The following is a 121896-nucleotide window of genomic DNA, read 5'->3' as shown; positions in this document are numbered from 1 at the left end:
TCACAAGGATAAGTGGGAATATAACCTTGTAAAATCATATAAAGGATAAAAATTGATTAATTCAACATGCTATTTATAGATTAACACATAATATCTATAAATATGCACAACTCACATTTGAACCCACATGGTTAGAATTGCAATTGCAGCAAGAAGACGTCTCGTTTACCCATTACTGTTACATCATTGCCCCCTACTGGTTCCATTTCAATATGCCAAAAGAAACCAAAGAAAGCTGGTGTTGTTTCTCTTCACAACATTAATAAAATGGCAATACATTCAATATTAAAACAGAAAAAATAAATACAAAACAAGCATGTTTACATTGTTATTCATTTTAATATAAAAATTATTCTCTAGAGTATCAACAAATTATGTACAAAAACATTTACATTATGTACCAATACTTTTTCAAATACTTATAAATGCCCTTTCAAAGTAAAGGAATTAGTGGGCAAGGAAAGATTGTTCACCTATTTACAATATGGCTTTCAAGAAACAAAAAACAACAAACAAAATAATGCGGCCGCTAACAGAACAATCTTGTAAAAAGCATCTTCTGTTCAGATTGATAAAACCGTTATAGCATATATTACTTGCTACAAATTTTTTGCACCGAGACTGGAGGCAAGAAGGAAGCACTGAATTGTCCTCCAGCACTTTCCAGCATTAGCTGGCAGAACGACAGCACAATGCTACACAATTAAAAAGCCCACGTCCGTTAGAAGATGCTGTTCAGAGCACTTTGCCTTCTAAATTACCCCCTTCATCTAATCTGCCGACACATTGAGCCGATTTGTGTGATGCAGCTGGTGACTGCGGGAGGCACTGGGTGGGACGTTTCCGCTCTCCACGCTGCGAGGGCCTCCAGCGCTTCTTTGGGGTTGCTCGGAGCCAAATCGTAAATCGCGTACACCGCTGCCAACTGCACGGCCCAGGGAACACCTGCGATCGAGACACAATCGACACATGTCCATAGATATTAAGGCCTTTGAATTACAGTTTCCCTGACCTCTCAATTACACAGATTAGCACGTATCGCAATGACAGTTAATTACTCAAATCAGATTTTTGCATTCCCACTTTTTAATGTCAGGCAATTTCCTCCTTCAAGGTCAAGCAAATCTCAGAGTAATTTAGTGCTCATGTGAAAATATGCAATTTTTATTCATTTTGCTTGACTTTGGCAACATATAATATCGAGTTTAAAAGACTTATTATTTGAGATTTTAGAAAGCGACAGTCATTACAAACAGTCTATTCCACAGAAGCAAACCAACCATTTAAACAACTTCCTGAGCACTGATTTCCTCACCAATAACTGAGTAGGAACTCAGGACTCAATTATTCAAGGTTATTCTTTCTTTTTCAAGTCACCATCACCAGGATAAGGCTCTTACCTTCTGCGTTAGCATGTTGGCCAAACTTGTTGATAACACTGGCAACGTTTTTCACAGAAGTGACAGATCTCTCTCTCATCCCCAGCTGGCCCAGTCGTCCTGCTCCAAAGAATCAAAACCAAAAGTTATATCACCTGCTGCATGAATACTGAAAAATAATAGGGTTTCCATAATAAAAGAAAGCTTGTTTTCATACAGAAATTAAGCAACTCACTAAAATGCAACAAAATGAGCTCACATTTTTTATATTAAAGCCTTTTTAATTTGTAGTTTTCAAATGTATTGCGTTACTTTACCCACATAGACAGTTTGGAATTGATGCATTCTCGTTTCTACAAACTACAGAAGGTAACATTTTAAATATAATTTGCAAAATTGTGTGCTTAAAAGTAATAACAACAACAACACTCACCTATAAGCCTGAGAACAGCAGCTACTGAAATATCAGTGGTGTGCTGTGTCACTCTCTTCCCTTGTTTCAACCACTTGTCCATGATTGGCCAAAGCTCCTTGCTGCAAAAAAGCAAACCACAAAATAAAACAAGTTTGTATATTCAAAATAACGTGGTTAAAAATGTACAGGTTATAAAATGCTGCTTACTAAAGGAAGAGATAAACACTAACATTATAACTGACAAAATACGCACTGAAAGAAGGTGAACAGGGCAAGGCCGATTACATTTCCCAGGCGGTCCAAACTTTTAATCTAAATGTAGCTGCTACAGGCTTTCAAAACATGCTTACCATCATGCATCACTGAAGAAATACACATACACACACATCTATCCATCAGCAGCAGCCTATATCAATCCTCCTCAAGATACATGTATACAAGCACACGTATGGAAACGTACCATATAAAATGGTCGTGTGTCCAATCCCAGTGCTGCTGGGAACACAGCAGGTCTAAAGCGAATATGTACTCCCAAACCCCAGGGCTCAAGTCCTCTCCGTGTCGGTCGTGATACTGGAATGTCATATTCACTCCCATTTGCAGAACAATCATCGTATTGGAAAGTAATCTCACTATATCTCCTGGAGGGGCCTGTCATAATACACCGAAGAAGAATAAATACATGATCAAACAACAGTCTAAACATGACAATGGCACTGGAATTAAATGTGACTGCATCAAGAGATGTCATACAACCAATCCTCAGGAATGAAAGGTTCCCCTTTTCCCCAAATCCTGCTAATTAAAGTCTGAGTACTTCAATAAAGGGGATTACACACACAGAAGTCTATAGACCTCAGATTAATAGTTCTCTCATACCATAAGCTCATAATGAAGCTTAAAACCTTTCAGTAAATATAATAATGCGTGCTTTTAATGAAGCCCATTGTGTAAACTATTAAAACACAGCTCAATGACCCTGGAAGAGCAACGGAGAGTCAATACACACCTTCTCCCAGTCTAGATAAGTGGTTAGACACTGCAGGACGTCTCCCTTTGCTCTGTGTCTGGTCACCGCCTGGATTGCTTTATTTATTAATCCGGGGAAGGAGAAGATGTTGTACCATGTGCTAATGACAAATAACACCATTTTAGCAGAATCAGGAAAATCTGGAGAGAGAAAAATGACAAGAAAGTTTTACTTCCCTTCCATGCATTGATTGCCAACACTTCACAATGTATTCATGTATATTATTTATTAAAGCACATATCAATAACATTGTTTCACGATCTTACCTTCTTTTAAAATGCTGTAAGCAAAAAGACGAGCCTTTTCTAAATCTCCCTGCTGGCGACAAATCCCGACATACACCCTACACAGGGCTTGAAGGTGGTTACTATGCAGGACAAGCTTTTCAGACTTCATCTTGGAAAGAATAGCAATTAGGAATTCTTCCGCCAAGTGCTTGAACTGAAATTCAAGAAACCAAAAACAAACACTTAACATTTGACACTGACAGTCCCAAAAGTAGTTAAACCACCAAGCTGAGGGCTCCAACTTTAACCTTTCAAGCAAGAACTAAAGATCACATTACAGTCCTGCTACAGCCAAACAATCATACAGGTCAGAACTACTTTCAAATACAAAGCAGAAAAGCATTTCTGAATAATTAGCTGCTTGTTTGGGAAACGTATTCCATATAAGGTTATCTACATACTTGAAATGACTAACCTTGTTTATTGAGCAAAATTTCTTAATGACGTCCCGCTCCTCGTCTCTCAACACTGGTACCCGGGAAACATTTCCAGCTTTGAGATGACTTTTAATTACAGGTAGCAAGTCAAAGCAGGCTTTTTCAATCTTCTTAAATGCGTTTACTATTACTTTTGGTGGAAAGTTTCCTGCAACATTTCTAGAGGGCAAGTGCTTTTCCGTTGGTGTCAAACCTTGTTTCTGCATTCTTCCTTCACTAAGTTCCGATGAATTCTCAGGAGATGTAACTGGCTCCTCCATCTTTTCAGGGACAGGTGAATCCATATCTAATCGAAGCTTTTTTGCGCTTCTCGGCAAAAGCATGTTAACTCCTGGCCTTTTTCTGATCACTGGAGTGCTTTCTGACTGCTGCTTCAAGCTGCTGTTTTCCAGTTCACAAGCTTTCCCTGTTTTAGTAAAGGCGGTTGTGGAAGAATTAATGGCTTTGAATCCGGAGATCTGATTGACAGATCCTGGGACATGGTTTGCAGCACCAGGAATGCTTCTATTAAGATGAACATTCCCTCGAAGAATGTTGAGTGTTCTTGCACGGGCAGAAAGTTCTGGATACATGGTGTCCAAGATTCTCACAGAGTTCTCCTGCTGCATGGTGGGAGAGGAAGTGGATGAGGTTAATGCAGAAGGTGGGAGCCGACCAGGAACTGGGAGGGCGTGCTTGGGGGTGGCAGCACAGAACTGCAATGGAGAGACTGTTCCGCTTTTAGAGTCTGAAGGGGATGGAGTGGCAAAGCATGGAGAGTTTTTCTTTGGCCCATCCGATGGAGATACCAGCTCATCCATCGGTGAGGGAAAGGACAACCTGCAAGACCGTAACCTTAAAGGTGAAGCAAGTCTCTGTAACCTAGGAGGTGTGGCAGTCAGTGGTGGTAACAGCGGAGGAAGAGGTGGGCCCATGGCTGACCGAACCTTCTTTATGGATTCCGATGAAGACTTTGTTGAGGTAGAGGTATCCGCACAAGCCAGCACTGGTGGATTCATTGTGACAGATTCTCTTCCTTTTAGACCTGCTTTTAATCGACCTAATACAGTACCGGGAAGAATGTCGTCTTTTAAAGTCTTGGTTTTTGCAGCACCTCGTCGGCACGCTCCTGGAGTTGTCCGAGCCAGGTTTTTGCGCGTCGTGACAGCCTCATCATTACACAGCACTTCAGGTTCCTCACACAAAACTTTTCCGTTAGATGCTTCATCTCTGTGCCGATGCTGGGAATCTCTCTCTGCTTCTAATCCTGGTTCTGAAAGACTTCTGAGAGTAGTAGAACTCAGATTATCCATTTCTGTAATTGTCTTTTCTGACTGATGAGGCACATCTTCAAGACTAGAGGTTATGCATTCTTTGAATTCCTTTTCTGGATGCACCTCCTTCAATTTATTTGGCATTTCCATCTCATCAGAATTAATCAAGGGTGTACCAGGTGTTTTTACATTTACTTCAGTCTCATTATCTTCCACAGGTGTTTTCCCTTGATTAACTTCTGACTGCATCCTTCCAACCGACACAAGCTTTTGAAGATCATTATTAATGCTTCCAACTCGCTGATTGATTGGTTTCACTTTCCTCTGGACTGTAAAACTCTCTTGTTCATCCGACGAATCATCATCCTTCACAGAATCCTTTGAGTGGATATCTTCACGTTGGTTTTCACCCCTGAATTTCTCTTCCACCAAATCTGACTCAGGTTTGGTGTCACAAGGTTTTACGCTGCTGCTGTTTTGATTCACTGCAGTCGAATCATTACCATCAGACTTCAGCTCATGAGCATTTTGTACGGAACTTGTTTTTTCTACGCTGGAGGAAATACTATCTAAGGACATAGAGTCTGTTGCACTTGAGACCTGAGCTTTGACTTCAAGTGAACTAGAATTATTACTGGGCGTTTCGTCTGGTTTCTCTTCTGTTTTTTCTTTCAGCTCAGAAAGCTTTGTATCTGAATCTCTTTCTATCCCATGTGATTCCGAATCTGTGTCTCCTAAATCCTTCACTTCAATTGTATTTTGTTCACCGTCAGATGATTCTATTAAAGAAATCATATTCTGTTCAAAAGCTGCTTTTGATTCTTCAGGAGTTTGTGGGACTGAAGAGCTTCCAATCACATCAACATTTTCCTTTCCTTTTGCTTGTTCTAGTTCGTCTTCATCTTCGGGTAAACTTGAATCATTGTGCGAGACCTTGATATCCATTGCTGCAGAGTCTGAAATACCTGTGCAAACTTCAAGTTCTTGAGCTGAGCTTTCCTCCACGATGGTTTCCGAACGGTCTTCTTTCTGGCTTTCTTCAGAGTGGTTTGAATCAGCAGTTCCTAAATGCGCAATGTCCTTTGAACCAGCTTCAGACACTTCCTCTAACATTACTTCTTCAGCTGGTATTACATTCTGTGTTTCACTTTGCACATTTTGGATGCTAACCTGTTCAGTTGCATTTGTTTCCTGTTCCATACAGCTCTGTACAGGGGAGTCCATGACTTCCATCTCCTCTTTAATTACATTAACATTTGCTGGAGGAGTCTGGAACAGCATTTGCAGTGCATTGCACCCCCCTGCGCTATCACTGTTCGAGTCCATATCCACCTGTGGATCTGTCGGTTTTGTTTTTTCTTCAGCAGTATCCAATTGACAGCTATCACTTTTAACATCAGTGTCATCCTCAGCCTTGTTTTCATCTGGAGAGACATGCTCTTGACACGGAGAACATTCTGTATCCATTACGTTTCCATCCGTTTTGACTTGTTCTACCTCCTCCTGTTCCGCGTTTGAGCTCTCAACCTCAGAGACTTCGGCCATCGGTGTGGGCAGTTCTTCCGTCACTTCGTTAACCACGGGCTCTTGAACAGGATCATCAGACAGAGGGTCTCTGGATACATCCAACATTTCTTCATCAGATCGTGTCGGGATTAATGTTTTACTGGTCTCTTCTGATCCCAATACACTTTGTGGTGGAGGCGCTTCTTTGGGTGGAAGATTTACTGCACATTCCGTCTCTTGAGCAATATGGGAAGATGTTATGCCATCGCTATTTTCATGATTGTGCAGGCTCTCAGGGGAAACTGCATTACTTGTATCTGTTTTATGTGTGGATGTTGTCAATCCATCTTGTACCATATCCACAGAAATAGAAGGATCTGGTTCATGGCGGTTCTGGGGTACAGAGGAAGAGGTGCCGGACCCATTGCATAAAAAGCGGTCTACAGTTTGGGTGGAGGCCAGTTCAGAAGAGTCCTCGAGTTCAGATTCCACTTTATCACAAGGGATGTCACTCTGAAGAGCATCTTTCACGTCCTTAAGATGAGGTGACTCAGACACCAAGATATCCTTCACTGCACTGTTGAGAGGTCCGACTTCATCTTCAGCACTCGAGTCTGACATATTTCCGAATAAAGATTCCTAAAAAATAGATGAATAAAATTAACAAAAGCCACAGACTTGCAGATACATATACACACACACACATTATATATATATATATATATATATATATATATCGCTTGCTCAGTTAATGCCTGTAGCACACATTCTGATACCTGAAGATTATTCATGAGCACAGTTTAAATATTGGGACACAGCTAATTACTCAATGTAATGTACATCTACTCTAGTGAACCTTGAGGGACTGATACACTACAATATGTCAATCTACACACACAAACCAAGCATGTAAGAAACACATTTCCTTCTGAAAATGAAACCGTTATTTGAAATGCTTACTTCAGTGTGAGGTGGTGAAAAGTGCACTGGAGACAGAAGAGGAGGTAAAGGCGTGAACCACTCCAGTAACTGATCAAGATCATGGCCAGGTAATGGACTGTGCTCTCTCTCATCACCGGAGGGCTGCCCAAGGCGTTCATTTAAGTTTTCATGTACAGTCAGTTCCTGCTCTGCCCCATTCAAAGCAGTCTCACCAGTAAATAGCTCCATCCTCCTCCTTTTTTCTTTGCGTTTTGCTTTCCGGTGCCTTGTAACTGCAGCTTCAGGCACAGTGAGCGTCTGCTCAGGCGCTCCAGAAGATATGAAAGGAATGATGGGAAAACGTGATGGCTCAACACTCCTTCTGGATGGGCTCTTGTACAGAAGTGGCTGGTTGTTGTGCGCTTCCCGTTTCAAAGGACTGTTGAGCAAAACCGTTGGTGCAAATGAAGGGCTTTCACTGGGCATCCTGGGATGTCTCATCTCATCTGGAAAGAATCAAGTTATAGAAGAAAATTATAGTATTATTGGTATTTTGCAATATTAATAACACACATGCAAGAATAGCCACAAATAGTTATACAAAGAGCTCATGTGAAACATGAAAATGAATTATTTGAAACTGGTATTTGAAGAATATTATTAACATACTTATGACATATACTAAATTCTTCAGCTTAGACATTTCAGAATATAATGTTGAATATTTCACCCCTTTATGAATTAAAGCATTCCAAAGAAAATAAAAATGTCCAGGGTTCTAGATAAGAAAAATAAATGATTTACCTGAAAACTGTAGTTGCTCTCTGTGCGTTTGCGATACCTGAGAGGAGGGTTCAATACACATCCACAGTTCTTCTAAGAGCAACCTCACTTTAGCTGAGAGAGACAAAAAATATATTATGACACTACAGAAAACTTCTCTATGAACCTCTGTCACATATTAAAATATATACTTATAACATTAATAATCCCTATACTCTTATCAGATTAATCACTTTCCTCAATTATTCAAATCAACTAAGACATTCAAAGTATATTTTTTCATTTATGCTTAATAAATTAGAAAGGACAAGAATCTTACTTTTGTCAAGTATTGGTGCCGTTTCCTGAGTTGCATTTGTTTGAGTTGACGAATTTCTTAATTCTGAAATAGAAACAAAATCTTTACATAAAAAAACAGTTTATACATTTTTTATTTCTTATAAATAAGACAAAAGTTAAGTCATAAATCCAAGATGTACCTACCCCTTCTCTGATTATCTTTTTCCAACTTGTCGAGCTTTTTCTGTAAAATAAATAAAGATTAGTTAAATACAGCACAGTTACCATGAATCTTAACATTTTAAAACTGAATACAAATACATAAATATAAATTATATATACAAAAGTGTATTTTTATTGATAGAAAGTATAATTTAAATGTTTAATTTGAATATTTGTATTTACATTTTACTCCCAAGAAATGCCTTGACATATATACAGATATACATACATACTTATACACAAGCCATCCATTATAATGTAATGCTAGGTGACATGTCTAACCTGAGTTTTCTGTAGATCCTTCTCCACTGTTTTTCTCTCCAATTTCAGTTGCTTTATTTCACAGCTCTGTTTTTCTGTTATATCTTTAGAAAAATAAAACAGAAATCATTCAGGTAAGTACAAGAACTAAAACCAGTGCCAAACCAAGAATTATTGTATAAATGATTCATATATAACGGTTCTGTAATCATTTTCTTCATTTTCTCCAACTACTGTAATGCAGTGACTTTCGGTGTGTAACACTGTAGTACTCTAGTATACAGTGTGTATCGTTTACAGTGCAGTTTCTGAATACAGAATACTGAATACAGCAATAATTATATATCATGAATCAACACACTAACCTTCAAGCCTTTTCACTTGACTTTCAAGCTTCTTCTTTCTAAAACAGACACACAAAAATAAAGGATTATTAAATCATATTCCTGCAAATTCCTGAAAATGTAGCTTCACTTTCAAAGAGAATTTACTTACAAAGCTTCCGTTTTACTTCTATCTTCCTTTAGGGTTTCAACCTCCAGAAAGGACTGCTGATAGAGCTTTAGGGAGCTCTGTGAAGATACAAGATGAAGTTAGAAAGTCACAAATCGCAACCTCACATAATACCTCCTGATAGCTCGGGGAATATTTTAGAATAGAGCTGCCACTGGAAAAATGTCATTCAGTTTTGTCATTACTGAAGAGATTAATTCAGTTATGGATTTGAAGTCATGGATGATATTTCTTATTAACATTCAGCCTTTCATGTTAAATATAACATACCCTCTTTTCGTCCAGTTCTAACTTCATTTCCTCAAACTCCTTGTTCTGTTTTTCCAACGGTACCAGCTTCAAGAGCAGTTCATCCAGCTGATGGTGGAGGGTGCTGGTCTCCCTTTGAAAAAGAAGGAAAATATTGAAAAATGATAGAAATGTCTCTTGGAATATGTCCGTTTGGTTACATCTAAATTAATCTGATTGACTAGCTTTAAAAAATTAAGTATAAATGCAGACAACATACACACAAAACACACAGTGACTGAGTCTTACCTTTGAGCCTTTTGAAGCTGTAATAAACTGTTAAGGAAAGTACTGGAAAGGCAGGAGAACAAAACTGCAATGTATTTTAATCTTAGCAAAATGTGAAACTTGGAACTCTTTCCACACAGCATTACCATACCACGATCGCATGAAAGCTTAATCTTTGCTATACACAGACCCACTGCCTGAGATCCACAGAAAGACACAGACACCAGAATTAACAAAAAAAAAGTTTGATTTCATTCAAAGACTTAATTTGAATAATCCTGAATTCGTTCATGATCATTTACATTACACCGATATAAGAATGATATATGTTAATTTCAGAAAAGGATATCATCACACTTTTCCTGGTATTCCGTTAGCAGGTGACTGGAAAACAAGAAAAGAAGAAAACCGTTAGTCTTTCTTAAGCCACTATTTTGACTGTTCCTCTAAATCCATGAAGCAATCTTTCTGCACGGCCCAATAATATAAACTGACAAAACAGAGGTGAAACTGCTGGTGGCAGAGAAGTCTAAATAACTGTTTATTGTCTAATAGTTCAGCCAACAGCAAATGCACAGCACATAAGACTTCTGGGGAACAGGTTTTTGACCCCGAAAGAAAAAGCTGTCCAATACTTTTGTGTGGTTACATTTCAGGGCCTTTTCTTCAAATGAGAGGAGCTAATGGATTTGTTGAGGTTTTGCTAAAACACACGATGGCATGTTGATAAACAGAAATGACCTCAGTTATAAAACACTGGTTTAACCATGATGACACCAAATAACTAAAGCCATGGGAGAGAAATGTGGATGTATACTCACTCTGTGTCAATGATCTTTTGCTTCAGTGCTAGAAGTGCTGCTACATATTCATTTAAGTTCTGAAAGAAAAGCAAAGAGCATGTACTACTTTCTGCAGCAATACTGAATTTGTGAAAGAGAAGGATAAGTCACAACTTGCTGGGTTGTCTACCAAAATAAGATGTTAAATAAGGTGCAACTAACTGAAGGGGAGGGAAATGTACATGTTTGTTGTTTTAACGTAACTATACTCTGAAGACATTAATACAACTATATGAAAGTGGAATTATTTTTAACGTGAAAAGCTAACACATTTGATTTCGTTTCTTCTATGTAAATAGGTTAAGATTAATGTATGTCGAGAATATACAGCGATCTGTAATTTATTAAAAGTAAAAATACATTTTTAAACGAATGGCTGACGTATACAATAGGTTATACACGTTTTTGTTTGTACTTCAGCTTTGACATTCACGTTTGATACAACTGGCTAGGCAACTTCACAACAATGTACATACACGTGTTTTCCCTCCCAACACGTCAAACAGGACGAGTATATATTAAATAAGAGCAACGTTTTAAAATTACAATCAAATTCTGAAACTGCTTAAAACAAGTCCTCGAAACCCTTCTTGATATTTTGTCACGAACAACAATTATTTTCAAAATGCATTTAATCTTTGACGTCTATCACCCGAGTCTACATTTACATTAACCACTCAACACTAACGTTTGGCTGGACTGAACTAATCAAGTCTTTGATTACGAGACACATATTTACAATACCCTCCCTTAAGAAAGAAAGACAAACACAAATAATGTACATTAAAACAGGGACAATACTGCTGAAGACCTTGAAAATAAAGGGGGCTGTTTACCTACCTGCTGCAAAGCGTTACAGTTCTGACAAGTTCCTGCCGTTGCATCTGAGGCAATTCCTGCCGTTTGAGAGTGACTCTCGCCGGGCATCATAGTAACACAGCAAGGGGGTTACAAAACTACACAAATAAAGGGATTAAAACACCATTGGAAACCGCCATCAAAACAAACGGCAGCCACTTCCACCCCAGCACACAAACGCTACATAGTACGCACACCACATTGACTTAGGACCCCAAACATGGAGTAAGACGGCCTTCAAAAATGCCTGATTTAAAAATGTGTCTCAAAACCCAAAAGCATCCAATGTAATAATGATCTGATTATTTTAAATTCTTCTTATTAATAATACCTATATTATTATGCATACGTGCATTTTAAATAAGTCGGTATAAACAAGAAAGTAATTTAAACGTACAGGTAAACAATATGGCAACTAAGATGGGGAAGCCCCCAGCGCCGGCCTGTAATAAAACACGTGTTGTGCAGAGGCGTGGCATTACGTACACTTACTGTGTGCTTTTAGAGGAGTTCGGCGGTTTTGGGTCATTTCAATAATGCCAAATTCACTTGCTTACTAAAAACTCATATACACTGATATTCGGGAGTACTCCCACAAAAATAAGAGACACAAACAAAAACCTGTTGAAAGGGGTGGGTTAGTTAAACTATGGTACCGGCCACAAATGTGCGTTATGTTTGCAACCCTAGTCTACATGAATTACGCAGACACAAAGCTTAACAAATCAGAAACCACACATTTTTCAAGCATCATAGTTGAAATAAAGGTTTCTGGTATTCATTGATAATTGTTATTAAAGGAGAATTGTTCATCAATTCAAGCAATACAAATATTTACAACCATAATGTAGGGTTTTGTTGAACTTACAAGTACAATACACAAGCCTATGTTCCTAAAGTAATTATTTATTGTATGGAAATGATGTAATTATTTAATTCCATGGAAATCTGAGTGACTGCAGGTTTGACACCATGTCAAGACTGAGAACAAGTAAATACATACAATTATGTGTAACTACAATATCTGCATTTTCCTTTGAACTTTGCATGGAGTAATTTGTTATTAGCCTTAAATATATGCTCTTAAATTGTCCAAAGAACCGGGAAATTACATCCTTCAGAATTATGACATACACGTGTTAAGTGTTTGGTCCAGATGTTTCAGGATATTTCTGTAGGAAAGCTCTGCTGCCCTGGACATCAGCCAGATCCTGGAGGTTCCTCTGCAGGTTCCCAGAGGGAGAAAAGAAAGTCTTAAGCATTTCACATTAACTAAAGGAGGAAGTGAGATCTTTGTATATGGACTGGAAATGAAGCCAATACTTATCATTACCCTATAATAAATGTCATATTATTATTTCACAAACTACTGATGTATATATAATACATAATTGTATTAAAGATCAATATACTTGTGTTTTATTTCATCCCATTGCGTTGTGGAGATCTGTGTATAATTATAAGGTTATGTTTCATGTATAGATATAATTCATGGTTTAAATCCCATTAGCCTTTTTACATTTAAATGGAAATATTTGCTTTTCAGAGTTACAATAAGGGCTGAAGCAATTAAGTTAGAAAATAGGCATTGTAAGGGTGCAAACATAGAATATGCTGACTGCGTTTATTGTTTGTACATTCATAATGAAAACTAAATTACATAATACTGACAACCGCCACAAGATAACCAAATAATCTAGTGGGTTTAATTATGCACACTTTTCACTGCTGGATTTTATTACTCCAAAAACTTTAATTATGCAGATTCTTTCTGCCTGGTGTGAACGTATTCACATTTTAATAAGATTACCAACATGTATTGTACGTAATTGAGGAAATAATTCCAGTGCATTTAAATGGAAATTGAGTGTATTTATATCAAGCAAGTAATAGACTTAGTTTTTCTGTATCACCACCTCAAAGCAATTCATAATGTACAATAATAATGATGTACAACAGTGAATCAAGTTCAACACCTTGCCAGAATTATTCATCTATCCAACGACTTCATCATAATTGATTCAGTTGGATGTAATAGATTGAATATTTTTTATTATATTAAAAAAAAAAAAAAAAAAGTGGGGTGACTAATTATTGTTCATTCTTATGCTGGGACAGGGAAGTCAATTAATATTAAGTGCTAGGTTGCCTACTTGTGATTGTTTGAGCATTACAATGAAAAGGATACATTATCAAGTCTTGTGTGTCAGTTACATGATATGTAAAAAAAAAAAATAGAGACAGTTTTAAAGCATGGGGAGTTTAGGGAAATATGTTTTCAATTTAATATATATTATGACTATGATTAGAAAGCTGACACTATTAAAGATGTTGCACAAATATCACACATAATTTCAGATTCATGAAAATAAAACCATCTCAATTCAGTATTAAAAAGCTAAAAATAGATATTGAATTGAAAAACATATTCATAGAGGAACACCAAATATACAGTATTTCAGGGTGCTATGCTCTTCAGTGAAATATATATTATAACAGCAGAGGGCACTCTTATACAAGTCATATGCATATGAAATAGGTACAAGTAATAATATTCTGTGTTGGCACAGTACGTTTATGATTAAGCTTTGCAATGCATTTTTCCAAAGCTACTATTTGTTAATAAATAAAAAAAGATTATATTTCAGAAGATTTTCCATTTCTCCCAACATTTCTCAGATAAGTAAATAGGTTTATTTTGTTGTCAAACTGTATGTAACACATATCCTGGTCTGTGCAATTGCAGTCCATTCCTCAAACAGAATCCGTATGAAGGAAGCATGTTGTTCACAGGGATTGGTCACTTTTGAATGGATTTGGTGTTTTGTAAATGACCAGGCCATGGCAGAGTTTTGATAGCCTGTCTCTCTCTCTCTCCGTCTTTGCTGTCCTTGGGCAGTGAGAGGTGGCCCACCTCTTCCACAGAACAATTACAGTCTGTGGACTGATGACGGAGGACATAGATCCCTTTTGGAGAATCTTGTACGATTTGTTGCATTGGGCTGGGGTTACAGTTCCTTCAGAGAGTATCAGGGTGCGACTGCATTGGCCTGAATCACACCTCACTTGAAAGAGCAGGGGAATTAAGGTCTAAAAAGAAATAAATACATCATACAAGTAGAAAGGTTTTATTAGGCATTATGCATTATGGGGGCTGTTTTATAAAACGTATTGAACCTAGTCTATCATCCTTCTTTGAAAAGAAAAAGTATTCAGAGATATAATCCAATGCATTGATATCCAAAGATATAATAAAGGAAAATAAAAATTGTTTAAAAACATCATGCTTTTTAAGGTTTTGTTTGTCCACAGAAAATGTCTTCTACAATTTCTACATCTATACATTGTATATCATCTCCAACTTAATCATATATTAAAATAAGTGAGTACAATATTTCTGCTTGGTTAATTAATAATGCATCACTTTTATTTTTGTAGTTAAGATAACATTCTTTAATGTGTAATAAAAGTGTGATTTGAAACTGTTCATTCGGTCACTGTTACTGTAACAGAGATGGCAGGTATACAGAGATTTCCTCATTTCCACAATCCACCATGAGGGTAATATTTTCCTACAAGAGACTTCAGTAAATGAATCCTGACAGTTGAGAACTGCACAGAACTGCGTGGAATGAAACATTTTCGTTTTGTTTCCTAAACTCCTTTGGTTGTCATGACATTGGCTATTGTCATCTACAAATGTTTTAAAAGGTAGAGGAAGGAAGGCTACGTGAGGAGGTCATTAGGTGAGAATGACTGAATACACTAGTAATGTTTAAGAATATAAAATATGGTAGAAAGGAAAACTACAGTCTGTGGGTAGTAATAATAGTCATAACTTCCCAAGATATGTTTTATTTTCCGTTGGTGCATGCTGAGTATATCTGTAAGTCAAATTACAACACCTGAGATTCTAGTAGGCCTATAAGTCATGTGATACCGTTGTTTGCTTGGTATACAAACTAATGAGGGCTTGTAGAAACTTCAGCTGTGCCCCAACAGGAGAGTCACAGGAAATGCCAGGCTTTGAAAGAGATGAATTGTCAATAGGATTTGCGTAAAAAGCTTTACAATCTCCAAGACATAAGATACTTTAAATAAAATACAAATACTGTAAATAACACACACAGTGAAACAAATTCTGTTACCGCTTTCGAGAAATCATTGAGAATTTAACATAAACATGCTTTTGTAATATATATTAAAAACACCAACCAACCACCAGCCAAGCAACACACAGTTTAAACATTTTTCAAAGTTTATATTGATTAAGAGTATGCTCTCAAATATCAGAGAAATATGCTTTTAGATTGCATATTTTCTAACATTCAAAAACTCAAAACACAAATAAAAAGAAGAAAAGAAAGGGATGATTTGGTATAATTGACTTTTGTTCTCATGTTTAAAGAGCCACCATCTCAGATTATAATGCTGGCAGACTAAGTCATTTCATTGCATGAGGGTTGGCTTATGCGGGTGACAGCAGATTTCACTGCTATAAAATATGAATATCTCCCTTTTTCAAAACATAGAACCCCCAATAAAACTGTAGCATAAGTGATGAGAAAAAATAAAGAAAGGAGAAGCCAGGTCAGTTTTTGCTTGGAGATGATAAACACACTCATGTTTGGGTCAGCTGGGAGACGGTCCATTTTCCAGGGCACTGAAAACCCCGCTGAGGTATGAACTTACAGAAAATAATCGAGAGTGCTCCTCGTGGTGACTGTGAGCAGCCTAAACACTTACATCACTGCCTTAAACTGCACCTACTGTTACATGACAGGATTTACAGTCCTGGTGAAAACACGGCTACAATTAAACCCTATGGTAGGCACTAGCCAAGACTGTTCAAATTCAAACCATTCAATAAACAGAACAAACAAAAAACTCAACACGGACAGTATTTTAAAGTGTTATCAGGCAGATGACAGCCTTCTACACTGTATTTACAGCCCTTACTGTCCAGCCCAGTCGGTGTCAATCAGATATATGGCAAACTCAAGATCCCCATGATGATTGTACCCAACCCAGCCAGCTCTGTTTCAAATATGGGAACTCCCATCTACAGCTGGCAAGCAAAACAGACTAATGTCATCTGCAAATTATAAGCTTTTAACTCCCCACCCCCACCCCATACAGTACTTTCTGCTTTACTTTCAGTTGTAATAGTTATTCTGGTATGGTGTGGGGGGAAAACTGAAAAAACAACCAAAACAAACGTTCAATGTACATGTAAAATAAATTAATAAACCGTGGGAACTTTGCTTGGCTGAGAAGTGTAACCAATCACACGCACCCAGACTGACTGTATAATCGATGTTGTGGTTTTACAGTAGCGAGGGAAACTCTGAAATGGAAACTGAAATTTTAATATCTTCCAATACTGGGGGCGGGGGGGTGCGGTGGCCTTTGTTAATTGGCAAGTCTGTTTTCGGTTCCTTTAGTCCTCTCTGGGGAGTATCTGTGGTTTGGTACAAGAGATGACATTTACTTGTAAATCTTTATTGTTTGTGCCTCAGGAGAAACATATTTCTTAGACTGCATGGGACATCTAGGTACTTCCCAAATAAGGCCGTCTGGGTGTATATATATGCTCGATTCGACAGTTATTTCCCTAGATTTTATATTATATGTTGTTTAATTTACTCAGGTTTTAGCATTACCCTCTGAATATTAGACTCTGAAGGGGTTTGCATGGCTACAAAGGTATAGTAACTGATATACATGTTTTTCTGAAAAGATGGAGAAAAACTAAAATGTAGCCATTGCCATCCAGTGGTTTTGTTTTCCTCCCAGAAAGGAAGTGTGAACTATAACGTCAGCCCTAATTCATTACCACAGGATATTTTAACAAGGACACATACTGGGAAGCTGGAGGAGAAAATATCTTAAACAAAGTGCAGGACCAACATGAATGGCACTGCAAATACACATGACCTTTTTCACGTGCTAAATATATTAGGAGCCAGAAAGTCCAGCAGGGGAAACACACCAGAGCGACACAGCTCTCTGAAGATTATAATTCTGTCTCGGCAGCAGTAGCCAACTAAAAGAGAAGGCAATTTTTGGTTTTCCTATTATGAATTTGTAACACTGTAATTGGTAAACTAAGAATGTGTGAGAAACAAGCACCTTCCCAGGCTACAGTTCAGTATGTATGAATTTAATTTGGTGGGTACCAGTATTCACTTTCTTTTTCCTTGTACATTCATAACATTACAGAGTTACAGAGCAAAACTAAAATAAAACCTATTTTATTTCAAAAAAAGAGAACAAAATATATAATTCTAGTGTGAATATATGCTGCAAAGCTCAAACAAAATTAATCCACACTATTGATGGCTAAACAGATTTATTAATTGCAGATTATCTGAACTTTGACATATATAGGTTGCACTGGTGAATGTGAAACTTTTTACAAGAGGTTAAAGTACACGCGGCACTATCAAAGAGACGAGATGAAATACTATTTACTTGGTGAAGTATTTTACATTTACAAAAATACAAACATACAACATTTTAACATACAAACATACAAAATCCATTTCTAAAAAACATTTAAAATCCGGATATAAATCATAACAGAACTTAAAACGAAACCGAGTCAAGCATAAAACAATAAATACGGGTGCCAAAAAGTGAACATCAAAAACAGCTCAATTGCATTAAGAAACAATCTGATGCATTTTAAGAAAGGAACGGTCAGTGCACCAGATAAATCATAAACAAAACAAAACCACCACAAAAACAAAAACAAATCAGGATACCAAATTAAAAGTTCAATGCTTTAAAAACAGTGGTTAGGGCTCTGAACAAGGTACTTTCCCTAGATTGCTCCATTAAATGCCCAGCTGTATAAATGGGTAAATGTAAAAAATAATGTGATATATTGTAACAATTGTAAGTCACCATGGATAAGGGTGTCTGCTATGAAATTGAGTAATAATAATAATAATAATAATAATAATAATAATAATAATAATAATTTCCTTGAATAAAAGCACTGGGACTTGGGCACCAGCAGGTGGAGTATTCATCCCCGGAGGTGGGATCCCATCAAGGGATTCTGAGCTCCCTCAGATCTTGGATCTTCCAGTTCTTAAAGGCTTCCTCCTTGTCCCTCTGATGGATATCCAGATTGACATGGTCTTTCACCAGGTTCATGCCCCTCCGTGCGATGGTTTACGGGTCTGGCTCCTGCTTATTGAACAAGCACATGTTCCGTCCCTCCCACAGGGCCTGTTTCACTGCGCAGACAACACGCCACCAGCATCTCAGAGATGGCTGGACCGTACAGGATCTGCTGGGCGGTCGTCCGCGCAGGAACGGCGAACCTGTGGAGGAATGGAGAAAACAAGAGCCAGACCGCGGAGGGGCATGACTTAAAAATGTGAGCCTCTGTCTCCTTTCTCAGGCAGCCCTTGTAGGGGCAGGTGTCAACCTGGGCTAAGCCACACCTGTACATGAACACTCGGGTGGGGAGACACTGACTCACAGCCATCCAGGAGACATCTTTCTGCATATTTGTGAGGCAAACGTGCGTAGCGTTAGCCCAGATATTCCGTCAGGTTTCGTGAGGAAAATCTTCTATTCTGCTGGGACTACAAGACCATCTGTAGCCAGATGAGATCTACCCAGGAGACCAGCGTGGCTTTGTGGAGGCCTACTTCGAGTGCAAAGGCTCAGAGCGCCCTGTAGAACAGCGGGGGATCCCACGAGTGCAGCCTGGTGTTATCCATGGCGCAGAGGCCGAGTGGTCTCAGGCTGCAGGCAAAATAGAAGCGGTTCATGAAACTCACTTTCTTGCCAGCAGCCTGGATGTTTTTAACCACATGTGCCTTGATGAGCCGCACAACGTCAGGGACCCCCCTGCCTCCATCCAGCACGCACTTCACCATCAACACTCTTTTCAGCCTCTCCGTTTTACTCCCCCAGACAAACCGAAATACAGTTATATTAATTAGTTTGCTTGTATGCCTGTTTGGGGGAAAAATCATGTCTACGTAAAGAAGAATAGGGAAGAGGATGGCCTTTACAACCAGCATCGTCAGGGTCCTTGTGCTCCAGCCGTGGATCTTCTTTAGCACCTTGGTTAAGGCTTCCTCCAAGCTCAGGGTGTCCATGTTGGTCCCATCGATCGTGATCCCCAGAACCGCGATAGCCAGCTGCACAGGGAACACAGTCGACGGGAAACGAGATGAAAGCTTGATCTTTTTTTGAACATAAGCAGAGAAAGGCCATCTCTTTTAGTTCCTTGAAAAATAGCCACTGATGACAGTACTAGCTGGGGGGGTTACAATCTCCAAAGCATACATCATGTCTGGAATTGCTGATATCAGCAGTATTTCAAACTGCGACTCATCTGGGGTAAGTGAGTCATCTACATGGGAAGAAATAAACATGCAGGCAATACTGACCTACATAGACTGAACTGACCAGTCATAAATCAACTTTACAGTGTCTTTGCTCTGCCTTTACCTTCTACTGTCGAGATGACAAGATTTTAAAATACTAGAATACAGACCAGAGATCATGTTGTGTTTTATTTGATTTAATTTGATATATTATTTCACATAAACATGTCTACTTTCTGTCTTGAATGATAGCCTGGGAAAAATAGTAGGGTTAGAAGTGTTAATTGCCTTTAACGGCATCACTGATTTGAAGTGACCTCCCGAGAGCTAAGTAGCTCTACAAACCGCAGTGATCTAATAAAGGGCTTTGGATGTTGTTGAATCTTTTAAACGAGCGAGAGCCCTTCCAAGCATAATAAAGTCAGAAACACTCTCAGTGTTGTCATAAACTTGTATGACGGCAAGACCCAAATATGTAAAGCAACGCGTTGTTCAAATCAGGGGTCACCTGGACATTTTATTGAACTTAAGCAATACTAATAAGTTTGAATATGAAGGTAAATTATCCTCATTTAATGCAGCCAAACATGGACTGTCATTCTATCCAAGTTTTCAAAGAATAAATTAACAACATAAAAGCAGTCACTATGGTATAGTCTTGAATCCAAAACCAAACAGCTGTCGATCTTTTTCTGGTGGCCTACAAATGGCATATTTAAATGTGCTTTAAATGCAACAAATAATACAATAAATGTGTTAGTATGACTACAGTAATAACTCAAAAGTGTAGATTATATGTCAGTTGAACATTTTTGAGTTAATTCCACCTCCCAGTGATCTGAAACATTGCTACACAGGAACACGTTACTGAACTGAAAGTATTAAGTATTAATATATTAATATATAGAGAAACGTTAAAAAAACATGTTTAACAGTCCAAGGGTCTCGACTAGAATGATATTTCATCAGCACCCATATCTACACTATTTCCATCAAAATGACCCATCTAGCACCTTCCAAATACACAGGGCGTTTATAGGGGATCAGTGACATTTGGTACACATACAAATACAACTATGTGTAACATGGCTTCTAGTACAGTACGGCCTTCTTGAACTCATTAACAGCTTCACGCAGCTGTAGACCACGTCCAAATCTCAAGCATGCGAGCTGCCTTGGACAGAAGTGGTGGTCTGATGTGTGCTGTTATCCACGGATCTGTGTTCCCCGTGGTCCCAAGTTTCATTACTCATACAGGGCAGCTTTTACGATATTACAATCGCTTCAATAGTCCAACGAACTATATAAGCACCCCATAAATGCATAGACTATATTTATATGTACTTTCTTGTGTCTATATATATCTCTCTCCATGGAAAAGCATCATTACTCCATTCTTCATTTAAAAAGACTGCCATTTCGGCGATACAGCGACCTAACAAATTGACTTCGAAAGGCATATCATTTTTATTACATCACAGAAAAGCACGGGGGACTTTTTAATTGAGACAAACAGATAAAAACTGTATATATCCACGTTGAACTCCTTCCAGTAGTCAAACAGCATCTGGAAACAATATTGTCTAAGCAACACTGAAACTCGTGAGTCAGCATTAATGGCATATCGGTAAAAAGACAAGGCAGCTGCACGTAGATTTCCAAAGCTGCAAGAGTAGGTTTTAAAATTAACTTTATTTGGCAAATCCAAAACACAATAACATAGCATAATCTCAACACCAAACCATTAGCCCTGAAGGACCTCCAAAACCCTCCCATCCCCCACACATTACAAGATAGTTTTTTTAAATGTTATTATTCCTTCTGTTTTGCCAACAATGAAACACTTCAAAACCCTCCCATCCCCGACATACTGCCAACTATAGCCAGATCGAGAGAGGTTTTAAAATGATCTTCATGGAAAAATAATAAAATAAATATAAATAACAGTATCATCATATACACCAAACCATAACCACTCAAGACCCTCAAAACCCTCGTCTTCATTAATCATTAAAGAGCCTTTGCATATTTGTGTGCATGTGAGCGGTGAGGGCCGGGCCGATGCAAACACATCTTTAATCTCTGGCGTGCTCTGAAAAGCCGGGAGAATCGTCTACACGTTCTGGCTTCTGGGTTGTATTTTGATACACCCTGCAGAGTGCAGCGCTAGAATCTTTTCCCCTCAATAACACACAAAGCAAAACGGAAACTAGTCCACTGCTGAAAACATTATTGAACATTTAAACCCCAACAAATACAGAAAAACTTGTGAATCTCTGGGAGATTCCTAATACAATCATTGCAGATCTTCAATTCGTAAATGCCTACAAATGCCTTGTGGGCCGTGTTTGGCCTCTGGGGTGCGTGGTGCTGTGTGGTACCTGTGAGGCCAGCTCAAGCTCGACTACCATTTCATCACATTCATTTCTTGACGTATACAGCGGACACCGCAGATGCACAGCATGCCGGCAGCAGGTTACGATGATTCTGTTAAAAGCTGTTCATTTATAGAACGTGGCTGAAACACACGGCTGCCTGAATTTCAGAGAGGGGGGTCAGAGGTCCCAGAGGTGCACCTGCAGGAAATGAACTCCTCCACAGCAGCATGTTGGGGTGTCTGTTTTCCATGCACAGGGAGATCCTGGACCAGAGAGAGGCCGGGGGGCTGGGTGAGGGCAACTCCCTGGGGGTGGAGGAGGCTGTGGATAGCACTAGACATTTCTTAACTCACCTTTTATATAACGTTTTAAGGATCTCTGTCAGTTGCAAGTTTTTAAATGCTCTTAGTGATTTTCTTATTGCCACCATCCATCTAACAAAGATGCAATGGGAGTTTTCCATTTGTGATCATGCAGAAGCTGTCAAGACAGTTCAAGGAGCCCAAACCCAGCACTAAAGGCGTGCACATTCTGAAGGGGTGTGTTCTGAGGCACTAAAGTGATTACAAATAATGTTCAAAGGTCGAACATTTGAAATATGCCAGCTGTTATGACATTTCATGTGTGGGTATAATGTGTTGCTCTTGTGAATGAGAATAATCTAAAATAGTGCCAATAATTGTCTATTTGTTTTACAAAAAAATATATTTTAATCACCCATGTGTATGACAAAAAAAGCACACGTAATAGAACAAACTTTGTGATTTCATTACAAATTTATTACAAAATTCCAGAAAACATAAATATTTAAGAAATGTTTAATAGTTTAACTCCGCAAAAACCCTTAGAATTACTACAGCACCATCCACGAAACCTGACAAAAATGCAGCTTTCCCCCATATTTCTACCATTTCAGTGCTTTAGCCACAAATGGATAAAATATTAACTTTCTAGAGGGTTACTGTTGAGTATGTATCTTATATAGCAGGAACTTACCTGTGTGAGCAGGTGGGCAACAAGCGAGAATAACAAAAGAGAAGCTTTGATACAGAGTTATTGTTTACCTCAGGTGTCTTATTAAAATGTAAGGAAGCAGTAATGTTAAATATAAAAACCTTTTTTATTATTATTTCAAAATGATTAAGCTTTTGAAGCATTGCTCATATATACAAGCACTTGTCTTTTGAATTCATTTTGAGCAATCGTTGTTGAATAGTTCCCTAAATAACATTTTCTACCACTTTTCTGTTGTTAAAGCAGCAGAGTAGCACCTTCAAATTATTAAATAATCCAGATGTGCTCCATAACAGCCCGTAAGAAAATATAGCCTCAGCTAGACAATGCTACAGGTTAAAATCAGTGGCGAGTGAGGTACAATACAAGAAAGAAGAGAAACCAAAAAAAAGAAAAAGAGAAAAAGCTTGAGCTGGATTTTTGTGTGCTTCTTTGTAGGCGGAGATTTGTCATGTCCATTGTCTGTGAAAGCCTCTTCATGGTTCCCTTCACACAGCTGTGCACTTACTGGTCAGTGACCTCTCCGGGCTTCTTCTCCCACAGAAACATCCTCAGGCATCATCAACATCAAACATAATACTTAAAATAAACATAATGTGAATACTTCATGTGGGTTCTTAAGGGAACAGCATTCTTCTATGGCTTCTGCAGGACATGGACATTCCCATGGGAGTGGAAGTCAGGGCTTGGGATTTCCATGATGGGCAAAGTCCACTTTCCAGTGTTGGGAAGGGCAGTGGAAGCAACTCCATCTTCTCGCTGAACTTAAAAGTTCCTCTCTCACAATGCTGTGTGCCAATGAGCAATGTCTTATCACCTTTCCCAAATATGCTTTCATGAGCCTTGAGCACTGCCTTTTTTATTCATTAAGACTTCCATTTTGGGCAGTGGCTGCTTTAAGACCTGTTTGCCATACTTTAGAAGTTCAATAAGGCATTCTTTTGTCTTCCAGTCATATTCAAATGTCAGTCACGTGCTCATGCTCTGGCTAAAACTTCCTTCAAACCATGCCTTTGTTCGACACAACCGAGATCTGAATATACAGTCACCATTTTCGGTAAATCATTCTTTTTTTTTTTAGATACTGGCGCTTTTTGTCTTGAGCTTCATAAATTTGAATGAGAGCAGGATTTACAGCATTGCTTGCCATAGAACTTGTGGTTACAGACGCCATGCTGGGGCACCAAGTAACACCAACCGAAGTAATCCTTACATGGTACATCTGTGGAAAGATGAGAGTGGGAAACAAATGAAAAACCGAATTAAATTGCATACGACATATTGTATCACAGGTAACCTTAAAGATAATGTTAACCTCCAAGATTTTTACAGAATAGGTTTAGTTGGTCTGAAACCAATACAAATACAAATACATGTAGGAGAACTAGAATAGAAGTTATTACATGGATAAGGAACACAAAACATGAGTCGTACTTACCTTTCTTCACAGGTGCGGGACAGAAATTGGTGTTACAGGCCTGGGACATGACAGGTTTCAGGTGAAGGAGACAGCCAGGGGACGGCTTTCCATTGGCCAAACACTGCACTGAGCGCGCCTGAACGCCCCCTCCACAGGTCACGGTGCACTGCAAACACAGACAGTTTTTTGGCCTCGTTAACAGAGTCCATCTCTGCATGATCCTGTACGCTCTACTATGCTCTGCTTATTTGTAAAACTGAAATAAGGTGTCATGGATCATAACAAAGCAAGAGCAGCAATACACTTTTTTGTTCTTCCTGTAGTAGAACTAACTGTCTGAGGAGCTGGAATCCCACCTAAAATGTCTCCAGAAAGACACAAACAGTAGCTGCTCACTAGAAGCTAGGCATGTGAACAGAATAGTCATGAATTAATGATGTTGGCTGTATGGCTGTTGGCACACAATCGATTTCTACTGTTAGTTACAGCCTAATGATATAAACTCCATGTGAAGAAATGCTTCTAACTCATCCAACTTCAGATGGAGCACAACACAAAACAAACAAACAATGAACTGCCACTGAAAAAGAAGCTAAAATTAGATCTAGCTAACAGCAAGATTCTATCCAAGTTTCCATGGAACAATAAGTGACCTCGTTTGGGAAGTGTAAGGCTAAAGCTGGAATAGTTCAGTTTTGCACGCAGACATCATTCTAAACTACATCCATCTATTGGCGTACCTGAGACCAAGGGGAAGAGTACCAGCCAGCCCTGGCAGTGCTGGGGATGGTGTGAGTGACAGGATTGGGGCAGGCAGCAAGGGCACACTCTCTCTGCAGCTCCACGGTGGGCTTGGGCACATGATGGCATTTCTTGGGCACCAGCTCTTTGTACTTCCCCGCCGTGTCCTTTTCTGCACACTTAATAAACCGCCTCTGGATCCCTTTGCCACAGGTTGCTGAACACTGGAAACAGAAGTGAAAAATAAACATGTTTTATACATGGATGAGTAATGAACTTAATTAAGCTTACTTGTAACTTACCATGTATTTACTAATAAACTGGCAAAGATTGCAACAGCTCCCCATGCACAACACAGTCAAATGCATAGGTTTTTCAACATAGATGTTTTACATGCAATTCTAATTTAAATTATATGTGGGACATATTTCTGTGAAAGTTTTTGTTGATTACTATAGTTAATACCAACATATTGGTCAGAAATATGTAAGGCTAAACTCGGAATGATAATCACATACTTAAATTAAATATACAAATTATATATATATATATATATATATACACACCGATCAGCCATAACATTATGACCACTGACAGGTGAAGTGAATAACACTGATAATCTCGTTATCATGGCACCTGTCACTGGGTGGGATATATTAGTCAGCAAGTGAACATTTTGTCCTCAAAGTTGATGTGTTAGAATCAGGAAAAATGGGCAAGCGTAAGGATCTGAGCGACTTTGACAAGGGCCAAATTGTGATGGCTAGACAACTGGGTCAGAGCATCTCCAAAACTGCAGCTCTTATGGGGTGTTCCCGGTCTGTAGTGGTCAGTACCTATCAAAAGTGGTCCAAGGAAGGAAAAGGATGCACGTGGGGAGCGAAGGCTGGCCCGTGTGGTCTGATCCAACAGACGAGCTAGTGTAGCTCAAATTGCTGAAAAAGTGAATGCTGGTTCTGATAGAAAGGTGTCAGAACACACAGTGCATCGCAGTTTGTCGCGTATGGGGCTGCGTAGCCGCAGACCAGTCAGGGTGCCCATGCTGACCCCTGTCCACTGCCGAAAGCACCTACAATGGGCACGTGAGCATCAGAACTGGACCACGGAGCAATGGAAGAAGGTGGCCTGGTCTGATGAATTACAAGTTCAAGGTGTTGACTCTCAATCCAATCGAGCATCTGTGGGATGTGCTGGATAAACAAGTCCGATCCATGGAGGCCCCACCTCGCAACTTACAGGACTTAAAGGATCTGCTGCTAACGTCTTGGTGCCAGATACCACAGCACACCTTCAGAGGTCTAGTGGAGTCCATGCCTCAACAGGTCAGGGCTGTTTTGGTGGCAAAAGGGGGACCTACACAATATTAGGCAGGTGGTCATAATGTTATGGCTGATTGGTGTATATATATATATATATATATATATATATATATAATTTGCAGAGTATAATATATGCTTATAATCCACTACATTACAACATCAGTAAAGAGAAAAAATGGATTGTGAATTCAAAATAAATTCCTCATTCATCATTAAATAGATACCAATACTGAATGTATCAAATTAATCCTTGATGCCTAAGTTAGCCTTTATTCAAAGAATAATATGCATATCGCCATGAACTCTAAACCTATACCAGCTAGTGAAATAAAAAGGATTCCAATGTACCACTAATGCATAATGTATTTTTTTTTTTTAATAATGCAAATGGATTAAGGGATTTGCAATGCCTAACCTAGCAGTTAATTAAATTTCTTCCATGCATAAGACACATGGATTTAAAGGGTAATTTAAAATGAAGTGATGAAGCTGCTGAAGAAATACCCGGTACATAATCAAGTTGTTATGTAAATTAATAAGATGCCTTAAGGAGTCCCCCACGCAAAGCAAAAGCAATCAATTAAACGAAAAAGATAATCCATCAGGAAAACAAATGACTTTGCAGCCCATGTCATCTTCAATGCATTATTTGGCAATTAAGAGAATTAAAAATGAATTCCCAGCATTCCAGAAAGCACTGAGGCAAGTTAATGAATAAATTATGTGTGGCATTCTATTTTCGAAATCGAGCTTTTGTTTTAATTACACAAAAACCCAGCAAACCTGTTTCACGGTTTTTGAATATCACACACAATAAACTACTTGTACATTTTTTTTAAAACAAACAAACAAATAATATAAATAATGCAATAATAAAAAAGTGATATTTTTAAACTAATACAAATCTAAAGAATCTGAATATAAATGAATACGACAGGAAACAAAATCATTCTCTTTCTAGCACAATGAATGTACCAGATGTATTGTGGCTTCAAAATGTTTGTGTGCAAGAACCATAGACAACCAGAACAAGAATGGCAGGTATGTGCTTGAATTGTCTCCGATATACATTTGATGCAATTGTTTCAATGCCATATATGTCTTAAATAAAAACAGCATTATAACTAATCTAAGCCCACTTGAGGCTAGACCAAATGAAAACAGTTGACCTACCAGTGAATTGCAAATTACAAACTGGTACCTACTGCATTTTGATTTATAAATAGTAAAAAAGCAGTTGCTGACAATACATGAAAATACGATAGGGGGACACCTTAAAGCAACTTATTAATTTACATAACAACTTGTTTTGTGCTTTGTGATTTGTGGACAGGTTGATGTTTTGATTTGGCCTAGCCCATAAACTAGACACAGTATAGATTTGCAATGCAGTAGGCTGTTATAAAAATACAATGTGCGGCAATAAATTAAAATTAAAGCATCGGTTATTATTATTATTTTTTTTTAAAGCAGTCCTGTTTTTTTTAATTGTGTATATATTCCTTTCTTTCTTTTTTCTTTCTTTTCTACAATGGCTGTCAGTTTGGAAATTACATGTTCTTGTTCTGCAAATTGAAGACAACCTCTAGTATTATCATTCTTCTCTCCATAATACATTTTAGGTATTAGTAATCACAAAATGAATTCAAATATTTTGGCAACTGGACGTACCTCTTGCCAGGTGGACACAAACCACTGGAATTTACGGTGTTTCTGGCAGCGTTTAAGAAGACATGTTTCTTGAGTCTTGGGTTTGGGAAGCACCATGCAGGAGCTGTCGGGAAGTATCTGTGCCCTTGTGGTTGGGTTCGTGCTCTTACAAACCACAGTCCTCTTTTTCAGTCCTTTACCACATTTACGGGAACACTGCGAAACACCAGAATGAAGCACGTCACAATTAAACATATTTTACTTGATCAGTCATGCTACTTTTATAGTTTTATTTATTTATTGTGCACATCACAAATGTGTTTGCTTTTCTAAAATAATTACTTCTGAGCAATTAACTTTAGTACTAATTGTGTGAATTAATATTTGAATTGGATGTTTAAAACATGAAAAACAGAGAAGCGTGTTATTTAATAAAGGAAAAACTACATGAAACACAAAGATGTCACCAGACTTTTTCTCTGTAATTATTGGTTTCCTTGATTATGATTTCATTCACACAAATGGTGCTTTCTTTCAAAATACAGTCAAGTCACAGCTCATAACTGTGACATCTACGTCTAATATAAACCAGAACAAAATGTGTGTGAAGTTCAAAGCCCTGGTGGCAAAAGGCTCAAGTACAGACCATTGAGGGGCTTAAAAGAGTGCAGATGCAAAAAAGAGAGAAAAGGAATCTTGAGATGTTTCATGAATTTTCACCAAATGCATGTGATACTTTTACAAGGTTAAAAAGGTCTCATCTTGGTGAGCATTTTCCCTCTGTTGAACTAAAAGCAATTTTCTTATCAGAATAGTTTGAGTCGTATGTAGGTGAGACACTTTAACATACCAACCGCATAAATAAACATCTGTAATAACCAAGCACTAAATCATTCTGGTGACCTGGAATGCTGTTATGACTGTTGTGGGGTGAACCCTCTAATGGTGTCCCTCAGGGAGAATTAACTCCTTGTATGAAAATAGTGGGACTGTTAAGTGAAGCCTATTATATAGCATTAACACGTAGGTGCACATGAAAAGAAGCAAAGCACGTTGTCTTTACTTCATTGCCGGCCTGGGGGATCTTTTAGAGAAAGCTGGAAAATGTTATCACAGCTCAGTAAGAACTTCACAGTTATATCAAATCACTCCATGTTAATTAAAGTAAAAGGAAAGGTAATACATCTGAACTTTTTTTTTCTTCTTCAATTTTTATTTTATTTTTCCCAGGTACCTGAAAATGTTAGAAACCTGGTAAATGCCCTAACCTTGGCCTTCCTTAGCAACTTGCAGGGACAGTCTTTACCCAGACATTGTAATGCACATGGGGTTAGAACTAGTTCAACTCACAGAAACAGACAAAAAAGAAATAAAGATTTAAAGAACTTTAAATCAACTTATATTTAAGGTCTGACATTGCTTACATTTCTGTACCCTTTGTCAAAAACAATGTCTTAAAGACAGATTTGCTTTAGTGAGGCAAAGTGGTGTATTTGTATCAGTGTAATGTTAGTAGTTCATAAACAATCCAACTGTGGACTTCCCTCTATTGTGCCATGTATGATCTTTGAGGCATGGCATCCTCGTATAGAACCCACCACCGCTGTTAGTGAAATGTTTACCTCAGACCAGGGACCTGAGCTCCAGGCAGGAGGGCAGGTGTGGATATTACACGTCTGTCTGCGTAAGGGAGCTGGCAGTGGGCACTTGGCGTCAGTCACCGCCTCCACTTGGAGATGATTGATTCTCTGAACACAGTGGACCTGACGCGTTTGCTCACCGACACCACAGCTGCGGCTGCAAGCGCCCCACTCTCCTACACTCCAGCTGTGGAGAGAGGAAGAGACGAACTCAGTCTTATTTTCACAATTTCAGTTTGAATAGTAAGATAATCAAATCACATAATACGTTATTTAATGAGAACAATAATTTCATTTTTATATTTTTATTGATTGATTGAGGCTCAGTATATATTGATTTCTAATTGAGAGATCACAGAGAGGTGACATTAGATTACCTACGTAAACAAAACACAGAAGAGCTGGACATGAAGATGGTAATAAATGTTGGTTCCTTTGTAAATGAAATGCATACAAATTTAGTTTTCCATAGATATTTGGGAATACTTGGCAGTGCATTTAAAACCCAAGAAAAGATTGCCCAGAATTTCAAGGTTTTTCCAAAATACTTCTTGGTTTTTAATTTGCTGTTGACGATCAATATATTTGTATCTGTACAATTTATTGGGTGATGTAGAATGACTTGATATACCTGCAATTCAGGCTGAAATCTCTAGATGTCCTTCTAGCAAAGTTTAGATGCTTATCTAAAGTTTAGTTAGGTAATCAACACAAACTATTGGCTAATTACAAAATACCCCCCAATAAAGTTGCACAAATATGTCCATTCTGCAATTGATTGGGTAGATTGATTAGAAGCTGTAAAATGCTTCAATGAGGTGGATTTTAAAAGTGACAATGCCAGATCTATGATCAATTCTGTTGACAAAATATTCCTTAATATATACAGAAAAGCACCTCTTAATCTCTTCCAGCATTTTAAATACTCAAATCAATTAAACTAAAGTTACACATGATGCACCACCTCATCAGATAATAAAACACATCAATGAGAATTTCATGCTGAGCGAAAATATATGCAGCTCTCCTTGATAATAAAACAATTTTCATATATGAGGGTAAACATCCATATTCAATGACATTAGTCACAGAACTGAACCACAACAAAAATGTTTCAAAGCAAATCTCAGTCTTTGAAGCAAATCGCCACCGTGAATCTGGTTCAGCTGAGCAAAACAAATCTCCATGTGCTTCAACAATGGGACTATATACAAAACATTAGCATAAAACTTAAGATAAATCTATGCTGCATTAGTATTATATTTCCAGACACTAGTATTCTAACATACCTGCCTTTGTAAAGCATCAGGGTTAATAAACCATCTTTTCTGCAATCGTCAGCTCTTTGGCCAGTTATGTAGCCATTATTGAATCGCAACTATGTATTCTTGGATAGGAAATAGATGATGTATTAATAGAGGGATCTGTAAACAGCCCCGCTAAAGGGACGCTGACCTAACGATCACGTTTCCATGCTGTCTGATGAATGCTCTGAGAGTAGACTTCTGGCCCCAGGTTCCTGATAGTTTGTTGGCAATAAACAGGCGTGAAGACTGACTCCAAGCCTTGTGTTTGGAGGTCAGAGTGTGAAGCAGGTTGATGACAGCTGGCTGGCTTACACTACCTAAAACAGTTGAAATAAAGGGACCTCAATCTGTAACCCAACCAGCCGCCTCCTAAAAGTCCTCCTTCCACCCAGACAACCAAAACATGACTGTCAGCACTTTTGCAGAGCCTAAACTTCTCAGATATTTAGTACATCACTTCCCTGGAACGCTAAAACAATTTAGACAAATATATACAAGTACATTCTGATGGTTCTTCTTAGGTCTAAATTAAATGTTGGAGGTTGTCCATTTGGTCTCAACTTTCTGTCCTCTCTTTTTATAATGTATTTGATATTTATACAGTAGAATCAGACATACAGTTGGCATCACAGTCAACATTTGGCTACTGCTCTTTAAAGCACATTAAAATATGGTACTTGGTTAGACTGGGGTATTATTATCAAGCACTTAATATCCTCATTTACAATAAAAAACAGATATAAATGTCAGGTCTATGTATTTTTTTTCCAAAACAGAAGGCTGCACTCTTAGGTTTCGGTGATTATAGTTTATTTTTAAGAGTTGCAAACCTAGGGCCCTTATTTTAATGGCTTTTGGTCAGAGAAGCAGTGTTTTTTAACTATTTTGATGGCATTTTTCATGAATACTGTACAATGATTGGGTTACATTATAACTGACGGTGACCAACACAATCAAAAAGTCAAGAGTTAATGATGTTCAGAATATGAAGTGCAATTCTGTACCTTTAAAGTATGACCCATAATGAGGGCTTATTGTATTATTAGAGCAAAGCATTTGGGATTTTATAAGCACATAAAAAAGTTCTCCATAGCTGTGTAAAATATAGGCGAGTGCCTTCATATTTATGAAAAATCAAATACTTTAATTACATATGCAAAACAAAATGTATTTATAGATGTCGTGCTGTTCATAATACTTCATTCCCATACAATTTTCTGTGGGGAATAAAGCCCTTTTTTACATAAAACAATCCTTTAAACCCAAATACATTGACACAAAGCCAACAATTGGGTTGTTCTCTTGTAAAAAATAAAATAAATGCTTCTGTGCATATTGGTTCTTATCTGCATGCTGATTATCTTAACAGGATATTTGTCTTCAACAAATGATAGCTGTAAGTGGCTTTAATGTATGATTAGTAATTATTGTACAAATAAGTCATATCTGTACAGCTTTTCCAATCCATTTAAATAAGCTATCTTTAAAAGGAGGCATTAAGAAAAAGAAGTCCTCTGGAGGCAAGGAAAAGTTTTAATTGCCTTTATACAGCTCTGGAAAAAAAATAAGAGACCACTCCAAGTTCAGAAATCAATGTTAAGTGGTCTCTTAATTTTTTCCAGAGCTGTATAGTTATAGTTAAACACTGAGTGTGCACTTTATTAGGTACACCTAATAGCAAGTTGCTCCCCTTTTGCTCTCAGAACAGTCTGAATTGGTCAGGGCAGGGATTCAACAAAATGTTGAAAGTGCACCACGGGGATGCTGGCCAATGTCAACTCCATTGCTTCCCACAGTTGTTGCAAATTGACTGGTGGTTGATCTCTACACAAATAGCTCGTTCCAGCTCATTCCACAGATGCTCGATGGATTGGGATCTGGTGACTGTGGAGGCCACTGCAGTGAGCTGAATTCACTGTCATGTTCCCAGAACCATTCCTGGACAATCCTAGCCTGGCATTGGGCGTTGTCCTGCTGAAAGACCCCATTCGCAGATGGATACACTGCGGCCATGAAGGGATGCACCTGATCAGCAATGACGTTCAGATATTCTGTGGCATTCAAACATTGCTCCACTTGTATCAAGGCGCCCAATGTGTGCCATGAAAACACACCCCACACCCTGATGTTTTTCCAGTCCTCCGTTGCCCAGTGTTTGTGTCCTTAGCCCACTGCCACTGCAGTGTCTTGTTTTTCACTGACAGGAGTGGAACTTGGTTAGGTCATTGGCTGCCACACCTCATCCGTGACAAGATATGACATGTTGTGCGATCTGATATGCCTCTTTCGGCACCACTGTTGTACTCAGCTGCTTTGACGGACTGTAGCACGTCTGTTACTCTGCACAAGTCGTGTCAGCCTCTTCCATCAACGAGCCGTTTCCTACCACAGGAATGCCGTTGACTGGATGTTTTTTGGGTGGTGGACCATTCTTGACATGCCTGTGACACTGTTGTGCATGAAAAGTAGTAGGGTTGCTTTTTCTGACTCATACTGGTGCGTCTGGCACCAATTACCATGCTCCGCTCAAAGTCACTGAAATATTTTGTCTTTTCCTTTCTTTCTCTGAATTTCACACACAGAAAAGGTACCGGCCTACCTGCTTTTAACAGCATAGTCTGAACACATGAAGCTGTCACTCACTGTGCAGTCTATTTCACGAAAACGAAAGGTGTACCCTAGAAAATTGGCCACTCAGTGTTAAGTATATGCGTATACTGTAGTAAATAATAATAATTAAAAAAAAAATGAACAGGAAGAATGGACATACAAACCTCAAATGCAAAAATGTATATATTTTTCTGTTGCCAACTTAATATTATTTATTTGTTACCCAATAATTCCTAATTAACAAGTAATTACAATAACTTTTCATGCATCTACTACAAAGGAAAACAAATATCTATAATTTTATGTGACTTTCAGCTCAATTGTTTACCCACTTGATTTCCAAGTATTTCTTGTTAACGCACATGAGTAATCAGACACAATTAGATTGGGGTGTACACTGTAAACTATCAGATTGGTTGAGGATGTAAGTGAAGCGTTATAGCCAAATTAAAGTAGCCCTGAAAAATGAGCAGATGCAAGATACATTAAATAAAATACTAGCAGAACTTAGGCACCTCAGTTTAAGTGGGAAGAAAATTAGGCCCTTAATATTTGAGATGTATACTTCAGTAATCAGTGCTGTTACTGTTACAGCAACTTTTAAAACTAACATTATAGCCTCTCGGTGCATTATAAAGAGTATTAAATGTACAGCACAAGGTAAAGAGTGTAATGTAACCGTACACACCCACAAACCCGAAGTCTTTAATACTGAAAAAAATAAATAAATCATTAGCCTACTTGGCTTGGACGTGGCAATAAAACAAACATGCAACTTACTCATTACGTACTGCAGTAAATATAGCACCCATATAAATACGATAGGAAGGAAAGAGACCTTATACCCTTTAACTAGTTTAGCGTGTACGAGCTGGGCAACGGCCAAACATCACGGAGTATGCTGGAGCAAATCCCAACGTATCAAATACAGCTTATGGTAAAGATGCCGTCTGGATGGTTAGGGCAATACTTTTAATGTCTTTCTCTGATCACACAAACCCGGCGAATGAATGATGTAAGGACCTATATATATGAGGTAGTACCTATTTCCATAATGTAATGACTTTTCAATCCTTGATGCCTGCAGACACAGCAAAATAACATAATTTAAGGCACCGAAATACCGTAACTGAACTGCTAAACCTCTGCCCAGTGAGGGATGCATTACCGCTTTGGTATAAATATGTTTGTTCATGAGAAATTATGTGCACTCAAAGTCAAAGTGACGATTTCTAAATTAAGCAAGGCCTAAGCCTAACTGTAAGCCCAGACCACAATTTCCTATCCTGATATAATTCAGCTCTCCTTGGAAACAAAGGAAATACAGAACTCTGCACGGCCCTTGCAAACCATTCAACTCCATAAGAGTATGCACTGGAGGAAAATAAAAGTATTGGGAAACTTAAGGGAAATTCATAAAGATTTCTTCTTTAAAGTTTCATGAGGACCTGAGATCAAAATAATAACTCAAATGGGCCTTTCAGAGCTTGCATGTGTCCTTATTCAAAACATTGCATCTGTCTGATTCCTGCAAGGAGCTGGATTCAACATGTTTAGGCATATAATTTTATAAGAAAGACTAAAATCTACAAATATATTTGAGGAATACCGTGCAAGATACTGCAATTGTTCCTTGATAAATCATGTGACTAAGCTTGTGGAATGTTCTCACGCTTAGTGTGACCTGTTTGCACCCACTCACCATGAGTGGCTTTGCTGGAAACACACCAGATCCCGTTTTTGATTTGTGATTATAGTGCTTTTTATTCCTTTTAGACAATTTTTACATAGCCTACCCAAACCCCAATACCCTACTGTAGTTCGTCTGTGTTTGTCTGGCTGTGAAGAAAAGTTCGATCTGGATGTTATATATTTTAGTTAACTTTTTTAAACATGTGTCTTTCATTGTGTCTGGGAGAATAAGGGCTAGACCAAACCAAAACTTTGACTGACCCGTGAATTGCAAAGTACAAAATCTGTATAATGTATTGTCAAGACACTTTATACTACTTATAAATCAAAATGGGACAGTATACAACTAATTTGCAACTCACAGATGGGTCAAAGTTTTGATTTGGTCTTACAGATAAGATAGACATGATGTCATAGTGTGCATATCATTAAGTTTGTTGCTAGTCATTTATAACAAAATATTAAGCTAAATACCAAAGCACAGCTATGAGTCTTATGCCAGGGTGGATCGTCTTTGATTTTATATCGGAGGCCTGTAAAGAAAAATGCTGATGCTGATACCAATAAATAAATAACTATTATACATCCAACCTTCTGGCCACAATTGATGGGCTGTACATACTGTAGAATTGAAACTGCATATCAAACATGCCGCAGAAGTTAACCAAGTTATGGAAAGACTATGAAGCTGGCTTAGAGTGATGTGGTGTGATTAATTACCCATAAAGCCCCTGGACAGCTGAAATATTATTTTCTTGATCAGCCTAAAATGCCACAAAGGATAAACCAGGAACTGTGGACCAAGTACTCCTTTAAAAATACTGTTATAGATTTGTTTGCTTTGTTCTACTATAAAATGATATGCCACTGATATGTCAAATACTGGAAATGCACATGGCTACAGTTTGGGATTGCAAGGAAGACCTGTACAGATGTCCTTTGCTTTAAAGAATGAGTGCCCCCGCTTTGGTCTACTAGTGCCACATTCCCGCAGGGTTTATATACGTTTCTTTAAATCATTTGCAGAGCAGGGCATGCAGAAATAGTTAAGCTGGTTCAAGTCAGAAAATAATTAGTTCAGTTAAGTATTGTAGAGGTCAAGTGGAAAGAAAATGGGAATGTACTCGGCAGAATCAACTTTTCTTGAAAATGTTAAAATGTGCCGTCACTCAAAATGATATACACAACTTTCAGTGCAATAGATGTCATGTTGGGTTGCTGATGTAGTATTATTCAGACCCTTTTTTGTTTAGATATCAGGCAACTGAGAAGCAGCACACTGTTGTCCTGGGAACAGTGAAATGGATATTGTAAGACCTCTTGCTGGGTCCCTCAAGGTCCCATTCCTACATTATCTCAAATGCAAAAGTTGTACCAAAGTTAAGCTTACGTAAATCAATTAAAATTTCATTTAATTTTAGTTAAGCCTCTTCTTAAAACTAAGTAATACAATCTCTAAAGCCATGCTGCATGCTTGACAACCTGCCAAGAGAGGACTTAAAATCCAAAGCCAAAAGAAAGCATTTTTTCTCACTCTGCAAAACAATACGTATTGTAATTAATAATAAATATCGTAGTGTTGGTCTGGGGAATGTTTCCAAGACTTCAGTTTAATAACAAATGTGAGCAGACATTGAGAGATACGTACAAGTGTTTGCGTTTGGCCTTTTTACCATCAATATCAATGTGATGTTTGCTTTATTACCTATTCCCAAATGATACACAACAATTCCTATTCATAAGTAAACTCTGCTCTCAATAATACAGGGCTTGGTAAGATTTCACTTTGCCTTCTTGGCACTTACAATGCAGTACAATAAAGTCTGACCAAAGCCACGTCTAAGTGATCTGATTATTGTACAATGCAAACCCCTTCCTTTACCAGCCTCATTGTTTTTCCCTATGCCGAAGTGCTTTGTATCCAAGGCAACTATTTTCATACCAAAACTCTCTAGTTCCCTGTGTGAATCCATCATGAGCTAAACCACTGTTTAAAACGTATTCTGTAAAAACTTTTTACAGTGTCTGTTAATTGTGTGTGTACCCTGTTCTATTAGGTGCCCTAGATTTCACAGTACTGTATCTGTGACTCATATGATATTTGGAGACCACTGATTGGTTGCCTTTCTTAGAAATAAACTATGCAGTCACTTAAAAAAAAAAAAAACGATTGTGTAACATTTGTTTGTGTACTCATAGAATTGACACATTTGCATACAGATATTGACACTCAAACATACTTCTTGTATATGCATCTGTTTACAAAGCATTCAATCTGTGCTCTTTCTGAAGAATATTTCAAATATATATATATATAAAAGCTTCATGGGGTCTTTGGACAGGTGTACATGAGCACTACTTTTTATGTCGTGAGAACTTTGCCAGAAACGAACGGCTCCTTTGGAAGTGCCTTTGAAAGCTGAAGTGCCAGACGATTACTATTTTTTCTAGACAAGGTTTCTGGCATGCTCCCCTGCCAGTTTAGATCTGAGGTAGTGAAAGAAGATTCCAACGCAGTTAATTTGGGAAGGGCCCGTCTGTAGGAGAAGCATGGAAACCCAGACTAATTCAATTACACATTCAATTAATTCAAGAGATCATCCTGTGGCAACAGAGGTTTTCCTGTTTTTGCCTCTAAATAGAAACCGTGTGCATATATTTCAGCTGGAGATGGGAGATTTTTGTGCTGCGGAAAACGACTGTTAAGCAAATATTATTCCAGCTATAATATAATTTGATGTCCTCACTATTAATAAAGACCAAGCACACAGATCAGAAAGAGGAAGAGGAAAGAGCAAGAAGAAACTGTTACCTACAACAGTTTAATCTGTGGTATTGACAAGATGGCAGGGCAACAACATTACACACTTTAAAGGGTTTTGTTCAGGCAGATAGACCTATTCCTTTGAATGAACTAATAATGATCATCTATGATTCCAATATTAATGACACTTGCTTGTAATATAGAAAACAACTCTCGGACAGAAAGCTTTACGGATCTGAAATAATACAGAGAAGCGAGCCATAATAAAATCGCTATCAAGCAGATTGAATGATTAAGCAGGAAGTCTGGGAGAGGGTAGACAATGATGTTTGGGACCATGACTGCAAAGATGCACACATTAGTCAGTGAACTGCAATAAGTCATAGGTCAAATACTAGCAATACCCCGAAGGATTTATTACCTATACGATAACAATACACAGCTAACATTGTGTGACAAAATCCCATAGTATTCACAGCTGCGATTACTATCAAGGGGGTCCATTCTGAAGGCAAATCTTTTCAGTCATGCGATAGCAAAACATATCCTCTCTTGCATGTTCTCTGGAGAATGTTAGTCTTTTTCCACGATTTCATGCACAGTAAGATTGTCAGTGTGGCCCCTATAGTTTTGACCACCAGTGTTTACAATCAAGAGGAAATAGATTTGGAGTTTGCATGCACTTGTACATCAACATATGTTTTGGGCCTTTTGACGTGTTTTCCAGCTGTCTGTGCTGTGTGGTTCCATGACACTGCGATGATTCAGTAAAAGCCAGCTTTGGGACCGACCTGAAACGCAGTGCATTTGGACGCCCTGCTGAGATTTGGTGCCTGGAGGGATTTGGTTAGTCTGATGACCCTATATTCAGAGGGTAATTCAACACCTACAGTGTTTTATACATTTAAAGGATCTTATGTCCTAGACAGGGACAGCTGGTGGTCTGCCATGGCTTACGTCACTGCAGAAACCTGAACGCCACGTTACATGCCAAAACCATCCTTCTCAGCCATCATGGGCTTTATCAAAATGACCGAAATGAAGTCAGCATGTGAATATATTTTTTTTAATTCTTCAGGCAGACAAAAACCGGTTCGCTTTTGTTGACATTCTTACTCATTCAATATCTTTGGTTGCACTGCAGAACTGTTACGGTTCTTGCTGTAATAACATTCATTTCTTCATTATTTTGCTTTTCCTTTGTCTTAGTGGATATGCAAATCACTACTAAATAGCACTTATTCTATTCATGTCTGTATTGCACTGTAATCATAACGTATTTCATATAGTAATTGCATTCTTATTTTTAGACTAAAATGTACAGCATATGTGTAAAAATGAAAGCTAACTGAATTGTGCTTGGCCACATACGGTTTGCTTGCAAAATAAACAATTGAGAAATGGTCAAAGAGTTAGTAACGCAGAGTCAATGTTTCTCTGAAAGAATAAACGCCTACACAAAAGTTATATCCTTCATTACCATCATATCCTGTACATTATCGGTTACATTATACAGTCTGTAAATGAACATATGTTCCATGCTACTTATGAAGGAATTTAATGTATGTCTGCGTTTCTTGTAATTTAGTGAAGTTCAGACCAGAGCCCCTACGTGTGACTCCCATCATGAACTCCCACATGCAGTGCTGGAATGCGTGCTCATCGATTGTTCCAAGTTCATGCCGATGACAGATATTAATCAAAGACGGAGCCCAGATGAAAATCAGGTCTTTCAACCACTCTAATTGTGACTGTCCAAACCTTTACACTCTCCGGACTGGCAGATTAAATCTAGATGCAGTGGCGTTTCTCTTCAGAGTGATTCATCCTGCACAAGGCATGTTGGACTACGCACTTCATATGACACTCATGTGGTGCTGAGCTAGTTTATGGAATGATAAACTCATAGGAAGAATGAGCATAAGATTTTATGTTTCAATTAAATGACATTGAATAACACTGGAACAATGCAGTATCATTACTTGTGCTTGGAAACAATTTTCCAAAGATCACAAGTGGCAAGTGCTGATAGGAAGTGATCTAGCTTACTGTGGAAATGAGGAGGAAATGTAGTAAGAGAACAATGTATAATATTTTTAGGGAAACAGAATTTTACAGAACAGTTAAAATAATACTACAGTAATACCCCTAAAGGTAATTTTTTTCAGAACAATTGTCTCTGATTATTAATTCGATGTTGCATTCAAATACTGTTAAAGTGTGAGTGATACTGTGCTGTGAATGAAAACACAGTGAGCCAGTTTCCATGGCTATCCACTGAACACGGCCTTTTCAGAATCTTTTGTCTACTTTTCCACACGGTTTTTGAACACACAAACCACATTACCATGTTGGGTTTTGAGAAGTGTTTCTATGGGTCTGTGATCTCGGACAATGCAGGAAAGTGCAAGACTAAGGGAACTTTATTTTTAAAGACTGTATTGTTGCCATGGAGTTCGGGTATTAAAGGAAATGGAATTAAATCATGTGGACCATGTGGCTGTGCTTTTATTTTTATATTTGTTTGCTTTATTTATGGCTTCTCCAGCCTTCAACGAATGCATCCCAATCATAACCAAAAGTGTAGCCACTCCGTGTAGCCAGACAGACTCCAATGCAGAAATTATAGCTCTTCCCAGGTGCTGACTAAGGAAGAAAATGTCTGGTTCATGCCAGAGCCCTGTTAAACGTGCTTCTTCCTTACCTGGGGGGGCAAGCCTGTGTATTACAGGAAACAAGTCCCGTGAAGGGTCGAGACCTGGGATTGCAGAAGGAGATGTTCACTTGCACGCGCAAATCCCTGTAGCATGCCGATTTGGTAGTCATTTGACCTGCACAGACATGCAAAAATCCATATGGTGAAGCAATTGAATCAGTACGTTAGCTTTATTTAATCATCTGAAAAATAATTATGTCTACTTTATCTGCCTCATCAGCATAAATACATATTTTAATGTTACTATCACCAAGATAATCAACATATGTAAAGATACATGTGCGTACACATCCCAACAGACCTCTTTTTTTGTATCTATATATTTAATTTCACTTGACTATAATTTCATGTAGGTGATAGTCAACTTCACAATGTTACATTAAAAGCACTAAGGAATTTGCCAAAGGAAACGTTTGGTCTACAGAGGTATTGCTACACCCATACAAAGGTTGTGTGGAGGTCTTTGACCTGCAGGTAAGAAAAACAGCTTTTAACCTGAGCTTTGTTCAACTTGTGCCATTTTACCTCAGGCGAATCAAAGCACCATTACGTTCTCTAATTATAGGTCTTCCATGTGGGAAAAAAGGACGCCACAGTAAATTTTAACGGGCAGTGATGGGAACCTTCAGACACTTCTGCACTTAAGCAGAACACAATGCTGATTACAGATCAATAGGATTAAGATGTTGTTTTTCCCAATGCTTGCACCTTTAGGGGTGACAGATTGTTCAAAAAGCAACCCACCTTCAAGAAAATTGTTTAGTATATTACTTCTAATTCTTTGGTTCTCCTTCTAAACCAATTTTATTTTATTTTCAGAGGAGCTCAGTTAGCAAACTATAGCATTAGTACATATTCTGATCAAAACAATTTCCTCAATGGAGATCAACTGTAAATCTGCACATGCAGGACAACTCTACCTCCTCCACAGGACACAGAGCACTGGGAACGGACGATGGCCCAAGTGTAGTTGTGCTTTATGCTCATCTTCTTATCTATATCAGACTTTCGAAGCGTATATTCCCACTGAACACCAGGATTTTTGCCTTGAAGGAGGATCTGCAAAATAGAAGACAATTTTTAATTTGTTTTATCAGGCTACCAAAACTTTCTTCCCAGTATCAAAATATAATGGAATAAAGCACCTGTTTTCAGTAAATATTTACCAATATATACAATTATAGATCAGTAAACCACATTAAGGAAATCATAGTGATGTTATCAATTATAATCCTACTCAACTGTCATATGACTTCAGAGGGTGTCTAACCGCCAGAAAAACCACAATCTCTTCAGTAATGACATACTCTGTGTCAATATGCTGCGTCGAGTGAAACTTTCTTAGATACGAATGCAGATAAAGGTATGATATCTCACTATAATGACAGCTATATATCATTTCAGGACTTTGGCAAGGTACCATCACATTCTGCTTTTAATCATTATTACATTCTGGATACAACCCCTCTGAGTCATGATTTCTGTTCAACATCATCAATGGCCATCATCATACCAGAGACATTCTTGTAGAAGCAGAAGGATGTGTTGCTGTGTACGTCCCTAAGCAGATGTTGTGGACTATAACTTACACAGTAAATATACAAGGCCAACTCATGTTCATGCAATGCGCGCCCAATTAATCATTGAGCCTATGGACTGGCTGAAGAAACAGAAAACAGGGTGAGATACTGAGCTCTAGTATGATTTAGGGTAATTTGGCAGTGTTTTGATGTTCATTTGAACTAGATTAACTACATTTACTATAATAAATTGTTATGCATTGGGGGACTACAAAGGGCCATCATCATATAGTGCTTTCCAACATCTACAGTGAAAGAAAAAAATATTTTAATCTAATACTTTCCAATGTTTCAACATTTATTTAGCTTAATGGATCCCTTGGGGGTGGATTGTTTGAACCCCCCAGATTTAAATAGACTCTAGACTATTCCATCACCAATGACTTTAACAGATTATCTAGAAACTGGGTGTGTGAAAACAACCAAATCCTGTTACTCAGAGTCCAATTCAAGCGTTTTATGAATGTCTTTAAAAGACCCCGTTTTAAATGAACCATTTGTAGTAATCTCAACCCAGCACGTGTTGTTACTCTGTATGAATCCAACTGTGTGAAACTATGCCATTTATTTCTATGAAGGATGGTGAACTCGACCTACAAATCATTTTGGAACATTAAGATTTAAATTTCATAGCACATAATTTAAAGGGCCAATTTAAAGGAAATGTTTTTCGGAGTCTGGCCTTTCTGAAATGTATGTAGTGAGATTTGGCTAAGGCATGTTTTAAGCCTCAGCTTCCAAATATAGTCCACTATCAAATCAATAATAGTTTGCGATTGAAAACCTCAGTGCACTATATACACACTATATACACAGCACTGGTGTGGTTTTTCAATAAAAATGAGAGATGGGAAAATTATCTTTTGTTCATATTTTCCTTTTCTTTGTCAAAGTGGCTAAGAGAGAGAAAGCAAAAGCAGGTGTTGGTGACTTCTGACACATCAACTCCATTCCTTTACTATGTAGAAGTCTATCAGTAAAAGAAAAGGACTTCAAGATATTACATTCTATGACTGAACCGATAAGTGTTAAGATAAAGGCTGTTTTCAATAAAAGCTTCTTCCAAGGAGAGAATAATGCTGACGTGAATATTGAGGTAACTGCAAAATCTAAAGTTTTGCAGAATGTTTCCCATAAATGTTTCTGTTGTGGGAGTGAAGCAAAACTTTGATAAAGAATGAGTAATCAGTTTGTTATTGCACAAGACATTTGAAAGTTGACCTTAACACTGAACAGATCTTACTTCTTCAAATGGTTACTATGACGAAGCTACAATTTGTTATTAAAATAAAAGGAAACAGTTACTATTTTCTTTGATTTATAGCACATTGTGTTTGCTTAGTTTGATATTGTTTATTCTGCATTAATAATTGCACATCACATGTAACTTTAAATGGTGTATTGCACCTTCTCTTGATTGTCATTCAAACATACCTGAATTACTAAAGTCTCGTTAGTGGGACCTGTGGCGGTGAGGCTTTCTGGACGGTTATAGGGCCTCTTGTAATCGAAAATGGTGCCAGCAAATGTGTGTCTGCCTGGCCAGTCCACCGTCCAACGTCCGTTAAGGTAGTGCTTCTGGTTGGAGTTTCTAACCGACAGGTAGGAATTGGAGCTGTTCAATTCATTCACGCGGATACTTCTGGCTCCAGCTGGAATAGTCACAACAGTGTAGTACTCTGTGGGGACAAGAAAGAAACACAAAAGTTGGCAAATGGTTACAAAACATCAAGTCTTGTCAGATGTATGGAGGTTACTGTGTTTGTGAAACCTATAAGTTGCCGTAGTGAAGGCACAGTTAAAAAGACTGAAATCATTTAATTACCATTTGTTCATCATTCAGAAGATATTTGGTATTTAAAGGTGGAGCAGCAAACTTAAAAATCAACAACTGCAAACTTAAAAGCTAGCTGTGTGAGTTTGAAAACCCAGCCAGTGGAATGGCAGGTTGCCTGATTACTGTTCTGCTGCAATGAAAATTCCCAATGCAGATGCAAAGAGATGGACTCCTTTAGGGAAAATCAAACAAGACATTTTCCTAACAAAACTGTTTACTCCACTATTCCATCTGGGCACTATAAAAAGACTCTGTTAAGGCGAGAAACAAATACACAATTCTTTTGACTGTAAATACAGCTTTGCAAAGCCAGGTTCAAGTATACAGCTGTAGAGACACAACAGGGCTCTGAATACATACGATTTGCATAGTGCTGCTTGTTGTATTGGCCTTTGTATATTTTACACGTCGAATTATTCCCCTTGCAGACTCCACAGGCATCCGGGGCTGCGGTAGAACCCAAAACCTTGTCACAACCAACTTGCTGCAATGAAACACAAATGAGCAATGTAAGCATAACTGGAATTGTAAACAGTGATAAAGTTATCGTATCAACTAATATTTAAGGTTTAAAGATTCCAGGTAAGTATAAACATTTTATTTTCCAGTTAATACATTATATTTCCCCCCTCAGTTTTCCTTATAAAAATATAAGTAGAAGTCTTATTTTGAATTTTGTATAACACAAACAAACCAAATGCCTTATTATGTGGTTCAAATTAGATAAAATACTTTTAGTGTAAAGATTCGATATCATGGTCGGATCTAAAAATATGACAAATGACAAAACAAAAGGACATCACATCTTACTCTTACAACCATTATGGGTTTAGATATAAAAGGTGCTTAAAGGCTTGTTTAAGGCTTTCCCCTGGTAATAAAATACCAGTGGTGCACTACATGTTGTTAAAGTCACTTCCTTCTAGAGCACAATATAATTTAATTGCCTAGTTTATGAGTTAAGCTTTCAGCAAGAGACCTCTTCTTCTGAACACATGATACAGGCTTATAATGAATTTCCTTCCACTTAGTATAAATCTTGTTAAATCACAGTTTTGTATCAACATCCAACTCTGTGTTGTACAACATGGGAATTGTCCAGATGCTGATTAATGCACAAGTCCAGATCCTTTCCATTGAGTGATAGAAGTATTATATTTCAGTCATTGGAGTTCTCGTAGGTTGACACTAACAACTGTCCAAAGAAAGATAATGATTGAGCTGTGCTTCAAAATGTGTTGCAACTATATAGACCACACAGATACACATTATGGGCCACATTTGAAATGTTATAAGCTTGAACCCAATGTGCTATATGATGATTATGTGTCAATGAAGGAAACTTTTTTTTTATTTTCTGATACTGTAGGATTTTAATCACATGATTAAGAAGATAAACGTTATGGCAATCATGTTACCTGGCCTAGTATTGGGGAAAAGATGTGGAATATAAATAAAACAGATACTAAGTGTCATGAACTGATTATAGGACCAGAAAGGCAGACAGTAATAATGTTTACAACAAACTGAAGGGTTCAAAATATTACATATAGAAAGTTGATTGATGATGTTACCTCACATAGTCCATCAATACAAACATTGGAACTGTCCTGGGAGCACAAAGTCCCATCCTTAACTTTACTGGAAAGGGCGAAGAAAAAATCAAAGCCTTCTGCATAGCAATACAGTTTGCACATATCCTGTTCTGTGGTATAAAAAAAACACACACAAAAAACACAATATTAACAAGATAATATAGGTTGAAATAATAAAGAAGGTGCCATGAATAAACTTCATAGTCAATAACAGTCAATGTGTTGATCTGGCCAAATGCTATGTCACCTACCCACAAAAAAATGCATTTCAAAATTAAATCTGTCTCAGTAGGAAATGTCATAGAAAACTACACATTTTATTGTTTCCTAAGGTTCTCTTTTACCATGAAGAAAGAAGACCAACCTTCAACCCGGGTATATGGCTTCCAGTTGTAGTACCAGCCTCTGAACTGCTTGCCGTTATACTCAGCACACTGATGGGCCCGGAAATCAATGCTGCCGGGAGGGCAGTTCTGAGTATTGCACAGTTTGTATGCACGAGAAGAACCTTCACAGAACTTCCCTCCATACATCGGCCTGCGTTGAAGAATGCATCACAAAGGAAAGATCACAATTCAGATTCATTTTGTTAAAAATGCATAGTAGTTCTTTATAGAAAAAATGTGTTACAAATAAACTCAGGTTTAGTGGCCCAAACAGAAACAACTGGTCTGGAGTGTCTCCTTATCTCTGTTTAACCAAAGACACAACACTCTTTTAAGCAACAAAATGCAGGTGAAGCTCCTTCCTGTCAATTTCAGTAAATAACTGAACCAGTCTTCATTATCTTTGTAAGGCAGGCAGCTGACTGGCTACCATGTCAGTCAGGATCCACATTCCTCAGATCAATCAACCAATTAGTGTTCCTGCAGACAGACGCTAATTAGACCAGAGCCTTTTTCTTTATTTTGAAGGCTAAAAAGGTCACATTTTCTATAAATATATGTATTGTGCCAGGCTGAAGCTTCCTTAAGACCTAATTAAAAAGATAAGATACTTTTATCAATAAGCTTGATGTGAAGGACTGATACTACACATACTTGTTATTTTGAGCATAACACGTAATTAAGTGGATTAATTTGGTTTAAGTAAAGAAAATCGTAGTGTTTGTAGTTAGTGTAGTTTTCTTTTAGTTTCAAATACTGCGCACCGAATCTAAACAATGTTTGACTGGAATTCAGTTTTATACAGCGCTGAGAAAAAATTCTACTCTGAAACTCAGTGTCAGGTCCATTTTCTGAAGTAAGAGAAATATGTCTACCCAAGGTTTAAAAATTCCCAATAAATGGCTTTTGTGTTTTCATGGGTAATTGTTAGGTAGGAGAGACTTTTGCAGGTGTGTATCCCTAGGCACTTGAACTCTAGATCTCTTGCAAGGCCAATTAAATGCCCTCTAATAAGTCCAAAATTTACCTCCTGCTGGGCTCCGTTTGGAACTAATTTAGTCTGCAGCTTGACAGAAACTTGGCATCCCAGGCTATGAATATGACACAGAACATAAGAACACTGAAATATTGCTAAAATGATAGTGTTTATACATTGAATGAAATACTTTGAGAAAATGCTTGTCTTGGTGCAGAATAAGGGATACACACATTATCTCAAAAAGTCTTGGGGCAGAAAAACTAAATTGGTTTGCCTGGGTTAACCATACAAGATTGTATTCTAAATGTCTAATGCTGCTTGAAAGGAAAATGATGTGGGATAATAAGACAACATTGTATGGATAAACTGCCAATAGAAACATTCCTGTTAACCATATTTTTGGGGTATCAATACATTTGTTTCTGTTGGGCACTGAACCAAATTTTTCCCGACTTAAAAAAAGGGGGGTTACCTTGGATTAGTGCACTGTCTTTCCCGATAGGTGACCCCAGCTCCACAACTTCTGGAGCACCCCGTCCAGGTCGACCATTCTGACCAACGCCCGTGCACCGGCCTGGGGCCCTCATCTCCGTGCTTCACACACTGGCCACGCCGACACCACTAGAGAGCACCAAAAGAGATGACAATAAAAATGGCTCCTCACCTCCGAATTGAGTGAAAACTATTCACCCAAAAGCTCAAAATACATAACACAGAATAACTGCACAATCAAATGCCTCATTGAAGAGTGTCAAAGCTATTTCTGTGACCGAAATGAAGACTAGATGTGTTTTAAACTGACAAAGTCTGTTGACCTCTTTCGTAACTCATCTCTGGTCATTTGCTCCGTAAGAAAAGTTCTAATTAAAAGGCTTAATAAGTTCCAGCTGTGTTTTTAGAGATGGTAAAACTTGTTTATATCAAAGCAAGACCACATCTTTGATTCTAAATAATGAAATATGAAACAACTAAAACATATGTCAATTGATTATACTTCCTAAGTTCATAAAGATTCCCGTAAGAGTGTGTCATTGTTTTTACACTTAAAATGGGTCACACCAGGGTGATTATTGATATGCACTGCACTGTATCAAATGACAGCCCTGTTTATTTGGATCAAAATCACAGAAACTGTCAAATAATTATTTATATATACATATTGTGTTATTATTAATTATTCATTTCTTTATTTTTCAATATCCTGTTATGTGTTTGGTGCATTCCCTGTTGTCTTTAAATTTAAATTTAAATTGCATTTTCCATATTGGACTGCATCAGCAGATGCAGACTCTGAATATACTTTTTGTGGCATATGTTCAGGAAGTGAAAAGGGGAAGCAAATCAGTGTCCCACAAACTAAACGCTGAATTAAGTAAGGTTTGTGCAATACTTATTTAGTTTCCCAAGCTCTTACCTGCCATTCAACACACAGATACACCAGCTTTTTCCCTGTGACAATCTAATTTCCATGGCATTAACCAAATAACCCCATGGAAACCATACAATAGGATGTGAAACTAGTCAGTGGAAGTGTAACTTTAAACCCTTTAAACACTGAAACAAAAACAAAAATGCCAACATGTTTCCACACCGGTAATGCTCTTGTATCAATAATGGAATCTGTTGGAGCCATTGTTCTATTTATCTATCATGAGATAATCTCCATTATCTGTATTGCAGACTTTGAAATAGGTAATGATTAGGCAATAAAGTAGATGTTTGTTTGTGCTGGAAATGCAGAATGCTCATCCTATTTGTTTGTGAGCATTCCTTCCCATTAAGTCTAGGCTGTAGACTCCAATGAACAGTTAGTTACTCTAATGAATACGTTAGTTAGGAACATGTCATCTCACCATGTCTGGCCCACAACCTGTGCCCTCCGCAGCTGGCATAAACTTGGTCTCGCATTTCCTGCCAACCCGATGGCACCACAAAGCTTTACAGATGTCCTGCAGGAGAAAAGGTCACAAAAAACAAAACAAAACTTTAGTATTATATTCTAGTGTCATTCCACATCACAGCGTGTTTCTCTGTACATGTTTTGAAACTATTACATGAAGCAACTGTCCGTTTTATATATAGTTTTTACTGTATTGTGAAAATGTATCTGAAAATGAGTGTCTAACTAATAGACCTTCAAGAGCATTGAGTGTCTAACTAATTGAACCACTCAAAAGCCTATTTAATAAGGGTGAAAACAATTTACAATAAAGGCTCAGCTCTTTTCAGTTAGCCATACACTTAAGCTGGTAGACACGTAGTTTTATTTTTTGGGTGGATAAATTCACTTATCATCTATCAGAAATAGAAATTGATTTCCTTGGGGTAATGTCTGATAACATGACACCACATACAGTAGGTCACTAACACATGTCTTGTAATGAACTCCTTGGCAGCTGATGGGGCTTTTACTTTTTTAGCTATGTAGACAGCATGTCCGCTTGTCTCAACTTGACTGTCCCCGTCCAATTCTCTTTTACCTCCTCTAATGTAAAGTCAAGGATGTTTCCCAGTGGGTCGTTATAATTACCCATTTTAGAAGTGCATAAGCTCTGACTTTGGGGTGGACAATTCTGTAAACTGAAGACAGATCTAATGACAACCTCATAATATAGATTGTAAGATGTTGTTAATATTCCTATAATGTGAAACCTCAAACAAAATAAAAAAAAACAGTTCTAAGAAAAGTACCCGTAGTTATAGACACTTAGGCAGCTTGAGAGGAAATCACATTTAAAAATAGTAGGCCTATGAGACACCTGAGAGGTCCAACTGTATCAAAGGTTATGATGTCTTTCCAAGCATAATATGATGTAGCCGTCATAAAATATATAAGGAGGGTGACTCACAGTAATAATTATTAATGTACAGTAAAAGGAATAGTTTATTTGATCTTGTTGATGAACGATCACCCATTGTGTTAATAATTATATGTTTTATTTATTTATCATGATCAGTACCTATTTCTGAGAAAAAGAAAAGTCCTAAATGTTTAACACAAATAAATTAAGTATGGAAGCCTATTGTGTTTATAGATAAATACTTGCAATGTTGATATAATGCCATGTTATATGTCAAGGGATAGCAGAATAACACAGTCCTTATAAGTTCTTACATATTTGTTGAGGCCTTATGTAAATTCTTGGTTCTATAACATAACCATCTGGATTACATGGATTAGGATTGCATAATCAATCTTGTGCTCATTTCAAATGGAGTGAAAAACGATAGCATTCACAGACACACAGTAATAGGTTTTCTGATCACATTTGTTAGATGAAAGTGAAATTAGCCTGATCTTAGTTTTTTCTTTTTCCTTTTATGTGTTGGGCAATTGTGCTTAGATTGGAAATAAAATATTCTGCTGTTTTTAAAAAAACTTAAAAACAAAACATTGGACATTGGGAACCGAGCCAACAGAGTTTCTCATTGGCAATTTTCCAATTTATATTTAGTTTATTATCCTCAAGGCTTTCTGTAATCCCATAGTGCATTTAATTGAGAAAATGCAGTTCTGTCTGTCAACAGCACTTATAGACTAACATAATATAAATAATATCTTTGCATCATTAGCTTGTTCCACAGAGTCAATGGATCACAAGGTAAAAGATTTTGTGGGACACTTTTTAGTAAGGTCAGGGTCAATAAGGAAGATTAATATGAATGAAAATCTCAAAGTACAATACAAGAGCTCTATAGATCTATCCAAGAGCAGGGTGGAGATTGGCCAAGTTGTGAGTGGTAACTGCGGCCAAGGCAGGAAGCCAAAAATACAGGCAAATCAACTAAACAAGACTACAATACCATTTCAGAAATGAAAATGGGTCAACTGAACTATAGGCAGTTAAACTATGTCCCTGGTAATTATCATTTCAACTTCATCTAGATGGCTTTGACAGACACGTGTTGTTCTTTGTGCTCCATCAGCAGTCCACTAAAACTGACAGTAATTAGTTCAAAACCCAGGTTCTCCTTCCAACCCCACTCTTTCATTGTTAGATGCAGAATTGAGAGTCTGCTGTCTCCTTGCCTTTTTGAAGTCCAATGTGCAGAGCTTGGCTTTCTCTCCAAACTGCCACTTGCACTGCGTGTCAGCATCGTATAGCTCCCCTGGCAGCTTCTCCGGATACTTGTACTCTTGCACAGCCTTGGGCTCATCTGCTAGACAGGTGGACTGAGCGGAGCTGCAAAAACAGGAGAAAGGCTCTTCACAATCAGTCGTGGATCCCAAGCTTTATTATTATTATTATTATTATTATTATTATTATTATTATTATTATTATAGCTGTCACTTTTCAACACACGTAGAGCCTATAGCATTCTTCATTGGAGCTGTGAAAAATAAGGAATGTATTTGACTAGGTGCTTCAATAATATACAGATTTGTCAGGGGGTTGGCATCAGAGCTATTAAAACTCTGAAGGTTCCTAATAAAAAATGAACAACTGAGGTTTATTTTACACAAAATGAATACACACTAGCCAATCAAGACTACACAATGAAAGAAGCTTAGAACATGTCACCCATGCAGTGAGAATCATATGTATGCATTTTAGATTGTGTTTAGAAAGGAACTATCCATAGTTATTGGTATACTATAACTGCTACCCATGGTCTGCAATGTAAATTGTAATTGTAATTGAGAAAGAACAGGTTAAACAATAAAAGCAATTCAACAGGTAACCAACAATGCTAATACAACATCAATTATGCAGATCTGAATAATTCAGACTTCCTCAGGGGTTTAACATTTAACAGTAATTTCAGATACTAAACTGTATATTTCCTGAATACTATCTTCTCTGCGAAGGTTAGATATGTCTGATATTCTGGCAGAATTAATTTTGCTCCAAACCTACAGGAAGACAGTAATGATTTATGGTGAGCAGTTTTATATTCCTAAGATGGTTTGAATTACCCTGTAATACATCTATGTTGAGAATATGAATGTGCATCTGGTAGCCACTTGTAGAAAATCTAGTTACTGGCGAATTTCATCCAACATCTGAATCTTCAGCATGTTTCTATATTGTTACTTTTAAGGGTTTGCTTTATGAAGATTAAAATAAATAAAGATATGTTTACACACAAAATAATAACTTGGAAGCTTATTTTTTAAACAAACATGTCATTAGATATACAATATGTCAGAAACCAGAAATAAAGGATCAAATAAGCTTTAAAGTTCTAATATTTGAGTCATCAACCCAATTAAAAGCAGAAGCATATTTACTGGAAATATTTTTTCAATCAATTTAGTGAACTACTACTTGCGGGCACTTCAATCGCAGACTGCTTGATTGTCTTTGGGTTATGTCTGATTACTTGACGTGTGTGTATGTGTGTGTGTGTGTGTGTGTGTGTGTCTGCCTGTTTGTGAGTGTCTGTCTCCTGAATAATTAAGTTCTAGCATTTTAAGTTACACAGACACAGTCACCTTGTCCTCACACAATTCTGGTTTGACTATTTAACTGTCTTTAATGTAAATGTAAGGACACTGAAAACCACAATTAAAATTACCCAATTTGAATGAGACATTTCTGCTACAAAAAAAAATAAAACTTTTGCATATATTCTGAATGTATTATTTGTATTATTAGATTAGATTGATCTATATGTGTAATTGAAACATGCATTTTAAAGAGAAGCTGAAAACTACAAACAAACCACAATCCATCTACTATGGTAAAGGCAACGTTCCCAAACAAACAGTTAATTTTGTTACAGTCCTGGATCTGTCTGTTGTCTTTCAAGTGCTATAGACACTGAATACGAAACAGTAGTGCCCATTGAGACACAATTGGTGGCTCCTTTAAATCTATTTTAAAACAAAACAATCTACTATTAAGAGTTTCCATACTGTATAAAAGCACATACAAACTAATGCATAGAATTAGGGTTCGGTCCACCCTGCCTCCTATTAATTTCAAAGCAGCCTGGCGTCCTGGAAGTTTTATTATCCATGCCTGAGGTCACAGTGTTTCCATAGGAAAAAAACACAGGAAAAGAACAATAGTGCATTAAGGCTTAAAAAATGAAAAGTTCCTTTGAGTAATACAGGATATAATTTTTGCCATGAAAGACCATAACAGCTATGCTATGCCTGTATTAAAAATAAAAGTTGAATCAACGGTCAAGAGAAAGTATTCAAGCAGCTTTTGAAATTCAAAAGTTGGTCAGTTTAGCATCCCCTATTACATTGGTTATTTTTCCATGCACTATTTTAGGTTTTATAGGCAATTATCTGTTCTTGCTTTAGTTTTTCATACTAATCCTTATTGGAAGTAAAGCACTGTTTAAAAGGTGCTGCCATTGGGTGCATTTAAAAGTCAATATGACAGATCTGACAGGGCTAATTACGATGAAGTAATCGCCCATTAATAACCTGCTAGAGGAAATAATCTGTCCCCACAAGTTAGTGATGGGATACTTCACAGTTAATATAACACACTGGTAAATTTAGTGGTTTGGGAAGCCTATCTTATTTCACAGACAGTCATTCAGACACTGGCTGTAACATAAGACAAACTGGAGAAGTATAGAAGGTATGACAGCTGGATGTTCCCCAGTGCGGTCTATATATAACAATCTCTACGACATATTCTCTGCTTTAAAGGACGAACCTGACTTCTGGAGTTTGACAGGGCTATTCAACAGTAAACAGTATATAACTGTGACTAGAAACCGTCTTGTGATTGCATCCATGTGTAGAATGGAAACTGTAGAAGACACACATTCAGTTACGCAGTTTCTATGAAAATTAAGTTCCTTCTGTGCTCCAATTCTATTTTCATGGGGATACCTATCACAAATGTTGCTTTTGAGTATAAAATACAACTACTACTGCTATTAATAATAATACATATTGGAAGCATTTTGTTACATCGTGTTTTGTTAAAGAAATGGTGTAATCTTAACCCTGCTGTGCATGGTTTCCATTTCTTAGGAATTTGTATCTGTCCTTAAAAGTGGATTTGTGCACAAGAGGGCTTATTGAGGGAAGGAGGAACAATATTTTGCCAATTTAACCATTCACTTCAGATGTCAGTGTCTTTATAAAAGTGTTTAATAATGTATAGACACCTATAACAGTTGATGAAAGGAAACAAACTGAAAACAACACAGTAATCATATTCTAACAATCGAATGCCTTAAATTATTTCATAAGCATAAAAGAGGTGCAGTACCTTAAAAACCTGTTGAGATATTGTCGACTACAGGCGGACCATGAAAAGATGCCATTGTGGCCGGCAAGTGTAGGAGACATGATGTTGCCCTCAGACTTCTTGCAAACGTTGCCTTCTCCGTCGTGCACCATGCCAAAGCTGCAGAAAGAACAAAAATTATGCTTAATTATGCTTAAGTCCTACACAAAACCCAGAGGATGATGATAAAGTAAAAAATACCCCCCAACATTTGTCCTTAAGCAATAACAAATAAGAGAGCCAATTATATTATTAATTTCATTCAATTACATTGCTTACTCATCTTATTACACGTGATCCTATTGCTGCTTCTCCTTGGGGTCAAAGTTGAAAGGTCATCTCCCATCATGCCTTGCTTATGGATGGTCTCTGACACTATTTGTCATAATGCGCGTTTACACTTTTAAGTAAACTATGCGTAATATACCAATGAAAGAAATACGTTTTGATAAAATGTATTTTTTAGGAAATGAAGTTAGAATGTATATCATTGTTTTGCCTTCAATTGTTCAGAATTTATACACAGGCAACTATTGTACAGAGTAATTTAGTCCCCTTACTCCGCCTGCATGTTTCCTGGCAGTAATCTTAATAAACGTATTTTGAAGATTTATCTAGTATTAGACAATGTATTTAGTCACAACAACACAATCAGGCTGGGGGAAAATTATCTTCGGCTAGTAACAACTAATGGGAGGAAAATCCAGATGCTTTCTTCAAAAGGCATCTTCCACAAAATCTTCACAAAGCACTAAACCTCTGAAGCTCTTCAGAGTTTCTGCCAAAAAGTGGCCATCAAAAAGACCTTAAAATTCAATGTGATGATTCATTTTTCCACACTGAACTTTAATAACATTCAGTACATAAGAGATAAGTATGACAGAGAGAAAGACACTTCGGAGAACACAAACACATTACTGTACTATATTCTGAGAGAAGAAATTTGCTCTTATGCTTTAACAGATATTGGTTTGATTATTGACTTATTTCTGGGTCTACATGAGTGTTCAGAAAATCATCTATTTCCCTCAGCTCTGTAGTCTATTTCCCATTCCTGAAATATCAACGTGAAGCTTCTTTGTAAACATCTTGCAATGTTAAAAGCAGACAAAGGTCTTTCAGCTTTTAATCTGCATTGCTCATATGTGTCAAGTTTGGTAAATTAATAAATCTTACTTGTGTCCTGATTCATGTGCAATAGTGAAAGCCAGGCCCAGACCGGTGTCTTCATTGATGGTACAGCTACGGTATTTACTACACATCCCACTGATTGGTGCAAAACCTGAGAGACACAATGTTAAAATTATTACTCTTGATGGCATACAAGTCATTATAGTCTCAACGATATTTAGAAGAAGACTCTTCAAATGTAAAGTCTACATTCTGCCTCTCTCTCCCTAAATGTTTAAATATGTTTATGTTTAAATACTTACGTATGAGTGGTATGATTACACTGGCACTTTAAGTATCACTTGATGTATCATTCATATTAGAACCATTAAATATTATAACCAGAGATAAATGTTATGCCCTGAAGCTAAACTTTACTGAAAAAACATACCACAAATGACAATTAGGCATACCAGATGTGTCTAAGTTCACGGGGGCAGGGGATGGAAGTTAACGAAATATATTTAACGAACAATGTACTCTGGAGTATGTAGTCCTGCATCTCTTAAAGACACTAGACAGACAAAAGTTATATGCTAGCTTTGGAATGCATGTTAAGGTGTAATTTTAAATCAATTACCATATGGTATCTCTATGGTATATATCAGAATTTTCCACATATAAACACTATAAATTTGGGATTGGTTTTCTGAGCATTACACAATGAGGAACGTTTAGGGAATTTGTACTGCTGTTACATTAAAAGGTCTAGATAACTAAATAATAAAGAAGTATTAAAATAATTATGAATCTGCATCTAAGTTAAAAACTGTTTAAAAGATAAATGTGTTTTAATACATTTCCAGCAGCATTTAATTAAGAAAGGGAACATTACAAGAAAATATAAAATGTAATACTGTCTGAGAGATGGATGTCCACATTGTATTTTATTGCTAATGATTTTAAGCAGGTGTTGAAAAAGAATCTCTCTCTTTTCTGAACAACCCACAGCTTGCTTTCATTAGATGAACACCTGCAGCAGTTTTTTTTATCAGCTGCACGGCCTGCTGTTAATGGACTGAGAACATTCAAACAGAACAACCTTTCAGAAACACATGCTTGGATTGGGACCGAAAAGCCGCCTGGGATTTCTACCATGCTAGTCAACGGTCCTGCTGTTCTTTGACAAAGCGCTGTAGAAGCTTAACCGTTCACAGAGGAGATGGACATTAGTCTTTAATCTTGTCTGAAGCCCAGGACCTCCGGTGATGAAATGCCGATTACTCCCCATCCTTAACACATCTGCAGCTCACAGAGGGACATACCTCACCAGGGTGTTAATAGGTGACATACTTCCTAGATTGTATTCCCAAGGATGGTCTGAACCTTTGAACTTTAGTTTCCGAGTAAAATGTGTTGTTAACTGGATTCCTGCTGGTGTTTGAAACCCCAAATCAGGCCCAGGGCTGGATTTAATGTCATCTGGACACAGAGAAACAACAGGAGATGATACTTTCTTTGCTTCTCCTTTTTTAGTTCATTAATGAGCCACTAGGAACTGTAGTAAGGACACACAGTACCGTTTGAAAAGCTTGAAAGGATCTATGCTTCAGATCAATTGGCTGCAGAGGCAACATCTACTTCATTTCTAAGAGCTACTGGATGGGTTGTAATCATCAAAGCTTAACGTTTGGATCTATCGAGCATTAAAACATAAATTGTAAAGCTCATTCTAAGATTTAGCTTCCCTTGGTCTACTGGATTACCTAAAGTGTCGCAGGGCTCATTTTTCCAGGAGCAGATGTCCAGTCCGGTCAACAGGATGGCATGATCATGGCGGCCACCTTCCGTTCCATTGAGCCCCGACTGCCACTGACAGAAGCTGTTCAAAGTGTGGTCGGCATGGTGATTGATGACCAGGCCGGCCTACCATCAACCCCCCACCACCAGAAGCGGACAATAAGAGAGAAGAAAAAGGGAAGGATCATAAGCAGTTCAAAGCACTACCTTATCCCTACCTTATTCTTGCCGTATTAAGTGAATAACTGCCCATAAAAAGATCAAATGAAAACTGGACAGGCAGGCATACACACCACCTAGACTTCTCTGCTACGGTTCAGAAGCCAAGCTAATGCTTTGTGTGAGACGAAACAGACAGGGCAGGTTGAGATCCACAGGCTTAGGTAATCAAGTGGCACTTTGCAGAATCATGATGGTAAATGGGGGCACCAGCACATTACGGACTGACTTGCGCTCCACGAAATTAAAATGAGAAGCCGCCCGCGTGCAGCTGAGACAAAGGAGAAGGGGGCGCATTTTTGACATTCCAGACTGAGTGACTCGCTTAGAAAATGAAAATCATTAAAATTAGCGCAGGTGTACGATTCACAAAGATAACATTTTCTCCACACCCTCTGCCCAGTGTCTCCCCACCACTCGAAATTGATTGGATGGCTTCCAGGGCAATGTATACTCAGTAATTAAATTGTCAGTTTAAGAGCACAAAATCAGTCAGCCAGTCATTCGGAGAAGAGAGTCTGGGATCAGGATTTGAATGGGGCATTATATATGAACCGTTATAGATTTAGAGCATGTTGTTTTTGACATGGGATGCAAAATAAAGCCCTTCGAAAATCTCAAAATACCAAAATACCATATAGAATCTAGAAAATAGAATATAGAATAAATGTAAACTACATCAAATAAATATCCAGGTAGCCATGGTGCAAAGAGAACACATATTTCATACAATTATTCAATGATCTATTTAATGCATTTTTAAAGTATGTAGACAGATTTTTTATGCCCCTGAACATATGGACACATACCTGATCGTCCTCTAATAGAATTAGGCCAACTATAACGATATTGATGTTTCCTCCTATGGTGCCATCTTTGAACAGGGTTGACACCTGGTAGAAACAAGGGGATAAACAGGCATATAAATAGGATTAAACAGATGTGATGTCCTCCAGAACAGCAGAGCTTTGAAATCTAAGTGGCCTTGAGATGTTTCATGGGGTCCTTATATCTCCACACTGTGTAAGAGTGATTAAAACGTAAACAGTCACCAATCAGGGAGGAGTCACATGGTCAACAAGAGCCACTGTTTCCAATTAGTATATTATATGATCCTCCTTCACTGAAAAGACTGCACCAGCCAATGTGTTTCTCGGCAGAATCTACTAACTACTTGTGCAATGTCAACATTTTCTGAAACCCACCGCCCCTTACAAATGTGTAAATATATAATTGTTACATGATAAATCAGATCTGTATTCTGACAAGGAGCGGAGTGGGTACAATTAGGCTCATCAGAATTGTTAAATAGTAAATACAGTATTAAAAATATTTAAAAGAGCCCACAACTTTCATATTTGATGGAACACTGCCTGTACACACTCATCCATTTAAATTAACAACTTATTTTTCTCTCTTTGATGTTTTGAAACCTGTTTTGAAAATGTCTTATGGATAAGTTACTTTCATTACATATGTTTCATACAAAATCCCCCGAATTACCTCTTTGATTTACCCCAGCTCTGTACACAGTTCCCTGTCCTGTCATTGTTGTTTCTTACACCAGTATGTGACCCACCAGAGTAGCAGTTCATCTATAATCTGCCTGACATGTTAAATGATCTACACACATCCATGGTGACCCCACAGCACATTTCAGTAACATTTCTATGGGACCAATTTTCAGTCACCCTAGTCTTGTAATCCCATCCTGTTTTGATTACTCATCTTAAGTGGTGAAATGTTTTGATCTCCTTGATTAGAATTCAGTTTAAAGGATAGCTCCCCTCCCCTTGTATGTTACTCATTGGAAAGTGGATTGGGTTGACAATGATATTACAAAGCTATCGGCTACTAGGAATGTGTTTATCCCAAAGTCTACTAAACCAATTACTTAGGGCTAGACAAAATCAAAACATTGGCCTATTCTCAAATCGCAAAGTAGGAATCTGTACCCTTTCGCTGTTTAATGTATTGTTAGGAGCCACTTTATACTATTTATAAATCAATAATCAAGTAATTTGTGATTCACACGTGACAACATTTGCATGTTTTGATTTAGTCTAGCCCTTAGTGTCCGAATGGATGGGTTCACACACATCTATTTGTTCATATTTAAAATCAAAGGCATTCACAACGAAAACCTTACCATATTCAGTATTGTTAGGACATACGTCGTTATATTTTCCTGTCCATGATTTTCCATCATCTTCTTGTCCACTACAACGAGTGTCTCAACATTCAGCTTCTGGCGTCCCTGAGATTTGAACATGACTGCCCGCTTGTTCCTGGATATATATTTATATTCGTCTGGCAAAATGTAAATGTCCTCCTCTGGCGGTTTGGGCATGTCTGTTTGATAGGAATACAAATTCAACCTGTTGAAAAGCATGACCTACATACAAAGGAACACTTTCACACATCTTACAAATACAACTACAGTCAAGGGGTCTTTAAAAAGCTGTTATCTGGTGGTTAGTGGGAAAAAAAGAAGACACAAAGGAAATTACAGATGAAAAGAAAATAAGCCTAGCCTGGTTTCCATGGTTAATGATGGATTACAGCATTGCAATATAGATAAAACTTTGAGAATCTGGTTTTGACATCTTAATTCCTTCCTGCAAAGACCTGTGACCCGGCTTCTTTCAGCGCTACGACAAGAGGGGATTTTTGTTCTTGAGTTGAAGTGGAATCTAGACCAATTGGTCGTCCCATCAAAACACTGGCATGACCTAATCTCCCCACAAGGTCAAAATGATTTTTAAACACAAGAACTGCCTGTTTAAAGTATAATAAAGTATAAATTATTTAGTACATTTAGTAAAAAATTATAATTAGTTTCAATGTGTATATAAATATATACAATGTTATTCGGGGGATCGTTTAGCTTAATTCATATTAAAGTATACTTATTTATCAATTATATCATTGGATAATTTGTTGAACACTGTATACATTTCATCTGACTGAAGCGAGTTGAGACCGGGGTGTGCAATCTTTTGACTTCATAGCTATTGATTTATACAGATTGCCAGGTAAACATTTAACATTGAATTTAAGCTGCTGGATTTCTCAGAAATATAAATCTAAAAATGACTGAAAAAGATTGAGAACATTTTCAAGGTACAACCAATAAAACAGAATTACAATGCTTTTGGCTTTTATGAGGAAACAAAAACACCACTAATCTGAAACTCTACACAATGGATGTACATTATTTTTGTGTATGTTCTGATTTTGATGGTTCTTACTATTTAAAAAGAAAAGAAAAAATCTGCCCGGATGAGAAAGATTTTTCAAAACGAGTTATTAGAACAAAAAATACATATTTACAACATTTAAGCACAGATACAATAGCATAGCTTGTTAGCACATTTAACAAACTTAAAACATGAGTTGCGTGCAAACTCTACAAGGCCTTCTGCAATGCATGCGATTCCCACACAACAATGGGTGTTTTCAGCCATTTTCCTGTTTTAACTCTCAGCCTACTGGTTACTAAGGGAGAACACTGGCATCTCAGTGAATGCCTGCAGACTTCATAATAGGAAAACTGATACTGTACGTTCGAATGTAATTTAAATCGATGAATTAATTCTACATTCCTAACTTCTCCCCCCCGTTATGCTGACTTGGCATAAACACGGGTCTGCAGCTGTGCAGTCATAACACCAGCCCAACTTGATGACATGTAAGCGAGTCAGCTGAAAATGCATTAAAGATGAGAGAACATGCATAACAAAATCAAACTTGACCACTGCTGTTTGTCTCCCCGGGCACTTAAAAGAACACAGTTTGTTCTGGACTGCTGCTTAAGCATTTGTAAATAAATTAGTTGTGGGAAAGAAACCTTTTGTTTATTATCCTACACTTGTGAAAGGCTTTTCGGTACGACTTAATCTAGACCCGATGTCTTTTTGTAACAGCCTGCACACATTCATTCAACATGCTTCTTGGAAGTGCGAAGAATGCCCTTACATACATTTCTTGCGCCTTCCACAGAAGTGCTGCTTTTGCCGTCTTCCGTGTTTGTAGTCGTTATGATGGTGTTGCCCAACGCTGTAGTGCTCTAAGGCTTTAGGTCTCTGAGCCATTATGACTTCATTGTCTGCGGGGGGTCTCTTGCTGTCCGTGGATCTCTTGTATAGGATATGCGGCTGCTGGCAGGCCGAGATTGTGCAATTCGCTTCCACTGCAAGATGCTGAGGTAAAGGCTTCAGAAAATAGTCAGTGTCCTGTGTCCTGATCAAACCTGACTAGAAAAAAAAAACAGATGCATATTAAATCTGCATTGCCAAAATCAATATATGGCCACAGTTTGCAGAAGTGTAACGCCAATACAGACAGGTGCAACTTTCTTTTACTGTAATGTTATTGAAGCCAAGAGAAATTATTAAACAATTTTAGTCAATGATGAATTATTAGCCCATTATAAATGACAGCAATGGGTCACGAGTCCCTTACATACATACACTTCAGATGCAATGATGACAACAGAAGCAATGCATCTGTTTCGGAAAAGAAAATACTAAAATTGTAATACATACAAGTTCTGGAACCAGCAATGCTAATAATATTACCTGTTCCTGCCAAGTGATTCCAGAAATAACATTTAATATCAATTATTTTGATAACTTTATGCATTTAATCTATTGATAAGTACTTCACCAAGATCATAAAAACTCAACTATTCAACTATTTCACCTATTAAAGACATCTGGAAGTCTTTGTACCACTCTTAAGGTTGGTAATTCATTCTTAAAAATGTATACTAAAACAAAACCAACATTCAGATGACTTTTTGGGTAGGTTTCTCAAAATCCACTCTGGGCTTCAAAATATATTGGATGTAAATTATTTTTTGTAGAAAGCAGATATGTTTTAACATGCAATTCAATGTACCATATAATTGGCAAAAGCAAAACCAAACCAAAACAAAACAAAGCTAAACAAAGAAGTCATGGGAAATTCCCCCTGGTTTGGGCAGCTCAGGGATGGGAAGTGGATGATTTCCAGTTTTATCCCACAAATATTTATCCTACTTCGTTTTTGACGTGTCATTGTGTCCCTAAATATAACTTATCTGGTACTCAGTTTAGGTGTAAATAAATCAGCTAGACAAAGCAGTTTCAGCAAGTTCAACAACACCTGAAATAAGCATGTATTATTGTGATGAACAACTGGGGGAGATGCAAGCTTTCACTGAAGGGATACAATCCACGGAAGCAGCTGTGATTTTGTCTTCATAGTCAATTTTGTAAGACAATGCAAAGTTTAATACAGTAAACAATAAATAGTAAAATGTCTGCTTGCATGTATTTTGTTTTGCATATGTCATGGTTTACTATATACTTATTCATGCTTTACCATGATTTCACTGTGCTTTCCGGCAAATTACTGTGGTTTTACCTGATATACTACCGTATATTTGTGTAAAGGTAGCCTACATAGACGGTAACAAGTCTAGGCATATCATTATTTAATATTTAATATGTATAATGTCATCTCTGCTTACATACAGTATTTTACATCTATGTTTTACATCTAATATTGGAGCGCCAAACAAAGTTAAAACTGTAGCACATGTACATGCTTCAGTGGATTAAAAACAAAACAAAACAAAAAACAAAGGAAGTAAGACAGTGCATTCCTATAGATGAACTCTTTATTTTGCGTGCAGAGCAGACAGCACTGCATGTATGACACATGTCTTCACAATCAAACCGCCAATTATTGTCTTTTTGGAAACTAGTGGTAACAAATAAGTCCTCCTCCCATGGAATCTGAAGCTCACAAAAGCTTAACAAGAAACAAAGCCAAATGTCAAGTCAGGTCATCTCTGGAATTACATGACTTTGTTTAGGCACGAAATCCATCTGACTGAGTAATTAGTAAGGATTTGGCTTTATGACCATTGCAAGATATTTATCACAAAAAAAAAAAGCTCAGTTTTGTATAATAATAAGTAATGTTGTCCAAGGCCCATGAATAAAATATTCTTCTGCAAGGAAGCCAGGGGATGACTGCATTTAATGAATCTGTACTAGTCATGCTTTTATCCTTCTGTTGTTTGCTTGTTTATACAAGTTCAACACAGTTTTACAATGGAGTTTTAAGTAGTCAATTAGTTACTGAGGGGAAAAATTTAAAAAAGATCCAACAGAGCTTCAAACCTGCTACCCCAATGTATCAGTCCTCTGCCATCTACATCTAGTGGGATTGAGTACACCATGAGCCCCGTTACATGTACATCATTCAGTCTGTTCCCTCCTTTCTTGCAAAGTTGTTGAATCTAGCTGCTTTCAACAGCAATTGCATAAGCGAATGCGACTGTATTGAACTGCAGGAAACAGAGATGCTTCCGTTATCAGGAGACGGTTGTTCTCTGACTTGCTTTGGGCCATCAGTACATGCCAATAATTCATTCAAATTGATGTTTTTTTAGAGGAATTAGATACTACCAACAACAACAACCAAACACCTTTGAAACACATGCACTTAAAACTTAAAAAGCAAGAATACGATACCCAATGACAGCCTCAACTAACTATCAACATACATGGCTGTGGTGTGGCACGGTTTGTAAGACTGGTGGAAAATTGGGCCCTTAAAGTAACAGCCTTCTGTCGCTGATGTGTTCCTAATTAAATAAACATCACTCAAGCTCCAATGTGGCTTGTGTGCGCCTTTGTCACAGAGTACAGACAGAACGTCAAAGTGGCAGCTTTTGATGTCGCATTAATGAGCTGGAGAGCTTATTTTCCACATTTCAGCACTACAGACGATAAGCATACACCCTACAGCCCGATTAAATGGCTAATAAAGCGACTCTATGCCATTATGCACTAAACAGCAGCAACCTTATATTCAGGCACTGGCAGACAAATCTATAGGGACTCCTGCAAATGTTTCTGAAACACAACTAGGAAAAGTTTGCTACTGGCTCGTATGATAATTCGATAATTGTCAAAGAACAATTAAAAAGAGAACAAGCCTGCGTGCTAGATTTTTACAAATCACACCATGTGCATTGAAAGCATCAGATATAGGGTTTGAAATGATACACAATTCAGTTTGCACAGCTATAATACACAATTCAATAACTATATTGTTGGGAAAGCACACATTTGTGTGATGGACTGAACTGAAATAGGATGTCAGAATCTTCTGGCAAAGTAGGTTTTGTTTCCAGTTTATTTTACAGAGACATCAAAATTGGGGAAGCTATTCGAGTACAGATTCTGGGGGCATTGTTTAGTCTTCTAATGGGTACATTTGACTAACTTAAAAGCATGTTAAATTTACAGTTCAAATAAACAAGACAATTGTGTACAATCAGGGAGTCAGTGAAAACAAACAAACAAAAACATGTGTACAGAATTAGACATTTGCTCTTTGAAAGACATTTTAAACAAACACACACACACACACACACACACACACACACACACACACAAATCCAGCATAAACACTGTACTTGGCTAAATTTGTAACTAGATTGAAGGGGAAAAAATGAAGCCCAGATCATAATTTTCAACTGATTTCATGCCTCAGTCTGTTAACTTCGACTGCTAAACTCCTATTAACATAATATCCCATAAAACAAAAACATAAAAAATACTAAATCCAATTTTGTTCTGAAAGAAACACATAAACAATATCTGTGTAAGATTAAATTATTTATCTGGTTACACATTCGACCCGAGATGAGACATTGCTAGGGGATAGTAATGTGTGAAGACTCTCATGCAACTCACTACATTCTGCCTGGTTAGCTTTTGAAGAGTATTTAAAAAGCAGCGTCTGAAGTGCTATAATGTTCATTATCACATCTATTAAAAGAACATCAAAGGGACAAGCTAAGTAGATCATCCTGGTGAAAAGAAATCTTTGACAGTAAGTAAATCCTACCTATTTAACAGCATACTGTTATATGACTGCCCTGAAACATTAAAACGCTAATCTTAACCATTTAAAAATAAAAGTGATACAACCCATACACATAGACGTATTTTACTGTGTTAAATCAGTTCAAAATCGTGGATCCAAACAATTAAAATGGTTTATATATGCATGAATGATACATACAGTCCCAGACCTTAACATGACAGACAGTTTTAAAACATGTGGGTGTGCTACACTCAAAAAGAAACCATCTTTCTAATGAAACCTAAAACCAAGGTGATTTCTGCTTAGTAGACCTCAGTACTCCCTCGGTGCTTGTCAAACAAGATTAACTGTATGATCTGTCTAAAAAAAAGTGCTATTTTTACTTTCACTGAAATGGCAGCCCTTGATTTAACCTGTATGTATATCGAAAATGGTGAAAAAAAAAGATTTTGAGACTAAACCTCCACGGTCACAGCTCAGCAGTCAAACAACATTGTAAACTGCAATGTTTGGATTGTGCTTTCAAAAGGCACAGACAAATAGACAGCCAATTACCACATAAAAAGATCCCTGGAGGCAAAACGCAATGACAATATTGCCAGGCACTAACTTTCTCTTGCAGGGTGACCTGTGTTTGGAACCTATTTTTTAACGATTAAAAGCACATGGACTCTGCTGACATATGCTGTAATTTCCTCTGGGTGAGTATCTTCCAATATGCATTCGCTTTGCTGTGGTGCATTACAATGCCGGTACAGACTAAACTTTCCTTTTACTCCCAGGCATGTGACTTTGATAACGTTCACATCTGCTTCTCCTTCTTATCTTTGATGCTGTGTTACAAGTCATTAGACTGAGGGATAGCAGAGCTCAGGGGAATTTACAATGGGCAAAACGCAGATTATACAATATAACAAATCCATTCACGTCCGTGGGTTGAGTTTGTTGGAGTATGTGGTCGAGGTGGGGAAGGGCTATTCTCTGTAGTGTCCCCAAAACCATTTAGCCAGCGTTAACCACCACAACCATAATGCCACTTAAAAAATATCTCTATATCCTGAAGTCAAGGAAATGATAAACCCAACATAAAGTGTATTCCCAATTAAGCTGATTTGTGTAACCAGAGTTTATGCAGCATAATAAGAAAAGTGAGCTGATGCCATGTCTATCGGTCTTTCCATTCCTGGATTTCTTATGTAGCACAGAATCAAACTTAGAGAAAGAAAGAAAGAAAGCAGGATCACTGGTCAATAACAGAAGAATAAAATAGATGTTTGGCAACAAAGAATCCAAGTACGTTGCCAGATAACACGGAAAGCATCAACAGCTGCTAAAAATGTACATGGTGAAAAAATCAACAACTACAGATTATCACTGCAATGTGATATATCTGAGAGCATCCTATCACTGCGCAACTGTACAACACAGTTTATTATAGGATAGTGTTTCTCGATTCCTTGACATCATCTTGAAAAATCACTTCACTTTATATTCCGGATCTAAAGGAAACATCCTCTAATAATAAGTTATGTGGACAGAAATTCAGAAAGATTCCCCCAGACTCGTGTCCTAATGATTGTCAAACCTATACGGGGTAACACACCTCTTTGCAAGATACAGTATAGCCTTAACTTGCATTTAACGCTCAACGAGGACCAACCCTCTAATTGGGGACCTGTGCAGGGAAGTCGGAATGGAAGAATCCGGATCTGGGAGAATGTAGGGCAGTATGATCATGGACCAGAATGCCATTCCCCTGAATTGAGAATGGGAAAAATGCAGTCCCTTAGCTAAGATCGGTTAGGAAATGACACGGAGACTAGCAGAAATCACAGGAGTATTTCTGGTATGCAACACAGAAGCTTCTACAAAATCCTGTGAGAATATCTGGAAGACGTGTGTAGGGGCACTTGTCCAGTATAATAGTAGTTGAAGCAAAAATTATCATCTTGTGTTCTTTTAATTTCAGTTTCTTCCCTTTCTATGTAAATTGAACTGATAACGTAATCAGACTAAATTTTCATGAATTTAAATAAATGTCGACATTTAATTTGTTGTAATGTTATATGCAGGTGTGAATCAATAGAAAGGCATTGGGTTTTCTTGCTTGTGTACTTTTTAAAATTCAGCCTTATGCAGCCGTCAAGACTTGAATTTATCTTGAGGAACACGGACTAAGCGTTGGCTTCATGCGTTGATATGTGCAGAGCTACGTGCCGCTATCGTACTCATTTGATTATACTTTAAGAGCTGTGAAAAAACCGCTGATGCCACAATAAAGTCCAATCTTCTGTGACTGAAATAATATACAACTCATAAAAAAAATAGATTTGTGAACAAGGAGAGGCCGCGCAGCACATAAGTTGTTAATAGTTTATTGTTAACGTCACATGTTAGGAAATGGCTTCAGCTCAAGGAGGGAGATTGGTCTGCAACTCAGGCAGAAAAGCAAATGAGCTATTGTTGTTCTTTTACATGACATCATGCCAGTTTATTAAGTCAATATGACGTGCTTGTCATGTTCTGAACCTCATTTGTATCTGTGTGTCACTTTTGAATTCACTGCCAATTTGAGTTGAGGAAAGGGACATACTGCCTAGCTTTCTAGTATCGAAGCAGCTTTTATGTGGCATCATGTGCGAGAGATCAGTGTCTGTGGTGTTCACAGTTCAGTAGCCTACAACAGATCCATTTAAAATGCATAAAAGCTTGCAAGATTTTGTCACAAAGGACATTCAAATTAGCATAACTGGAAATACAGGTCAGTACAGTATTACGCTGAATTGGATTTACGACTAAATCATTGAATAAAAAGAACTGCTTCAGTATTATTTGTGTGTGTTGATTTTAACACCGCAAGGCATGGTTTATTTAACAAAAAGCAAGAATGACACGACAGTGCGAAGAAATACAATTCGACTAAGTTTAACTTGAACACTGTACAGATTGCCTGCCCCAGTACAGATTACATATGATTTCAGTTAAGATGGCAATTTTAGTATGCAGTAACGGATCATGCAAAGATAAATTGCGCTCAGTGGATGCATAGAGAGGGTTTGGGGATACGGAAGAACACAACTGAACTATACTATGATTCTCTCCCCGGGAGAAACAAAATTAAAAGGGAAGGATTTCTCAATTGCTCTTTTAAAGCACCAAAGTCATCAAATTACATGTTGTTTGCAATGAAGTGCAAATAGCAGCCATAAAATCCTAGTCGACAGGGTGAAATACTACCTCAGATAGCTCAAACAGCTGGCGAGGGTTCAACTCCTCTTAGCAAGAAGTCAGGCGTATCCAGGCTTGAACTTCGAAAGCATAGAAGCAACACAAAGCGCAAAGTGAGCTCTCCAGAGATATTTCTGGCTCAAGAGCAACTTTGCAATATTGATAAATAAACTTAAGAAAAGCATTTAATTATCTCTTTACTCTCAAACATATGCTGAGCAACTGAGCTTTTTATCCCAATTGGTAACCTCCATTCACACGGATGTGATTATTATTTATTATTATCATTTCAATTCTTTATTAACCTTGCTATGCTGTAAACTTGTGACAATCATCTAGCAATCTAAGTTTTTTAAAGCTTGCCATACATACATTTAATGACAATACAGGATAGGCTACTATCACCAGACCAATTGGTTGGGTGACATTTCTATTGTTAACAGTTTGTTTTCACTCTTACTTCCAAAACAACAACATTTGTTCAGTATCACACCTTCTACGGGTTACACAGTGTACCATCTCGGTCACTCAGCACGAACCAGTGGTATCTCATCCTGGGAATCGAGATTTGCAATGTGTATCGTTGTTACACATCTGTGCTGCACGTTCTGGACAACAATTATTGGATAGATTAAAAAAACAATCTGATTAGGGGAGAGATAAAGAAAATGTTTCGTCATAATAACTGTTTATAGGAAACATTCATAAGAACATTGTAATTAATTTCTCTCTTATTTTTTTGTCAGTCCAACGACAATGAAAAACAGCTTTCAGGTTAGGTGGTGTAAGCGTCTATTGGAAGATAATTGATATTTAAAAGGCACAACTTTCGCAATCCTTTTTTTAAGATCCATTAAAAATGTCTTTTGATCAACATCCAAAATGCAAGATAGTTTATGTGAGGAATCAACCATGCTGAATCTGTCTGGCAGCTTGATAAATGGGACAGGACTTAAGAGAGACACACTTCTTCATTCCCATGTATTTAATCAAAATGAAAGGGCTCTTAAAATATATACATGTGTATGAGTTCAAAACTGGATTTCTCAGTAAAAAGGGAGTTCTAAATAAACAACCAAAGTGTTGCTTTGTGCTCTGTACTTTCTCCCGCGTGTTTTTTTATACCTGCGTTGTCACTGCTTTGTTTTACAACTGAAACACAAGACATCTGTGCCTTGCATGTAAATGTATGATTGCTGGAGAATCTGGAACCGCATTCATATCATGTTTTTGATGCCAGAAATAAGTAGTCTATTCTTACATCTGACACTGACATCACACCTGCGGGATCCTTCAGGGAAGCAGACACCTTGTACTTTACAGACCTGTTCAGTGCAAATCCTTTGTTTTAGGAAACACCACAGAGGACAGGTAAATTAATTAAACAATTATTTTAACAGCGGTCGCAGATATTGATGGATTTGACTGAATGCGTGCTAATTGGGACTCTCAAACTGCTCTCTGCCAGAAAACATGACCAGCAATCGTGCTAATATTCAACTTTGTGCATCAGTGCTGTGATATCTGTTGTTGAGCTGTTTTGGAACCAAGAGTCTGAAGATGATTTTGAGTCGACACTCCTTTGCGATGGGTGGTGTTTCCAGATTACACGCACGCCACAAAATGAGCTAAGCGCCCTAACGAGGTTGCCAGGGGGAAATCATTGATTATTTATAATTAATGGAACAGAACAAAGCTGCAGCTCAACTCCATTGATCAGGGATGATACAGCACAGTATGTACAGTCACTGAGGAACAGATATATAAACATGCAATCTTATGTCATTTTGAAGAGCTTTTGGCAGCTTGGAAACATCACAGCTTAACTCATCCCCGTTTCAAGGATACTGATACAATCAAGACAACACCATCATGTGCAACTACAATGAGCATATCGGGAATGTTCAAAGATTTGAGTAACCATTGAGTAATTATAGTAATTCTTCAGGGGTACTGGTTTCCATGAGGAAGTAGGAATGTCTACCCTTGTTATAACTCAACAGGGTTCCCTATCTGGATTCATTCATTCATCGATCCATTCACTCATTCGTGTGTTGGTTGTTTTAGAAGTGAAGGAGTATACCATAGCAGCTTTATTCATTTGGTACACATTATATTAATAATATTCAAATCTTACCACTTCAAGGACAAAGCCTTAGTCATCGATTGGCTGACCTTGCGAGTTGTCTTCTGGATGTACTTCTGTACTTTCTTAATAATGCTGTTTTTCAAATAATCAGCAAGAAAGAATGAAATGAGGTCCCTACACAATACAATACGCATCATTCTCGGTTTCTATCTTACTTATAGCTGTCACTTTGTATATTTTGTGATATAAGTCATCCGATTCTTATTCTGCATGTGATTTCAGTTAAATAGATGTTTAGAAATACGTCATATTTGGGTATTTTGGTTAATGGGATATTATAGTCAGAGAGCATGAGAAAAATGTATGTTATTGTATTTCATTACAGTTCTCAGCATGTAATGGTCACCTTACTATCCGTGGGTATCACTTACGACTCTTTTCCACAACCTATATTTTGATTTTTACTATCAGCTCAAATTCAAAATTGTCTTGGATTGAAATGGACAGAGGCTTGTAGACCTTGCATGATTTGTCGGTGAATGTAAGATCCAGATAATTTGAGGGCACGTATCAAGAGTGTTTCCTGTTTAATCCATTCATTTTCTATTTCAAATATGAACTACTAACTCCCCACTGAGATCAAAGCAAGGTTGGCAACAGGCTCATCTGCTATTAAAAGCGAATTTATCCCCCAGCTTTAAGTGCATGGCATAGTTCTTATGACTCTTGGCGCATCGAGAATCATTTGGAGCTAATGACATTACATTTTTAATGTCTTAATGCCCTCCAGATGAGAGGTTTTGCTAATCTGCAATCCAATAATATCATAGTAAGCGTTAACCAAACAAAATACCTTATTATATAAAACACGCTGCCTTATAACGAGTCTTCTTACAACAGGAGAAATAAATGGATCGATGCACTAATATAACTGCAAGATGGTCAATGTTGCAACAACAATTTAAAAATGAATTAATATTATTAGAGACTTCCTTGGAGAAATATTTAAAGACCAACTTTTATCAATAGCAAGGGATTTTCAAAGACAGCAATAATGATGTAGCAAAGACACAAACCATAAGATAACATCTAAATTGTTTATACTCATGTACATTGACTAATCAAATCTCAAAGCTGCCACACATCGTTTATAAATGTGTGTAAATGCAGCACAAACTGACAGTGCAAAATAAGGGGTGTTAAATATGTAAGAACCGTCTCCAGACCAGCTTGGCCGTGTCGATGATAACCACAGCTGCACATACGGCACAAATTACATGACACATTTAGGAGCGTTTCACCCGCTGATGTCCGTTCAGTCCTAATAATTTAACAACGCTGTGTATGCATGCTCTGGGAAGTTTGTCCAGCTGATCCAACAACATTACAGCTGGGTTGGGGAAGGGCTGGATTGTGAGATCGGCATGTTAAGGATACAAAACTAAAATGCACGTCTTTGTAATTGAAATAATGACGGTTTGCTCTGGCCTTGTTCAGGATCATGATGTTAAAAAGACAAAAACAAAACATCATCCACAAGTCACATACATTAAGTTATTATTATTATTATTATTATTAGATGATGAATGCAATATACAGCAGATATACAAATATGTGGGTATGTTTGTGTGTGGAAATTAGGAAATCTGCATAGGCCAATATTTTATACACCAGGAGGATCTCCCAGCTCAGTCTCACCTCCATATTTCAACATATGTCTATGTGTCACAGAGTTGTGTCATGGTAGAAACTAAAACAACATGCTCTGTATTTAACACACAATGTCCATCAGCTGTAGAGAAGAGTAAAATGATTTACAACATCACGTTTGTGCGATATGTTTTCCCTGTTGTCTTCATGGAAGTTCAATTCTTCACTTCATCTTCAATGGTTGAAGAGAAACACATAACTAAAAAGACAATCATGTATGTCATTTATGTGTAGTGTTTCTGTCCTAATGTTCCTGCAATCACTTTTCACGATGAATGTTTCCAATGGCAAGACTAATTTGTTGAATGACAGGGATTAATTTGTCTTGTCACAATACTATTCTACCCGTATTATGTACAATTATTTTGACCTGGAGTGTGATGTTATGAATAAATACTCAATTAACTCACCCAACTCCCCACAACCTCTTGAGCATTTCATTTAAAGACACCTCATAGATCAGTCATTGTCAATTTACTTCAAAGTTTTTTTCTGTGAACTATACTTAAAAAAGTAGTGTCAGTCAATTGTGAATAACTTCCTGTTATTACAAGTAACAGCACAGTTCAAAGACATTTTAGGGAATAAAGTAAATGAAGTCGAACGTTTCTTTAAAGCACTTATACAAACACATGTATAACATTATGTTTCTGCAGCACAATACAAATTAGAGGATGCTTAAGGTATGATTAGAATAATATAAAAATGAAATAAATGCTTCAATATTTATGCTGTCTAGTTCGAGAATTTGAAAGTCAAAGGTTTCAGTACAACCCATACTGAACAGAGACGAACGAGCCAAGAATTGTCTTTACATTTAACTAAAAAAAAGTTAATTTTCCCTGACCTACTTTATTTGGGTTACTACATTTTATGGGTTTTACATTTTTTCAGTCTGGAAAAAAATGTAAAAAGCTGCACCGCTGTAGCAAATAGACCAACACAGACATAACCCTATGTGAAGTCAAAGTCTCAGCTCAAATCTCTGTAACCTCTCAGCCCCCAGAGAGCATGACAAGCAGTCCAAACCAAATCCCATGGGATGTAGTGTTTGCCAGACTAAACTTTCAACAGTTCAATACATTTTTTTTAAATACAACAAACATGCACACGAAGAAAATAAATGGGTTACCAATTTCCTGATTGTCACCTTCAAACAAGGTCATTTGGTTGCTGACAATTTCCTGTTATCTTGTTTGTTTTTTATAATATGCAAGCACACAAAAATGCAAAAAAGGCATCTATAATGTCTCTGCTTTGGTTATTTCTTGTGTAAACAAGACTAATATATCCTTTCTGATCTCTAGACTGTTCACTTCCCTTCTCTTAAGCTTAAGAACTGTAAACATAACACAATTACCTACTATTCAAAATACTACAGTAATAGTCTTAAACATCCACCCAAATAAAATGTTTCCCCCTTTTGGGCATTGACTCAAAAGGTTCTATAAGCCTAGGAAATTAAGAGTTCCATTAGTACAAAAAACAGAATAAAAATTGGTGCTCCCGGGCTAGAGCTGAAAGCTGGTGTAGCAGTTGTTAAAATTTGGAACAATGTTTTCAACTGATGCAACTAAGTGGACTTCTCTCTGACATCAAAAGTCGATTACACTCTGTTTAAATCAAAATAAAGAATTAAATTGTTACAATGGAAGATGCCAGAGTTACATACCTTTTATGTTTCCTAAATTATTGATTTGCATTTTTATCAAACCAAGTAGAATATAACTCTGACGGAGGACCAGATTAAATCAAAACACTAACTCACCTTTCAATTTCAAACTAAAAACCCAGTACTTAGTATCAAGTTTCCATTTGGTAGAAGGCAGAAGATCCTGGCCAACAAAAATCAGCCGTTAATTACTGGATTTGTAATTTGATATTGGCAACTGGGTCAAAGTTGTAATTTAACCCATGCCTGGGGATTATTTATCATGTTTTATCACTTAGATCAATCTTCAATACAAACTTTTCTTGTGAGGTTGTGGTTATGCCTACAATTAAGAGATCTTGAGCACTTACATATTCTCCACCTGCTGGATCTGGATAACATATATATATAAGTGCAATCTGAACAGGAAAATATGCAGCTTTAATGTCAGTGATTCATGGAAAACAAAGTGTTTATATACCAAAACATGTTTTTACTGTATTGTTCTTAATATACACTCCAGGCTCTTGGGCTTTCCATAATAAAATGGTCTCAACCAACCAGAAGCTTGGGCCTACCAATTCACAACGTTACTCAATTTGAATGTGTATTAGTCTCAGGTTTTTATAAGTTAAACACGTGCTTTTACCAGTTTTACTCACCATGCCGTTACATGTCGAAAGTGCTACTGAAGAGTTGATATTTGATCTTAGTGCCCCGTGATAGAAGCAAAGGTCCTCTGGCCGATAAGTCTCCAAAACGCTAGTGCCATTTCTTCCCAGTGTTTGTATTGTAAAACCAGGTGCTAACAAGCCCGCCGAAGACTGGATTTCCAAATGAAAGTCCTGCCCGAAGCCATGTAGTCTGAAGTAGGCTCTCTCCTCCGCCCCGTTCTGAACTGATCTTTTCCGTCTCTGGTGGTGGGCAACCGTGTGCGAAATATACTCCCCATTGTGATCTACTTCATATGGAGCTACAATTTCATATTCTGTGGAGAACCAGGAAGAAGGAATTAGGATCACAGGGAAAATCTGATACCTATTAAAAGCTCAAGGAGTTTCAAAGCAAGAAATAGGCAATTGCTTGCAAGGTATAGCTCCTGCAACTTCCAGTCTGAATCTGATTTATGTTGCTGACAGGCCAATAACTCCATCCATTTCTTTATTTCATTCTTTCTTGGTTATTACAGTAAGGATGTTACACAGGAGAAACACTACCCAAGGCGTATTATGTAATACAGATATTGGACCACATTTCATACGATTCTTTGTTTCTTGCCAAACAGCAGGAGAGAATGAGAAAGTCATATTACTGTGTATTTCAGTACCATGTAGATATCATATGATATCATGGAGAACATCAATTATCTGACATCAGTTCCCTTGACTTTCTGAAAGTGGGTCAGGTCCAGGAGACAAGAGTCACGTTGAAGTCATTCTACTGGTAATTCTTACACGTTCAATGGTGCAGGTCAAGACATTGGCCTACAAAGCTTACAACGCAAGTCCAATGTACATGAGCACCAATGTTTTTGAACTTGCTCATGTACATTGGACTTGTGTTGTAAACTTTGTAACTGCAAAAGCTACTTTGTTAACATGTGCTACACGGACGGAGATTTGGTTGCTGAAAGCTGTATCACTTAACACACAAACGAAACGCAGTATGGAGTGAACACAACCCTTTTGGGCTCATCTATTTCCAACTCATGATTGCATTCCACTTCTATTCATGTGTCATTTTGAATTTGTTTTGAAATCAGATCTCCTCTACTGTGCTATACATATTAGGGTGCTTGAAACCATCCACATCTAAAATAAAAAGGTGATTTGTTTTAATAACCTAGATGGAAAGAGCTTGGCGTAATTAGTCCCAAACTTCAAATTGGTTAAATCACTGCTAAGTTCCATAAGCTGCTTTTGATAACTCCCACCAGGTAACCAATTAATGGCCTACAAACTCATGTGACTCATATTATTTCACCAACTCACCCCTTGTAAACATTCTCTGTAAATGGCCAATTAAAATTTATACTTAAGGGAGGTTACTTCTGAAACTCAGAAAGCGTATTATGGCTATCACAAAATGTAATAAAGATGGAAGGCCAGGAGAACATTTGCTAGAAGTCAAATCTGTAATTTGTTTTGGCTTATTAGTGGTAAGAATATCAAAAATAATTCATATCCATGTACTTAACTAGTAATGCCACAGACAAGCTGCACCAGACACATTGATCCTTTTGATTTGTGCATTTGTGAATCAATTAAAAAGTTAATATCTCACAGTGCTGGAATGGTTTAGCTATTGTAAATTACAGAATTATAAATATCTAAAAACATGAATATTTTAATTAATACAAGATGAATACTGGGGAAAACATAAAAAAATGCTAAAATTGTATTGTGGGGTTGTCTGTAGACATTTTACTGTCTACACGATTCTCTTTTATTGCATTGTACAAATGTTCTTGCAGACAAAACGAAAATCTGTTTTATGTCTTTCAGTTTACTATTTCATGTGTTTCCAATGAACACACCCATTCAAGCCTAAAAAGCTGCTGACAGAATGACATTTTAAGATGGAAACTGAAGGCAACTGTTGGTGTTTTCCAAGATTCAAAGTTATCATCATTCAAAACAAATATTATGGAAGACAGCGGTTCTAAAATGTCTTCAATATGTCATATGACAGAACACTGTATGCTTATTATATTGTTTATTATGTATTATTTTCAATTATATAAACAATTGAACAAGAACATTTGCACTAATGTACTGAACATGTACATAGATCAGGTCAGTTGATCATTCTGAAATTCCTAAAATTCATAATTTTCTGTTACCCGTACATTTGAGATATAATTAAGCATGGGCCCTTATACTGATCCCTGTGGTACTCCAATATTATGTATATATGTATATAACAAGTAAAACACGGTATATATATATATATATATATATATATATATATACATATATACACACACACACACACACACACACATGATTCTGCCTCCTTGACTTTCTCAAAGATCTGAGTAATTCTATTCCCAACAGCAACAGCTTTTTAAGTATTTATTTATTGCATATATGCTGGCATTGCGACAGTGAAGGGAACAGACATGTCTGAATTAAAGAGCACAATACGCATACTGCCATAGTGCTGTAAACAACTTTAGCAGCCAGGCTTCAATTGTGATATGCCTTTCAGGTCCTTATCTTAATCTGACAAAAAAAAATCACAAAGGAATTCCCATCAGTATACGCATAAGAGAGAGAAAAACAAAACAAAAAAACATTAAAACAAGTCAGCAAAACTGAATCCAGGTAACGGTCCTTCAGGATTTGATGTCTTCTCTTAGATCTAGCCTCCTGTTCTTGCATTCAAATTTAGATCAACCAAATCTCATTGATCAAATATCAGTATATTCAAATGTGATTAATAATATTAATGTTTACATCATTATTTTTAAATATAGGATTGTTTAAATACAAACATATCAAGATTCAATTGTTCTGTGGTTTCTCCACTGGTGCTCACAGTGAGTGAGCACCCTCTAGCGCCAAGAGCATCACATGGTTGCTCTGCTTCCTAACACATCAGTGTGCAGCTGGGACCAGGTATTTATACTGCACTGGGCAGTGAGTGACGTCTGCGCCCCAAATCCCATTAGAAACTGCAACTGTGGGAAACACACCCTTGTGAAACTCTCTTTGCAGTGTAGTATATTCACACAAATGAATGAGTATTTTTATATTACTTATAACAATTAAAACATTGTTTACATCATTACAACAATACTGTTCATCACTTTTCATTACTGCAGATTTACTTGGATTTACGTGTCCTATCAGGATTGCTTAAACCAAGCAATTGGATTGCTTATTAGCTGATAATTAAAATAACTTTTGAAGTGCATTTTTTTTTTATTATTTTAAGTAACTTCACTTATATTAAACAAGTTGTTTTTGTTTACTGAGCATTATAGATTTACTTACGTTTTACATTACTAGCAATTGCACATCACTCAGGACTGTGTATAAGCATTTATTTCATTATAACAAGCAGTGTGGGTGTCAAAAATAAATAAATGATCCGATTGTTTTGTAGAAAGGGATTTGAATACAGACACACAAAATGCGATGCTGCATTGTGTCCAGGTACAGCTTTTTAGTTATATAGGATGTGCTAGGAACATGCTCACAAGAATATCTGCAACTGTACATACTGTCAGTATACAACTAAAATATATAACTAACATTACATAATTACATGCAAAAATATGCTATATTAAAAAAACAAAACAAAACACAATAATCCTAATTTCCTTGACTCACCTGTGCTTTGTGGCAATTCAAGGGACTCCAGCAATGGGGAAGTAACTGCAGTTTCCTTACTGTCTCCATCTGCAGTGAACACAGGTTTACTAGCCCTCTCTTGTGCGCCCTGGAAATCAGACACACAGAGCATTGAGTGCAAAGCAATGCGCACAGTTGTGTTTCCCATATCACATAAACACGCAACTCACCGTCTGGCACCTTAAAACAAAAAGAAGCTGAAAGCACAGAACTGAAGCTCTCCAGTGTGTCCCCTTGGCCAAAAAGTGCAAGAGAGCCATGTCTCTTGCAAAGTCCTGCTCATTCAAGCCCAGGTCCTGCAGTCACGGCAATCCGGCGGCTCTGAGGACAGCAGTCCGGCGCAGCAGCAGCATCAGGAGTGAACGCGTCTCAGGTAGTCTCACAGCATCTCATGTGACTTCCAGTCTGGCACCGTGGGAGCAAACACTTTCACTGCTTCTGGTCTCGTTCATAACACAAGCGCCTTTCTGGGAGGGGGGCGAGGGAGAGCTGACAGCTTGTCCAGGTCATTTTCATTGACAGCTGTCCTGTCCCAAAAACAAAACCGGGTCTGCTCTGAAAGTCGTATTTTCGTGCTGCGTTTGTGTTGTTTGTCTGTCTGTCTGTCTATTCAGCACACGTGTTTCTTTATTGTAAAGGGAGGCACCGTTTCCAAGGACTTTGGCTTATTCTATGCATGCTTAGCACTGAGTGACCGAGTATGCATGGGTGCTTTCTGTGGCATATGCTGATACAGCGCACCATTTGAGCGCCCCGCTCCCTTGTGTCCCATGTGAGTCTGCCGGGATGCGTCCAGTCTTTTACTGGCACAGCGCGCTGTCTAATCGCGTTGGGTCGCGTTGTGCTAGCGCAGGTGTCCGCAGATCTGCGCGGCTCCGCCAATGGGATCGCTGGGATTCTGCAGACCTGCGCAGAACTGCGGGAATCGGACGCGACCCGCGTCCTGCCGGCTCTCTGCACAGCAGCTGCTCTCGACCAATCAAAACGCACGACACCTGTATCGGCGCGCAGGCGGGGTATAGTCGGTTCACAAGTTATTTAATTTTAAGTTTCCATGCAAGTCCAATATGATACCGTTTGGGGGAAGGTGTCTGCTCCCTGTTCGTACTTATACATAATACAGATTAGGTTAAACGTGCTTTACAAATTCTGTCTATCTAGCCTATGTGGTATATTTTTATGGAAACGGTGTACTCTATTAAATTGTTTCCATATTTCATGATGGCAGCACCAATACAGCATTTTAAAAATAACTATCGCAAAACTTCAAAACATAAATGTCACATACTTCGTCACATAAATGGTATATTAGAAAAGACCGTTTAATTGCATATCTACAGATTTACTAAATGGGGGCTCCCTCTGGTGGTCATCTGTGAATCTGCACTGCGAGATTAAAAAATAAATAAAGATTGAAGTTTTGAGAAGGCCTTTTGATCTGTAAAATGACTACTACTAAATGTACTGACTACTAATTTAATGGAACTTGTCAATTTCTCCAATTTTATTGTAAATTGCACTGGGTCGTACCTCTTTTTTGGGGGTAAACTTCCCCGGTAGCTTTGGTCAGCTGGATTGAAGTTCGGAAGTTGTTGGCATGTAAGATCATACTTGCTGCCTCATTTCAGTTATTATTATTTTGCTCGGGGACTCAGCAGGCATCATACAAAATCTGCAGATTTATCGCTCTCCATTCTTTATTGAATCCTAAGCACTGCAGGTGTCTGTCACATTTACAGGCGTGAATAACCTCTCCAATTATTTGGTGTGAGAATCATCCATTTGTATTAGTCACCATTCGAGAGTGCAAAATCAGTCCAGATGAGTCTGAGGAGAGGGGCTTGAATATTTTTCAATGTGATACGAGATGAGGTTTATGCCATTAAGATGAGTTATAGGTTATAGTGCCAGAACGTTGGACCAAAACACACTAATTTAATTTAAACAGTTTAAAACGCACATCCATGACTTACCACATAAGAAAATAAAATACAATAAAATCTATTACATTTTTACCGGACCAAGCAAATGTGCTGTTGAAGATAACTTTAATTCCCTACATATGCCATTGTCCAATTTAGGCAGGCACTGACTAACCAAATTCTGATGGTTAAATCCTTCAATTGCTAGGTTTTGATAACATACAAAGTTAAAAATGCTGAGCTTTGCACATTGTGATTTGTCTGAAACGTCCAACTCCACATCAGAAGCACCAGAAGGCATATAATTTGAAGACTTGGATATTTCACATGTTGTCCTACAAACATTTTAATGATCTAGGAATATAATCTGTTGAAGAGAATGAGAGACTTCCTATGTGTGTATCTTTGGAAAATGTCTAGGAGCCGTAGCAAACTAATTTATTATTTGGAAATACATTTCCCTTTAAGGTAGGGGATCCAGAACAGATTACATCTTTATTAAGCGGAACGTGGGACACCTGTAGGCCGTTGAGCCTGTGGTGATGCAGACAGCCTTCACCAAACTTGGTGGCCTTCCAACTTCCTGGCTCTCAGTGCCAGCTTTGGATTTACGATAAAGTCGATTAAGAGAGTTCCTGACATCTGCCTATAATCATATATATATATATCCTTATCCATGTTGCTCTTAAACTTCAGCTGCCCTGTGTATTACTTACTAAAGCAATAGCCCTGCAGAGCCCTATTGGCTGGAGAAAAGGCAACACAACCTGAACAAAGTGTGCCATGGTGTGTTTGTGTGACCTAAGTTTAACCCTTCAGTGAAATGCCAATTTTAAATGGGTTTCCCAATGAATTTTGCTTTCTGCTGTTCACTGGATTACAAAAAACTTAAATGGACACATTGCTTTGTGTAAGAACAAGGTTTATACATCTTTATATTTAAACATCGTACTATAGTTCACAACTCCCACCTCCCACTGGCAGACATGCACTTTATGTTGTTTATATTTATTTACATTAATCTTTTCCATTTATCTTTAGTAAGGCAGGCTTGAGTTTGTCTTCAATGTAATAAAATATAGATTAATAATTAACTGAAGTGTTACATATATTACTAGTACTTGTAATTACACATACAAAATACAGCTTAGTCAATTTATTTTTGTTTTAAAGCAATTGTTTATGTAATTTGTATTAAACCCCCTCTTCTTCTGTTTGTTTAGGGATATAAATAAAGCAAGGAAACACTTTGAGGCAACATGATGGTAAGTCAAGAGATTTAAGTCACTTTTAAGCCTGACACTTTACATAAAATATTTAAACCAACATTGTACTGTGATTGTAATGGCGCAGAAGTCAGTGTTATCCTGTATGGGGGTGAAATGCAGTCCGTTTATGTGTGCAGTGAGGTTTAAAGACAAGATAAAGTGTGTCACCCTTGCCCTGGCGAGCTCCCTCTTGTCTTTCCTGAATAAAGGCTTCACTCGGGGGGTCTGCTTTATCTGTGTTTGTGTTGGGTTCTGCAAGAGCGGACGGGAGAAAGACCCTCAGTCACACACTGAATACCAGTAACTGAAACCTCAGCGGCAGGTTGTCGCAGTAGGAGGGCCATTATTACCTGTTCGCCAAGAAGGATCACAAAGCTCTTTATAGTCCGTTCAACCAGAAACTGACACATACACTACCCCGGATGAATAAGAGCCTTTGTGCGTTTCATTAGCATTAGGGAGCGGTTAGCCAATAAGTCTCACGGCTTCAGTGAGAATTGGATGCAAAACAAACACGTAAGTCATAACGCAATCCTACTATAACCAATTCAATATATAAATAAACACAATTGTACCCTAAACAAATTAAACTCCTTGACATTTTCAAAGATGGTTTGTCTGTCTCTGCTTGCTGAATGATTAATGTGTTGCGAATGTGTCTCAGAAAACAATACAACAGCGTGAGAAAGCTGTTTATTACCACCTTTCGTCATATTTTTAGGATTAAGTCGGAGATGCAGGATTGACATCATCAGGAGACCTTGACTGGCGTTTGAAGGACCTTTCTGTTAGCAGCATCGTAATTAATAAAGAGTGTAGGCTTAACACCAGTCATGTTTTAAATACCTTAAATAACACTTCCACTGTTGAGGGCGTTTTTGTGGCTCCACTTTCGAGAGCACAGGGAAGGTTAACCATCCTCTTTTTGCTCACCTGTTATAAAAAACTGAAAGCGCAACTAATTCCACTTTCTTCGTGGGTCAAAGGTCACAGAAGGCTAATTTAAGGGTGACGATTCAGTACATAGCTTTCTAAGTCACTTCAGACACCATTTGTAGACTAGGTAAAGTGGCATCAGCAGACAACAAATCAGACCTCAAATGTGAAATAGTGCTCATAAGAAAGAAATTAGAAATGTTCATGAATCTCATTTAATAGGAAACAGCTCTTTATCAAGTGACTTTTATCAAGGACATATTCTATTCCCCTTTTTGTGTATTTAAATCAGAAGAGATGCATTTGAAATATATTTTCGTCTGTATTCCATATATTTATTTTGTAGGTTGGAAATATATGGTGAGCTTAATTTCTACAATACATTTTCAACATATTAAATACATATATGTATTACAGACTTAGATATCCCATGCATTTTAAATACACAAAAATAAGGCATTCAAAAATATAAGTACGTCTTCCTTATATTCAATTATATATTTATTTTGCATGAGTTAATAGTTTTGCAACCAAACTCAAATGTAAACTACTACATTTAAAGCAAAATGGCCACATTTTGTGATTGTTCTTTTTTTTTTGGTTTTCTTTGGCATTCTTCTACTTTCATACTGTTTTGCAATCCAGATTGACAGACTCTTGATTTGACTCTCAGGTTCCTTGAGATGCATTTAAAGATCTCTCTCTTTGTGGGTTCGACGGCCTAATCTCACACACATTGTTTACTCAAACCTAAAACCAATCAATGCATTAAGTTGTAAAATGATGTATAATGTGGCTACCAGTATTGAAGGTGCATATAAGTCATTCAAGATCTGGGCTAAAATGAAAACCATAAAAAATATGACGGCCATTTACCTCAGTGTAGTTTATCCCATCCTGAATTTCTTTGGAAACTTTAGGTTTCTTTATGTTGGCTCATAATAACTTAGTGGCTTCAGAGAGGTTTATGGGCATTTTGGCAAAGCTGCCAACATAAAGAAAAAGTACATGAATTTAATTGTCATTTTACTGTATGTTGTCATTATTTTCCAACTTGATATAACTCAAGAAAATACCACAGGGCAAATGGGTGTTTTAGTCAAGCCAACACTATTATCTGCGAATGTATAACCACTGCATTGTTTTTAAAGTGTCATTTGTACCAAGATAGCAATGGATGATGCATTAGTGCTTTGTCTGTTATTGCCAAACGTTACCATGCCATTACATCTTAAAGGAAGACTACAGAGATTTCAAGATGGTGTTGAAGCATGACAAGATTGGGCGGAGGAAGGGTGAACCTACTCACTAGCATAATGATTCCCCGTGATCTTATCAAACAACTCCAGACAGCTGTCTCTTATGGAAAAAGCTGTTCCTCTCCAATAACAGGATTAACACACATTCTAAGACCTTGCACGGTCTATTTCACCATGCATTCAATTATTGCTTATATATATGAATATATCGTGTTTGTGTGTATTCAATGATTTCATAGTGATAGGCGAACTCGAGGCCTGTCTATTCAAGCATATCCTCAATGAATCGTTAAAAAAACATCTGTCCGCCTCCATTGAAGAGATAGAGTAATGTCATATAGCTTATTATTAGTGAGCAACACTAACTGTATCACCACAGCTTGCCTCAAGAAATTTTGACTACTGTGAAGAAGGAAGTACTGACCTACTTATATTTATTTATGTTAATGTCTCAAGATGTTTAAAGGGCCATTGGCATTCTGTACAAAACTCTATAGAAATAGAAGTTTTGAGTGTACTAAGAAAATGAATGTAGATGTTGTTGAAAAGAATATTACTGCATATTAGATTCAACAATTTATTATGACCATTTCATTTAAATTCCCTGTACTATGATGAACCTCCTTTTATTTTTGCTTTTTTTTCCTACCAGTTTGTATTTTTATTCATTTTATGTCAACTTTGCCAGCTAGTGCTTTTTTAAGTCTTACCCCCCGGGGAAGATATACATGTTCACTTATCTTTCCACGTTTCACTAAAGAAAATGGTGTGGCTGAGCTAAATGAATTTCACACCAATAATTACTAATAGTTTCTTTTTCTCTCTCTTTTCTTTTTATTTTGGAAAAGGTCTTGTCAGTTTCTCTTACCTCAGTGGAACCTTTGCAGTATCCTTTGGGAGAGGTTTATTAACACACAGAAATAAAAATACAAAATGTATTACTACAGTCATGACTGGATAGGCATTCTGGGAAATATCATATACCCACATTGCCCTCCTTGTAGTAATGAAGTTTCCATAACCTTTAGGAGTGCACCTGCTGAGTAACTGAAAGCGACAGACTGAGGTAGACAAACAGGGAAAAATAACTAACTTTTTCATCTTGATTAGTATAAAATACAAATATTTCACAAAAATAGAATTAAAAGCTTACACTGTCTGAAAACACAACATCTTTCCCTATTTCTAAATTGATTTATAGAAAAAACTAAACAAAACATGCTGTCTGCAGAAACTGGAGAGTCATTCTCAAGACAATCTATGGGAAACAAAACTGTGACAGCAGCTTATTATTAGCTTAAATGAAACCCCAGCACACAATGGACATTGGAAAGGGCAGGTTAAACCATGTATCAGTAAAGGAAACCTGTGAGTGGTCTTTCTCATGATGGAGATAAAATGTGTATCCCACGGCTTTCAGTCACGTGTCTCAGAAAAAATGTGCTGTCTCTCTTGTATGGGAAATCATTTGGAACATATTTTCTCACCGGGAGCCTCTTGGACACATAGGGGCGAGTATGAATGGACGGCCCGTGTTATTAATAGCATAATTTGACTTGTGCACTGAGAGATAAAAAACAAACATGGAATTGCAAGAATAGTGGGCCCCTACTATTGAAACACAAGGGTCTTAACTCTTTCTGACCATTCTGGGAGGTCTACAGTCATTCCAAGGATAAACTCAATGATTATTAGTTAAGGGTACAACAATGAGCTTGCATTATAACAGGAACAATATCTCCAAAAGTTCTTTTTTGAAGTTCTCCAAAAATCCATTCATCCACCCATTAATTTTCAATAACTCCTTCATCCAATATGGGTCACAGTGATTAGCTTATGTAATTAAGATTGTTTTAAGATAAAAGAAACACAAATACAAACATATAAAACATACAAAAAACTGCCTTCTGAATCCGAATTGCCGCATTTCAGTTTCTCCAACATAGGGTTAAATGCGGCCGCCCCCCAAAACTCAGGCACAATTAAGTCTCTGTGTAATAATCTGGAAGGTTTTCAGTCAGTGGTCCAGTTTAATTAGCTGTCTGAGAATTTCAGGTCGGACAGACTTCTTTGTGGCATCCAGCCATGAGAGGCGGACTGACCTCAGCCATAAAATTCTTCTTTGAATTGAGCTCTCATCATAACATTGAGGAGGCAGATGGAAACTGACAGGGTACTGGGGAATGAAATCATATGCATGCCTGTAGTACATTCTGTCAAATTAGAGGTCGATACAAATATATCATAGCCTGCAAGCTACTGTTTTCTGAATATTCCTGCTCTGAAATCCTCCGAGGACAAACAGAAGCGGAACACTTATAACTATTTTGCCAAATGGAAAGGAAATTGGTTACGTGTGTCTGCAAGGATCCTTTGAACATAGCAGAACAATAAACACAATGGTAATCTCATCTATAAAGTGACAAGCACTTATATCTGCAACGCAACCAGGACCTGTCAGATCGGTGACTCCATTAGCTCAAAATCCGAGCCGGAGTTAGTCTATGCTGGCTGTTTGTTTTTATAAATAATGTTCCCAGCAAACACAGACTGACATGTTATGACTGGAAAGTATTTAAGACTCTAGGCAAGAAAGGACAAATTTGAATACATTTTCAAATTAAAACACTTACTAAAACAATGAAACGTTCCTATTTCATTACTGGAGAAAAAATAAATAAATTCGTTCCACAAACTGAAAATCATTTTATGGTTTCTGTGCACAGGGTGTCAGCATTTATTACTATACACTTCTTTTTTGGGACGGACTTCAAAAAGGGTGAAATAATGTGGTTGCAAATTGATTTTTAAAGCCTGATTTATTCTGCAAAATGTAGTTTTTTCTTAAAGTTGCAGAAAGTGAATATATGAGACATGATACATTTAATAACTATTTGAAAGGAGTTTATTAAGATTAATCAATTGGGATTAACAAATTGCTTTGAAACCGATTCCTTATGAAAATCAGACGGTGTAATCCTAATTAATGTGTCTCGCATTGTCAACGTACATCACATTGGCAACCTGCTGACCTGTTTACATCCCCCTCAGACATATTTAAACATCTTGGGATGCTCCGCTTACAGTAGTTATGAATTATATAGCTTTAATCTATAAATATATATGTGGGATTTGGAGCTTCGGTGGTCTAACCTGGAAAGGGACACTTTATATGGAAACAAATGTAGACATTGAGGAGAGGCCTGTATAAAGCAGCGGACTGGCAAAGTCTGCTGCGGTTGCTGATGAGGAGGAGGAGGACAAAATAAATGAGGTGATACACATTGATGACTGTGAACTTTGGTTTGCTTTAACTGAGCATAGTTACTCCACAAAAATGCCTTCTCTTCTTGAAATATAAATGTGTCCTTCTTGCCCTCTCTCTCTCTGTCATACATGCATTGTTTTCTTTGTCTCAAAAGACCACTTGAATCTATCGAGGAGTGGGAAACAAACAAACAGGATGAAGGACCTGGCAAAGAATAATATCCTTGGCATTTAGACATACAAAGGCGATGGGGGAAAAAAGAAAAGAAAAGGCATTTTGTATAATTCTACTGTAGCCAACTGAAGTGTAACCATTTAAAGCCATCCATTCAAGTTTCCAGACTGTTGTGCTGGTGTCCCAATTGTCTCTTGACCAATACCTTCAAACTTCTCTTTTCCTTCAATCTCGGACATCTCACACATTTTGTACCCAGCCGACAGTCCGGCACATATATCCTTTCACAACATTAATTCTGTTCATATTCAAAACCCCAAATCAATAAAGAAAAAACGTCCTGGGAAGGAAGCCCCGATGATGAAGCTCATTGGCACTCGGACTACGTCTATGAATTTAGTTCCAGTCTGCTAACTGAAATATGCTACCTCTAGGTCTGCCAACCCCAGCATGGTGGAAATGCACCCTGAATTCATGCCTGATTTATTTTTGGCAACCAGCAAAGATTTTTTTGTTCAGAATCTCATTTTTTTCTCTCCTCCAGAGTGGGATCTGCCATTATAACACTTGTTAGCATTTTCCTGCAGAAACATATAACTATTCACACAAAATTCTGTTTACACTTTCGCTGTGCGATTCGCAGCCCTACTGATTTACCTGAAGCAAAACAGCCGTTTAATTATTCACTTGGGCTGGAGACGTGTGCTTGAATCATTATATTGTATGAGGAGGAAAAAGCCACGCTGGTAAGACTCGCATAGAAGGTCTATAAACCCTAGCTAGCCGCGGACATTTAGTAGAAATATAGGACAACTCAAATAATAAAATATTATGCACTATTTGTACAGGCTTTCATTTATACATTTTCTTCGCAAAAAGTTTGCCAACGCACATATGCATTTTGACAGAGTGGGTGAGGGTCTTAAATAGGTGGATTAATACCCAGTAAAACAATGTCAAAAGCTTAGAGGTAAGCATTCATTATATTGAGGTGTTATATATGTATTTTATGTATGTTTCAAAAATATAACAACATTTTATATGAGTTAATATATATATATATATATATATATATATATATATATATATATATATTATTATTATTATTAGTAGTAGTAGTAGTAGTAGTAGTAGTAGTAGCAGTAGTAGTAGTAGTTGTTGTTTTTGGTGTTGTAGTATTTCTAAAATTAAAAGAGACTAGGTCATAATTTGTGCTTTATGTGAATTAATTACTTGTGAGCTTAGTTAATATCTGTAATAAGGTATGTACAATAATTATCATAAACACAACAGGTATTCATATATTTAAGTAGTAGCCACAGTTTTTGCATGAAGCCAAGCTATAACATAATATCCTGCATATCTGTAAAACATAAGCACTTTTTATTCTATGCTAATTGTTGCTCTCTAAGCACATGATTAAACGTGGACTGAAGAATTGCTCTAATTAACTTACGTCATGTCTGTGTGCCCAACGGGGCAGAAGGAGCATTCATAGGAGGTGAAATGAAAGCAAAGTAAACATAATGTGGCTAGTCTTATGACACTCTGCAGGAGGACGTTTCTGTGAAAGGTCGTGACCCTTATATTGTGTATGCAGCCCAGTTTTAATAACTTCTTTCATTTTTTGAGTAAATGACCTGTCATTTGCCTTTTGCTAGCAGTGGGTACACTTCGTAAGCCACCGTTATAAGCTAGTTTAGCTTCAATATTCAGTTTCTCACTAGCAAAATTACAATGACTTTGATGTTGGGGCTTCAGCAAACAAAGTCATATGACTGCTGGTCACACACATTGTATTCCTATTGTTTTAAGTGTAAAACAATTGTAAACTATAGTATTCATTAATTTGACATTTATTTGTTTGTTTGTTTGTTTTCCTGCCTAATTTCTACACAATACATCGATACTGGTTTACATTTTACCGCCAAACTACAGTATATACATAATCATGCAGTGGAGCAACATAGCTATCAAAACAAAATTGACAGACAAGTATTATTATTTTTATTTCTTGGCAGACAAGTATGTTTATAACTGTACCAAAAAACACCAGCGAAAAGTAATGCTAACAAAAAAAAAAAAAAATAAAAAAAAAATAATAATAATAATAATAATAATAATAATAATAAATGGAACATCAAACATTTCATTTTCAATATGCAAGTTATGACAGATATAATGAGACGAGAAAAAAACGACCTGGAGGGAAACACAGTAAGTATTATATAGAAGCTCACACATTGAATACACAATATTGACACATTGACTTAATGACTGATCCAGTAGCACTAAAAAATCCTTCATATGGGCCTATAAAGTCCTGTACATTTAATTATATTAATTCATCCCTTTACAGTTTACACTATGTACAACTACTGTACTCACATTTTAATTAACAGTAGCAGAAACAGAGCAGAGCAGAAAAGCCAACATAACAGTAGTGGAAGTGTTTGGAAATCTAACCCCAGTATTTCCCCATTCATGCCAAATTGAGAAAAAGTGCTAAATGTTTTACTCCATATCTCACACTAATTTAACTAATTATGTTTATCAACACATTATTTGTGTCAGTATAGGCTTTACGGATAAAAGGGTTTCTGTGTGAGTTGCAATCCCACATCACAACATCACTCATGGCCTGCAATAGGCCTCGGTATGTGTGTAAGGAGCGTATAATTAAATACAGAAGCGTATAGGTACAGCAAGACTATAAATTTAAAGAACAGATTCAATATGAGCAGACCTCTTATGCCTTTTAGGTGGGTTCATGAATCCCATACTGCTTTGGCACTGTTGACGTTTGTGTGGGATTCTTGGTTGAAAAGGACGGTAGTATTTATTTTATACAAAAGATCACAACATCTTCAGATGTTTGTGCTCACAGGAACTTCTCAGCAAGTCTTACTTAGATTTTTTAGATGCACAGCTGAATAAAAACTTTAGTCATGAGAATACGAGGTGTAAAACATGTCCTCACAAAAGCAACAAATAAAGTTTTGAGCTATCCAAAGCTTGATAATAAATAGCAGGAGACTTGTTGCATTACTGCTGCTAATGAGAAATGTACCACTAAGTCACGTTCTTCTTTGTGTGGCACCGTGTGGGGTTGGACACGATGCCAGGACACCAGGGCACGATGCTTATAGGTGGGGTCTATGAAGCAGCAACACACAGGCAATTCAGAATTGTAAAATAAAAACATTGAATGTATTATAAACGATACAAAAATAAATGCATTGTAAATGGAAACAGGTGTGTATCTGTTTTGAGGAGTTTCTGTGAAACATAATGAGGTGTACCTGATTTCTAGGACAGACAGATTTGCATTACTCACAAGGCCTTTCCCAGCTATCAGCGGTTCTGAATTAAGAAGAAACGATGGGAAGGTCAAGGCTCTCTTTCTCTCTCTCTCTCAAGTTGGCATACCATTCATTGCTTTGTGTCTGAACTTGATAACCCCATGTTTTAATCACCAGAGTCTGAAGTAGTGACTTCTGTGTGAGAAGTCACTAAGCACAACCCTAGGCCACAGTTTTAACTTCAGATCTATCTCATCGGTCACACTGCCCCCTTTTTCATTTGGTGCGATCTTATCAGACAAGCTGAATACTATTATGCTAATAGGCATTTAATCCACCTCCAAAGGTCCACTGCTTATAGTAATATATCAGCACCCAAGAAGAAAAAGCAAGAAAATGTGACATCATGTCATAAAAGGTTGTTTATGCTGAAGATCAAAATGGGATATTTAGTCCTTTAAGGTACTCTGTTGCCTGGTTTAAACATTATGCTGGTTTCAGTACTAAACACACACCCTCACTTTAAAACAAAATGTATATTTTACAGTATTATGTTAAATGTTATGGTATTTTGATAGATAGTAGATATATGCTTGCGGGACTATTAACTCAGGTCACAGGAACACTAACTACATTACACTAAGTACACTAACTCTACTTATATTAACCAGGAAGGACATCACAACATTTGTAAAGTTATTGTAGCTGCTTTCATCTGTTAACTTTAAGGAATTGTGATCCTGCCGAATACGTCATCTTCCTTTGTGCAAATGGTAACATTACTGTGAAAAGAGACAAGACTGAGACACATAAATTAATTAATACATCGAACAAACAGCGGAATAAAGTGCTGTAATGTAAACTGATTAATCAATTACAGAAATGAGCAAAGCTGAAACAAGCTGACTGAATCAGTAGGCGCTGAATATATTGATGGTACAGTAACCTGTTGAGGGAATTAACTTTCTGCCAGCACTATGATTTTCCCAAGACATCTTCTTCCACAACTACAGTGATGTCATCGCTATACAATCCCAATTGCTGGTGTGTAAAATTACAACTGCTGAGTTAGATTTCAAGCTTGACCTTGTTAATCTTTTATAAGATGAGTGACAAAATACAATATAAGACAAACAGGATCGTTCAGCCAGGAAATATATTCCCATATTGATAGAATTGCTCAGGTGTCTACAATCAAAACATTACAATAAGCAATAATTAAATTATCTGTAAACTGACATTCATTTATGTTCTATACTCTCCTTTGATACAAAAGTGCAATGGTTTAATTTGTCTTTTAATTTACTTTTGCCTGTGTTGTGGACATCCTGTCACTTACTGTTTCATATTCATTACAGTTTCATAGCGTAACGAGGGGGCAGCAAGCAGGTGCAACAATTTGCAAGAGAGAGTGAGAGAGAGAGGGAAGAGAAAGAAAATGCTTGGACTGAGATTGCCACAGTAAACAAATGCGATATCTCCACAGTAAAATTGCCTTGGCCATGATGCAGGAATAGATATTGCAACATTAATCGTCATACCAATCTATATCATGCATAAGGACAAACCTATTCCACAAGGCATTAGTAACTGGTCAAATCCGTTTTCACTGGCATTTGTCACATAATGGACTATATCATTCTGTGAAAAATCCACCTCTGCGAAACGTAAATACTTTGAATCGATGTTTACAAAATTCGATTGACATTTGCCGTAAAGTTTTTTATTCGACAGGACTTTCCTCGCCCAAAAAAAGTCTTGATGGAAACCTGACTAGTATCAGCATGATTATGTGATAACTCTTTTGTGTTGACTGTGAAATAGTGTGATGATATATATGACCCTCCACCACTCCCATTGAAGTTTATATTTTAATTTCGTCTTCAAGAGCAAATGCCCACCTTGCTATCAGCAGAAAGATATGTTTATAAGTTTGATTCAGATTGTCTCATCTACTTTTAAAGCTGTAATTCAGTTACATCAACACCTGAAGTTCCTTTTTGCATTCATTGGACACTCTTGCAGCTTTTACCTATAGATATTAAAAAAAGTAAAAACTATAAATGTGAGGAACATATTGTATGTCCATTGTTGTTAAATACAGTACCTGCTTTTAAAAATATACTGAGGGGGCAACATTCAGTTCTCAGGGGGTGAAACGGTTACCAGGGGATGAAATAGACCAGGGCAAAGCCAGCAGATTAATTCTTATGACAACAGTCAAGGCAGTGGTGGTTTTCTGTGTGGCTGTATTTAATCAGTTGTTCCTGAGGCTTTGCTTGGGGTCTTCCTCAGTCTCATTCTCCCCTGGATGTTTGCATAGCTGTCCCTTGCTTTCACAGGACAACAAGGAACAAGAAAAACAACACCCATTCCCCAGTTAAATTAACTAAGCAAATGATCAGCTTTTAACTTGTCATCAGTACAGGTCACTTCTCATGTCAGTATTTATCGGCATCACCTACAAATGGGAGTCATTCATTGCTGCCAAAGCTAGAGCTTGATGAGTAAGCCATGGCTGAAGACACTTCCACGATTTAAAATGTGTCAATGGTCTTCAGTTATAAAGACTCTAATCGTACAGAACGTTATGACATTTAATGGTTTGTAGATCTTTTTTTTTTAAATTACCAATAATAGTTTCTGTTAAATAATTATTGCCATGAAATCCAAGCAAATATACTTTTAATGGTAACCTTTTATATAACACTTTACATATTAGTGTCATTGATAAATGATTGGTACATAGTTTATAAAACAGTTAGGAACTATTAATAATTTCATTTTGAAATGATCAATAAACCTTTATAGTATATGATGCATCATTTATACAGTAAGAGTTGGAAAAACACTATATTGTTTTGAATCTTTATTATGAATGATACATCATACCATATAAAGGTTATTAATGCTTCCTAACTGTTTTATAAACCATTTACCAAGCATTTATTAATGACACTGTAATATAGTTTTATATGTTTCAATTATTATTATGATTATGATCATTAGTATTATAAATCTAAGAGTTGAAGTTCTGAAAATTAGTTTACAATGACACCTTGCTAAAAGCAGTCATGCCAGAATGTTATTGTCTGCTCTTAAGAGTAGTTTTGGCAAACCCTTGAAAACAGGATTAAAAGTAAGCAGTAGGAGTGAAGTGGGTTGTTTCTATTACTTAATCTATGTTTTAACCATGGCTGAAGGCTGCGAAGAAGGATCGTCACTGAAGAACACAGTGAGGTAAGCATCTAATGCCATATTGCCCGAAGTTTATAATTGATGCATGTTGTAGCTGTATTAACTATACAAATAAGGAGCAAACCAGGTATTTAAGCTGCTACAGAGAAACAAAATGACAAGAGAAGTGTTTAGGAATTACCCAAATCAGACAAAGGACAGGTGAGAAAGAGAGTGAGAGCTATTCTGTTGTGTTTTTACTTTCAGAAAGTCTTAGCATTCCTAATCTTGTTTTTAGATTTGCCTTAATTGAAGTAAATCTTATTCCTAGTTTGCCTTAATTGTAGTTACTTCAGCGCAGCTATTGTGTTGGTTAGACTAGATTGAAGGAAAGATGACATAGTTTAGGAAACTGGAGGCAGTCAGTGAGTCAGTGAGGTGTCAATTGGTGGTCGGATGCTGAACACAAAGGTATTTAAGCTGCACTGTTTCTTGGTAACAAGAAAAGGTCAAGCAGTTGAATTAGGGGACAAAAACCAAGAGACAGTGTTTAGGGCACCAACAACTTACAACATTTAGAAGCATGTGGCCACTACAGTGTTAGGTATGCAGAATGATTGCCTTCCTGGATTAACCCATCCAAGAAGATTTCATTTGTGAACGTTGTCAGCATGTTGAAATCCTAGAGATCAAGGTCCATGATCTTGAGGCCCAGCTTGTTGATCGCGTTGTATGAGTGATATGGAAGAAATGGTCAATCAGCCCATGAGAGAGATGGTGTGCACGCCAAAACCTAGCAGAGTTGAGACCTTAGAGCAGGAAAGTGTACAGAACTGCTGGGTTACAGTAGGTCATAACCACAGAAAAGGGCACGCACAACCCCTAGAGACATCCCAAGAGCTAGACACTGAGTTGGGAGTTGGGACACTTAAACTAGGGACCAGGGGGGCAGGGAGCTCTGACAATGGGAGATGTTCCACTAAGGAAAGAAAAACAATGGAAACTGTAGGAAAGTAGGAAAGTAGGAAAGTCCTGAAATGTTTGTACCTCAATGACAGGACTATAAGGAACAAGATGTTAGACCTAGTGCTGGCATGTGACTATGATGTTGTAGGAGTGACAGAAACATGGCTTACAGAAAATGATGGGGATGGGGATGGGGATGAATACAAGTTGAAAGGATACACACAGTTTAGGAGAGACAGGCAAAATTGAAGAGGGGGTGGGGTAGCATTATATGTCAAAAATAACACTGAGGCAGAAGAACTCAAATTAGATCCTAGCAACGAAACAGAATCTTTGTGGGTTATTATGGATTAGTGGTTGGTTACAGACCACCCAAATCAGATATTCAGAAAGATGTTGCATTGTACAATGTAATCAGGATGGCATGTAGCAAGGATGTGGCTGTTATAATGGGGGATTTCAATTTCCCAAACAGGTACTGGGGGTACCTGTCTGTGTGGAGTTTGCATGCTCTCCTGTGTCTATGTGGGTTTCCTCTGGGTACTCTGGTTTCCTCCCACCATCCAAAGACATGCAGGTTAGGTTAATTGGCCATGCTAAATTGCCCTGTAGGTGTGTGTCTCTGTGTTGCCAAGCAATGGCCTGGCATCCTGTCCTGGGTGTATGACTGCCTTGCACCCTATGCTCCGGCTTCCCCGTGACCCTCACCAGGATAAGTGGTTTCGAAAATGGATGGGTGTTGATTAAAGAAGTTGCTTCTAACTGGAGTGAGGTTGTTAGTGGAGTTCCAGAGGGATCAGTATAAGGACGTTTGCTTTTTCTAATCTATATTAATGATCTGGACTCTGGGATAGTTAGCAAACTTGTCAAATTTGCAGATGATACTAAAATAGGTGGCTCAGCAGATACAATCTCGGCAGCACAGGCTATTGAAAGTCTATGTGGACTCCTCACTTTCTCCATCCAAACAATGTGGGGAAGCAATAAAAAAGGCAAACAGGATGTTAGGGTATATTGTCAAAAGTGTAGAATTGAGAACAAGGGCAGTGATGTTCAGACTGTACAATGCACTAGTTAGAGCTCATCTGGATACTGTGGACAGTTCTGGGCTCCACACTTCAAGAAAGATATCGCTGCTCTAGAGGCAGTTCAGAGGAGAGCAACCAGACTTATTCCAGGTCTGAAGGGAATGTCCTACTGAGAGACTGAGGAACTGAACATTTTCACCCTGGAACAGATGAGACTATGTGGGGACTTGATTCAAGTCTTCAAAATCATGAAAGGCATCGACCACATCAAACCAGAGGAGCTTTTCCAGATCAGCAGGGACACACGCACCCAGGGATACAAATGGAAATTGGGCTTCAAGGCATTCAAGACAGAAAACATGAAACACTTCTTCACACAGAGAGGCATCACAATCTGAACAAACTCCCCAGCGATGTGGCTGAACCTGAAAATTTGGGAAGATTTAAAAATAGACTGGATAGGATCCTTGGATCACTCAGTTATTAATGGACACCAAATGAGCACAATGGGTAGAATGGCCTCCTCTCGTTTGTAAACTTTCTTATATTCTTAGATGTTTCCTACTTCCTTTTTAAGATATAATGATTTTACGTTTCTGAATAGTTGACAAAGAAAAAAATAATATTTCATATTTACATTGCAGCCTTCTCGGTTAACCCCCATTCAGATTATGATGCTAGATTACATTTTCAAATAGGATGTCTGTGAATACCATTGCTAGTAATAATGTACATCAAAAAGTGTTTAATTGGTCAAAACCTCCACTTTAGGCCAAATAAATACTTTAATATTTAAATAGTGTTATTGGGGACTTCTTCTCAGTCTTATTCATTGTTCTAAGAGGATAAATCATATATACAGTTGTTTATTGGTGAACGAGTAGCAAAATATTCATTCATCACTTTTCTGATTGAAAACTAGACTAGGGGGATCTTACAGGCTTGGAAACTTGTCTAATTGTAACTAATTTTCACTTCATAATTCTGCTAGTTTTGGAAAATCCTTTTTTATGCTCCTGTAATGAAGGCAATAAGCCTTTTAACTGCATGCAACACAAGAGGTTAAATGGCTTACTTTTAAAATCAGCAGCCCTCCTCCTTTGTGTGGGTGAATGTTGCACGAGATGACATCATCTGATTCCTGAACCAATCTTTCAACCTTCGGCAGGGCCGCATTGACTGCCTTGCACAATAGACTTGTTCTGTGCTGCGCAGTCACACACAAAGGCTTCAGACCCACAGTTTCCACACACAATCCATCCACTGAGGGGATTGCATCATTTTAGACCAAAGGAATACAAATGAGAAGATTTCCCTTTTGAACCATGAAAAAACTGGAATCTCTGAAGGATTCAATGGTATAACTTTGCTAATAAAACATATTAATTATACAGAAACACCTGCTTCATGTTTTTCACTGAAAGAACAAACTATTGATTATACTCTCTGTAGTGTTGTTCTGAATCATGAGAAATGTTACGCCATTACATAACCTGGCTTCCTTCATAATAAAACATTTATTTTCGTTTCCAAAATATAATTGGTTTTCAAACACAACTATTCCTTTACATTTGTCTGTGGTTACAATAATGGGACAGAAGTTCATAATTTACTTTCCCAGACTGCCCTTCACAATACAAAGTTCTTTATAATCAAATCTACTCCCAGTAAATTAATTAGATATAAGCATAGTTGTTTAAATTCTTACCCACAAGTTATGGTGCATAAATAGTGTAAATTGAAAGTTACACATTAAGGAAGTAAAAGTAAAAAAACAAACAAAGGTGAATGTTTGGTTGAGGGATTTTTCAAATATGACCAGATTCTCAGACAATCCTAAAACACAGATCTAACAATACTGCTGGCAGCTAATCACACCAAGAATTGATCTTATATGTGTTGAACAAAATAAACCAACACACTGCTGTGTCACCTTTTTTTTTCTTCAATGAAACAACTTGGAATGCAACTCCAGTGAAAATAAAGATCTGTGTACTTGACCTGCTCACCATTAAACTGCAGATTCAACCATTTCCATCATAGGGTCAGTATTCACAACTTTGAAGCTCTTTCACCCCCATTGTATAGTAGGGGAATTGGCTGGGTCTTGGGAGGAAAGGCGCACATTCTTGTGTAGGCAGTTCTAGAGCCGTTGTGACACTGTCTAAATAGCAGCGGCAACTATAACCCCATTATCTAAAATGGCAGACCATTAGTCTTTTGGCATTAAAGTCTTGTGGGGAAACTTGACAAAAGACCTTGTAGATTCAGCAATTGGAGAAGAAAAAGAAAAAAAAAGAGACCTTTTAAATTGTGGAAAAAAATGTAACAATTACTCCCTGTGTTCTGCTCCATGACAAATTACTGAGGATAAAATCCGCCATTGAAATATGGGATGCGGCTCAGATTCTTAGAAATACAGTGTCTCTTAACATTTCCCACCAACAATAAGCTGTTGTCGGTGGCTTTTTTAAAGATTTGGATGGGAGAAAGGCAAGAAGATATTATATTTAGAACTTCACGAATACTTGTATTGCATTATTATTATTATATTTGTTTTACTGAAGCAATCTAGGTAGCATTAACTATCTGTATGTTTCTGTGCAGTCTGTTATTGTCAGTTTTTCATTGGTCAAACATCTAATCACATAATTAAACTCTCAGTGAATGCAGTTGAAATAGCTGGCTCAGCAAGCAATGTATAAATGTCTTAGACTATCAATGTGAATTTTGAACAGAACAATGATCACATGCTCAGGTTGCTTTCAGATTAATTATAACTTCAGCAGCCAAACACAATTGTATAGCTTTTCAATGTTGTGGACTTTGTTGACTGTGATGATTTAGAGGCTTTTGATTGGTCAGATTTCTTTTTCACTTGAGCTTCACTTGCAGTGCAAAATTAAATCCACCTCTGGTCACATTACCAGTTTAAAAAACAACCGTAAGGCGCACTTAAGTAATATTATTATTAAGTAATATTACTCAAGTAATTTTCCAGATTCTCTCAGGACCCCAGTAAGTTTTTGTTTTTAACCACATCTCTTTAAATGTTGTTTTTGAACATAAGAAAACAAACTCAAAATGGATTACATGATCTGCCCCTGAGACATAATGTCTTTCATTAAATTGTGTTATAAATATATTTTTTCCAGCTGAATTCACATCAATTAATTCACATACGGTGCCACTAATTAGGCCTGCTACAATCACAGTTCAAAATGCCAACAAATGGAACGGGTTCTGAAAGAATCCTGTCAAGATGTTTGTTCAGCAAATTAACTTTGAGGTGGCTGCCTGTTCCTGCTCACGACAACTGCTAGACTGCATTATAATCCCTCACATCTGATACTGTACCCAGTGTCTTTGCTGGCGGCACAGAGAAATGCAGACCTTTCCAAGTCACAGCAGCTGTGGCTCTTGAGATTACAGATCCATTTTCTCCAAGCAAATGTTTCACGGAAACCAAAAAACGCCCAATATTCATTAACTCTCCAAGGGCTACACATATTTGTTGCCTTCAATAGTTGTCGTAAGCAGGGATTGATATGCCAGGTTGACAAAATTCCCTGTGACTTCATCTCAGCTACAGAGACTTATTTGTGCAGGAAATCTGAGAGTTGGAATTAGTGCTTCAGTCGAGCTACCATATTTAGGATGGTAACTAAGGGATGGAACAAATGTATACAAGAAGAAAGACATGAACAACAAATGGGTTGAGGAGTAAAGGCTAACCAAATGCAATGACATACTATATAAAACATTAAGTGTTGCTCATAATTCAATAACAGTTCCTGGCAATCCCTGGATCTAGAAGAACTAGCAGCTTCTGTTAATGCAAATGACAAGTTTGTGTAAACTAAGAAAACTAATACTATGCTCCATCTCATGCTCCATCTTATCCACCATTGCTGGATGCCTTAAAATATATTATTTGTTAGTGAAAAAAACAGTCTGGAAGTTAAAAAAAAAAAGAGATCACAAAAACAGTTGATTTATGTTTTGGGCTGTTGGCTTAACAAGACCTACTGAGCAACTTGATATGCATATCAAATGTTTCAATAGTTTTCTACAAGCAGAACTCAGTTCAATGTCTCTTTCAAACACTTTTACTTTTGAGTCCCATCTCCTTTCTTCTCAAGCAGGTATCTTATATCATATTTAATTAAATGATTGGTATAACCCTTCAATGTTCCGACAGTAGACATTTCTGAAGAGGTAAGAAAATCTTACTGTGAAGCTGTGGATTTGTATAACATGAAAGCCTAAATTATATACCTTTAATCTTATTCAAGTAAGAATTCAAGCACGGTTCCAATATAATTTCGACTCGCTTTCTACAGAAAAGCATTTCCTGTCGTTTTCCTGATCTGCATCTCATTACCTGCTCTTTCAAATGCCCTCTTTATTCAGCAGACAAGAGGGCAAGAGATTGGATGGTTACCATGCAATGTTTACTCATGCTTTATTTTGCTCCCGTACTACCAATTAACGTCAATCCTTCAGTCAGTGGTTTAAGATCACATTTACAAATGTGGTCGCTGCTTGGTTACATTGAGTAATCGAAAACTAGATTACACACAAGAAGAATCTGCAACTGTCCAAGACCGGTGCTGGGGAATTTGAGTTAGGGGCTGTGTCATTAGAATTGCTTTAATTAATTTCTTAGTGACTCTAGCCAAGAGAGAAAAAAAGGGTAAACAACCAAAACCGTGATTCTTTAAAAATCTATCCCTATACTGTTGTCTTGGGAAACAACACTTCAGCAAGTTTCATGGGCCCGTTGAATTCACCAATATTAATTATTAATTCAATAGCATCATGAAATAAATTAGTTGATCTAGTTAATTCTAGAGCTCAGGTGGAGGACTATTAAAAAGTTACGTAAAATTTGTTGTCATTCTAAAAGATGAAACACGTGGAGGACAATAACTGTCTGTGGCGCAGCACATTCAACAGTCATGACGTGAAAAGCATTCTTTCTGTGGGAACTTCAAACAGCTGCTATGCGATTCTGTTTCCTGGTGGACGGAAAGAATGGGAAACTTTTAAAGAGTAAAATATATATCCTATGCAGGGTAACAAGTTTGGGAAAGTGCCAGGGGAGGATTGGACTCATGCTAACAAAGCCTAATTGACAACTCTATTTGTGTGATATTGCCCTAATCCCGTAAGAGCACAGAGAAGCATCAATATTTAATGCAAAATTTATATTTTTTATATTAGGGGTACAGGTGTCTCGGCCATTATCATTACAAGTCTACGTACTAAACTGATCCCCATAACATCTGTATCAACATTCTGTTAGTTGATATGAACGTCAAAGGAAATATTTAGTTTCAAAATAATGCTGGATTTTCGAGCACTATGCCTACTTGATCATGCTTATGTCAGCTAGAAACAGCTGCCAATGGGCATGAAAGGAAACTAAAGTTATTGCTCTTGTTTGTCACAAGTGTCATTGGTTCCCATATGATTATTATTATTATTATTATTATTTTTATTTCTTGGCAGACGCCCTTATCCAGAGCGACTTACAACATAAGTGCAAAAATACAGAGAAGTACAAGGCATCAATCATTACAAGTTCAACTTAGCTAAAACATAGCAATTCAAAATACATTTTACAGATTACAATTTACAATTTACACACATACAGTAAGAGACTTCCTACATCCTGGACGGTGAAAGCTAAGTGCTGTCAAGATGTAGGGTTACAGACGAGGGCTACAGGAAAGGGAGCAAGGAGGAAAACAATCAAGAATGCGAGAAGCATAATAAAAACTGTGAAGTGCTATCTAGCAGGGATAGAGGACTAATATTACAAGTACTGTCGGAAGAGATGCGTCTTGAGTAAGTGCCGGGATGAGGTCAGGGACTCTGCTGTTTTGACTTCGGTGGGCAGGTCGTTCCACCACCAAGGGTTCAGGGATGAGAAGGAGCGGCTCTGGAGGAAGGGGAGTGGAGAGGAGGCAGAGTTAGTCTTCTGGCACTGGAGGAGTGCAGTGGTCTGGAGGGGATGTATGGAGAGACGAGTGACTGAAGGTAGCTTGGTGCAGTGTGGTCAAGACAGCGGTAGGTGAGGGTCAAAGTCTTGAACTGAATGCGTGCCGCTATCGGGAGCCAGTGGAGGGAGCGGAGCAGTGGAGTAGCGTGTGCAAATCGTGGCAGAGAGAATACCAGACGAGCCGCAGAGTTCTGGATGAGCTGGAGCGGCAGGTAGTAGTTGCAGGCAGGCCGACCAGGAGGGAGTTGCAGTAGTCCAGGCAAGAGAGGACCAGTGACTGGACGAGTAGCTGAGTCGAGTAGTCGGTGAGGAAGGGACGGATCCGGCGTATGTTGCTCAGGAAGAATCTGCAGGTGCGTGTCAGCGTGGTGATGTGCTGGGAGAAGGAGAGCGCAGGATCGAGGGTGACTCCTAGATTTTTAGCTGAAAAAGAAGGAGAGAGTGTGGTGGATTCCAAGGGGATCGAGATGGGGAGATCAGCATAAGGTGAGGAAGAGTGGGGGAAAAAGAGGAGATCTGATTTGGAGAGGTTGAGCTTGAGGTGGTGCGAGTGCATCCAGGCGGAAATGGCAGACAAGCAGGAAGAGATGCGTGAGGGGATGAGAGGGTCAGAAGAGGGAAAAGACAGGAAGATCTGGGCATCATCAGCGTAGAATTGGTAGAAGAAGCCATGGGAAGTGATGAGGGGGCCCATGGAGCGATAGATAGAGCGATGATAGACTGATAACTGAGATCTGATTGAGATCTGATCTGAATAAGTTGTGTAAAATAGGCATATCTTTCAATCTTTCAAGAGGAGGTATTTGTTTCAGAATCCAAATTCACATGTGAGAATAATAATTCCTGAAATATATCCTTCCCACTGTGATAATCCTGTGTTTTGTTAGCATTGTTAATTGACAAAGAGCTACAGAAATCGGCTGCCTGCTGGGCGAGTACGTTTTTGTAGGCGTTTGCAAGTTTTTGACAGTAGGCAAAAAATAAAGTTCCTCCAATACCGTATTACTTATTAGGCTGAAACTATATTTAGTTTTACACAAAAAAGTTTAATTGTTTTTTAAATACAAGAGTTGGTTTATGCATTAATTGGCTTGTCACTTATAATGAAGTAAGCTCTTGATGGCAACAGAGAATGCATTCCCTTTAATGTGTCATTTTAACATATTTCTGCCTTATAGCAGGTCATCTTGAGTTCACTGCTCTTTCACACAAAATTTGAGGTGACCCTTGTTTTTTTCATGTCCCGTGACCACTCTCCCATTGCTTGGGTCAAACCCTGTCAAGTGGTTTCAACTACATTAAAGGACAAACAGGGTTCTCCAAAGTTAGAGGGCACTTGCAAGTGAAATGTGAAACCAACTTTAAAGTCCTAAAAATCTAAATCAATTGTGATATTGTTATTTGGACGCTTCATGCTCGATGGTGATTTGTAGTGAGACCGAAAAATGAAATAGGCTACGGACTCTCCAATAAAATCAAACAACTGGAACTTGTATTCCCTAATCAAATAAACAAGTAAAAAGTGTCTTGGTAGCTCAAAAATGCAAATAATAAGTTACAAAATATTCAGCTTCTCTGCTTGCCCAGGTATTACTACTTTCTGTGTAGTTCCTAACTTTCTTCATAAAGTGCAGTTTTATTAACCTTAATTTCCATTCACTTCAACAGCTCTCTACACAAAATCTCTTTACACAGGACTGCATCTCTACTTATATAGCGAGCCTGAGGAACCACCCATCAACTAAGTCCAGCCCATATGTCCATATCAAGCGAATTCTAGCTTTTTTCACTTTACAAGTCAAAGGAACTAAGGCCAAACCCACTTGCTGAATATGTATGAACTCTGGAAACACCTTTTTTTAAGATACTAGGATACAAAGAAAACCCATAGAGAAAAATAAAGAAAAATAAACACTTTAGATCATGCTATTAATAAGAAACGACGCTATTCATCCAAATATCAATTTTCTAGAACTATTGAATATCAAAAACTACCACAACACATATATACATCAGTGGAAGGCGTCAAAAGAGTTTGGAGTTTACATTTTAATTCTCTTGTAATATCTTGACTTCTCCCAGATAAAATCTTAATTTCGTATGACATTTTGTTTGCCTTTCAATGCTCTTTTGTTAATGCTGCCTTGGTGATTTAAAATGAATCTCATCAACAAGAAAGCCACATTGTAGTTTATGAGACTTTTTCTCAGGCAGCTAACAAAGCATAGTTTCCCATTAAAATCTCTGTTAGCTAAAGCTGATGAACACAAAGGACAGTAAATAGTGGTTCAATCCTTAAACAAGACAACACACATGTCTAAGATCAAAAAACGATCAGATGAAATCCCTAAATAGGGCAGAGAATTATTATTATTTGAGTATAAGTACTCTGTAACCACAGTCCCAGTAAAATTTGCTAGAAAATCATAGGCATTTTCAAGTCACTGGAAAAATATACTTTAAATAAGATTGACAAGTTAAATTGTTATGTGGTTTTAATAATATAAGGAAATTCATTTTTCAAGCAAAACGAAGACCAATTACATTTAACTTTTGACCATATTTTCAAGGAACTTAATTATGTCCCTACTATGTACTACATCGTTGTACCACATTCAATTTCATTTAACAATAAGAAATCTTTCTTTCAGTCTGTCTCCTCGGTTCTTATCTAAAACCTCAAGTGCAGCAATGCATCGTAAGTGGTCTTTGAAGGTCATTTTTAATCTTGTGGCTGACCAGTTACTCCCACACAAGTCCTTGGTATGTCTGAAAGAGGCTGAGAAACACATGGTTTCCCTTACTTTGACTGATTCTGTCAAAGATGAAAAATGCTTTTAAATTGGTTAAATATTTATTTGTGCCTCCAGTCTCTCTAACTTAACCTCTCAGCTGCTGTACCTGGAAAACTACAGTCTACGCTAATAGCTGGGTCGAATCAGTCAGGATCCAGATTAACAACATGAACTTAATCTAAATCGATAAGAAATGTGGGGTCGTTTGCAGTGAGCTGACTTCAATTACCCGATGTTCTGCTTGTATCATCTTGAAGGATGTTAGACTGTACAATGAAGGAGTTACCCCCATACAAACTTCATTTCAGCTTAAAATAACTTCTGGGAAGCACCACGTGATTGCCAGGAAGAAAATGAGATTTGCACATTGTGAACTCAGGTGCATTCTGCACTGATATGATTCCTCAAGACATCTTCTCTCATTCAGCTTTTAGAAGGAACATGAAATAACAGGAAGCAAATCTCATGTTACTCTGATGGACATTCTTGTTCATACTGATTGCAAGCAACCCCCTACCCCTTACTTAGGACTGGCACCCCCCTCCCCAGTGTTATCTGTCTTTCATGTGGCATAGACAGTTTTGAATTTGTAGTCTTTATTGCTTTAAGGCATTGCCAAGCCACCAGCTTTTTACCCGAACTACGTTCCTGCAACACAAGTGCCAGAGCTTTAATCCCAGCATTTCAATGAGTCCTTAACATAAGCCATTTTCATTCCTTACGCTTAAAGGGACAATTCCTGATTTTATAATGTATGTGTGCGAATTATCAACAGAAGAGCATGAGATCAAGTTAGAACTGAAGTTATATTTATATTCTATATTATAGTTATATTCTTTTGGTATTATTACAGTTACATCCCTGCAAGTAAATAAACAAACAATCAAACACAAAAACACTTTATTCTGCAATAGTATGTATTGAATTCGGGAGACCTATTATTTACAGATTTAGAAACACAAGTTAATTAACCATTCTGCACCTAAAAGTATACATGATACAGATAGGTAGCTAAATAGTGATCTCTAGTGGCAATATATGTTGTTGCAAAGCACGTATTTATTTAATGTATTAATGTATTTCTTTATTGGTTTGATTATTGATTTATATAACTGAAAAGCACACTAATTGCAAATTATTGTTTTGATTCTTAATTCATTTATATGGGGAACAATGCAGATCTCAAACTTTTCATAATTAGCAGGATAGCATGTACAAGTACTATGAATAACAACAGCACATAAAATAATGTAAAACATTCAAAACATTTTAAGTTGAGAAAAAGCTTTTACAAAATTATACTGATGTTCTTCTATTGAATCAGATGTCAAACATCTGTAAACTTAACAGTACATTTAAATTGAAACTTGAAATAATATATAATGTATTTATTTTTCTACAGCAGCTGCTAATGACAGTTTCCATAAGAAACAGCTGTACATTACCTATCAACATGAAATACCTAGCAGCAGTAGTTGTTGTGACACACAAATTAACATTTTCAGTGGGACTCTTTACAAAGGAATTCATTTTGGATTCAAAATGTCCAAGCCAAGACTGAAGAGGCACTTGTAGACTACACTGGCAACCTGCACATAACACTAACAACTTGGTTATACAAGTGATCTTTGAAAACAAACAAACAAACAAAAAAGTCCACTTCACTGCACAGATCATTCTCCCATTTCCAATCCTTAGGAAAGCTTACATGAGTGTAGAAGTATCCAGCTGCCTTTACCTAGTCTTTGTACTTCCATATGTGAAGAGGTTTTCTTCATAAAAGCTCAATTCCACAGCATTCAATCTGAAAAGGTACAATACAATACTTTCATCAAGAGAAACAAATAGGAAATTAAGCACAGAAAAGTAGGAAACTAAACAAGCTGCAGAATTGGTGCTCAATACATAACGCGACTTGGAGACCTGGGATTGAGAGCTGGCCAAGTGCGTCTCTATTTACAGGCTGTTTTGTTTCTCTTCTATTTAAGTAATATTGGTTATAATGAAGAAAATAGATCTCAGCATTGCGACAGGTCACCTTGAGTTCATTACTCTTTCAGACCAGATTTGAAGTGACCCTTGTTTCATGTTATCCCTTGACATCTGCCCCGCTGCCGAGCTGAAGCATAAGCAGGTTAGTAGTGACCTGATGGTGGCAATATCTTAGGAAAATACAAAAAAGCTAAAAGTATGGTTTCTGTTCTGATTTCAATGTTATTTCTACTCTTTGGTTTCTGTGTTTTTTCAATAGCTCACATGCAGGCAATTATAAACAAAATGGATGCCAGAGTCTGCTGTACAGAGTATGTGTGCATTTGCATACCTGCTGCATGCGTGTTGAAAATGTGAAAATAGATGTCCGTTTCATAACCTGCATTTATCTCCATCCTGAGGATAGTAAAATAAAATCAGAGTGGTGTTTCTATCCAGGTTAGTTTTGGATGTCATGATGTACTTAGGAAACTGTGTAAAAATCCCAATAAAAAACTTAAACAAAGGTTTTAAAACTCCATTTGACATTCAAACATTTTTTTTTCAATGTACCAAACAGAACTGTGGCTTTTGACCTGGATGCTATTTTCCATTCATTATTTATGACAAACCTGTACACCATCTTGATTTCATTTATTGTCAGAAGCCACTTTCAATTACCTATAAATTAAAATGGGGAACAAGTTGGTAATTTGGGATTTGTAGCTTAAAATCTTGATTCAGTCCAGGTTTCAGTTAATCTTTGGAATCTGGCTTTGGTTTCTTTGTACTGACATCTGTAGGACACTGTTTCACTTCACTGCAGGTCAATACTGATAACAGTATCACTTAGCTGATATGGAATGAGTTATAAAGTTGTCGAGTGGTCTGTTCAGAGATATGCTAATTTTATCAGAAGGATAAGTTTTGTTATCTTACATTTATCATGTAGGAGTACTTAATGTATTGGTAATATGAATGAATTATGGGTAACACTTTACATTGTGTGCCTAATTACTATGTATCTACACTGTAATTACTTGTTACAGTGTAAATACAGTGTAAATAGGCATAATTACAGTGGTTCTCATCAAATACACAGCAATTAGGGACACTAAATGTAAAGTGTTACCCTAGCACAGTAAAATCATTGTAACCATGCACAATTACATTGTAAATAGTGTAAATAGGCATAATTACACTGGTAGTAACCAAGTAATTACAGTGTAAATACACAGTAATTAATGACACTTAATGTAAAGTGTTACCATGTTTTTTAATTGTTATTTTCATGACTGAATCATACCAGTGCCTTTTACAACCTGTTGTCAACTTTATTTTCTTGCGATTACTCCCAATTATAAATTCTTTATTGATTGTCTATATGATTCTGGGATATCCCCTGCATCTGAGGGGAGTGGCAATTGTTCTTTATACGGTATGTTTTCAGAAATGGTTGGGCACACTTTATGTTTACATCAGCATTACGGGCACAAAGATGACATTTATACACTGTAGACGTTTCTGAATCAAAATCTGCCACTCTTAGCAGGAACCATTCATTCTGCAAAGCAAATGAGGGAAGCTACTTTTAAGTTCCTTTTGAAAACTCGAGTAGAAAAGTGGGGTCCCCTGTGGGGCAGACGTTGCATTCAAGTCCACTGTGGAATCTTCTTACCAACCCCTCTGGGATTCACAAAAGTTTCAGGATCAGTTCCCATGCTATAGAGATTGCCAGAGATCAATATCAAGGAGAGGATATAGAATATATTGTTGAGGTAGAGTAACAGAAGGGTTACACTGCTTTTAGGACAAAGTGTCAGAGCAAGGAAAATCCAGACAAGCCTCAGACCCTTTCTAATCCCTTAACAAGGTAGAGCTTTGATCACGAAGAGAAGACTGAAAAGAAAAGTAAAGATACTTAACAGATGAAGGCAGGAATTAATTAATATTAACGGTTATCTTCAGCATTTGCAGATGTTTTTCCTTTCTTCCCCCCACTCCATTTTCTACTTAACATGCCCCCATAAAAAGAGAGAGAGAGTGAGCGAGAGAGAAAGATAAATACATTTCTATCTGACGCAATAATGCCAATGTACTTGTTACAGCCTGATAAAGCTGTCTGCAGAAAACATTAAGGCAGAACATTAAAATTAGGAATAATAATAATAATAATAATAATAATACAAAAAAAACTACACAAACCACTTAAGCGAACTCATTATTATGGCCCCTGATACCTCGGGCCACAGAGGGATTTTATAATTCTGCCGGCATTATGCACTCTGAAGTCTTTCATGTTCCGTATGGGAATGGACTGAAATTCTAATATCACTTGCTATGAAAAAATATGCACATACATTTAGTATTAAAATCTCCAAGGGCAGAACAGAAGAGATGGGCACATGTCATCTAACATATTGTGTGAAGAACGAATACTCTCTATAAATGATTCAGACATTATTTATCACCAGTTTATGTCTGCCCTAGGCGTCTGCAATGGAAATATTAATAAGCCAAGCTAGCACATTTGAAGTGTAAAGGTCACGGCTGTTATCCTTCTAGGCTAAATATACCGGTCGGTGTTTATTTAATGCCAAAATCCTTTTAGATGTTGGAATCGGAAGTTTATTAAGGCATTAAGGCAGTGTTGTGTGCTGAAATGTAAGCAAACTCCGCACGTACGTATACGTGAAAATTTAAAATCAAATCCATTGTGCTCCAATCTTAATGAGCAATCCCTTCTTATACTTTTCTGTCCGTAAGTGAACATGCTTTGTAATTACAATACATATATTTGGATTGTCTAGGTATTAGTTTGGGATATCTAATTTCTTTGTCAACCTGCAATATTATGTCCTGCTTATTTCGAGCTAGTGCTCATTTCAAAATCATTTCAAAGTTAAATAATGCTTTCCTGCCCCTTGCTGGGGGCTGAATTCCACAATGTAGTAAATGTGGCACTGCGTTTATTGTCATATTTCTATATTTACCTAAGACAAAGCACTGGGTTGTACTGCTTGGCAAAGAGAAAGTCAACTTGATGACTTTCAGACCCAGAGAGGACAGAGCTGTTCAGTTTTCAGTGTGACCACATGAGGGCATTATTGGCTCATCTCAAGCGCCGCTGCCAAAGCAGAATATCCCCGAAAAAGGCCAAGAAAGTGGCAATTTCTAAATATTCATATTTTCTCCTCTATACTTTGTAAGTATTTTTCTGATTTGTACATAATGAATTCGGCAATTTTGTTTTCTCATTATAATGTAGAAATAAAGTATGACCCCCAGTCATTAATACAGTAGATATGCCACCTCCTGCCCCCCCTCACTTGCTTCTGAAGTCTTCATTATCACAACAGGACCCACATTGTATGCATTTCGGAGGCCGCTTATCAGCAGTATTTAACATACTGAGTTGCTATAGCTTTAAGATTCTCATAAATGGGGACAAATCTCTTGGTTTATTTGTATTTTCCTTTAAAGTCTGGCCTACAATTTAGAAATATAAATAACCTGCCCCTAAAGTATTTATTGCTTATATACAGTTTTGTACAGAATAACTTGGCCTGATATGGGAATGTATTGTTGTCATTTAACAACGATGCAGCCCACAATTTTGAATAATAATACGTGATTCGGATATTAATTACAACAGACTAATTTACTAGAGCACCGCACAGCCATGTGATCGGTTCCAAATACTGCTTTGCGAAGACAAAAATAGCACATAAGGCAGATCAAGAGACGTTCATGAAACATGCACGAAACTTCTGTTGCAGAATAGAAACTTGTACTTGATTTTTTTTTTTTTTTTAAATGTAATGACAGCTCTCGGATATGAAGAAAAAGAAAGAAAGGAGAGAAAAATCCACTGAGACGAAGTTTTAACAAGTGGCATTCGATAAACCCTTTTTATGTCACAAATTAGCAAGACAGTCAATCTTCTCCAGTTAGAGTCGAACCAAAAATGAGATTTCAAAATATAACTATTAACTGTTTCTGAAAAAAACAAAAAAACAAAAACAAAAGATGGCTTCACAATGGCCTGTTTTTCTCACAATGGTAGCAAACAAAACACAAACAAACAATGGGGGGCCTTTTTTTGTACATATAAAATTCTTATGTTGTGATTTAAATACATCAGCCCCTGCACTGATTTCATGGCATGTCTTGGAAAGTCGTAGTTCTGTGGTATTTTGTGTTCACGTTGCTGTGTTGTCGTCTCATTGTGAGGAGACATGCTCAGCTTTTTTGCATCTGTTCAGGACCGGCATCTAATTTCAACCTAGAGCTACAAACATCAGTCGATCTTTAAATGAATGTGCGAGACAGCTTTATTTTCCCATTGAATACATCGGGGGCTCGCTGTGTGTTATGCTGTAGCGGGAGCCCATGGAGGATTTCCTGATGAAGTCTGCGTGAGCTAGACAAAGCTTTGATCTTTCTAGATTATGTGTGAGTAAAGTTGTCCCTCTAGTGGGTGACATGTTTATCCTCTGTTCTATAATGTGCAAAAACAGCCTTGATTAAAGCCAGAGCCAAAAAAAAAAAAAAAAAAAAAAATCATGCAGGCAGGCAAAGGCAAGAATTTTTTACATTATTTTTTTTAAAAATGTATTACTATTACTATTATTATTAATCATCATCATTTAAAATGACATTATCTAGTTTATATTTATAATTTATAATTTCTTTCTATGTGTTTTTCAATTCCTAATGTCATTAATAACATACAGTTACTATCCTCCATAACAAGTTGTACTCAATTTAAGGCAGTTCACATGCTCATACAAACATACATGGTACATGTGTATACATATATGAATAAAGCACATTGTTTTATTATTATGACCTGCCTTTCAAATAAACAAACAAAAAACAACAGTTTGTACAGTGCAGTAAGTATCTCTGTTAGGATCTGTGTTTAAAATCTATTTGATCGTTTTGTAGAAAGAAAGAAAGAAAGAAAGAGAAAGAAAAAGAAAATGAATATAGATAGCAGTAATGCTATTATCTTCAACATACTATTACAGTTCACTATTTACAGTTAATGTATGTATTTATTTCCGAGAATACAAAAAAATGATAGTTATCAATCACAGATCAGAAACAGCCAATATGTATCCAAACTTAATGTTTCAATCGATGGGAGCTCAAACATTTATTCCAGCTGGAAATACACAAACAGACCTGCAGTGCACAGTCATGAGGAATAATTGTGCTTGTTACAAGATGTATTGCGCTGCTTACCCCGAGGTTTCACTCTGTTCTTACTTCACATTAATCCAGAGGTGCTTTAAATCAATCCTCCTGATATCGGTTTTGATCTGTTAATGGGGATCAGTTGCTACAGGTTCATTCCTTTTCGTGATCATGTGGGGAAATAATAAAAAAAAAACATACCCAGACTTGTGTGAGTGTCAACATATTATTTCATAATTATATCTGTTGGAATGGGCCTTTAGAGACGACATATACATCCACCAAAAAATCCATCTTATTTGTTTTATACAATACAGAAAATAGCTGCCATTTCAGGGGAAAGTCTTCAGCAGATTTAGGAGTCTGGTGCATGAGTGAAGTTGCTTTAATATTTCACATACCTCCGGGCCATGCTGTCTCTCTAAGATTCTGCAGCCGAAGTAGCACCATTTATCCAATGTGAGGGAGAAGATTTAAAATGAAACTGTGTTGCAGTCACTACAAAGCATTTAGTGGCTATCTGAACTGCTGCAACAATTTACTGGGAGGTGATAGCAATTTCAACAACACAGTAAACTGTTTTCACGCAGTGTAAAGGCCGGTGATACACTATAGACTAATGCGCTATAAAGAAGAAATATTTATTTTTGAACCAGGGCCTGCAGCTGACACTGACTGAGCACTAAATTATAACCAAGAAAAAGTGCACCCTGACAGCTTCATGTGATCTACTGTAGACAGAGAAAGGAGAGAACGAGACTTTCAGAGAGAGAAGACAAGAAATACAAACTTTAGACAACTAAAAAAAAACTAATGATTCACTAGGACTTTGTATTTATAGCAATTGCTTTTTAAAGCTGTGAAAAGTGTGGAAAGGAAACTAAGATCTTATATTTTTATATTGCTTACTCAATAATGTTTGGTTGTATAAGCTATTATTATAATTTATGATATAAATGTATTTAATAAAAAAACTAAAACGTTTTGCATTGAATTTGCTACTCAACTGTCAAGAAGGGGATTAAGCTCAGGTGATATTGTCGTGACCATGCTCGAGGCAAGTTACTTGACCAGTTTTCCCTCTCTAACCTGTTTAAAGGCCATGGTCTTTGTTCTACACACTGGTAACCCAAGGCCTTAATTCTCTAACTAATGATGATCCAAGCAATTTACTCCTTTTAAGACCTGTTTGAAAAGTCATGCATTTGTAGTTAAAAGCATTCACACCCTTCATTTAAAACAGAACGATCCAGCAATGAATTGTAAATATTGTTTGTTAAACTTGACTTATTAGCTATTAAGGGCGTGAATCCCTTCGACAACAATTGTAACCTACACATTGCCTTTCATTTCACTGCATTTTTTGCAAGTTAAAAAATTCCTCAATGTAAGGTTACGTGAATGTGCTGTGTTAATTATACAACTATTTTCTATATCCTACAATTAACGTTCTTTGAACTCCAGCTAATCAAAGACACTGCTCTTATCTACCATATCCGGGAGAGTGTCAGTGATTCAGACACAGAGTTGACAAATTCACCATCTGCTAAAGGCTTATCCTTCTTGACAATAATCCACAATACAAGATTTCTAGTTTAATTAACTTACTGGTTATTCCACTTTTTCTCTGCTTCAAAAGAATTGCTGGTATGTCACATCCTAAGACATTTCACATTGTCTTTCTTCATTTTACTTACTAACCTTTAAACTATATATATATATATATATATATATATATATATATATATATATATATATATATATATATATATATATATATATACTATAGCAGATGGAAAAGTAACCATTATCAAAATCTGCAAATCATCCCTGGTTTATTGAAATATAAAGATAGCAAAAGTAAATATGTATTTATTGAATATTGATAATTGCATACCATGATAATATTTTCCCCATTTCAGATTGTATGTCTGAGCCATGTGTATAAGTTCAATTCTGAGATTTTGTAGAACAGTATTTAAGAATATTACATTATACCTTACCTTTTATATTCTGGCTATAAAGAAATCACATTTAAAAGGACAAGAAAAAATGTACTGCAGCCGCTGCTCAATAACTGAATCCCAACCATTCTGTTTTCTATACCTCTATCTCATTATTTGGTCCCTTATGTTGTTTTTGTATGACCCCAGTCACTCACTCCTCACTACTGGAGCTCTGGTCAGTGCTCAGACCAACAGATGTTTGCCAATTTGCATAGAATTCTGGAAAGTAGTCATTTTAATGTATAAACCTTGATTAACTTGCTTGGACCTTGCTATTCAAAACTGTTATTTTCACCTGTCTCCTTGAATAAGTAGTAATAACTTTTCACACAAATAAAATTATCAATTTAAGAAGTTATTTTGTAGAAATGTGTTAACAATTCGCTACTAGTTAAACCAACAAACAAAATATACATAATTATATTAAATATTCTTTCACTTGGACCAGTTTGGGTCTCATCTAGGTAAATCCTTCAACAACAGCACCTTTATGTATATGAATAATTAAGTGTCCATTAAAAATGCCCCTCACTCATAAATTGATGGAGTTGATGGCATAAATATTTTAAAAATAAAGTGAAATCTGCCTTTACATGCTTCTTCAATTGATAAGTCTAAAGATCAATCCTTTTAGCTTGTGTTTTTTATCAGCTTAAATTATCCAGGCTTTTAATTTCCTAGCAGCCAGCAATGTCATCTGGAAATTCAATTTCAAACTTGCCTTTACAAAATATGGGGCTTTATCTTTACAGTTTCCAACTAAATCCACTTCCAGTTGTTCAATATATTTACAACTCTAATAATAATATATAAGCTACATACATATATTATTTTTTGTATTTATTTCCCATGTCACAAAACAATAGATTGTAGTTAGGCAAAACTTTGACCCACCTGCTAAGAGAAAACTTCTAACCTGTAGTCATTTGTGGCTTTATTTCACATGCTTCCTTTAACTCAGACATATATTTTGATAAAATCCAGACCAATGTTTCTTCATACTTAAACTATAGGTTTTCCTTACCGTTCGGCCATAAAGGAGTACTGCACTATGATATATGAATCTACAAATATTGCAACAGAAGTGTAAGGATAATAGGTATTAGGAAAGAGATATAAGCATTGGCATTTTGAATATGCAAAACAAAACAAAACAAACAAATACTATTCTTAATTTTGTATCAATATCTCAGTATTTTAGGTTTGTATTATTTATAGTTTGTATCAAGAGTAGGCTTTTGTATACTCATACCTATACTATTTGCCTATATAGAGAGCTGTGTTTTAAGTGGGTCCACTTTTTGTCCTATCACCAAGATGTCAGTATCCTGACACATTGCAAACTGTCCTTGGACGAAGAGTTGGGTGAAAGCAGTGGGAAATAAGAAGTACATTGAATGCAGAAAGGATGGAGAGTTGAAAAACAGATCACAGGTCCACCTATTAATACCCAGTATGGCACATTATTAGCGGTTTACAAGGGCAGTCTCTTAGATGAGGCCTGGAGCTGCAGTTCTGTCAGCTTGATGAACATTAGAGATCCCAGATTGCTTGTTTACACAGCAGGTGTGCTGACCCCCAAAGACCTGTCCAATTTCTCCCCAGACAGATTCACTTCTCCACCTCCCTCCCAGTAAGACAGCTGCATTTGCAAATAAGCAATGAAGACACCACATTAATAAATAAACAGGCTGCTAACTTCTTCGATTAATAAATAAATACCACATATAAAGGAGTTATCTTATTAGCACAGAATAAAAAAATTCTCACAGACCGAAATCTCCAACCTACAATGGCTGGTACTTTAGTTTAAATGACATATAAACAGTATTCCACTTCCTCAGTGGCGGTATTGCAGCTTCTGATCACTCCTGACAGGTATAGCTCTCATTTGATGTGACACATTTTTTTTTTTTTTTTTTTTACCTGTTCAATAAATGTCGTAATCAATCTGGCAAATTGGGAACAATTTTCCCTGAAAGCCCGGAATGTAATACTTTGTGAACATTTGATATTAACGAACAAACACGAAAATGAAATTTCTCCGCAATAAATTATTGCGAGGTTCTTCCCTTTGCGTTCGCCCATCCTTTGCATTAAAGAGATTTCCGTTCGACCTGCTTCTTCTTTATGAATAGCTCAGCTGTGAGACGTACAAGCTGGGGCCCTTCATTTAGATCACCTTTTACATTCATATTTAACTTTGCTTCATTCCTGGCCTTTATTAGCCAAGCTCCTGGTGCTTGTAGCACATTTTAAGTAGCAAGCTTGAGAGGATGTAAATGCAGAATGATGTAGCAGGACTCAAATTTGCATGGTCAAATGTCAAAAAAATTAGGCCTTCCCCTGAGCCTTGTCAGGAGAAATAACATAAGTGGCCTGCTCAACTGCCAGCATGCCATTATCAGTTAGTTCAAGCTGTCATCACAGACTGGGGAGAAGAAATGGCGGTCATTATCTTAAAAATGCGCAAGGGAGGTTGCACTCCCCTTCTCTCGCCCCAGCCCCCCTCTCCTCACTCTGCCTGACAATATTTCACATCGCTCCAATATGTTTTGTTGTCGTCTCTTGACGGGCGGGGGAACGGGTGTAATGTTAATAATGATACTCAACGTCAGCCACCCAGCGGCGGCACTGCCTAGTGGATAAATACTTGTTTAAAGTAATCACTTTATTTCAACCCTGTAATGACATTAACAAGCTAGGAGGACAGGAATTACAAGAGTCAGAACAAATAATTAAATATGCTACTGGTAGAAGAAGGCGGTACAGAGTACTGCTTAATGTCAAGCTATGTGGGTAGGAAGAACTGGCAAGCAATTAGATAATAAGCTTAAAGACCATAAAATCAGCAGCAGGAGGGACAATTAGCTGCTACATTCTCATCCATTGATATTGCAGTACAGGGTTTTGAACAAAACTGGGGCTTCCAGTCCTGTATATCGCCTAACCTTCAGCCCTAAGGCACAGTATTCCTGATTGGTAAGTTTTCCATTACCAACCTGCTGTTTTAACTGTTTGCATTGCAATTGCAAATACACACGTCAATCATATTTTGTTTTTTCATACATTTCGTTTCGCTTACATTCTTTTGAGTGACAAATCACGCGTTTCCGATGTTTCCTTCTCTCTGCCTTTGCCCTTGAAAGAGCACTTCTTGATATTCACAACTGCCTTCCGTTTGGAGACAGCAACTACACAATTTGAAATAATACAGATAGCCTTGAGATTTCATAAACCTGCACACACACACACACACACAAAACAGGGTTGACAAAGGAGAAGGAATGGGCTCCGAGGGGCAACTCGCTAATATTATGAATAATATTTAAAGAGTACACCGAACCAATTGAAATGACATGTCCATTCTCCTCAACTACAAATTAGTTTCCATGGGAATCTGTTCAGACCCAAAAGGATGAAAAGACCATTGACATCCAGGGCTAGGTATCGCAAAACCATGAGTGTGGCTATCAGTAATGTCCTTAGGGGGGGAGTTTATAGATTTGCATTTGTGCTGAGCTAACTTTGATCTGAGGAGATTTTAAAAGACAGGCATTAGGCATGTCTGTCAGACTGTTTTAGGTAACTATAGGTACAGTATCTATGAGCGATCATATATTCCTTTAGGGGTGAATGTGTTATGGTTAATGTATTGTGGTGTCCGGAGTTCATATCCCACACAAGTCGGCCTAGACTTGGGAATCAAGTTAGTTTAGGATTATACTGTAAAGTTAAACAAAGGCAGAACAGAACTAGATGCTTAGAATATTTAGTAGCAGAAGTAGAAATAATAATAAATTAAAATTACATTTACTAATATTTAAAGGAAACAGTAATTTCATAGAAATTCCTCTGTTTTAATATAGTTCACTCTTGATTTAAAAAATGTCATATTTTTCTGTGCTTTAGAGACTACATTTTAAACACGTAAAGTATCTTTAATGATGACTTTAATGGGCTTCATTTTCTTTAGTTTTTTTGTTACAAATCTTTGATCCTCTTTTTACTCAGCGACAATTTGGATAATCAACAAATCAACTTGCAATGATGAATTCAGACACCTCAGTTATGAGTGGTGGCAGCTTTTGCACAGTTGCCAAGAATGATGTCAATGCGTTTGCCAAGAAAGCACGCTTCAAGCAAATCACATGCACTCATGGCTGTAATAAATTAATGGAAGAACAGACAGTGTTCGACAGGTGTTTCTTAATGAAAATTAACCAAAATAGGCACACCTCATTACACGACACCTTTTATTCAAATCAGATTTTTTGAGTGTAAAGATATAATCACTTAGCTCATATGGTCGCACAATCTGAATTTACGCAAAGATCTCTCCTTAGGAAATTAGCCGAGCCAGGTGCGCTTGCTTGCTTTGCAAAAATAACAGGTGTTTTTATTTCGAGAACATTCTGTATTATAGTAAAAGCATGTACTGTATACTGGTCAAACATGCAAATTGTCACTCATGAACAACTGCCTGCAAATTATTCTTTGGGTTATATTTGCACACAGCAGACATTGTGATGAAATGCGTGCATACAACTTTTCAATCATTAATCTGTTTACCAGCAGGAAAGAATACAACTTTTGAGTTTTATTACACATTACTCTCATAACAATACTGTTGCAGTTTTGTTACAACAGTACTAATTCACTTATGTTTCTTTTTTATTTTGGTGTTTGTTTGTTTTTGTCACGGAAAGCAAGTTATGGTTCCATATGGCTACATTAGCAGTGTTAATTAATTAACGGTGACCGCAAAACAGATTTATATTTTTCTAAATACACATTTTATTGTTTTATGGTATTCTTAAAGAAATTAACAGCTGTTTTCTAAAACACGTTGTAAATAAACAGAGATGTAATATTAAATCAAGAACAGAAAAGCCAGCGTATTTCTAGTAACCTACTTCAAACTAACTTCCGGCCCCTTGTATTTCGCACAGAAATACATCAATTAGTTCTGTGTTGCCCTACATGCAAGGGTGCCCATCTCATTCAAAATCAATCAGCCCAGTCTTATTTGTTGAACCACCACCCTACTTTTCTGTCACAGCACCGGCAACAAAATAAAAAGGGGAAATTTGACAAAATAATAATAATACAAAAACACACAAAAAACTTTCTTTATTCATTTTCCTCGCACAAAAGAAATTCTCCAGTGAGCAATTTTCCTCTTTGTAAGCCAGGTCGCCCAGAGGAATGCAGGGGACTGAGTTGAAAGTGACAAGCAGACAAGTAGGAGGCACATTATCTTGACAAAATCAGGCTCTGAAAATTAGCCAGTGTCTGCATTATTAAAATAACAAGGAATATTTCATTCAGCTGTGCAAAAATATTCATCCTAATTGTCCACTTTAGCCAGTTCCTTTCAGCCTTCACGATCAGTCAATTTACGGGTATTGGCTTGCAGATTCCTCATCTCCCATTAGGGAAAAGTGCCACGGCAGTCCAAAGCGCCCTCATTTATTTTAATAGCCTGCCAAGCAGACATGAAAATGTTAAAGTTGGAAGGCTGCAACATGACAGAAACCCTGCTTGTCAGATCTACATTAGAATCTAGTTAAACTACTTTTTCCTACCTTGCTTGTCTCTTCGAAAAGGAAAAAAAAAGAAAGAAAGAAAGAGTGACTAATTGTCACATTACTAATTTTTGTTTGCATTAATATTGATACCTCTGGGTACAGATCTGTATTGCTCTTTATTTTTTTTATTTTAGTCTCCAACTTTAGGACACAATAGATTCTCAATGCCCAAGGGAATTATTGCTTCTAATTTCCTCCTTAAAAAGTTCACATTATGTCTTCAAGACAGACGTGCTGAGGGATTATTTAATTTGTGTTTAAGCAGTATTTGAACTTTGTTGGTTTGCATATTTAGCAGACCTGCTGTATCAGTCATCATATTATGTTTACATAGACAATAAAGTCATAAAGTTGGCATCATTTACATCTAAAGATTATTTGTCTTGAAGGGGTTTCTCTGCGAGATTATTAGCCTGGCCTTTAAAAACAGCTTACAACATCCTTGCCTTGTTTATTACCGATAGGGAAACACCACATCGATTTTTGAACCACTGTAAAAACTATGTATACGAAAAAAAAGATTTAAAAAAATGACAGTTTTTGCAGGTAGTGTTCACATTTTAATTTTCCAAAAATTGGTTGTTTAAACTGGGTGTTGCCCTATATTTGTGCCATCGAGCGCTTATTAGACAAAACAGTCTTACTGCTAGTAAAATAAACAAGACTTAAGCCCTTTAAGATCTAAGTAAATAAATGTTGGCTTTAATTCACACATAACATTGCCTTAAGGTTACTCTGTTCTGTTAACACTTATCTGTCAGCACTAATACCATGTAAATGAGACACTTCAAGCCTTCAGTACCATCTTCACTAATCCTCTTCCATTCTTTTAATCATCCAACATACAGAGGCCAATATCTATTTTCATCTAGCTAGATAGGATCTCCTAAGGAATTAAAGAGGCCTTCCACTCTGCTCAACAGTAGGCCAGGACTTTGCTGTGATCTCAGGCTTTAGGGAGTTCTCATTAGGCGCAGAAGCCTGGATCGAAAAACCTAGTTCTGGCTACTGGATTTTTAATCCTCCCGTGGCCTGTGTTGGGAGCTCTAGTTATTTAGGTTCTTTGATTAGCCAGAGCACTGCACTTTGATTAAGAGAACTTCTGAAGATTGAGCGGGACTATGATTTGGGGGGATGGCGGTCTCAGCTGCTCGCAAAAGACGGAGGAAAGCTTTGTGCGTAAGCTGTGCTCTCCCTTCTCGTTGACCTTCCTATACTGAAAGTCACTAATTCTGTAAACAGTAGAAAGTAAAGGTGGATGGGCATCCCAGGAACTTTTGATGACTGCCTTGATCGATTCTGGCAGCTACACCAGTGTAGACTACTACCAGGTAATGTACAGAGCCTGCAGGCAGTGCTTTGCTTGTTGTGCTGGTGTGTGTTTCAGATGTGAAAGTGATTGAACCATTCCTATTCCTTAATGCTTTTGAAATGCAACCATCTATTCTACCGAAACAACAGATCACTGGAAATTTGAAAATAAAATGCCCGACTCGTTAATCACATGTATTAGTGCGTAGGTTCAATGTGGTTCTTCATAACAATCAATAATATTGATTTGATCAAACAATAATGATGAAATAAGCCTAGTTGTAAACCAAACAGACAAGTACATCGACAGGGGTAAAGTAGTGCCATCATCATTTTACTAAAAGGATGTTCAGAATGACAAAATCGTGTCCTTGACAATAAATACAATGATTACTACATTGCCAAGCAGTTCTGAAGAAAAAGAAAAAGCAACATAAGCCCTTCAATGGCTACAGACCTGTAACAAGTTGTAATTTAGACCAATTGAGTCAATAATGGATCCAATTAAGTCATGGAGAGCTCAAGTGAAACTTTATTTTGCTTTAGGGCTCTGCAAGATTCATTATAGGTACTATTTCTCCCTACGTCTAAAGAAACAAAAATGAATATATTGTGTGATGCTGCCATTTGACTATTTTGAATATCACACACTCCCAAGATGGTCTACAATCATTTTTTTTTTAAATGTCACTACTGGACTATACCAGGTTCACACAGACTGTCATCATATTTTCTTTTTCACACATGAAGCAACAAATAAAAGCCACAGAATAGGGACTTGATTTTAATTAAATAGAACAAAAGCTGATCTCCCCATTAGCGTTAGCATAGTGAAAACCTCCCCTTGCCATTAGCAATTTCTTGTTGAAGTGTTCTCTAACCCATTTACAAGACTTACCATTCCTCACTCCACAGTCCTTTCCCTTATTGTGGGATAAATTACCTTAACACATTCAGCAGTAATTTTAG

General features: G+C 37.3%; 2 protein-coding genes across 2 annotated transcripts; both read right to left on the bottom strand.

Annotated features, from left to right (window-relative positions):
* Nucleotides 1–319: 319 nt before the first annotated feature.
* ice1 (KIAA0947-like (H. sapiens)) lies at nucleotides 320–11695 on the bottom strand. The gene is made up of 19 exons (XM_066690696.1): nucleotides 11485–11695; nucleotides 10624–10682; nucleotides 10152–10186; nucleotides 9824–9842; nucleotides 9557–9668; nucleotides 9269–9345; nucleotides 9139–9176; nucleotides 8795–8877; nucleotides 8495–8534; nucleotides 8331–8393; nucleotides 8033–8125; nucleotides 7268–7734; nucleotides 3527–6946; nucleotides 3091–3265; nucleotides 2804–2964; nucleotides 2255–2445; nucleotides 1813–1913; nucleotides 1401–1499; nucleotides 320–945 (listed from the first exon to the last, which is right to left on the bottom strand). Exons 1-19 carry the CDS (start codon nucleotides 11572–11574, stop codon nucleotides 767–769), a joined length of 5502 nt encoding a protein of 1833 aa, XP_066546793.1. The 5' UTR covers nucleotides 11575–11695; the 3' UTR covers nucleotides 320–766.
* Nucleotides 11696–22995: 11300 nt separating this feature from the next.
* Nucleotides 22996–79515, bottom strand: adamts16 (ADAM metallopeptidase with thrombospondin type 1 motif, 16). Its single transcript, XM_066690965.1, has 23 exons — nucleotides 78915–79515; nucleotides 78724–78832; nucleotides 75049–75374; nucleotides 61801–62074; nucleotides 59968–60170; nucleotides 58628–58711; nucleotides 57566–57725; nucleotides 55866–55971; nucleotides 54672–54809; nucleotides 51515–51668; nucleotides 49338–49433; nucleotides 47957–48105; nucleotides 46484–46656; nucleotides 46099–46229; nucleotides 44885–45008; nucleotides 44122–44366; nucleotides 42028–42166; nucleotides 41096–41222; nucleotides 30001–30205; nucleotides 28400–28594; nucleotides 25409–25633; nucleotides 24687–24834; nucleotides 22996–24470 (listed from the first exon to the last, which is right to left on the bottom strand). The coding sequence occupies exons 1-23, from the start codon at nucleotides 79002–79004 to the stop codon at nucleotides 24355–24357; spliced, it is 3717 nt and encodes a 1238-aa protein (XP_066547062.1). The 5' UTR covers nucleotides 79005–79515; the 3' UTR covers nucleotides 22996–24354.
* Nucleotides 79516–121896: the final 42381 nt, after the last annotated feature.

Source organism: Amia ocellicauda, chromosome 18 (genome assembly GCF_036373705.1).
Source record: "Amia ocellicauda isolate fAmiCal2 chromosome 18, fAmiCal2.hap1, whole genome shotgun sequence".
NCBI classification, from domain to species: Eukaryota; Metazoa; Chordata; class Actinopteri; order Amiiformes; family Amiidae; genus Amia; species Amia ocellicauda.
The sequence above is the reverse complement of the archived record's forward strand: the minus strand, read 5'-3'. Positions and strand labels throughout refer to the sequence as shown.

Excerpts from the sequence above, each read along its gene's own strand:
- ice1 (XM_066690696.1), bottom strand. The coding sequence starts at position 11,574 with ATGATGCCCGGCGAGAGTCACTCTCAAACGGCAGGAATTGCCTCAGAT. Across the intron at positions 10,187-10,623 it reads CAAAAGATCATTGACACAGA|TCACCTGCTAACGGAATACC; the intron begins GTGAGTATACAT and ends CTTGTTTTCCAG. Across the intron at positions 1,500-1,812 it reads TGCTGTTCTCAGGCTTATAG|GACGACTGGGCCAGCTGGGG; the intron begins GTGAGTGTTGTT and ends TCTTTGGAGCAG.
- adamts16 (XM_066690965.1), bottom strand. The coding sequence starts at position 79,004 with ATGGCTCTCTTGCACTTTTTGGCCAAGGGGACACACTGGAGAGCTTCA. Across the intron at positions 49,434-51,514 it reads GCACATTGGACTTCAAAAAG|GACATCTGTAAAGCTTTGTG; the intron begins GCAAGGAGACAG and ends TTTCTCCTGCAG. Across the intron at positions 30,206-41,095 it reads ACACAGGCTTGCCCCCCCAG|CTGGAGTGTAGGAGAGTGGG; the intron begins GTAAGGAAGAAG and ends CTCTCTCCACAG.